Source organism: Halichoerus grypus, chromosome 2 (assembly GCF_964656455.1).
Source record: "Halichoerus grypus chromosome 2, mHalGry1.hap1.1, whole genome shotgun sequence".
In the NCBI taxonomy this organism is placed as follows: Eukaryota; Metazoa; Chordata; class Mammalia; order Carnivora; family Phocidae; genus Halichoerus; species Halichoerus grypus.
The window spans coordinates 895,333-1,037,062 of NC_135713.1; the positions used below are offsets into that span (position 1 = coordinate 895,333).

Sequence of the window (141,730 nt, forward strand, 5' to 3'; positions counted from 1 at the left end):
GTGGCGGGCTCCATGGAAGGAGCACCCTGGGACTGTCCAGAGAGGTGCTGCATCCCTGGGCTGTGCTTGGCTTTCCATGAGGATCTCTGCTAATTGCTGCAGACCCAGTGTGAGAGTGTGTGTGTGTGTGTGTGTGTGTGTGCGCGCGCACATGCACGTCCATGTGTGATGTGTACAGCACGCATGCAGTGTATGTGTCCACGTGCAGTGTCCACACGCCGTGTGTGTGTGTCCATGTGCACATGCACGTCCATGTGTGATGTGTACAGCACGCATGCAGTGTATGTGTCCACGTGCAGTGTCCACACGCCGTGTGTGTGTCCATGTGCACATGCACGTTCATGTGTGATGTGTACAGCACGCATGCAGTGTATGTGTCCACATGCACTGTGTCCACACGCTGTGTGTGTTCATGTGCACATGCACGTTCATGTGTGATGTGTACAGCACGCATGCAGTGTATGTGTCCACGTGCACTGTGTCCACACACCGTGTGTGTCCATGTGCACATGCACGTTCATGTGTGATGTGTACAGCATGCATGCAGTGTATGTGTCCACGTGCAGTGTCCACACGCCGTGTGTGTGTGTCCATGTGCACATGCACGTCCATGTGTGATGTGTACAGCACGCATGCAGTGTCCACATGCCGTGTGGGTGTGTGTCCATGTGCACATGCGTGCACGCAGGTGTGGGTATGAGCAGCACAGCCCACACATCTGCGTGATCATGTGTGTGGCATGTGCAGCATGCATGCTCTGTGTACATGCATGTGTGTCCCTGCGTGTCCGGCGATATGGAGGAAGGACAGCCTGACCCGCAGGAGTTCTGGGACGTCTTTCTCACTCCAAGACCTCTGGCCCCACAGCTCTCCCAGGTATGTGACTCCTGGAAGCCTCCCTGTGGGGGCTGTGGCCACAATCAGGCCTCTGTTTTGCCAGCTTCTTCCAGGGACCTGCAGGTGCCCACCCTGCACCTGGGGTGAGGGCACAGCTGGAAGAGAACAGGCCAGGGTCCTGCCTGCACCATGAGAGGCCACCAACAGTGAGTCCGAGTGGACCTTGCCTGCTCCTGAGGCACCTCGGTGACTGGGGAGCAGGGGGCATAATGACGCTGTGGACCACGTGGCTCCTCCCCTTGGGGCAGGTTTTTTGTACCCCCCCCAGGGTGTGTTGTGATGGCTCATCTTCACCTTCACATGCAGAGGCTGGCAGAGGTGGGGACACCGGTGTGGACAGGACCCTGGGGAAGCAGCACGGGAAGCTCTGGATGGTTGAGGCGTGGCTCACTGGCATGTGGCCGGGGATGGAGCTGACCAAGGACTGTGTGTGTCCCATGGCCCCTGATAAAATGACACCCGAAGGAAGCAAGGTGTATTTTGGGGGATCTGGAGGAAGAATGATCGCATGGATGGGGGTATGAGGGTCCTCTTGTGGGTGTGCCTTCAGGATCCTCTGGCTGGGGCAGCGCTGGGAGGCCTGGGGGGAGGGACCAGTGTCCTATGAGGTGGGTCATGGCCTGGTGGGAGGGACCCGCTGCCTGAATGCTCAGACCAAGGTAGGGGTGTTGGTGTTTATTCCAAGCTTAACGATAAGCCAGAGAGATCTCCTCTGGGCTGTGGCCAGAGCTGACTGGTATCTAGAAGGACCCTTTTGGCCACAGAGTGGATAAGAGATCCTCAGGGGACCAAGGGCAGGGATCCACTCGGGACTCTGGGGTCCTATCCCCAGCAGAGGGGCTTGGGCTGTGGGGTGGCGGTGGTCTGACTACAGGGCTGGAGTCTGGACACGTGGAGAGCCTGCAGGGAGCTGATGGCAGAGGAAGGCTCAGGAGCGGCAGGACGGGTGGTGCAGAGCCGGCAGGCATGAGGGGAGCTTGCAGGCCTGTGCCCTGGGGCGCTCCCTCTGGGTGGGAGAGGGGCTGCCGCCCCCGGGGCAGGGGTGAGCCACAGCTCGAGCAGAAGAAGGCGGCCACACAGCTACGGTCCATTTTCCCACGTAGATTTATTGTTGGTGACGACTCACACGAGGAGCCGACTACGGACACAGACAGACAGACGTTGACGACACCCTTATCTACACAGAGTACTCAAGGCGCCTCGAAGGGCGAGGGTAAACCCGATTCCTCCTGGCCACGACCGCCAACCACCTGCAGCCCACGAGCCAGCTTCCCGAGCGCTGGGCTCCTCAGCCCGTGGCACCGAGGTCCCCTGGCCAGGGGTGGCCGCACGGCGGCGCGCACAGTGTGGCCTCTCAGCGCCAGGGGCACAGAGCCGCGTGCTGCCTCCGGCCGTGGCCTTCGGGCGACGCCAGTGTGCGGGGCGCAGTGTGGCCGCGGTCCTCGCTGGGTGCTGCTGCTAACCTCAGGGACGGCGCCCAGAGCATCAGCAGACAGACCTTCAGAAGCCGAGCCTGCATTCTGAGGAGCTCTGATGCACAGCTACACAGGATTTAAACAGCCACTCCCTCACACCAGCCGTGAGGCTGCGGATGTGACGTGCGCCCGGGGGAACTGGAACCCCGGCGGGCGCTGCCTCCCCAGGTCCTAGGTCTCCAGGCTGCCTGCTGCGGGCGCTCTGCGCGGTCAGGGCCCAGCGGGGCGGGGGCACGCGCCCCTTCCTCCCGTGGCCGGGGGTCCGCAGTGAGGTGGCCACGACCGAGCGGGGCCCACAGTGGGCAGGAGGGGTGGCAGCCACGCGGATCCCCAGAGTCGTATTTCTGTCAGCGAGGAGGAAATACAGAGCATCTCCATCACGCACACCAGGACCCTGGGCGGGCTCCGAGCACACGGGGTGCGTGGTGTGGGGACACGTGGTGGCCCCCACTTTATTGCCTTTTGTGGTTTCCCCAGTGCACCTTCTGCACGATTAGGCAACATATGATATTTGGCTCTTTTAGTTTGAGCAAAATAAAATACCCAGGAAGTCACGAGCACTGGGCTCTCAGCATCCACAATTACCGCTTTTCTCCTCAATACACGGATGACAGCAAGACCCGCGCTCCGGGGCGGCCGGCGGGGGGTGGGGGCGGAAGGGAGCTGGCTTGGCACAACAGAACACGGACGGATGTTTTCTACCTGCAGGAACGGGCACGGATCTACGTTAAGTGATCACAGACACAGCACGGACGGCCAGTCCTCTCCCCGTGGCAAAGGAAGGGCGTGAGGGGCCCGGAGGCAGAGCCCCCGTGTGGTTCTGGGAAGGCAGGAGTTGGGACAGTGGGCGCCCCCGCCTTCCTCTCGAAGCTGGGGCTCCTCCTCGGCGGCGTCTCCACTGCGGGGCGGCCGTGCCGGGCCTCCTGCTGCCTCTACACCAGCAGCCAGTGGCGAAGCTAGGAAGGAAACAGGGTTTATTCGGAAGCAAAGCAGGGGGCTGCCTGGCTAGTGGTGGCTCCTGGCTGCCGACCCGACGAGCCCTGGGAGACCCCGTGCAGCCCAGGAAGCTCATCCGGGAGGCGGGAGGCGCAGGAGCAGCACCGCAGGCCCGACGCCCAGGTGAACCTTCCAGAAATACTCCTTGTACCGAATATAGGAATACACCCTTATATCGAATATGCAGGAATGAACTACGTTATGTGAACAATGATACATAATAACCCTTACGTAACTATATACGAATAAGTCTGTTGGCAAAGAAAAGACAGAGTGCACAGCTGCAGGGAGGGGCTAGTGCGGGGACCAGGCGAGTGTCACATCAGCGACTGGACAGACACTGGGCAGGCAGACCGGCGATGCCCCGAGGCCCCTGTGCCACCTCCCTGGGGCCTCTGAACCCGTCCCAGGGAAAGGCGGTACCCTGCGCCTGTGTCTTGCTTCGTGTGACCCCCAAGGAGCTCAGGGCAGGCCTGGCTCACCGCTTGGGGAGGCCAAGGTCGACAAGAGGGGGATTTAGTTCTCCAGCAAACGTCACTGCCTGTTATCAGGCAGCTGTTAGCTCAGCCTGTTTCTGAGCACCAGCCATTCGATCACGCTCAATGGCAAGAACCGTGTTTTTAAATGCTTCAGAAGGAGAGCATGCAGGGCTCGTTTCTGACACAGCCACACCGGGGATGGGAAGACGCCGAATCTACCCCTGGTTGGACGCCGCTCCCTGCCACCCTCCGGGAGGAGCTGCCGGCCGGGCTCACGCGGCCACAGGGCTCACGCTGCCTGCCGGGCTCCCCAGCGGCCGGAGCAGGACGGCAGCCCCAGCCCAGCAGACTGTGCAGGGCACACAGGCAGAAGGGAGCTGGGGCCCAGAGCCCGAGAGCTCCATGGGGACGTCCCACTTCAAACCGATCTACTTTTCGGGAACGCAGAAGTATCCACAGATGCAAGGAAACTATATGGTGCAGACGGCACACGAAAGATCCAAACTAGATTAGGAGCGTGTTTGCCCAGGGATGGATGGGAGGAAGCACAGGCAGGTGCACGTGGGTTACTATCAATGTGAGATTTCTGTGTGGAAGTTCGTGGGGTTTGATTTTTAGATAAATGACTAAATGGACTGAGAAAAGGGTGTTGTACAATTGTGGGCCAGAGTCACCACATATACAAAACTTCTGAGCGAGCACGAGAACCGGAGGGCGGGGCAGGTGTCACACAGCAGAGCCCCGAGGAGAGCAGAGGCAAGGTTGGAAGGGATGGCTGCAAAGTTCCCAGAGCTGACCCAAACCATCGGTCTGCAGGCCCCGGACACACACGTGGTCCAGAGCAACAGCAGAGGGAGCTGCCGAGAACTCAGGGCTTCACGTCGCTGGAAGACAGCGGCTGTCCATCGAGAACTGTGTGCACGGAGACACCCTCTTCCATGAATAAGGGCAAAATAAAGACATCTCCGGACATACAGGAGTGGGGATGTTTATCAAGAGATCTCCTTAAAGGAAAGTCTGAAGGATCTTTTTTTTTTTTTTTATAAAGCAAGAAAATGATGCTCAAAGGAAAGATGCAGATGCCAAAAAGTAAGATGCAAAAATAAACACTCAATGTGCACATCGACTCAAGAGAGCATTTCTATACAAAATAGCAATAATAATAATAATAGTGTCTAATTTGTGGATTAAAAAAGACAGAAATGGAGTACTGAGTACAAACAGCATAATAATCAGTAGAAGTTCTACATTCAGGATGGGAGTTGAGATGTTGTGCCCCTTTCTATATTTAAAGTGAAGTATGTATGTTACAATTTCAAGATAACTATAAAGGAATAAAGTATAGGTATATAAGTAAAGTATGTGAGTATATAAGTTCCAAACAGAGAGAAAACATTAGAAAAAGGGGGAAAAAAAGCAAATCCCCCAAAAAACAATCCATAAAAAGGAAATAAAAAAATAAACATTAAAAACGTGACAGAGTTAAAAAGCCTAGAATCAAGCCAAAAATATCAATAATTACAACAAATGTAAATGGATTAATCTCTTGTCAGAGTAAAAAATTCCAGGTGTATACCAGGTTTGCAAAAGACACCTACATTTTGAGAACATTGTGAAGTTGAAAGTTAAAAGATTGCACATTGTGAAAGTTAAAAGTTAAAAGATTCCTGGCAAACTCAGGGGAAACCTGCTGTAAGTATCATTTCAGGCCCAGACGACTTTCAGAGCAAAAGCACCACAAGGGGGAGAGGATGCGTGAAGTCCAAGGGGAGATGCGACCATCCTAAACGGGGAGTTACCCCGGAAAGCAGCCTCGGGATATATAAAGCAAAAAACTGGTGGAATTTTGGCGGGGGGGGGGGGGGTTGGGTGGGGGGAACTGGACAAATACACTACCAGGGTGGGATATTCTGCAAATGTCTCCCAGTTACCCACGGTCAAGCAGAGCTGAAGTCGGCGAAGTGGTACAAGGTCTGAGTGGCAGGGTCACCAGCGTGACGTGGCAGATGGAAGGAGAAGCGCATGCCACCAACTAGAGGACACATCGAATCCAAACACGCGTGTCACGTCTGCCACGGTGGGTCAGGGGCTCCGCCGCACAGACGTCTTCACACGCCTCCAAGGGTAGGTGGCCCAGATGCGATCAATTCAGACACTGATCACAAAAACATCGATGAAACATCCCCATAGATTTGGGGATTTGAAAGCAGACTTCCAAGCAACTCATGGGTTGACAAACTCACAACGAAAATTAAAATACCCTTAGTGCCAACTGATAAGGAAAAGGCTGAGCTAAGTGTGGCCGACGCGCCCTGTGCAGGGCCTTGAGTGCTTCTCTTAGGAAAGAAGGGGGCTTGAGAATTAGGGACCTAAGGTCTCCTTTAGAAAGTTAGCACAAGTAGAACAGAGCAAATCCAAGAAAGGCATGAGCCCAATCCTGCCACAGGCCTGCTGTGACCCCCGCCCTCTCCCCCTGGAGGCCCCTGGTCTCCCGGCTCTCTGCAGCCCCCACCCCAACAGTCTGCAGCAGCCTGAGTGACCCCTTGGGTCGGGGTCCGTCAGAGCACCTCCTGCCCGCCCCCAGCCCCATGAGGGCAAGGCTCTGAGCTGCTTCAGCCCTCCCTCTTCTCCGTCCCTCCCTCACGCAGGGGTCTGCTCAGAGGCCACCTTGAGGACCCCACCCGGCCCTCCACCCTTCTGCTTCCTCTTTCTGCCGAGCTTTCTCATTCTGCCCACTGCCCGCTCCCCGCCCCCGCCGTCAGTACAGGGGTCCTCCAAGGGCGAGCCCAGGCAGCACTTAGGATCGGCCGGCGCACAGGCATTCCCCAGCCTTTGGTAGGGAACGACCGCAACCTCGTGGCTTGCAGAGGGCCAAGAGGGCCGACGGCCTGAGGCCAAGTATAAGGCTCTGCATTCTCCCCGAGGAGACGGGCACTCACCCTGAACTGGCGCACCTCCCCGCTGTCCACCAGCTCGCGCTCCTGCTCTGGCGTGATGGCATAGGCCAGTTTCTAGAAGAGAAGAAGAGGCCTTAGGCAGCGGCGCCCTCAGCGAGGGGCAGGGGCCCCTGTAGACACCCCGTCAGATGCTGGGGCTGACAGCTGGGCCTCCCCAGACCCTGGAGCAGAGTCCAGCCCACACGAGGACAAGCCTCTGTCTCTACGCCGAGCTTGCCTGGGCCCTGAGTGAGGCTGCACCGCGTGCATGCCCCTCTGAGTCTTGAGGCCAGGCGACCGCCCCGCGGTGGTTTGTGATCAGAGTCCGGCCCTCGGGGCTGCAGGCCCCGCCTCCCTCTGCCCCCACGCAGGGGCCCCGGCTGGGCCCCACAGGCAGTGAGAGGTGTGTGGGAGGGGTCCCCACTGCAGGACGCCGGCCCGCTTCGCTCGGGGCTCCCCCCGCCACCCCCCACCCCGAGCTCCCGGCACCCTGCCTGCCCCAGGCCTGGTCCGACTGCTGAGGGCCGCTGCGTGCCCGGGGGAGCCGAGAGCTCCCCTCCCGAGAACTCCCAGGGCAGCTCTGAGCGGGCGCGTGGGGCGTTCCTTCCAAGGAGGCCTGGGTCCTTTGTTTCTCCCGGGAATCCGGGCGCCAGGAGGTAAGCGGTGCCCCTCGTGACCCGACCCCACCCCCTCCTTTACAGGTGGCAGGAGCCCGTGCCACACGCGCAATGACGGAGAGGCCCCAGGGCAAAGCCCGCCACACAGGGGTTCCTGCCGGTGCCGCTGCTCGACCACAGCTGGACCCGGCCCCGATTCCGCCCCAGCCCCTGACCGCTGCCTTCCCACCTGCACCACGCCCTGCAGGGCTCACCTGGCTCACCTGTGCCCACGGAGGACGGGCGTGGACACACACCCCGGCAGGAGCGCACGCGCACGCGGGTGACGGCCTGAGCGGACACGCGCGGACACGCACGGACGCAGATGCGCAGGCACATGGACGCGCACGCAGGCGGACACGCACACAGGTGGGCGTACACGCACGCGGACGCGCACGCACACGGATACCCACGCACGCGGGCGCGCGCACGCACAGCCGGCTTCCTCCCGCGCCTGCCCCGGGCCCGTCCTCCGCCGTGGCCGCCGCCCCGCCAGCCCGCCCTGGAGGGCAGAGATGGACAGGCGGCGGCAGAGCTGGGCGGTGGACGCCCGCCCGACCTCGCTGCTGGGGTCCCGGCAGGGGCAGGGCAGGGGGAGGGCCGTGTAAACACGCACCTCGCGCAGGGAGCCGGGCAGGCTGCAGAACTTGTAGGCTGCGTAGATGGGCACCATGGACATGGAGGACGTGGCGATGGCCCAGCCCAGCGCGTTGGCCCACTCGGGGAAGATGTAGGCTCCGTAGTGCGGGGGCCTGAAGGTCACGATGCTCACCACAACCACAAACTGAAACCGAGGGCAGAGTTCAGGCGGCGGCTCTCAGCGGGCGGCTGGGGTGAGGCGCGCCCGGGAGCGAGGGTTTCACCGGAGGGTCTCCCGGCCGGGGCGGCTCTGGGGCCCGGGCTGCCAGCCTGCTGCGCGTGCGTGCGGCTCAGCCAGGCCCGCGCTGCAGGGGGTGGGGGGGCGGGGCGGGATGCGCACCCCGCTGCGGGATGCACGGCAGCCTCACAGCTGCCCCTGGAAAGCCTAACGGGTTATCATGTCCGGGAGACCCTGCCTGGCTTGTCCAGCGAGCACACCTGACCCCTGCAGCCCTCTGAGCACAGCCGAGATGAACATGCTAGAAGCAGGCCTGGGGGGGGGCGATCGGCAGCTTCTGAGCGTCTGCGCTCAGCTCAGGGAGAAACTGCGGATTGTGTCAGCAGCCAGGCTCCCGCTCGCTCCCTCTCTGCCTGCCTGTCTCTCTGTCTCTCTATCTCTGTCTCTCCGTCTCTGTCTCTCTGTTTCTATTTCTGTCTCTGCCTCTCTGTCTCCGTCTCTGTCTCTCTGTCTCCATCTCTGTCTGTCTCTGTCTCTCTGTCTCTGTCTTTCCGTCTCTGTCTCTATCTCTATCTCTGTCTCTATCTCTGTCTCTGTCTCTGCCTCTCACTAGCCCTGGGTTGGCCCAGGAGGCACATTCGTTCCAGACGTGCCAGGGGTCGGGGAGATGTGCGTCTCTGTGAGGAGCTTGGGGGGCTCTCTGCTCAGACGCGGACAGCCCTTGAACGGCCTCCGGGGTCACCTGTCCAGACCGGGCAGGACAGGTCAGGCTCCATGAGCCATCAGGTCTTGGCCACATGATGACTCCCCCGGCTGCTGTAGTGGAGACGCAGCCGTGGGCCGTCGTAAGGGGATCCGCGTGGTCCTGTTCTAATGGAACCGGCGGCCGGTGGACTTGGCCCATGGGCTTGGGCTGGCGGCCCCTGGCCCGATGAGAAGAGCCAGGCGGCTACCGGACTTGCTCATGGTGGCCATGCTGGGACAGGATCTAAGTTACTCCTGTCCTCGGCATTTGAGCCTTGTGCCCCCTCCCCCCGGAAGTCTACATCCCGTGACTGTCCTCAGGGCAGGAGCCAGCCGGTGGCCGTGCTCAGCTCTGGCCTCCCGCCCACGGCAGCGCTGTGATGCACAGGGGAGTACCACCGTGGATCCAGCGTGAGGCTTCTCAGTGGGCCCAGAGAGTGGGGGGCACCTTCAGGAGACCACGGAGGATTTTAGGGGACAGCCCCCTCCCCAGCCTCACACGAACGAGCGAGAGCCCAGGCGCGTGCGGCCACCAGGGGCCCTGGGGCCAGGGTGGGTGGTGGCGTGCATGTGGGGCCCTTACCAGGAGGAAGCAGGGGCTGACGAACTTCCAGCACAGCCTCCAGTAGAGGCTGGGCCGCTGCCCGGTCATCTGCTTGATGTCCTCGCTGAATTGCCTCACGCCTGTGGTGGAAGGAGCCGAGCGGGCCGGTCAGGACGCCACGCTCCCCGCCCCGGGTCCCACCCCACCTCCTGCAGCCCCCCCAGGCCTCCCAGTGCTCCTGCTGGCCAGGGTCCCCATGCGTGTTCACTGTGGTGACACCGGGAGACGGGCACTCCTCAACCGTCTTGCGCACCGAGGGACATGTGTGGGGCGTCGGCAGCTCGCCTGCCCTCTCTCCGTCCTCTTCCTCCCTCAGCGCTTCCTCCCTCGCCCTAGGCTGTCCTGCCTCCCCTAGGCCAGAACTACTTCTTTTTCTCTTTAGAAAAATTGCGGTATTAAGGAGGGCACGTCCTGCATGGAGCACTGGGTGTTATACGCAAACAGTGGATCGTGGATCACCACATCAAAAACTGATGATGTATTGTATGGTGACTCACATAACAATGAAAAAATTGTGCTAAAATACACATAACAAATTTTACCATTTTAATCATTTTTAAGTGTGGCGTTTGGAGATGCTAATTCACATTGCTGTACAACCATCACCAGCATCGGATGGTTCTAGCTGGAACTTTCCATCTTCCCAAACTGAAGCTCCGTCCCATGAAGCACTAACTCCTCTCCCCCCTCCCCCACCCTGGCGCCCACTGTCACTTTCTGTCTCACATGAGTGCAATCCTACGGGATTTGTCCTATTATGACTGGCTTATATCACTCGGCAGGATGTCCTCAAGGTTCCTCCGTGTTGTGGCAGGTGTCAGAATGTCCTTCCTTTCAAGGCTGGACAATATTCCAGGATATATTTATAATCATTATTTCTTAAGGAAAGCTATTTCTAAAGCTTAGTGAACTGGCACTTTCTCTAAGAGATCTCAACAGTGATTTCTCCCACCCCGAGTCTGGCCTGGCCTCTGCTCGGACGACCACAGTTTGTCCACTGAGCCTGGGGTGAGTCTCGTGGGCCTCACGTTGGGGACACGTTGGGAAGACCCCTCCATTCAGAATTCCCTCTGCACAAACCAACCCCATCATCGGAACCCTGGACATGGAGATGGACCAGGGGCAGAGTGGAATGGAGAAAGGTGAACCCAAGGCCAGCCCCTCGGCCCCTCTGGACTCAGCCCCACGAGTGGTCAGGTCAGCCCACGGCCCCTCCTGGCGCTGGGCTGTTGGCTCGAAGACCGACAGGGACCGTTGGTGCACAGACCCGGCACTCTGATACAGCTCCCAAGAAACAGACTGTGTGTGCGGATTAGAGATGTAATGGCTGTTTGGAGAAACAACGTGGACTCCGTCTTCCGAGGCTCTGGGGAGCACGCAGTCGCCAGCGTCTCTCCCGCCTCACCAGCACTGAGCTCATGACCGAGGGACGCGTTTGGGGCACTTGCTCTCTTTCACTGTGGGGTTTCATTTGGGGGTGGGGGAGAGAGCCCAATTTTAAATGATCAAGTATTGATTCCAGGTGCTAATGAAAGCAGAGTTCGGTATTTCCCTTTTCTGTACAAAAGAAAATATAATTGAAAAAGCTCTGGGAATGTGAACTATTTGTCAGGTGCAGCCTCTCAAAGCCGACCTGCTTCTTTGGGCCACGCTGTCCATGGCCCCGAGGCCATGCCCACTGCGTGACCCTAGGGCTCCCACAGGAGGGGAGCTGGTGCAGCCTGCAGACCGTTAGCTCTGGGCTGGAGCTCACAGCCAGGGAGAGTGCACCTGACGCCCAGAGCTGTCACTGCTAAGTGCCCCAGAGAAGCCTGGCCAGGAGCTCTCTCCTTCCGGGAGAGCAGGCAAGGTGGGCAGCTGGCCCAGGTCAGCATCCTGGGAAAGGATGCCTCCTCCAGCTCGGGCACCCGTGGCTGTCACAACGCCCGCGATGCGGCCCGCGGGCCAGCAGGGACAGGCCAGCCGTGGCTGCAGGGGGCCCAGTCTCGTCTGGGCGCTGCCTGCCCACCAGTGGCCCCCAACCTCGGGGGGCGCGGAGCTCTAACTCAGGAGCCAGCGGCTGACTGGTCAGCAGCGAGGGCGTGAGGAGCTGACGGTGAGCGTGGCGCGGTGGAACACCGATCGGCCCCCACCTCACGAACTGCGTGCTGGTCACGTTCCCCAGGGAGGAACAGGCCTGTTTCTTAGCCGATTGAGGAGACCTCACCTCCGCCGGGCCCGTAGGCCATTCTCTCTTAATGACCAACGAGGACATCGGCACAGTACGATCAGGTGGCCACACCAAACAGTTCTGACCACAGTAAGCGTTTTGGGGTGCCCCCTCCGGCTGACTCTGCTCATCGATCTGGCTGGTCCCAGTGACGGCACCGCAGCTGGGTCTGCCACCTGCTGACGCACACCGGCCCCGGAGGAGGGCCCGTCCTTACCGTAGAACCAGGCCACCCCGATGGCCTCGACAAGCACTCCGAAGAGGATGGACGTGCCGGCCGCAAAGTGGTCCAGCAGCGTGAAGACGTAAATGCCGCCCTGGAAGAGGGGGTGCCCGCTGAAATTGGGGTGCCCGGCACGGCACGCCTCACCCGAGGAAGCCCACAAAAACACTCTCCCCAAACAGACACCGGGCCTGCAGATTCAGTTTACAGACATAGCCTATCTGTGAAGTCCGATTGGAGTCACTGAAATTCAGTCCACGCACAGCTATTCAGGGACATGCCTTTTGTGCGGGAACGGCAAGGCCCTCTCTTCTCCTCTCCTCTCCCCTCCCCTCCACTCCTCTCCTCCCTCCCCTCCCCCCCCAGGGGCGCTCCAGGTGCAATCAGAGGTGAAAGCAGCCGAATGCCAAACTTGGGAGGGGAGCTGACCCAGGCCCCGCTCCCCGTGGTCAGGCCTCCCCTGGCCCCCAGCCCCGCAGATGCAACAGGCAGGCGCTTAGCCCAGGCCGCTTCCAAGGGGGCCGTCCAGGAGCTGCAGGAACTCGAGACCGCGTCCCATGGACCACCGCTACCGCTGTGACCACGGCTGCCCCGTGTGTGACCACAGCTGCTCCTGGTGACCACGGCTACCCTGTGCGACCACGTAATCCCCTGTGTGACCACAGCGACCCGCGTGTCATTAGCATATCGGTGCAAGTCACAGTTTGGGGCTCTCAGACAGTACCAGCCACGCTGCCAACACCAAATGCTAGTGAGGCCGCGCCAGGCAAAGCGAGCACGGCTACGTACGTTGGTGACACAGAAGAGTGAGAGGAGGAAGGTGGCCAGGACGATGAAGAGGGTGAAGAGCTCCCGGTGCCGGTGCAGCAGCTGGAACTCGTCAACGAGCCCGGTGATCACCGACTCCATCCCGCCCATCTGCAGCCAACAGAGCGGGGGCGCTGCGGGGTGGGGCGCGATTTACGTCACGTCCAACGGACCTACACCTGGGGCGTGGACACGAGTGGGGGCCGCACAGCATCCGGGCTGCAGAGTGCCCTGCACGCAAGACAGCCCGCAGCCCCTGGAAAGAGGACCCGGGGGTGCACCTGTCCCGCGAGGGGACGTGCTCAGCCAGTCTCCAGCCCCATGTGGCTAACGTGGCACCATCCGCTGAAATCGCCACAAAGCCTCAGCCCTGCCCGACTGCCCCAAACACACGTCTCCCCACAGCACAGCCCTACTTTGTCCTTGGGGAGGACCCGGCGTGGCCACGGGCACAACCTTCCTGACTGAGTGTCGTCCTGATGGGGTGTCCTCCAAGTATCCTGGCCTACTTGGTGACCCTCTTTGCCCTGCTGTTCATGGGATTCATCCCCACCAGATGTGCGGTCCAGGGCTGTGGTCATCCAGCAGGCGTTGACCAGGCTGGCTGGGAGACGACAGCCGGAGGCTAGGGCGTGTGACCCACATTCACAGGGGGCAGGATTTGTGGTTCTCTGCACTTTCCAGGAAGCTCTGGGGGACAGGGCACCCGTGGCCACTCATGGGGACTCTGAGGTCTCAGCTGTTGGTCCTGAGCAGGCAATGGGGACACAGGAGCCTGAGGAAGTGCAGCAGGCCCACATTCGTCCTCCCTAGTGCACACGCATGCACGCACTCACACCCATGCACACGCGAGCACGTGCACACATACACAGGGCTGCACACGAGATATTCAGCGGGCCAGGCCTGGGCTGCAGCTGGAGACTTTGCTGCCCTGCTCTGCAGGTGCATCCAACCCTCCTGGGGGGCTCTGGGGTCAAGGAAGGCAATGAGTCAGGAGGGCCCGGCCCTGGCCCTCGGGGGTCCTCACCCCGTTCCCTGCACTGCGTCCTGCTGCCGGCTTGTATGTGTGTGTTCGGGTCTTAGTGACTTGGGCAGAGGGCACAGCTGGAGGCCCCGAGTGAAAGAGGGGGTGAGTTGGTCCAACACCCCACCCAGGAAGGGTCTCAGCACTTGTGGGACCCTCCTCCCGCCACGCGGGGCTCTGTAGCACAGCAGCTCTGGGAGACCCTTCAGGGGCGTCGGGGTTTGCCTGCCCTGCGAAGGCTGTGAGGAAGCCCGGCTGTCACAGGCAGGCCCCCCTGGTGTGCGAGGTGCTGAGGTCACTCACGGCGCTGTCGATCCCCAGGGTGAGCAGCATGATGAAGAAAATCACGGCCCAGGCCGAGGACAGCGGGAGCGTGGCCAGCGCCTCGGGGTAGATGATGAAGATCAGCCCGGGCCCTGAAAACAGACCCTCCTGTTGCCGCTGACTTGCGGCTCCCCTCTTCCCCCACCCAGGGAGGCCGACATAGCAGTAAGGTGACAAAATCCCTCCCAGCGCCTTCTTCCCCGTCTCCCTCAAGAGTCCTCTCTCCTGGGAACTCAGTGGACACCTGGCCCAGGACTCCAGAAAATGGAAACCTGACGTCAGCCGGAGGCCCGCACCTTGTTCCTCTGGGTCCTTCTGGTCTGCGTGGGGCTGTGGGGGCTGGAGAGGAAGTGGGAGTGGTACCAACGCAGGTGAGGGCGGGAGGGGCTGCAGCAGCCTGGCCGCCGTCCCTGACAACCTCCGCCAGGCCTCCTGGCCTGCGTTCCTGTGCACATCACAGACACACGCACGCACCCCCCACATGCATGCTCTCTCACGCACACACACACGCTCACACGTGCACATGCACACATGCTCACACACACGCATGCTCTCTCATGCACACATGCACGCTCACACACACGCACACGCTCACACGTGCACATGCACACATGCTCACACACACGCATGCTCTCTCATGCACACATGCACGCTCACACACACGCACACGCATGCTCACACACGCACACATGCATGCTCACACATGCACATACATCCATGCTCATACATGCACACATGCTCTCACACAGCACACATGCATGTTCACACACACGCACACACGCATGCTCACACACGCACACGTGCATGCTCACACATGCACACACATCCATGCTCATACATGCACACATGCTCTCACACAGCACACATGCATGTTCACACACATGTATGCTCACACATGCATGCACACATGCATGCTCTCACACACGTACCCATGCTCATGCACACACAATGCTCTCTGACACATGCATGCTCACACACACGTGTATGCTCACGCACACGCATGCTGACACACATGCACACATGCTCTCACACGCACACATGCTCACACGCACACACATGCATGTTCACATGCATGCTGTCACACACGCACGTGCATGCTCACACACACATGCTCTCTCACACATGCTCACACTCACTGAGGTACATTTAGCAATATATGAATATTTTTCCATGTCAATGAATAACTGTGTCTGATCTTTAAAAACCATGTAATGAATATGGAAATACTACAGCTCAGCAAATGCTTGAAAGGGGCAAGTTTCTGCTCACATAGCAGCTCCCCTGGGATCATTCCCTTTCAGGACATCCCAGGAGCGGGGCTGCTGTGTGGAGCATATGCACGCTGGGAGGCATGCCTGTTCCCTCACCCCGCCGTGGAATCTGGGTGCGCGTGGGGGCCGTGGGCTCAGACAGAGGCAGGGAGGCGGGGATGGAAACGGTGCAGGGCTCAACCAGACTCGCAGCAGTTTGGCCTTGATGATCCCCAAAGTAAAAACATTCCCACAGGAAACTAATCATTTCCATGGTCACTTTTAAAAGATGGGCCTACTCAACTCACTCACATGGCCTTCCGAGCCTTTATGCACAAAGACGTGGCTTCCCTAATCTCTCAGCCCTCAGCAGGGCCGTGGCGGGCACCAGCCGACGGGGGCTGGGCGCTGACGGATCTTTGTAGAGGATGGAACAGAGCTCCACAGCCACGCTGTCCTCATGGGGCCTGTGCTCAGGCCGGGGCTCTCTGCAATTCCTGCCCCCATGCAGGGGGCCCAGTCCCCAGTGCAGGGCTGAGGGGCGGCTCATTTGAGACGCTCTAGAGCCTAAATGCCATGAGCCACAGACCCAGGGGAGGTCGGTCAGCTTGGTGGAACGTGATGTCAATATCATAGCCTTTCAGTTCTGTACCTGGGTTAACATTTCACCCTGTTTTCTTGAGAATTAGAGCTATAAATGACATTTACTTTGCTTGTCACGGAAATGCATAGAAGATATTCACTCTACTTCCAGGGGTTAATAGAGGTTTTTGTAAGCTATTGCTATTTATCATAAAAAAGGGCAAAAGCACGGAAAATGCATAAATGCAGCAGTGAGTAAATTTCACTGCTCTGTATTTATTTGCTTTATGTTCCCATTCTCCTGCCTTTATTGGATTTTTTCCTGGAGGCAAGGATGTGGACTTAGGAAGCACATACGCCCGGACGCCCAGCCCCTGCTTTCCCTGCCAGTCCCGGAGGGCCGGACCTCTGCTTCCTACTTTCAAACTGGGGTCCGAAGGCTCAACACTGCAAGAATCGGATGGGATGGAGGATAAGGGCTGCGGGCACAGGTGGGGGGCCCTCTGCTCCCCTGTCCCTACTCCCACTCAAGAATAAAAAGATTCAGGAAGAGATGAGGCAGGGACACCCTCACGGGCTTTCCTGAGCCTGAGGAGCAGCCCCAGGAGAAGATGGGCCTTTTCATAGAAAGTGGACGGGTGAGGACAGACTCCAGGGGAAGAGTCCTCCTCGCTCACCCCCAGAATAATCTGACGGCAGGCGAGGGGTTGCAGTAATCTCAGGAGACCCTGCTGTCCCGGCCCGACCCAGTGCCATGGCTTTCTACCCACACACTAGGACTGAGCAGCCCCTTCCGTACCCCACCCCTGCACCTGGCCTCCTGCTGGGGCCCAGCCTGCTCCCTGGGTCACCTGTGCCCACTCCCACCTGCCCACTTCCTGGCACGCAGACACCTGGTGTTCGCGGCTGGCTGGTGAGCAGGTTGGGAACAAGGGTCTCTGTTGTCCCTGTGTGCCCAAGACTTCGTGATTCCTCTGGTTATTACCCAAATCCCACCTACATATGTCATGATCACCGGGTGTTTGGAGGGAAAAGCTTTGGCGCCAATGAACGGCTCATGTCCCAAATCCACCAGGCTTCTCTCTGGCCTTGCTCTCCGGCCCTGAGGGCTGTGTGGCCCCCACCCCTGAGCTGCGTGGGCCTCCTTCCAAAGTGTAAACAAAGACAAGGCCTACCCTGAGACGGGGAACCAGACCCTGTCCTGCAGCCCCAGGGCCTCTGCCGGGGGCTGGCGACCAGCGGGGCAGCAGTGGGGTGTGGTGGGTGTGTCGCCGCCCCGGGGACCCGTCCACGGGTTCTCTGCTCTGGAACACGTGCGGCTCGTTGAGCCGGACGCAGGGCCCAAGCGTCTCCCTCCCACTGCACGGGGTAAACACTCAGAGGCCTGGGTGGCCAGGGCTGTGGGGCGGGCGGAGCTGTGGGGACGCCGGGCCTGCCCTAGGGAGACTCACCGTCCTTGGCCACGTCCCCGATGGGCACGCTGTGCTTCTGGGCCATGTACCCCAGGAAGGAGAAGACCACAAAGCCGGAGGAGAAGCTCGTCAGGGAATTGACGGAGGTGGTGATGACCGCATCTCTGGGGAACAAGACACACATCCCAGCCATGCCTTGAGGCAGGGGCAGCTTCCTGCCTTTGTCCTTAATGCGCTGCGTCTGAGGGCAGGCGGGCTTTGGAGGGGTGCTTTCGCAGAAGGGCACCCCCAGCCCCTCCCGTGGGCTGCACCGCAGAGAGGCTGGTGCCTGGGCTGACAGGACCCCCAGCGGAGCGGCTCTAAGGCTCTGGCTGTGTCCCGGCTTTGGCCCGGGCAGGCCCCGTGGTGAACAGCCGTGCGTGTCCGCCCAGGAACCGAGGGGCTTCTGGTGCTCACGACTCAGTGTGAAGGTGAGACAGCCCCCACCTGCAATGTGGGGGCTCTGGGCGGGCAAACGGAAACCAGCAGGGTCCCCACCCATGCTCTGCAGGGGGCTGTCTGGCAGGATGTCTAGAAGCCTGGGTGGGGGGGCTGGTTGAAATGCAGTTCTGAGGGGGTGGGTCTGGGGTCCCCCGAGCATGGGGGACCCCATTCAGAAGGCTGAGAACTCAGAGGGCCAGAGGGAAGGAGAGGTGGGGGAGCAGGGGTGCGGTCAGCCCCTCCGGGCACCGGAGTGGAAGGACATTTGCTGAGTGCCCTGACCCCGGCGAGGCCCGGGTGGGCTCGGGCAGGGGCTGTCCACCCGCATGTGTGGCCACTTTGCTATGCACGCTGTCTTTGTATTTTTACTGCATTTTCTGTCCTCATGATGTGAAGAAAATAAACACAAGCCCATAAGGGTCAAAGAAAGCAGGTCCCAGATGAACTTGCTTTTGTTTTTAGATGGATTTTGGGTCCAGCCTATGGCTGCAGGTCACTCAGCTCTGGCACTTCGCTGCCTGCCCTGGAGCCGGGTGCCCTGAGCACCTTGGGGAGGCCTGGCCCTGGGGGCCGGGAGGCAGGGGCAGCTGGGGCCTGGCAGGCGATGGACGAGGGGGCAGAGGCTGGGGCCCTCAGTGGGGACTCCGGGAGGTGGCGAACACCTTCATCTGTTCCGGTACTTTCTTTAGAGCAAGAACCAAATTGCCTGTAGCTTCCGCCTTTTAATTTCCACTAAAGAGCCATTCTGGCTCAGAGGCCCTGTGAGCACAGCGTGTCCCCCCTCCCTGTATCTGGGGACACGTTATTTCCAGAAGTCAGTGATTTGGCAGAACCCGTGATGGGGACAGGGGCTCGGGACTTACCTGTAGCAGTTGTTGGTGAATTTATTGTAGCTGGAGAAGGCAATTAGCACCCCAAACCCAACGCCCAGCGAGAAGCATACCTGGGTGGCAGCATCTATCCACACCTGCATAGAGCCAGACAAGAGAGGTAATTGCAGGGAGTGCGTGGAACCCGGGAGACCGGCTATCCCAGGGCCAGCGAGGGCTCCACGGAACGGGGTCGGATTGAAAGACAACACTGTCATCAACGAGCCAGTGGCATTGACAACATGATCAGTGGGTCACACCCGCCGTGTCCCTGGCCCCAGAGCGCAGCTCACGGAAGGGCTGTATCTTGGTGCTTTATTTGCAATTTCCCTCGGAACGTCAGCACCACTGTGCGCACGGCCAGACTTGTAGTTAATTTATTAAGATGCGACGGACGTTGATGCCTCGGTCAGACGTGCCCACTCATGTCCGCTGTCTTTCCCACGGGTTTAAAGCCACGGGCTCACGGTATGCACACAGCAGCAGCCGTGGAAAGGCTGTGAAGCCCAGGCACTGGGGTGTGCTCGCTCGGTGCACACGGGCCAAGTGAAAGCCCGTGGCTGATAACTGCACCAACGTGGTATTTTTAAAAGTCAAACACAACTGTTCGCATCAGGGTGACGCGGAGACCCCCTGGGGATGTGGGCGCTGCCTCGCCCCTACACAGCCTTGGTGGGGGTGGAAAGCAGCTGAACCCCACCCTGGGGGCACCTCCCGGGAGGACCACATCAGCCATCTGAGGGGTCTGGGGGCTTGTTGGCCCTGGGGGCTGTCCCTGAGTGACCAGGCAGCCCATGGTGCAGGCCTGAGGGCAAGAACCCTGCGGCAGTCACACCAGAGATCGGCTGGGCACACGGGGCGACCTCCAAGGGCCCCAGGGTGGCTGGCCTGAGTGTGACCTCACAGGGGGGCTGGGCAGGATGCAGCAGAGGAGGCCAGAGCCTACGGCTGCTGGGAGCTGGCCACCCGCCCACGCTCCAGGACCAGCAGGACGTCTGTCCTTTGGGCAGCATGCCCAGAGTCTCTGGATCACCCTGGTGTCAGGGACAGTGTGTTCCAGGCAGCGGGCTAGGCCTCAGCATGCGGCCTTGAGTAGCTGAGTGGTGAGTGGGCCAAGGGGCCTCTGCCCTGCTGTCCCCCTTGTGCTTGTCATCAGTTAGCTAGCTTGGCCGGGCCGCTGCGGGCAGGAGCCGTGGTCACAGGGAGAGCCCCTGCCTCCTGCTTAGTGCCAGCCCTCACCAGGTCAGTGCCCACCCCTGAGCCTTCGCACGTGTGACCCCCCCTCCAGGATGTGCCTCCTGGACGACTGTCCAGGCCTTTGCTCACTGCCGCCCCGAGGACCCAGCTCTGGACCCAGTGCAGGACCCATCCTGGAACCCCCCCCGGCAGCCTCTCTGGGCCGACGTGGAACTGCCTTCCTTCCTTTAGCACCTGACCTCTCCTCTCCTGCGGGAATGGGAGCTCTTCCAGGATGGGGTTCTGTCTGCCCCAGCCTCGACCTGTCCCAACCTGTCAACCACCCCAAGAGCTGCAGATGAATGAATAAGGGTCTGGATGCCCTCCGAGGATGCTGACGCCTACAGAGAAGTCCCTTGTCCAGATGGGGGATCCAGAAATGGATCCCCAGGATGCGGGGCAGTCTCTGTGTCAGAGCAGTGCAGCGTCCATAGTGCCAGGGACATGGCAAGGGATGGAGCAGATGGTCCCTTCTGTCCTGTCTGCTTGCGGGGCAGGCCCCATGTAGAACCTCTGCTCCTGACCTACTCTAGACCAGTGAGGATGCTGGCCAGGCCTCCTGCCTGCTGCGGACTCCATCAGATCCCTCTGGACTGAACCCCGGGGATGGGTCAGGGTCAAGCCTGGGATAGTGCTGGGGAGCCCGTGACTTCATCAGGGCCAGCTCCTGCAACTATATCCCTGGGGGCATCTGTGGGAACTGCCCCAACTGCTAAGCCCCAGAGAAGGATGCCCAGGGCCACTTGATCTCTGAGTGTGGCCATCAAGAGCCTGGGGGGTAGGAGTATGGGTAGCACCTGGGCCAGGAGGAGCCCTGGGAGGACATCCCAGGATGACCACCAAGCCAGTGAGCCCCTGTCCCTGCCCTATCCAGAGGAGGCCTAGAGGAGCTGATGCAAAGATCAGCCAGGACCCCACAGCAGGACCAGGAATGGCTCCACCCTCTGGACGGGGACAACATGGACCTGTCCATGGGACCTCAGGCTCGCCTGAGCCCAGGAGTTGTAGTCCTGCTTTGTCCTGGTCTATGTCCCTTCCGAGCCCTGAGCTGACAGGGTGCTTGGAGAGGATGGAATATGCTGGTTTGTCCAAGATATTAATCATCTATCTGTCACCCATCAACTATGTGTCCATCAATCACCTACCTATCCATCCATCTATCCATCTATCTATCATCTATCTATCCATCTGTATATCATCTATCTATCCATCCATCTGTCCATCCATCATCTATCTATCCATCCATCCATCCATCATCTATCCATCCATCCATCATCTATCCATCCATCTATTCTATCTGTCCATCCATCTGTCCAACCATCATCTATCCATCCATCATCTATCTATCCATCCATCCATCATCTATCTATCCATATATTCATCCATCCATCATCTATCCATCCATCATCTATCCATCCATCCATCATCTATCTATCCATCCGTCTGTCCATCTATCCATCATCTATCTATCCATCCATCATCTATCCATCCATCTATCCATCATCTATCTATCCATCCATCTATCATCTATCCATTTGTCTATCATCTATCCATCCATCATCTGCCTGCTGCGGACTCCATCAGATCCCTCTGGACCGAACCCCAGGGATGGGTCAGGGTCAAGCCTGGGATAGTGCTGGGGAGCCCGTGACTTCATCAGGGCCAGCTCCTGCAACTATATCCCTGGGGGCATCTGTGGGAACTGCCCCAAGTTCTGTCTATCCATCCATCATCTATCTATCTATCCATCTATTATCTATCTCAATGTACCTATCATCTTCCACCTTCTACCTATCATCTCTATCTCATTTCTGACAACCTCTCATCTGTCATTTACTCTTCTCTGCATCACACATGAGCATCATTCTGCACGCACTGGCACATGTCTGGCTTTCTCCTATGCACTGCCTGGTTTTCCTGCCCAAAGCACTAGCTCCCTTATGTTGTCCTCGTTATTTTCTTCGATTTCTTCATCATGGCCCCCTGGCCTGTGACACCCACGGCCACCTCCTCCTGCAAGTATACCTGTGGCTGCCCATTGGCTTTCTGCAGTGTGGACACTCTCTCTCCCCTTGCTCACGCAGAGCCTGCATCTGCTGCTCTCATGGTCTTACTGCCTGTCCTTGTGTGGACTTCCCAGCGACCCTGCCCAGTGCCACTTTCCCTGCCCTCACCTGTGGGTGCCTCCCACTGCTGCTGCAGCTTCACAGCCTCCCTCTGCTGCTCCCTCACTCCTGGGGGCTCCCCGGGGGCTAGGAGCCACACCTGCCTTCCCTCCTACCTGTTCCTTCCCATTTCCACCTCAGGGCTGTGCCTTCTTGCGTCCCTGGTGGGTGCCACACCTGACTCACCAACACCTAGTGGCACTGGGCAACAATCCTCCAAACAGCCCCTTGTCCCCAGCATCGTGCCCCCCACACCCCAGCTACCCCTCCCCATTATGTCTCATGGCCCTGCTACAGTGAGTCCCCTGGGTGGCCATTGGGGTCCCCACCATCTGCCAAAATCTAGTGCATCTGAATTTTCAGTGCTCTCCTGAGAATGCTACCTTTCCCATCATCCCCGCCACCTCTGGCCAACGGCCACTCCCATTTCTGGGCCTTGTTTCCCTAAAATGCCGCTGGCCCTTCTCTCTCCCTCTCTTGGGAGACCTCTGTCTGTCCCATGGCCTGGCCAAGCCCCCTCTTTTCGGGAGGCTGTCTCCAAGTATTTTAACACAGAACGATTGCTCTCTTTGTTGAAGAAATATGTAGCCCAGCTGCAGACTTCGTTTTTGATGTGATGTGATTTAGATTTCTCCCTGTGCCACGGGCACTGAGAGTGTGCACCAACCAATGGGCACCAACGAAGTTTGGCTTCCGAGGAGGGAGACTTTATCCATGCAACCACGATGACCACAGAGCCAGAGATCAGGGCTGCACTCCAGGTGAGTGGCCACACTTTCTTGCACAGACTGGGTAGCCCATCGGTGCTTATTGGAGGAACCTGAGAGCGTTCCCTTAGGAAGTAGGGATGGGCCAAGGGGAAGACGCCAGTTGGAAGCAGCCTTCCATTCTGTTCCTGCAGAGACTGAGCAGGTGGTCTGCTCCCCTTTCTTATTTGGTCCACTGAGCTCCCTGCTGTGCCCACATGTCTCCCATTTCAACCCGATGGTGAACTCTGCTGGGTGGGGTCCCGTGTGCAGCTGGTCTTGCAGAGCCCGGCGCAGAGCAGGGCAACCTACACCTGCCACATTTACAGGGTGAATAAGAAATTCTGGCCCAGCTGCTGCTACCTTTGGGATCTCCTGCCCCAAACACAGGAGTCCTGTGGCATGGAGCCTGCCAGTGCATGTGGACTGGGGGCCGCAAGTGGAGGGCATACTCACAGAAGACTCGCAGAGCCGATGGAAGTCTACACTCAGGTATGCTCTGATGCCATCGATGGCCCCAGGGAGTGTGATTCCTCGCAGAAGCAGGGCAAAGAGGACCACATATGGCATGGTGGCTGTGATCCACACAACCTGGGAGAGTACAGCGTCACCGGGCAGCACCAGCCACCCACTGGCAAGGTGGCCACAGGGTCACCCTCGTTGGTGGCTTCTGGTTGGGAAGCCCATCATCCCAAACACTCACAGGATGCCAGCTCAGCAAAGGCTCCCTGCAGTGGACTATTAATGCCCTCTATCCTGTAACTTCCCAGGGATTAAAATGGAACAGACAGTTTGGCAAAGAAGGGACATTCCTCTTCTGCATTTGATCTGTAGTATGGCTGGAGTGGTTGAGTTTCTGATGAGTGAGATGCAGTGAATTTGCACTGGTTGTGCAAATACACATCTATGTGGTGTGTAAAAGGTGAACTCTGGGCTTGGAGGTGGGGGGAGGAAAGGAACCTGTCCTTACTGAGAGACTCTGGGGTGTTGGCCCTCTACTACAGGTTTACAGCAAGTGATGGGCACGTTTTGGTCAAAATTGCTTTGGGTCCCCAAATAATAACCAAAATATTTTCGTCAGCAAAAAACAATTTATGTTGTGCTTGTTCATGCTGGAAACACCCTGTTGTGAGTGCCTTCCCTTTGACATCATTCTTTAACCATGGCCACCTGTCCACTCCCCAACCTACCACAACCCACCTGTCCACTCCCCAGCCTACCAGAGCCCATCTGTCCACTCCCCAACCTACCACAACCCACCTGTCCACTCCCCAGCCTACCCCCACAGCCCACCTGTCCACTCCCCAGCCTACCAGAGCCCACCTGTCCACTCCCCAACCTACCAGAGCCCACCTGTCCACTCCCCAACCTGCCACAGCCCACCTGTCCACTCCCCAGCCTACCACAGCCCACCTGTCCACTCCCCAGCCTACCAGAGCCTACCTGTCCACTCCCCAACCTACCAGAGCCCACCTGTCCACTCCCCAACCTGCCACAGCCCACCTGTCCACTCCCCAACCTACCAGAGTCCACCTGTCCACTCCCCAACCTGCCACAGCCCACCTGTCCACTCCCCAGCCTACCACAGCCCACCTGTCCACTCCCCAGCCTACCAGAGCCCACCTGTCCACTCCCCAACCTACCAGAGCCCACCTGTCCACTCCCCAGCCTACCAGAGCCCACTGTCTACTCCCCAGCTTACCAGAGCCCACCTGTCCACTCCCCAACCTACCAGAGCCCACCTGTCCACTCCCCAACCTACCACAGCCCACCTGTCCACTCCTCAGCCTACCACAGCCCACCTGTCCACTCCCCAGCCTACCAGAGCCCACCTGTCCACTCCCCAACCTACCAGAGCCCACCTGTCCACTCCCCAGCCTACCAGAGCCCACCTGTCCACTCCCCAACCTACCACAGCCCACCTGTCCACTCCCCAACCCAACCATGGCCCCCGTGTTCACTCCCCAGCTGGCAAGGCCGGCAGCCTCACCTTCCCAGAAGTCTTCACTCCCTTCCACAAGCTAAAGTAGAGCAGGATGATGACCAGCACCAGGCAGGATGTGAGCTGCCACCGGGGGGGACCCAAGTCATCGATGCCATGGCTCTCGTGGAGGTGTAGCACGCCACGCCTGGAGAGGGTGGGAGAGGGGGGTCTTTCAGGAGTGCTGCCTCCCCACCCAGAACTGGAACCAGAAAGCTGAGCGTGCCCAGAGACCTTCCCTCCCCCACCTCGGCCTGGCCGAAAGCACCCAGCCTGATGGCACCAGAGACCCCCACTCAGAAGGGTCAGGCCCACCAGCCCTAGCTGAGATGCAGGGTCTGTGCCCTCGAGGGCGGCAGCATGCTGGGAGCCCACAGAAGCCCAGTCCTGACCTCTCACCCTTAGCACCCCTGATTTTTGGAGCTGGGAGAGGAATGGGTGCTTTGGATCTGAAGGAAAGGAGCTTCAGAAACCAGATGGAAGGTATTCAGCGATGTGGGGCACCATGGGATGGGCCAGGGTCCCCTTTGCAGGGGTGAGGCTGAGCAGAGCCAGAGCGATAAAGCAGGACAGGTAGATGCCTGCGGTTCTCTGAGGGGAACAGCTGACACCATTTGCTCACATGGCTCCAGCTACCTCCAGGAGGATCCGTGGGTAACAGACTCAGGATGATTCCGCTCCAGGCTTGCTCAAGAACCCGACTTGTGGAGGGAATCCATCATAAAGGCAGAACATGAGACCATGAAGAGAGAACAGGACTCATGGCCTGTGGAGCACTCCCTGTGCACCAATATCCCCTTAGAGCCCCGTGACCGCCTGCAGGGTCCTGGGCGCCTCCCTGCACGGTGTCCCCTTTGATCCGCATGACCACCTGCAGGAAAGGGTGCGGCACCATCATGTTCCTGTGCACCTGCTGCCTCACCTTCACAGTTGGGATTTTGAACTGAAGCTGATGCCAGGTGGTGTTGCTGCTCTAGGAGGAGGAGGCCCCTGCTGGACGATGCTCAGGTGGCTGTGCCCTGCCTGCCCTCCCAGGGTCTGTCCTCCCTGAGCCTGCTCCCCATCACCTGTCCACCCCTGGGTCTGTCCTCCCCATGGTCTGTCCTCCCCAGGGTCTGTCCTCCCCATGGCCTGTCCTCCTCAGGGTCTGTCCTCCCCATGGCCTGTCCTCCCCATGGCCTGTCCACCCCTGAGTCTGCCCTCTCTGGGTCTGTTCTCCCGGGGTCTGTCCGGGGTCTGCCCTCCCTGGGGTCTGTCCTCCCCATGGCCTGTCCATCCCTGGGTCTGCCCTCCCTGGCCCCTCCTCTGGCAGTAGAGTTCCCAACGCCTCCCAGCTCTGGCTCTGTGTTGGCTGCCCTCCACCCCCCGTGTCCTAGCTCCCCAGCCAGACCTTATCACCCAGAACCTCTATCCACTAACAGGAGAAGTCTCTTCGGGATGACAGCGCTGAGTGAGACCACACAGCCAAAGGCCCGTCACGCCTTGGCCTCACCCATGCACAGGTCACACGCTTCGGCCTGGCGGTGGATGGCCATTTATTTACTCATTTGTCCGGGAGAGGAGCCTGGCGGCCCACGGGTGTCTAGCCTCCTAGATGGAGGGGTGCACACCACACATGCTGGTTTCACTTGTAAACGTTTCAAATCGCTTCTGGAATTAGCACGACTGTACTGGTTCAATTCCCTCCCCAAGATTAAAAACTCATCTTGCTCTGACGTTATTTGAAATTCCTCAGACAGCTTAGGGGACAGGACACTGCAGAGTGCCATCACCCTGGGGACGGAGCCGGCATACACCAACCCTGCGTGGGGACCGCCCCCCACTGACCGCAGACAGCTACCGGGCACAGCGCAGGAATGCACTTCCCAGGGACGGGGGGCATGGCCCGGTGGGTCGATGAAAGGTGTCTGGGTAAGGCGGTTTGGGGCTGACATGCAGAAACGTCTGGAACCGTAAGTGGTCGGGAGGACCAGACCGTGATGGCCTGGGAGGTCACCAGCCGTGGGAAAGGGACAACACTTCTACTTTCTGTTGGAGTCCTTTTTTAGGTGAGTTTGTTGTCGTGGTTCCTGGATCTGGACACCAAGAGAGCATCTGAGGCGTGCCAGGCATGCATCAGGCTCCATGAACCCTGCCTGGCTGAATGCCCACAGCAGCCCCCGACCCCATTTCCAGGCACCCAGAGCATAAGGACCACCCCAACCTGGAGGCAGAGAGCCGCAGAGTGGGGGGTGGGACCCAGACAGCCTAACTCAACCCATGCTCTGTCCAGAGAGTGGTGGCGTCCGGAGAAAGGAGCTGAGGGGCTCCACTCTGGCCCCGAAGGAATGACATCACAGACAACTAGAAGCTGGACAAAGGACACCAAACGGGGGTTTTTAGACAGGGGACTGGAAGTGATGCAGGCCTGAAGCCCGAGGGAAAAGGAAGGGATGAGGTGAGCCCAGCAATGCCCCAGCTTCCTGCCTGGCTGTGCTCCCCCCAGGGCAGGGCAGGGGTGTCCCGAGGGCAGCAAGTGAAGGTGCTGGAGCTCAGGCTGTCTGAGGTGCTGGGAAGGACCTGTCCCAGTGCCCACAGACCTGGGGAGCAGCACCTGGGGGCTGGCGGCTGACTGACTGGTTCCCGGAGCTGACACAGGCCTGGGGTTGCTGAGCTCCCGCTGGCCAGAGCAGGGGACTCGCAGGTCCCACCGGGAACCCCGGGGGGGCTCTGGAAGGGCCACACTGTGGCAGAGGGATGAGCTATTCCTGAAGCAAAGTCCAGCCAGATCCACCTCAACACAGCTTAAAAACAAGCTTTAAGAGGATGAAACTGCCCCGCGAGCAAATGAGCCTCCTACCAGAACAAACGTAACATGTCTTGAAGGAAGACAACAAAACCTAACACACACGAATGTAAAACTCATCAAGCCTGGTGTGCAATAAGGAAATCACTAGACACAACAAGAAGGAAGAAAATGTGGCCTACAGCTCCCTCACACGAAATACAAAAATTAACTCAGAATGGGTAAAGAACTTAAACATAAGAGCCAAAAATACAGGTTCTTGGAAGAAACAGCAGGGTAAATCTTTGTGACCTTGGGTTTGGCAATGGATTTTCTTTTCTTTTTTTTAAAAAGGATTTTATTTATTTGACAGAGAGAGAGCGAGCATAAGCAGGGGGAGCGGCAGAGGGAGAGGGAGAAGCAGGCGCCCCACTGAGCAAAGAGCCCAGGGCCTTGAGATTGTGACCTGAGCTGAAGGCAGATGCTCAACCGACTGAGCCACCCAGGCGCCCCTGGCAATGGATTTTCTGATATGACAATCAACAACAACAATAAAATAGGTATTTTGACTTCATCAAAATAAAAAACCTTTTGTGCATCAAAGGACACTATCAACAGAGTAAAAAGGTAACTCACAGAATGAGAGAAAATATTTGCAAGTCATCTATCAGATAAGAGATTAATATCCAGAATATATAAAGATTTAAAACTCCACAACAGAAAAACCCCAAACATTTTAAAGACGGGCAGAGTGGGGTTACATCAAACTAGGAAGTTTCTGCACAGTGAAGGAAACCACCAACAAAATGAGAAGTCAACCTGCTGACGGAAGGAAATATTTGCAAATCATATACTTCGTAGGAGGTTAGTACCCCAAATATATGAAAAACACATACAACTCAATAGCAGAAAACAAACAATCCGATTAAAAAAAAAGGGGGTAGATCTGAACAGACATTTCTCCAAAGAAGACATCCACATGGCCAACAGACACATGAAAAGAGGTTCAACATCACTCATCATCAGGGAAATACAAATCTAAACCACCATGAATTATCACCTCACATCTGTCAGAATGGTTGTTATAAAAAAGTCAAGAAATAACTAGTGCTGGCAACAATGTTGGAGACAAGAGCCCTCTGTGCACGGTTGCTGGGAATGCACACTGGTGCAGCCACCCTGGAAAACAGTATGGAGGTTCCTTAAAAAATTAAAAACAAAAATACCATACAATCCAGCAATCCCATTTCTAGGTATTTATCTGAAGAAAATGAAAACATTAACTCGAAAACACATCTGCACCCCTACGTTCACTGCAGCATTATTTACAATAGCCAAGACATAGAAACAACCCAAGTGTCCATTGACAGATGAACAAAATATGGTCCATCCACACAGTGGAATATTGTTCAGCCTTAAAAGGAAGGAAACGGACACTTGCTACAGCGTGGATGGACCTGGAGGACATCATGCTGGGTGACATAAGCCAGACACAGAGGACAAATGCTGGATGACGCCTCTTATATGAAGTCCCCAGAGTTGTCAAATTCATAGAGACGGAAAGTAGGACAGTGGGCACCAGGGGCTGGGGCTGGGGGGGCCGGAGAGGGACAGAGTTTCCATCTGGGAGGATGAGAAAGTCCAGGAGATGGGGGGTGGTGTTGACGGCACAGCACTGTGAATGTGCTTCAGGCCACTGAGCACACACTTAAAAATGGTCAAAATGATATATTTTATGTTATGTATAGTTTATCACCATTTAAAGAAATTCCCCCAAATGAAGGCAAAATATGTTTCAGGAAAACTAAAGCAGAGAAAATTCATTGCCAGCAAGCCTACACTGTAAGGCATGTTAAAGGAAATTCTTCAGATGGAAGGAAATGAAGCCAAAATGGAAATCTGGATCCACATAAGGATCCGAGAGCCCCAGAAATAGCAACTATGCAGGTAAACACAAAAGTCATTTTTCCATTTCACATTTATCTAAAATGTAACTGACTATTTAAAGCAAGAATAGTATCAACGTATCGTGGAGTTTATGACATTCTGTAGAAAGAAAACCCATGACAACAAAGGACGGGCCGGGAAAATGGGAGTATGCTGTAAGGCTCCTAAATTACATGTGACATGGTAGGATGTCATCTGACAGTAGAGGATGAGAAATTAAAGATGTACATTGTAAACCCTATAAATATCCACAAAAGTTAAAACAAAGCTTATTAACTAATAGCATAGCTAAAATGGAAGCCTAAAAATTAATTAATTCAAAAGAAGAGATAAGGGAACAAGAAACAAAAAGATGGGACAAATAGAAAAAAAAATCAAGATGAAAGACTTAAATCCAACCATAGGGATAATTATTGAATGGGAACTCCCATGACAAGACAGAGGTTGTTATGCTGAGTGAAAAAGCAAGAACCAGCTCTACACTGTCTACAAGAAATGCACTCGCGGTAGGACCCACATGGGTTAAAAATACAAGGATGGAAAATGTACCGATGCAAACACTTCACATCAGAAGGCAAGGGTGATCATTCTGCTGCCAGACGAAGCTGCTTTAGGATGAGGAATGTGACCAGGAGGGACATTTGGTACTGCAAAGGGGTCCATTCAAAGACTTGATATTCATAAATGAACACACACTTCATAACACAGCCCCCAAAATGCATGAATGAAGTCAACACTGATAGAATCGTGAAGACAAAGAGGCAGATGCATAATCACGGTTGAGAGTCCAACATCCCTTCTCAGCAGCTGGGAAGACGTGGACCGTAAGGAGCTCCCATGACCCGTGGACACGGCACAACTCCCTCCCAGTGACAGCAGAACACCTGTTCTTTGTAAGCGCCCCTGCGATACCCACCAGGATAAACCATATACTGGGCATCAAAGGTCTCAGGATATTTTGGGATAATGAAGCTTTATAAGTAGAATATGTCGCTAAATCAGAATTAAGTCAGAAATCAAAAATAGAAGCATATCTAGAAAACCTCCCAAGATTTCAAAATTAAATGGCAAGTTCCCCAAATCTCCCATGAGTCAAAGAGGAAATCACAAGGCAGACCAGGGAGTACTTGGAACTAAAGCAAAGTGGAAACACAGCACGTGGAGCTTTGTGGGAGGCAGCTAAAGCCTTCTCTTAGAGGCAAATGTGTAGCTTTCTAGTTTACAGTAGAAAGAAGGTGAAGGTGGTGGTAAGTGTCTACGGAACTGCGGGACATTTGAACTTGTTGGAGTTACACGACCTGTTTTGGGGTTTCCAAGCCCACAGGTGCTGTCCTGGCTCAGACTTCACGCCTGTCCAGCGAGTTCCCTGCACCATTTCTCAGCCCTGGAGCTATAACCACAGGCCTCTGGTTTCGGCTCTGAGCCTGCCATGTTTCCTCACGCACGCCCGCCAGGGATTGAGGCTGGGGATGTGGGCAAGTGCCGGGGCTGATGAGGACAGCGCTTCTGGGGCAAACACCAACAAGGCTCTGCTTTCTCGGGTAAGACGTAACGAAAGTAACAGCAACATCATGCTTCCCTCTGCAGCCTTGGTGGGACCCTTTCCACCGTGAATCCTTCTGCACCTCCAAACAAAAGACAGGTGGTCCCCAATGGTGTCACTTGGTGCCTTTCAACCTCTCTGCAAGTTTCCATTTCAAAATTGTAAGAGACATCCTAGCTTGAAACCTGAGTCCTCATTTTGTTGGTGTAATTATGGACTAAACCCAAGCCAGCACTGAGCACCTCCGAGTGCCCCCCAGTGCAGGCCCCCAGGTGCTCATCCACCACCGCGTCTGCCCCTGCAGAGCCCTTCCCTCTGATCACGGCCAAGCTGAGCGCTGGGCCACAGGGGTGAGGGCACACGCAGCCCGGGCACGACCCGTCAGTGAGACACTATTAAATTTGGGAAATGCAGCGGTGAACAGCTCAGCGGCAAGCCGTGTGGCGTTTTTCACCCCTAAGAGCAGCAAACTCGACTTCTCTTTATCTGGACGATTCTCGCTTGCTCATCACGTTAAGAGTCCCATCCACACACTGTAAACCTCCCTGCCTCTCTGTTTCTCACAGCTGCGGGCTCCCCCCGCCGGGCCGGCCTCTGAAACCAGCCCGCCCCTCCTGAGAGCTCCCAGCGAGGCTCCCAGCCCCTCTGCAAGCGGGCCCTCTCTTCCCCTTCCCTGTCCTCCTCACACAGGTCCACTCTCCTCCAGGTGCAAACCAACGACATCTTCCTAAAAACACAAGCACGTCCTGGGGCACACGACCTCACCCGGCCTGACCACACTCTTCCTGACCACGGCTCAAGGAAACCACCCGTCCTCCCAGCTGCACCTCCAGACCCTCCAAACCTGCGTCCCACGTTCCTGCCCCTCCATGCCGCTTCCCACCACGGAGAGACAGTGCCCACGTGGGGCACAGAACCACGGAACAAAGCGTTCAGATTCTCAGGGTCTGAAACACAGTCATTCCAGATGCTGTGTGGAGGCCGGTCCTGTGAACACCCACCACCCAACGCCCACCCCCGCCGGCAGCATCTCTCCGCAGCCGGGGCTCCCATCCTGCGGCCGCGTGCCTGTCCACGCGCCCGAGTCCTGGCTCCTCCCGGGAGGACACGGTTTTCTAACTCCAAACAAGGTTGGCAAACGTGCCTATTTGCTGTTAGACCAGAACTGTTCTAGTTTTGTTGGTGCAAGTTCCTTTTGCTAAGTTGTTAAGTGGACTCATTTGCATATAAACATGAACGGAATGTGGCCAAGTGAGAGGCGCCCTCACGAGAAACCTCCCCGTGGACGGGAAATTTTAGTGTCAGTGTGACGCCCGCGGTCGCCTGCACTCATCCCGCGGGAAGCTGAGTCAGGAGAGCGAGCGCCCGAGCCGCCTGAGCCGCCGGGGACCTGTGGGGGTCTTCCGGAGCCCCCGGGCCCCATGCACGTTTATGAACACGTCCGCGTGAGGACTGCATGTTACTCGACGGCCAGGGTCAGGGTCGTTTCGGGAGGGCTCCTCAGCAAGCGTCCGGATTCTGAGGAGAAACGATGCACCCACAGGGGCACTGATGGCCCTTCCAGCCTCAGTCGCCCGAGTGGGGACGAGGACGAGGGAGTAGGAGCCGGCCCGAGAGGACCAGAGAAGAACAGACTCGGGGAGAGCCGCACCTGCAGGCCGTGGGCGCATGTGGTGTGGGATGCGGGGGAGGGCAGGGCCCCGGGAAGGCCACTGGATGTGGGGCCCGAGGAGGGACTCGCGCAAGAATGGATGCTGGGTTTGTAAAAGGAAAGGAACTTCTCAGGAAAAGCAACAGTGGGGGTTGGTAGGCCCGGTCTGTTTAGGAGGCTGGAGGGTGTTTTCTGCCCGCAGAGGTGGGGCGGGAGAACGGAGCGGGCAGAGCCCGGCCCACGCTGGAGGCGGCCCGCCTTCCTTCCAGGCAGCTCTGGCCAGCCTCCCGCCGCCCACAGAGCCGAGCACAGTGGGCGAAGCTGCCCGGGGCCTTTCTGCCATCCACTGTCCACCGTCCACCGTCCACCGCTGCCGGGGACCCCCCTCCAAGATCGGGATTCAGGACCGCGTCTCCAAGAACCCAGAGGCATGAAGCGCGGCCAAGGGACAGGGGTCCTCAGCACACGCTCGCAGGGCGTGTCCCGCCCTTCCCGCGGCCACGAGCCCAGCGCGTGCCGTGGCACCGGACCCCCACTTACTCGAAGTACTCGGTGGCGGGCGTGGTGCGGAAGGTGTGGTCAGGGCCGGAGCTGGAGTTGCTGGTGCGCGCCTCTGAGCAGTTGGGGCTGTTCCACGTGTTGTTGCAGTGGACCCACGGCAGCTCCACGGTGAAGGACGAGAAGAAGTAGTGCAGCGCCCAGGCAATGATGACGTTGTAGAAGAAACCCACGTAGAGCGAGATGAGGATGACCGTGAAGCCCACGCCTGGGGCGGGAGAGCAGAGCGCTGTCAGCAAGGCGCCCGCCCGCCTTCCCGGACCTGTGTTGGCTGCGCTCGGACACTGGAAACCAGACCACGTCTCTGCACACCCAGAGACAACCAGTGAGAGCTCAGGTGCCAGACTTCATGCCACGATCCCAGACGAGGGGCTGCACCCAACCCCCCAAACCACCCATGGCCATCTATGCGCACTCAGAGACATGCAGGGTCACCTAGGGCCACCCTGGTAGAACCAGGTCACCCACGAACATACAGCGTGACTGAGGGCCATCTGTCGCCATCCACTACCACTCACAGCCACTCAGCATCAACCAGGGTCATCCAGGGCCCCCAAGCCATGCAAAACCATCAGAATCATCTACTGCCTCCCAGGACCATCAGGGACACCCAGAATACACAGCACCATGAAGAGTCAAAAAGACCACCCCAAACCACTCAGAGTCACTCAGGAACATCCACAGCCACCCAGGAAGACCCAATATCTCCCAGAGCCACCCAGGGTCACCAATGGTCCTTGGAAACTCCGGTCCTCAATGGCCACCCACAGCTACCCAGAGCCATTCAGACACTGATGGCCACTCACAGCTGCTCATACCCCCTCAAGACTATCCAGGGCAACCAGAGTCATCTGGGTTCATTCACAGCTACCTAGAGCCACCCAAAGTCACACAGGGCCATCCCTGACCGTCCAGGGTCAGCTGGGGCCATCCCTGACCATCCAGAGTCTCCTAAAGCAAACCAGGACCTCTCAGGGTGACCTTTCCAGGATCACAAAACCTGGAATTTGGGATCAGTCATCGAGGGGCTCCTGCCTCCCAGTGACCTCGGGCAGAGTGGCGAGCAGTCTTTGGGGCTGTGCCATCCTGACTGGGGGCAGGTGGGTCTGGCCTCCTCCCACTGGCTGAGGAGCCCTCCTGCTCAACGCTAGATAAGCTCCTTCATCAGGCTCCACACACAGCTCTTTTCATTTCAGCTTCCTTCTTGGTGTTGTGGATAGGATTTTTTCGGACTGGAGCTTTGGTTTGCTTTATTAAAGCCTGGTTAGGTGCTCTGCCCGTCTTGCCCACTTGTGGCTGGGGCCGTGGTGGCGGGTGGAGCATGCCTTCAAGGTGATGTTTATAGGAAGTGGCTTGGGGTGTCTTTTATGGACATAACCCTGAGGAGAAGCAATCTTCATGCTCAGGGATCATTAGAGTTCTCTTCCTACCGTGAAAGCAAAAAGAGAAGCACTAAAATTTCTTTGTGCATATGTATTAAACAGGTCCCCTATCAGGAGTGCCCTAGAAATAAAACAGGCCTGGTACATAAACCAGGAAAGCGTGTGCCGCAGCCGTGATGATGAAAACACAACAGTTTCCTTTGGAAGGCCCTCTCCAGTGTGTGAGTGTCAGCATTCAAGAGAGTGACTCGCAGTCCTGCTCACTGAGTTCCTCAGGACGGAGGCTCGGTTGTGATTCACAGTAAACACGCCCAGGCAGCCGTGTTCCCGGGGGGCCGTGTCGTCGGGGGGCCGTGTCATCGGGGGCCGTGTCATCAGGGGACTGTGTTCCCAGGGAGCCGTGTCGTCAGCGGGCCGTGTCGTCGGCGGGCCGTGTCGTCGGGGGGCCGTGTCATCGGGGGGCTGTGTCATCGGGGAGCTGTGTTCCCAGGGAGCCGTGTCGTCAGCGGGCCGTGTCGTCGGCGGGCCGTGTCGTCGGGGGGCCGTGTCGTCGGCGGGCCGTGTCATCAGGGGCCGTGTCATCAGGGGACTGTGTTCCCAGGGAGCCGTGTCGTCAGCGGGCTGTGTTGTCGGCGGGCCGTGTCGTCGGGGGACCGTGTCGTCGGCGGGCCGTGTCATCGGGGGCCGTGTCATCAGGGGACTGTGTTCCCAGGGAGCCGTTTCGTCAGCGGGCCGTGTCGTCGGCGGGCCGTGTCGTCGGGGGCCGTGTCGTCAGGAAGAGCATCCCAGAAGGTTTTCCCTGGCAATGGCTGACTGTGGATGCCTGACTTGAGACCATTTTAAGGTTAGAACTTGTGTGAGACCTCAGCTTGAACACGGGAAACTCAAGGGAGCCTCTGAACCAACAGCAGAGCAGATCCGAGTCCACCGTGTGACAGAAGAGCTAACTGTGCGTCAGGCCCTTCCTGAACCCCCGCTGGGACCACGGCCCTCCCTCCGGGCCGGCCAGTTTCTCGACCTTCACGCCGCGGTGACAAGGTCACCACCGAGGGCACGCAGGCTCACCCTGCTGGCAGCCGGGCACCGGGCACCAGAGGCCCCCTGCACCCTGGCCGCCGCCTCCCCGGCGCTGCCCCCAGGGGCCCACGTGCTGGGGGGGGAAGGGCGCGGCTCCCAGGAAGGGGGGCGTGAGTGGGTCGCTCTGGGTTCTCTCCCAGGGCCACAGAGCCTCACGAGCTCCCCCAACGTGTCTTCCACCACGGGCCGGCACGGGACAGTGTCCCCCTGCCGGGGTGGCGGGCTCGGCCCTCTCCTGCGTTCCCACGAAAACAGGGGCCACGGGGCCTGCTCCTGTCAGACGCCCGGGGAGCCCGGGGCCACGCGCGAGCTCCAGTCACGTCGCAACGTCGGTTTCCGTAAGTTTCTGTTTTCGTTAGTATTTCCTTACATTAACTTTACGACCTGTAACCTTTACGTCAGTCTGTGTACGCTCTGTCTTATTTAAGCCACTTTAAATTCTTTTTAGGAAGAGGAGGAGTTTGGTATTTCACAGTAAAATACTGTTGACTATGAAATATCATAATTATTTTACATTCACAAGGCAGGGCGGCAGGGTTTCCACGGCACGCGTGGAACAGCGTCTGCCGTGGCCGTGAACGGGGGCGTCCTGGGGAAGCAGGCGCTCGGGCCCCCGCGGGCACGGCCCCCGTCCCCCCCAGGCCGCCGGGGCCGGTTCCCGCCAGCGGCACCAGCACTGGCTTCGGGGGAGCGTCAGGGACACCAGCCGCGGAAGACCTTCCGACAAGGGCCACTGCGGGTCGTCGCGAGGAACACTCAGATTCCTCCCGTCAGTCTGGGCGTCCTTAGCCTCTGCTGGGTCTGCACACGTGCGCTCGAACGGGGAGGAGACAGAGAGAGACGGGGAGGGATAGGGAGAGACAGACAGGGAGAGATAGGGAGAGATAGGGAGAGACAGGGAGAGACAGAGGGAGAGACAGACAGGGAGAGAGATAGGGAGAGACAGACAGGGAGAGACAGACAGGGAGAGACAGACAGGGAGAGATAGGGAGAGACAGAGAGAGACAGAGGGAGAGACAGACAGGGAGAGAGATAGGGAGAGACAGACAGAGATAGGGAGAGACAGGGAGAGACAGAGAGAGACAGAGAGAGAGATAGGGAGAGACAGACAGGGAGAGAGATAGGGAGAGACAGACAGGGAGAGAGATAGGGAGAGACAGACAGAGAGAGATAGGGAGAGACAGATAGGGAGAGACAGAGAGTGATAGAGACAGAGACAGAGAGAGAGATAGGGAGAGACAGAGAGACAGGGAGAAAGACAGGGAGAGACAGAGAGATAGGGAAAGACAGAGGGAGAGATAGGCAGAGACAAAGGGAGAAACACAGAGACAGGGAGAGACACAGAGATAGGGAGAGACAGAGAGAGAGACAGGGAGAGAGACAGACAGGGACAGACAGATGGACAGGGAGAGAGAGAGAGACAGGGAGACAGAGAGAGGCCACCCACAGGCGCCACGCAGCCCGGGACACGGCCCCTCAGGGTCACCCGAGGATGGCGCACTTCATCTCGATCCGGACGGTAATACCTCTGGGGGGAAGGCAGTGACCCCCGCGGGCTCCGGGCAGGGGAGCGGCAGGCGTGAGGCCCGGGGGCCAGCAGGGCGCGCTCCACGCTGGGGCCTGCGCTGTCCCGGGCCCCGCCTCTGCCCTGCCCAAGCACCTTCTCTCAGGTGCCCGCGGCCTGCTATTCCCTGCCGCACCCCTCCATCAGGGGTTCACGGAGGAAGAGGCGAGCGTCAGGTACCTCATTTAACCTTCGGCTTCCGCGAGTGACCCCGCAAAAGGGACGCCCAGCCCCTGGCACCCGGACACTCATCCGGCCTTGCTCTGAACCTCTCTATGGTTCCATTTTGGGGGGCCCATGAATCATTTACCGAGGGAAAAGCTGCTGACATCTTAGGATTCTGCAAGCAGGCCATTAAGAAGGAAAAGCACAGGGCGCCGGGAGGGGCCTCACGCCTGGCCAGTCTCAGCGTTTCCGCTGCTGGGGGGGCCGCCCCCCTGCGGAGCCCCGGCCGCAGCAGCTGGGAGCTGATCAGCTGCCATCTCTGACCACGAACCGCTGACCCATCCTCGCGTGTCCTTGGAGACTACAAGGGCTTCTGATCTCTTCCAAACACACCGACTTTTCAAGGACTTGTGAGGAAATCCCAGTGCTGATCTGGTAGGAACCATTTTCCTAGTGAAGCCAGGTGTGTGGACCAGGCCGCGCCCCTAGCCCCCCATGAACCCTCCCTGAGCCATGGGCTCCTGAGACACGGCGTGGGCTGGTGGGCAGGTGCGCCCTGGAGGCCGAACGTGGGGCGTGAGATGGGTCTGGAGCCAGTGCTCCCTGCCCCCGACAAAGGGGCGCTAATTCCCGGTGCCCGGATCTCCAGAATGGGGACAAGGCGGTGTGTGTCCTTCCCGGGGCTCTCACGAGGGCGGAGGGAGGTGACCACGGAAGGGCTGGCCATGGGGCAGGCCTCTCGGCTCAACACGGGGTGTTGCCGTGGCAGCGGCAGACGGGAGGGCTCCGTGAGGAACTAGACAGCGGGCCAGCTGGTGGGTAGCCAGCGAGAGAACAGAGGAGTAGTCTGTGTGAGGGACAGACGGCTGCGGGTAGACACAGACAGACAGGTGGTGGATGGATGGACGGACGACAGGCAGATGATAGATGGTTGATGCACGATACAGAGACGTGCTGTGACTGATGACAGGTGGTAACAGGCGGTAGATGACCGCTGGTTGACAGGTAGCTGGATGGATCCGGAGATGATAGATAGATGACAGAAAGCATTATGGGTGGCTTTATGTCCCTCCAAAACTCATTTGCTGAGTCCTAAGCCCAGTACTTCTGAGTGCGACCTCATTTGGAGACAGGTCTTCACAGAGGTGGGCAAGTTAAGGTGTGGCTGTCAGGACGTGCCCTAGTCCAGGGTGACAGAGTCCTTAGAGGACAAGGACATCTGGTTACAGAGACATGCAGAGGAAAGTTCTGGAACAGCTCCTCCATCACAGCCCTCAGAAAGAATCAATTTTACCAACACACCTTGATTTTGCATCTCTAGGCTCTAGAAATGTAAGACAACAAATGTCCACGGATTAGACCACCCAGCTGTGGCAGGTCCTGTGGCAGCCATACAGATCGTGATAGACGCACAGGGGGGAGCAGAGGGCAGACCGACAGACAGACGGAGGCTTATCCGATCTACCGTTCTAACACCAACACCGCTCGTGACTCGCAGGCCGGCCTCACCTGTCAGCAGGGCCACGCGCTCCTGAGTCCTCCGTCAGCTTGGCCTTTTACAGTTGGACCCACATTAAAGTGGGTCTATGCACGTGCGCTTGTATGGGGAGGACAGGGACAGACGGGGAGACAGAGAGACTGGGAGAGACAGAGAGACAGGGGAAGGGACACAGAGACAGAGACAGACACAGAGACAGGGAGAGACAGAGAGAGATGGAGAGAGAGACAGAGACAGAGAAAGACAGAGACAGAGATAGAGAGAGAGACAGAGAGAGACAGAGACAGAGAGAGAGACAGACAGAGACAGAGACAGAGAGAGACAGAGAGACAGAGAGAGAGAGACAGAGAGAGACAGAGACAGAGAGATAGACAGAGAGACAGAGAGAGACAGGACATGGACATCGGGGGGCATAGAGACCTATCAGAGTGGGACCGAACGCACACAGCTTGGGTGGGCTTGCTCTGAAAGCCCCGAGCCACCACCACGGTCTGTGCCGCACGCGGCGTGAGGAGGGTCCGGGCCATTACCTTTCAGGATGGGGCAGATCTTCCAGACGCCGGCAGCCCCTTCCCTGTTGAACTGCCCCAGGGCCAGCTCCATGTAGAAAAGTGGCATTCCAGCAATGAGCATGAAGAGCAGGTAGGGGACCAGGAAGGCGCCTGTGGGGCAGGACAGCTGGCTCAGCCTGGCCACCTGCTGTCGCTGGAGCGGCCATCCCACCGCTATGTCTCGGGCGCGGCCGCCGATGTCTCCTGACGCTCCCTGCACGGCCGCCCTCCAAAGGGAAGTCCCAGGCTGGGCGGGGGAGCCTCTGACCTCCAGGCCTGGCCCCCTGTCATCAGCGCCCCGACACGTCCCTGCTGAACCCCAACCACCCCTTGTGCCAAGTCACGAAATCAACCGCAGAGCAGAGGGGGCAGGCCCCTGGCCACACAGCAGCTTTGCTCCTGGAGCTGCCCTCCCCGCCTGCCCTCCCCGCCATGGCCTCTGCCCCTTCACTTGTCTGTGCAGTGTCTGCCCCTCTCGACCTGTAAATCCTCTGGGATCTGATCCATGTCTGACCCTACGGGGGTTCTGCCACCCACTCCCCGCTCCCCGTCTCCAGAGCCCGCGTCGGTCAGGGGCTGCGGTGGACAGGCGCCGGCGTCCCTCCAGCGTCCTGCCCGGTCCTCCTGGGGCCGCACCTTGCCCCAGGCACCAAATGCAGGGCCCCATGGCTCTGCCTCCGATGAGGGGGCCTTTGCCACGGCTCCTTTCCTGGGATGGGGAGGGGGAGGCAGGGAGACCCCGCAGTCCTGTCTTTGTACAACTCACTGCCCCTACTCAGGCCTCGCGTTCTCCCCTCAGAACGGGTGTGCTGGAAGGTCCTCCCCAAGAGGCTCTTCCAAACCCTTCACGTGTGCAGCCTTGAGGGACTAACGGGTCACGGAGGCCGCAGGCAGCGAGCATCAGGAGGACTCAGGGAAATGAGCACCAACTTAGCTGGCTCCTCATCTTCAATTTGTGGGTGACCTGTCTCTTACTTTCGTTTTCTGCCTCGAGTCCACAGCTGTGCGTGGTTCTAGGGCCGGCCGCGTTCAGGGAGCAGGGCGAGCGCAAGGCCACACTACTCCAAATTCGAGGGCCTCCGTGCACTCTTGTAATACCGTCTGAAGTCCGCCCAAGACACCATTCTGTGGGCGTTTGAGGATTTGCTTTCCAAAGCGAAAGTCATCTTCGGAAACAGAAGGCAGAGCCCTGGTGCCTCCGACCACCAGGGACCACCCAGCTGCAGAGGGCAGATTCACCAGGAGGCCGCCCGACCCTCTGCTTCTTTGGTCTGTGGACACCCCTGCCCCCCGGAATGCGCGCCCTGCTAAGGCGGAGTCAGGAGCTGCAGGGCCCGTGAGGAGCAGTGCGGCGGCCCCACCAGCCCCCCCACCCGCGCAGGGGGATCGTGCAGGCCGGGCAGGACTCACCCCCGCCATTTTTGTAGCACAGGTAAGGAAATCGCCAGACGTTGGCCAGGTCCACCGCAAAGCCGATCACGGACAGGAGGAAGTCGATTTTCTTGCCCCAGGTCTCTCGCTCTTGTGTCTCCATGGGGGTTTGCGTGGGGTTGATGAGGGTAGAGTTTGTGAGCTGCACCCCATTTTGCTCCTTGACCAGGACGAGTTCCACTGCCTTTGGGCCCATGGCGTTGGGCTCCTTAGCTGGGGCCACCACAGAAGACATCAGTACCACTGGGCATTTGCTTTTACTCATGGGCAGACTGGAGCCTCGGAATCCTGTGCTTCTTTGCCCTGGGTCTTCAGCCAGCATGAAAAATAAACACACACAGGAATGCAACGATTTAGTAGCCTGAACCATGGAGGCAAGAACAGAGATCAGGGGCATCTACCGTCATGTCTTTGGGGCAGAATACATTCCAAGCCCCTAGGCTGACACAGCAAAGGTTGAGGACAGCAGGAGACAGGCTAGATCTTGTGGGGCCGGGGGTGGATGGGCCCTGAAAACCTCAGGATAAATACCTGCCTTGCTCCCTCTTTCCCTGGCACCCCTCTCCGTGCCAATCAAAGTGCAATGCTGTATAATCTCCAATTTTGCTTTGAATAATAATGCAAAATGTCACCTCCACCCTCACCACATTGCCAGGGACTAATTTCACAATCTTCAAATAGTATCCAAAATAAGTCTTTTGGGGCGCCTGGGTGACTCAGTTGGCGAAGCGTCTGCCTTCCGCTCAGATCATGATCTCAGGGTTCTGGGATCGAGTCCCAAGTTGAGTCCGAGTCTGGTTCCCTGCTCAGCAGGGAGTCTGCTTCTGCCTCTCCCTCTGCCCCTACCCCTCACCCACCCCCCGCTGTGTTCTCTCCCTTTTTTTCTCTCTCTCAAATAAATAAATAAAATTTTAAAAATAAGTAAGTCTTTACAACAGTGCACATGTATTCTTTACACACAGCAGTAAAAGCAGAGAGCAAATTTTTATAACCAAAATCAGCCACAATAATGCAAGTTTAAAGATAAGGATTCCGACAGCTTCTTCCAGGGACCCCCATGCCCGCCTGAAAGAGTCGGGCAGACCAGAGCACCGGCAGGATTTACCTGGGAGCAGACGAGTTTCCGTACTTAGTAACTTTACCAAGGAATTGTTTCCAAGATACTTCCATAAAACCCCGTGTAACCCAATCAAGGAGAACAGAGTTACACATGGACACGGTCAAAAACAGCTTCAAATAGGACTTCTGATATTCAGATCCATCGGCATCGTTTCAACTGTACACACACGCATGTGCGCGCACACACACACACACACACCCTGGTTGAAGCAAAAGCATAACCGGATCATTTTCCTCTGTGTCCACATTTGCACAACTCACCACATAAGTGATTTTACCCACCGCTTCTCTGTGGCCCCTTCCCCTGCAGTGACAAACCCAGCATTCCTGAGAGGTAGGAGAACGGCGGCTTTGCAGGGCCTGCGGGTGCAATGGTCCTGCAGTGGGGTCCAGCAGAGAGGGCTGGAGCTGTTCGGACGGGAGCCTTTCGCTCTGACAAGGGCCCTTGCAGGTACATCCCGATGCCCTGACAGGGAAGTGCACACTCAGCATTTAGGCTGAGCCCACGCAAGTCCTGAAGCCACGGCCTCAGGGCCCAGGTTTGAGCACAGAAAGCAAAACGTGGCCTCTCAGAAAGCTTCGCTCTCTGCCCAGAACGAGAAACAGAGGTGGCTGATAAACTTGTTCGCCCTGGTCCTTCCCTGCAAACAGCCTGGGCACACAGACCCAGCATCTCCAGGACCCCACCCCCTCTTCGCAATCAGACAAACCCCTGAGAGATGAAGCCTGGGCTGGGAAGACCCCCCACGTCTCCCCCTCACCCTGTGCTACGTCTGGCTCAGCAGGGAGGAATCAGCCACAAGGACCCGCTCCAACCGCGGAACTGGCGCGCTGGGGACTCCCGCGACGACCGCACCTTCCCGCGCAGCCCAGAGAGCGGGGCGGCCGGGGGACCAGGTGCTTCGCCCGCAGGGCCTGGCCAGGGGTCACTGGGGCGCGATCAGTCCCGCACCCCTGCTCGTGCACACACCTCTCGGCCACCGACCTCCTCGAGACCGTGAATGGCATTGTCGGGGCGCGCTGCCCCTGCCAGCGACTTTTGGAGACGCGGTGCCCCCGACGGTGCCCGCCCCAGCTCAGCGCCTCTGGGCCGCAGACTTCGGGGTCCCCGGAGGGAGTGACGCGCCCCGAGGATGCGCGGGAGAGGCTCCCCGTGCTCTGGCTTACCTGCCCGCCCCGGCCTCGTCTCTGCGCTGGGGTCCCGCCGCCTGGTGCCGGCGAAATCTCAGGTTGCCTCCCCTCCCGCTGCGCTGGGCGGTCGCGGCCTCCGGGCTCTTATGGTGTTGCCGGCCCGCCCCGCCCCTCCCGCCGTCGGGGGCGCCCGCCCGCCCCGGCCCCGCCCCCGCCCCGCCCCGGGTGGGCGGAGGACCAGCCCCGGCCGCGCCCGCGCCCCGCCCGGGGACCCGACAGCCTGTCGGAGGCGGTGGCCAGCGGCCGGCGGCCGGCGCAACTCTTCATCCGCCTGGGGTCTCGAGCATCCCAGGGCCTCGCACGCGAGGGAGCGGGGACGTCTCCGGGGCCCAGGAGTTGTGGCCGGCCCGAGACGGTGGTTTCCCAGCGGAACCAGCCGAGGCGGCCCTGCTATCTTCGCCCGCACCCCCAGGGCGGCCCGCTCCTCTGCGGCGTCTGCCTTGGGGCGCCCGGGAGCCCTGGGCGCTGGGCCACAGAGAAGCCCCGCAGGGGCAGCTGGCTGGGGAGGGAGCGGGGTGGCGGGCGCGCGGGGTACGGCGCTGGGGCGCGCGGGCTGAGCGGGGCCCGCCGATCCCCGCCCTCCCCAGTCCCTCTGCTGCGCGGACCCCTCTCCCCAGCCGTCCAGCTGCACCGGCCCCTCCCCCTAGGGCCGCCCTTCCCTTGTCGGCCGCCCTGGGGGCTTCTCCCAGCCGAGTCTAACGCAGAGCAGGGGCGGCCGGTGACGAACCTCAACTCAGACCCGTCCCCGCTGGGGCGACCCCTGTCCCTGCTCTACCTGGCGGGCTCCGGACCCTTCCCGGGGCTCCTCGGGCCCTGTGCCGGGGCCCCTGAGCCCCCAGGCACCTGATGGTCGCCCAGGTCCTTCCGTGGCCCCGTGCGCCGCCCCCTCGCTGGGCGCGGTGTCCCGGCGGCATCGCCGGGCTTTGCCTGCAGCGCGCGAGCTATGATTGGAACCACAGAGCTGGCATGATGGGCAGAGGAAAAGGGTATCTCAGACCAGCCTGGAAAGCCGCCGCGGTTGGTACCCACTCCGGGCCGAACAGACTCAGAATCCTTGCCGAAATGCCGCCCCCAAGATTTTACATTCCCGGAGTCCACAGGCCACCAACCAAGGCCCAGGATCCAGAGGTGTGCAGAATGGTGTCAAGGTGAGTGACCGCGCACTGGCTTTGCCCTCCGGGTGCCCTGGTCTCCGGGTGCCCCGGTCTCTGGCTGTTAACCTTCCTCCTGTGTATGTTTTGATTTCCGCCCTGTGCATTTGCGGTGGTGGGGCGTGCACAGCAGCCCCCCGCTCTCCAGCCTGTCTGGACCACTCACTCTAGCTCCGCAGTATCCCCAAAGCTGTGTCCCTTTGTCAGGGGACCTCAGAGTGCCCTTGCTCCTCAGTGCCATTTCCCCACTCTCTCCAGCCTCACTACCTTTCACACAGCCTCCTGGCAACCAGGCTGTTGCCCAAGACAGGACCCCTGCCCAGGGAGAGCCCAGGAACTGCTCTTCCAGGCTGAATTAGAATCAAGCAGAAAGAACCCTTGACTCAGTGTCTCAGTCCGCTTTCACTGCAGTAATAAAAATAAGAAAGAATGGGAGGCTTATGAACAAAATAAATTTGTCACTGTTCTGGAGGCTGGAAATTCAGGATCAAGGTGCTCAGTGGATTGACAGTCTGGTGAGGCCTCCTTCCAGGTTCACAGAGATCTTGTCTGTGTCCTCACCTGGTGCAAGTGGGAGGGAGTTGTCTGGGGTCTCCGATCCCATTCCTGAGGGCTCCACCCTCCTGACCTAACCACCTCTCAAAGGCCCCACCTCCAGTACCATTGCATTGAGGGGTAGGATTTCAACGTATGAATTTTGGGGGAGACACAACTCAGTCCCTAGAGCTCAGGGAAGTGACAGGGATTTCAGAAGATGGTGACATACACCTTGAATCTGTAACTCAGGGGCTGTGTCTCCCCACACTAGCTCCATAACTCAGGTTTTAAGAAAAAGGGGCAATCCAGTGATAAAGCTTTGATCAACAAAGCCAAGGAAATAAATGGCCACCAAAGGAAGATTTTCTTTTAAATAAGGGAACCCAAGGTACAACTGATGAGTTCAGATCTATATATTAAACACACACACATTTATTTCTCTCAGTTCTGGAGGCTGGAAGTCTGAGATCTGGGTGCTGTCGTGGTTTGGGTCTGGTGAGCCTCTCCTGGCTTGTCTTTGCGTGGTGGGGGAGGGGGGCTGGGTGGAGGGGGGATAATTGGGGGTGGGGACGTAGAGAAAGCATGCTTGCCGGTCTCTGTTCTTAAGGGCACTAATCCTATCATGGGGGCCCCACCCACATGACTTCTTCTAAACCGAATCACCTTCCCAAACCTCACCTTCTAATACATGCCACTTCGGGTTAAGGCTTCCACCAGGAATTTTGGAGGAATGCATTCAATGTATGTAATAGCTCCAGACTGAAGTGTTTGTGTTATTCAAACTGAGCTGTAGTGTTCTAGGATTTCATTTCCTTTCTTGGAATTTTTTTGTTGTCCCTTGAGTTAATTGTTGTCTATTTTTTCATTGGTTAATTTTCCTTGTTCTTATCATTAATTCAACTCCAAACTGTCCAACAAATGTATAAATCTCCTTTAGATTTGTTAAAACATGGGAGGCAGTGGTGATTTAGAGTCTCCTGCCTCTACTCCCATAAGGGCAGCTGGCTCTCCAGTCTCGCTGCCCAGCCTCTGTGCTGGCATTTCCTATGACCATGACTCTGGGAACTCTTGCAAACGCTCTCCTGCAGTGCACCCTGGTTTCTAGGATCCCATGTGTGCTGCATTATACTTTATCCTCTCGGCCTCACCACCCCCTGCTTCTCAGATCTCCTCTGCACCACAAAGGAGAAACTAGGAAGTCTATCTCCTAGAATCCCTGCCCCATACAGTACTAGGTTAGAATCTGCCAATAAGAGACAATCATACCTGATTAGGTAGTTGGGAGAGAAGAGGAAGCCATTATTTCACTATTCCCAGAGGCATGTTGTCAGCTCTGATGGGAGACGTGAAATTCTTGGCAGCCTCCCAGAGAGCTTTTCAGAACCACCTGCTTTGCCTGAGGCAGTTGCTGGTCAAGGCTCAGCTCCAACTTCAGCTGCTGATCTCTTAACTGGAGTAACTCAACTCAAATCCTGGTCTATGCAGCTATTGGTGCAGTGAATGCCTCCCCACCCCAATGATTATTGGGAAAGACCATAAGACCAGTTTCCCTTCACATGGCAGGGACAGCAGCACGCCTCCCCCATCTTATCTCAGCACTATGTCAACTCTCCAGCTCACTGTCATGTCTAGTCCAGAGACATTTATTGTCTGCCAGTCCACAGCATACGACATTGGTCTCCTACACCACTGATGTCATGCTGAATCAACCTGGTGAGCAAGAAATAAACAATACCAAGATGCCTTGGTAAGACACATGCTTGCTAGAGATTGGGAAAAATATAAATATACATATAAATGTAAGTATATATACATATATATGTATATATATATATTCCAAAGCTTGCCATCTTGGTGAAGTTTCTATGGGTCCATAGAGATTTGAGACTGGGTCAAGATACACATCCAAAGTGAAAGATAGCTTGCTGCATCTGGCTATCCTACTCTTGAGGAAGAATAACCATACCTGGTGAGTGTCTTTGGGTTTTGGAGCTTCTAATTGGGAATGCTTCTAAGACCCATTTACTGAGTTATCCATAATGTGTTCAGTTTTTGCCCAGAGCAAGACAGGTTCTACAACAGTCTGGATTATTCTCAAACTTTAGCATGCATCTAAATCACCTAAGTAAACTCTATTGTGCATTAAACACAGATCTCACAGATCTGAATCTCAGAGATTCAGATACAGTAGGTCTAAGGTGGAACCTGAGAACTGTCATTTCTAAGGAGTTCCCAGGTGGTGCTAATGCTGCTGGTTCAGGGACCCCATCCTGAGAAATACGGATCTAGCAGAATCAATGGGGTGTGAAAGATCTCTGGAAGATAGGGATGCTGTGTGTAGCCTCTGGCATGCCTCTGCAGGTGACCCATAGTGCAGAGACTTAAGAGTTTTAGAGAATAGCAAAATATTCTTCTGAAAATACTTATTCTCCTTTTGAATAAGTATGCTCCTGAGCCATAGTAGAAACTCATGGAACTCCAAGTTAACCACATAACCTGAGCAGCCCATCATAAACTAACCCACAAACCCATAAAGTTTGGTATTGACAGCAACTTGCCATCATGAAATGGAAGCAGTCTATACAAAATCAGGCCCGAGGAGGTGCTGAAGACACACTAGGCTGCATGAACAAGTGTCCACTCTTGTTGCACAATTACCACCTCTTAACCCCTACCTCTAGCTTCATGGCTGCCTGAGGAAGCATATGGATCCCATATGTTGTGCACTATATACTGACCCCACCAGGAGGTAGCAGGCTGCAGCATTACAGGGGCACTCAGAAGGCATGAGTAGGAGAAATGTTCTCAGTGGGTAGATAATCAAGCAGTGCATCAGGCTGTTATTCTGCCAAGAGGGAGAGAGAGAGGTCTCAACTGACAGGCATTGGCTAATGGTTTGGCTATATAGTAAGAGACTTCAAAGAAAATTAAGAAATTGGTGACAAAATCTTAATTGGCAGACTGCATAATTATGCAGAAAATCTTAAGGAATCCTCAAAACAACTACTAGAATTAATAAGTGACTTTAGCAAGGTCATAGGATATAACAAAGTCAATTATATTTCTGTATACCAGCAGCAATCAATTGTAAAATACATTTAAAATAATTTCATTTACACTACCACCTAAAACAAAATGCTTATGCATAAAATATGTGCAAGACAGTTGTGTTGAAAACTAGAATACATTGCTGAGAAACTACAAAGGCCTAAATTAGTGGAGAGGTATACCATGTTCATGGTTGAAAGGCTCACTATTAAGATGTTATTTCTTCTCAAATTGATAGCAGATTCAACTCAATCCTCACCAGAATTCTAACTTGCTTTTTTCAAATTTATTTTTTATTTTTTGAGAGAGAGCATGCAGGAGCGTGCATGCACCAGTGGGAGGGGCAGAAGGAGAGGGAGAGAGAATCTTAAGCAGGCTCCATCTCCAGCATGGAACCTGATGTGGGGCTCCATCTCACAACCTTGACCTGAGCTGAAATCAAGAGTTGGATGCTTAACTGATTGAGCCACCCAGGTGCCCCAATGTGTCCTCTTTTTAAAAACAAATTTGTTGAGCTATAAATGACATACAACAAACGTATTTCAAGTGTAGAGTTTGATAAGTTATTTGTGTGGCTGTGGAAACATGAACACAATCAGGATGATGAATGTGTTCATCCTTCTCAAACTGCCCCCTGCCCCCCACCCCATCCCCAGGCAACTACTGATGTGCTAGCTATAGATTAGTTTATTTTTCCTAGAATCTTATATACATGTAACTATATAGTAAGTACTATTTTTTTTAATCTGTTCTCTTCCACTCTGCATATTTGAGATGACTCTGTGTCATGGTGTGAATCAATAGTTAATTCCTTTTATGGCTGAGCAGTATGCCACTGTATACTTAGAACATTGTCCATTTATCCTTCACCTGTTGATGGACATTTGGCTATTCCAAATACAACTACTACGAACACGTTTGTGCAAGTCTTTGTATTGACATATGCTTTCATTTCTCTTGGGTAAGTACTTAGTTGTGGAATGGCTGAGTCATCTGGTAGATTGTGTTTAACTGTTTTTAAAAACTGTCAGACTGTTTTGCAAAGTGGTTATACCATTTTACATTTCCGTGCATAAGAGTTTCAGTTGCTGCACATCCTTGCAACACTTAGTATGGTCAGTCTTCTTAATTTTAGCCATTCTGACAGGTGTGTAATAGTATTTCATGCCATTTCTCTAGTGACGGAGATGTTTCAGCAATCTCCCTGGGTGTGGTTGCCATCAAGGTTCTTGTCCGTGTCTGTTCAAATATTTTGCACATTAGATTGTTACATTATTCTTGAGTTTTGAGAGTTCTTGACATGCTTCAGATATGAATCCTTTATCAGATAGGTACTTTGCACATACTTTCCCCATCTTGGATTGTGTTTTCATTCTCTTTGTAGTCTTCCAAAGAACAAGTCATTAGATTTGATGAACCCTAAGTCATCATTTTTTTCTTTTCAGATCTTGCTCTTTAGTGCTGTATTTGAGAAATCTTTACCTAACCCAAGATCACAGTTTTCTACCAAGTTTTCCTTTAAAATGTTTAAAATTTCAGATTGTACATTTATGTATATGACCCATTTTAAATTAACATGGTCTGAGATATGGACCAAAGGTCATCATTTTACAGGTGAACATCCAGCTGTAAGACATCTTTTCTCCATTAACTTGCTTTTGCACCTTTGTTGAAAAATCATTTGGCCTATGTATGTGTGGGTTTATTTCTGGGCTGTTTCTTTGATCTATTCCTCTGTTTTGATAGAGGTTCCACTCTTGCTATGGATGAATTTTATCCCCCCACAAAATGCCCTAACCCTAGGGCATTGGAGATGGGGTCTTTGGGAGGCAAAGCTAAAAGAGGTCATCAGGGTGGGGCTCTAATCCAACGGGACTGTGGCGTCATAAGAAGGGAATGATCTCTCTCCCTGACTGCCATGTGAAGACATGGCCAGATAGCAGCCCTCTGCAAGCCAGGAGGAAAGCTCTCACCAGGGAATGAATTGCACAGCACCTTGGTCTTGGACGTTCCAGCCTCCAGAGCTGTGAGAAAATAAATTGCTGTGGTTTGACCCATGCAGTCTATGGTATTTTTGTTATGCTGGCTGAGCTGACTAGGACAGCACTATCTTGATTACTATTGTTTTGTAATGCATTCTTAAGTCAGGTAATGTAAGTCATATAACTTTGTTGTTTTTCCAAAGTTGTTTTGAGTATTCTAGGTTCTTTGCATTTTTATATGAATTTTAGAACCAACTTTCCAATTTCTATAAAAAGCCTGCTGGGATTGTTTTAGGTGGAGGCTGTCATTGATTTGTGACCTTTATTCTTTTCAAATTTAGGCATTCAGTGCTATAAATTCCCTTCTAAGTTCCACTTTAGTTGAATTTCCTGAAGTTTGATAAGTTTTTATTTACATTCAGTTCAAAATATTTCCTAATTTCCCTTTTGATTTCCTTTTTGAACCATTATTTATACATAATATCAATTAGTTTCCAAATATTTGAGGATTTTCTGTATGTATTTTATTCTTTTCTGGGTATATTTCTCATATTGGTACCTAATTTACTTGCTTTCTTCATTGGAGAACACACTGGAATCCTTTTAAGTTTATTGGGGCTCATTTTATACTCCAGAATATGGTTGATCTTGGTGGCTGTTTCACATGCATTTGAAAAGAACGTGTATTTTGCTATCACTGGGTGATACGTCAACATCAAATAGGTCAAGTTAGTTGTACTGTTTTCAGGCCGTCTGTATCCTTACACACTTTGGTGCTCTTGTCCAATCATGATTGGGAGACAGGTGCTGAGCTCCCCAGGTGTGATTTTGTGGACCGGCCCATTTCTCCTGTGGCTCCACGTGTCTTTGCCACATTGATTGTGAAGCTCTGTGTTAGGTGCACTCACCCGTAGGACCATCCCATTCTCTCGGGGAACTGAATCCTAATAACCTCTGCTCTGAAATTGACTTTGATGTTAGAACCACCACTCCACTTCACCTTTTGAGTAGAGTCGGCATCCATCCTTTCCCCTTTAACCTATTATTTCAAGGATGTTTCTTGTAGGCATAATATGTTAGGTCTCACTTTTATACCCAGTCTGGCGGTTTCTGCTGTTACTGGGGTGGAGGGGGTGTTTAGATCATTTACATTTAATGTGAATGTTGATATGGTTGGGTTTAAATCTACCACTTGCTATTTGTTTTCTATTTTCCCAATGTGTTCTCTGTTCCCTATTTCCTCTTTTTCTGCCACCTTTTGGATTGAGTAGTTTTGTAAAATTCAATTTTCCCTCTTTGGTTGGATCATTAGTTACATCTTTGTTGTGTTACTTTAGTGGTTGCTTTGGTGCTTGTCGTATGCATCTTGCGCCTGACCCCGTCTGCCCTCAAGTGACTTGATGCCACTGGCCACATCCTGTGAGGACTTGTTTAGCCCTCCTCCCATGGCGATGTTGTTGTCCATGTTTTGCCTCTCCATGCTGTGAACCCAAGAATATGGAATCAATTTTGCTTTAGACAATCAATCATCTTTTAAAAAGATTTAAATAATAGAAACATAAGTGTAATTCCCATTTCTGGTCCTCATTCTCTGTGTAGATCAGGTTTCAAAATGGTACCATTTTCCTTCTGCTTTAAGTATTTATTTTAATATTTCTCGTAGTTAGGGTCTGCCAGTGATGAATTCTTTCAGCTTTTGCAAATCTAAAAACATCTTTATTTCTGTTTTGAAGGATATTTTTGCTGAGTAAAGAATTCTGGGTTGGCAGTCTTCTGTTTCTTTCCTATTTTAAACATGTCGCTCCACTGTCTTTTAACAAAGTGTGTTGTTTCTAACGAGATATCTGCTCTTCTGCATGTCTTTGCTCCTTTGTATGAAATGTGTCTCTTTTTTTCCTTTGGCTGCTGACTTTCTCTTATCATTCATTTTTAGCATTTGATTATGATGTGTCTGGTATAGTTTCCATCATGGTTCCTGTGCTTAGAGCTCATTGAGCACATTGGATCCGTGGGTTTATGGCTTGTATCAAATTTAGGAAGTTATTTCTTTGAATATTTTTTCTTTGCCCTTTTCCTTTGGGGACCCCATCAGGCAATTTGAGGTCCCACTGCTAACTGATGCAAAGTTCAATTTTTTCTTTTTTCTCTATTTCATTTTGAATAGTTTGCACGGTTTTATCTTCAAGATCACTTGCCATGTCTTCTGCCATATCAAATCCACCCTTAATCCTAACCCATGCATTTGCATCTCAAACACTACAGTTTTCATCTCTAGAATTCAGATTCGTGTCTTTAAAAGATATTTTTCATTTCTCTACTGAACACGTTGCACGTTGGCTCCACAGTTTCTAAGCAGGTGATACAGTTGAGTCGTGAAACAAGCTGTCAACCCTGGTCTACGGATGACCTCACTCTAGTCACTGCCCAGGCTGGCTCTGCTGAACAGAGATCTTTCTGCTTTCTTGCATCTTGGTGATTTCTGATTGGATGCCAGGCATTGTGAATTTTACCCTGTTGAGTGCTGGATAACTTTGCATTCCTGAGAATATTCTGGAACTTTGTTTGGGGCTACAGGTAAGTAACTTGTAAACCATCTGGTCATTCTTCCAGGTCTTGCTTTCAAGCTTTGTTTGGTTGGGTCAGAGCAGTGTTTTGTCCAGGGCTAATATTCCTCATTGCTGAGGCAAAACCCATCGGTGTTTTCTACCTGATGGCTTGTTCTAGGAGGGAGGGTCAACCCAGTCTTGGTTTCTCCCTCCTGACTAGAAGCAAAATTGTGGACTCATTAACTTCCATTAAGTTTAAAAGAATTAATCTGAACCTAACCAGCTCTTGTTGTTAGGGAGGTCCTGCTTGTCAGGGAGGAGCTCCCGCTCTGCTCCTTGGTGGACGCTTGGTCCCTGGTGCAGTCCGGTGGGCTACAGAGCTCAGTTCTGCTCCTACAATGCGGGTAGAATTCATGTTGTGCGGCTTCATTTTGAGGAGGGCACATACTGCGTATGATTTAAATATTTGGAAGTTTATGGAGATGTACTCTCTAGCCGAGGGGGTAGTCTGTTTTGTCAGCTGCTTTGTGGGCCCTTGAAAGAGCAATTAAGTCAATTTGGTAAATGGGGTTGTTCAAATTTTCTACATAATTATGTTTCTTCTCCTGCTGGTTCTATTGATTACTGAGAAAACTGTGTTAACATCTCCACCTATATTTGTTGATTTATTTCTCCTTTTACTTCTGTCAGTGCTTGCTAAATATATTTTAAGCAGTGTCAGTAGGTACATATACATATACCTTTAGGACTCTCGTGTCTTCCCGCTGAACGGAGCCCTTGGTGGTCGTGCAGGGGAATCTCCTCGTCTCCACATTCACTTGGTGGTTGATGGACATCAGTCTCACCACGTTGACCTCTTTATGGTTATTTTTGCATGGTATGGATATATCCCATTTAAAAAATTTTTCAGTATGCCTTTAAATAGCATATAGTTTTCTGAAAAGAATTGGTCTACCAACTGATTTAGGCGTTTCTTAGTCTCTATTTGATGTAATTACTAGTATGGTTGGATTGAAATTTACCATGTGTTATTTGTTTTCTATCTGTATTGTCTGTCCTTTGTTCCTTTTTCTCAGTTTCCTGCCTAGTTTGGATAAATTATTATTTAAAAATATCCTATTTCCTTTCTCCCATTGGCTTCTTAGTTGTATGTTTTTGTTTTCTTTGGGGGGCTTACAATATACACTTACCATCGTCTATTTTCACATGCTCACAACCCTCACGCACAGCCAATTTCCACGTGCGCGCCATTCTCGTCTTTGTTCCGGGATAATGTTTCCTTTTTCTCTGGCTGCTTGTAAGATTGTCTCTTTATAAGTGGCTCTCAGAGTTTTGTTTTTTTTAATAATGTGCCTTGCTGTATTTTTCTTATCATTGTTTTGCTTGTGGCTTATTGAGTTTCTTGGATGTCTGGGTATAGATTTGGAAACATTCTGGCCATTATTTTGTCAAGTCATTTCTTTTTTTGCCCTGACTTACGTTTTCTGGGACTCAGTCACATGTGATAGAACACTGAGTATCTCTTTCGGTCAGTTCTCCTGGCTTGTGCCCCGCTGAGAACACACACCTCTGTTTCCTCATGCGTGTCTGGTCTCTGGACCCTGGTCCAGGGCATGACACATGGGCTGGATGTCAGCCGCCTCTTCTCCCAGCCAGCTCAGCGGGGGCTTAACGTCACTGCACAGAGTGGGGCTGAAAGGGAGGTTGAGATGAAGCACGGGTCAGCATCGCAAGAGCACCGCAGGCTGAGGTGCTCACACTGGATTCCCCCTTGACAGAGCAGGTCCAGGATGTAGCCCCCGGGGTGGTGCCTTTCCCTGGGTGTCAGCATGGTGAGGCTGGATCCTCTCTCACTGAAGGGGGATGTGTCCTCGTTTTAATAAGCTTATTCCGGAAATGGGTTTGTCTTCTCTGCCCTCAGCAATTCTGCCAGCACTATCTGCAGACTTAATGAGGGGCTTCCTTCCCCACTGTCCATCGTGTCTGGCACTGCGAAGGGGTGTGCTTTACCAAGGACGCCTGCACTTGAGTCCGCTGCTCTGACCAAGCTCCCCCCGCCCAGAAGCACCTGGCCTTGCGGGACGGAGGAAGGACCCGGTGATGCTGCGGCCCGGGGACGGCACCTGTAATGTGGGGCGTGTTCCTAAGGGGTGGTGCCCATAACGGGCAGGCTGTGCTTTGGGCTGTGGACCAATACGTGGGAGGTTTCATGCACAGCACACGTCTGTGACATGGGCAGGGATGGCTCTTCTGACACCCAGTAGTTACTGGGGGCGGCTGGTGCTTTGTCTTAAAAACGTTCCTCGGCTTTCTGTTCCTCCCTCCTCCGCAGGACAGATCTCTGTTGAGTTCAGCTGCCGTGTGGTTCAGTCTCCCAGTGAACCGGGAGGGAGCAGGGCTGATGGTTTTATTTCCGTGGAGATCCAGCACCTCGCACGCGGTGGTCACTGCCCCCTCCCTGTGCCGCTCGCCCGGCAGAGTCCCAGGAGAAGACTGTGCTCTCGGAGCGGCGAGTGGCCCGCCCTCGAAGAGGTGAGGAGCAGGTCTGCCTGCTGCCCCCGCACCTGAGCAGCTCGCCCCCCTCACCAGAGCCGGTCTTGGCAGCTTGGGGCTCTTTCACTTTAAGATCATGGTTCCTACGTGGGGACGCGACTGACCCCTTGCTCTGAAGCTCAGATGGTCAGCAGCTCCGGGGGCCGCTCCTGCTGCTGACCGGCCAGGACGTGGAGAGCGTTAGGAAGCTGACGAATGCAGGCAACGGTGGTCTCTCTTTGGAGCGCGGTGGTCCTCTGGGCACCTTCACCACTAAGGTCGTGGCTAATAAAGGCTCCACATTTGTTGGAATGAGAATCCTCCACTAGGTACAGAACCTTCACTTTCCAAGGGACTGGCTGCAGCCAAGGACACATGCAGCGGGGGTGGGGAAGGAAGTTTAAGTGTGGGTCCCAACCCCATAAACAGGTACAGGGCCAGGCCGGTGACAGCCACGGGGACGGCTTCCTGGCCTGCCGTGCGTGCATGCGCTGTGCACACACGAGAGAGCACACACGTCAGGCTGTCGACTGTTCACCCACCTTCCCCACCTCTTGCCTCCCCTGTATTTTGTGTAGGAATTTTAGCGGTGTGAATGGTAACCCTGTAACTCACTTCCCATGTTGGGAAACATTCAGAGGGGTGTGACTAGCAGCATTAACGCTGCCCAGGGATGGACGTGAAGATCGCGGGGTGGTACATTTTTGGGGAGAAGGTAAAAGCACCTGTTTGGAGCAGGGAGCGTTCCATCACGTTAGGAGGAAGCACCCGCTGGATGTGAGTCCCGTGTGGTCAGGGGGGCGGGAACCCCCGAGAGGATGGCCGGTGCCGAGGGCTGGGGTCTGACTTGCTCCTACTGGTGGCTCCCGGGGCCCCGGTTGGACTAGCACAGGCGGGGAGGGCAGCAGGGCCCTGGTGGGGACGGCGGGGATGCCTGTTCTGCTTCGGTCTCTGATGGAATCTCCAGGAGCTTCCTCGTCCTGCGTGCACACGTCCCCTTCAAGCCTGTTCCCACCTGGGACGTGGGCGAGCCCAGCACGCACAGAAGTCGCCGGGGTCAGGCCACTCGCCCTCAGGACAGCCTGCTTCTCCACATGCTACTGAGCAGGACCAGAAATAGTATTCGGTCCTTGGAGCGAGCGGCCACCTAACCGTTATTTCCTTTAGTTTTGGGGATTGTAATACTTTGACCCAATTTTGCCTAATTCTAGGCCTTTTACTGCCTTGATGAGAGAAATGAATGCAAGATCCTGTCTTGTTTTGGCTTTACGAAGTGTGTTTAAGGTGTATGTGTTCGATAGAGAAATTCTAGAATCAACCCAGCATGCAGGCAAACAGCCATACAATGAGTGCCTTAAAACGTCGGCCACCGCCCCACGGTGCCGAACTGCTCCAGACCTTCCCTCTGAGATCAAGAAAGGTTTTTCTACAGAATTTCAATTACTGTGTTTTCCACACATGCTGGGCGAGTTGCTGAGAAACCCCATCTTGATTGGTTCTCTGTCACGGCCTAAGAGATGTCTGCTGTTGTCTCTTTTCTTTCTGATTTTATTTATTTTCTCTCTTTAAGCAGGCTCCACCCCCAGCATGGAGCCCAGCGTGGGGCTTGAGCTCACGACCCTGAGACTGAGACCTGAGCTGAGATCAAGTCAAGGCGCTTACCGGACTGAGCCCCCCAGCGCCCCTGCTGTTATCTTTCTAATAAAAAGCCACACATAACAAAATACATCCTCAGGTGAGTAAGACTATGTTTTATTCATTCCACTGAAAATCCAAAGCTGTTTCACGGCGCCCACCCCGGACCCCGAGTCCTCGTGGGGCCCCTTCCGTCCCCACCTCACACAAAAGGGATTTCCCTCCCAAACTATATACATTCACAGTTGGGAACACCACCGACCCTAGGTCGCTGTGCAGAAGAGGATCAGGAGGAGTAAACATCCATTCCAAGTCTGTTTATCAGGGGTTTTCCTGAAAATGCCCAGCGGCACTTCATTCAAAAGCCCTTCATCCACAGACGCCGAGGCCGGGAGCCGCGAGCCGGACCCTCCCCACAGAATATCTTAGTTTATTTACCTCCTTCATTGGTCACTTGTATGTTTTCTCTCCTAATGAATTTCTATGCATTCTGCAGCTAGAAGCTGATCACCGTGCGCTCCCAAAGCCGCGTCCGGGCTCCGTGCGTGCGGGCCGTGCTCGCGGGGGGCGGACACAGCTGTAGGAACGGAGGCCGGGGCCTTGCCCTCGCTCCGGGAGGCTGCTGGAAGCGCACACCGGGCACGCCTCGGGAAGTCTGTAAACATTTTTTCTGGCGGCCCTGGCGGTCGCTTTTATGGAGATGCCCAAATACAAAATCCAATTCATTTAGAAATTCAGAAGAATTTTCTTCCCCAAGCAAACGAGAGGCTTTGCTTCAGACCCAACTAGAGGCTGTGCTCCTTGTGCTTGAAGAGCGGACCTCTAATTGTGTCGGAAGGATGCGGTGCCTCGGGCCGAGCTCCGGGCCTGGGGGGGCAACACCAGGGCGTCCCCTCCTGTGTGTGGGGGCTCTGCCCCTCACCTGACTCGGGCGGCGGCCCCAACGCCTTCCCTGAGGCCCGGCGGGTGCCGGCCTCGAGCTCGGCGGCGCGGGGAGGCGGCGGGCAGGCCCCGGTGGGCAGCGGCAGAGCGCGGGGCGCCAGCCTCCCGCCAGGACCTGCCCGTCACCGGGCGCCGGCCTCCGGGAGGCTCAGCACACCAGCCAGGGCCGCCCGCCGCGACCCCTGCCAACTCACCCACCTCCCCGCCGCGCAACGCTTCGGCTGGATTTGCGTGGCTCTGAAGTCCATTACCTTACGTTAAACAGAAATACCAAGCTGGTAACGTTTATAAAAAAGACGGGGATTTGAAAAGGATTAAAGAAGCAGAAAAGGCGTCTGGGCCGGTGCGTGTGGTGGACCCAGACGGAGGAATGTACCTGGTAGAGAGAGGCCAGAAAGAGATTGAAGTCAAAGCCCCATACAGCCTCGGAGTCTATCAAAAAACGGCCTATAAATAGATTTCCTCTGACCCTCAAAGGAAAAATGAAGTAGAAAACAATTTTTCTTTTTTTTTTTAAAAAATGTTGAATGCTTCCTGAAGTATCTAAATGAAGTTTATAAAATACTCATGAGTTCCCACAAATATAGAAATGTTTAAAAGACAGGGCTCTGCCACGCGGTGACCCCCACACAGGCTGGCAGGGAATTTGTGCTGGAATCGAAACGCACGTGACACGTCTTGGTCTCCCGCGTGTCGCGTGTGCATGTGGAGGCCCGTCCACGTGCGCAAGCCACCGAGCACGGACTCCAACGGGGACGCAAGGAAAGACTGCGGGAAGTGAGCCGGGACAGTCCCCCCCGGGGGCCCACACAGCCCCGCCCTCACGCGGGCTCTCCACAAAGGAACAGGGTCAGAAGGACCCGGGTGTCGCAGAACCCGGCCCGAGGCCGGTACATGCACAGAACACGCGGGAGAGCGAGGCCGAGCCGCGTCACCGCGAACAGGCTCACGGCCAGGTGGAGGCGGGTGGTGACAGGGCCGCAGAGAGGCCTCATCTCTCCAGAACCTTCTGTCCTAGTCCAGTTTCTTACGGAAAGGTTTCCTTCCAATGTCCGAGTTTTCAGGGCTGAAGTCCGCACAGAAGCCGTTGGGGGTTGGGGCGAGGGGTGTCTGTGCACTGCTGTCCGAATGGGTCTGTTTGGGGTACACGTACTCCTCTGCGAAGTTGGGGAACATTTCTGCGAACCTGCAGAAGTCAGCTGGAAAGACAGAGGCACCTGGGTTGGCAGGGGGCAGCCGTCTGGAATCCGGGGGCTCCCATCCCTGGGCCTGCAGGGGCCACCTTGACCTCATAGCCTTCAGGTAGGGCTGGAATCCATGCCCTCAGAGGAGAGGGGGAGCGGGAGGGAGGGGGAGGGGAGTGGGGAGGGAGAGAGGGGAGGGGGGAGGAAGGGGCAGAGGGTTGGAGGAGACGGGGAGGAGGGCAGGGGGAAGGGGAGGCAGAAGGGAGGGGAATGGGGAGGAGGAGAGGAAGGAGAGCAGGGGGGCAGAGGGGAAGGGAAGAGGGGCGGGGGAAGGGGGAGGGGGACAGGAGGGACCCTCTCCTTTTCTCTGCTGCACATGACACAGCAGGCTGTTCTGTCCTTTCAGCTATTCCTGTTTGGGGGAAATCTACAGAAAACATGATTTTGAATTCAGCGGTGTATTCTGGGTACTCTGCGAGGGAGATGCTGTTCATCAGGGGATCTGGTTTGGGGACAGGACGAAGCGTCCACGTGAGGACCTTATCTCTGCAAGGCAGGTCTTGTCGAGGGACACGCCACGCTCTGGGGAGACCAGGCATGCGTGCACGGGAGGCCGGCCACCGTCCGAGCTGGTCGCGGGGCCCGAGCGGCTCAGCCTGTGCCTCTCCCGACAGCCCTGGGCCCAGTCCTGGGGTGCAGAGTACCCTCCAGGAGCTTGGTGACACTCACAGGCCTGGGTGTGGGAGACGACAGACCTCAGGGAAACCGCCCGTGCTCCCCTGGGGGACACAGAACGACTCACTGGAGCACGTCTGCAGCTGGTCAGTGCTCACTGTGAGCGAGCCCAGCACCACCACTACCCAAACGCACCAGGGCGCACGGTCTTTGTGCAGGTGGACACACACACACACACACACACACACACACTAAATCAACACACACACTCGTGTCTGACATTTGGATGCAATTTTAAAAACACGTCCAAACAAGACATGAACAATGACCTTTTCTGAGCAAATGTCTACTCTTTTTTAGCGAGAATACATTCATTACCAAATGTGCACACTGGCGGGCCCGCCGAGAGGGGCTGCCTTCCAGGGATCCTACTGCCCCAGACCCCTTCACCTCAGCCTGCAAGTGGGTTTTTCAGGTCTGAGTCCCTGAGGATCGTAGCTGTCCCAATTTGTGTGGCTAAAACTGATGAGCCACCCCCCCAGCCCACGAGGACATGCCCACCGCGGTCAGTCCCGATGGGGCAGGCTCCCTGCTTCCACAGGGGACCCGGATCATGGACCCCCGTGGGCTGCCTCAGCACACAGAGTCTGCAGCCCCCGGGGACGGCGTGCATCTGGGGCTCCAAGCTTGGGCGTCGGATCTGGCTCTATTCGTCCCCTGCACAGATCAGACTCAAAATGCCCTAACCCGTTCCTGCCGGGCTTGGGGAAGAATCTTCCTTCTGGGAATTTTGTGTTGCACAAGACAACACGGTGCCCTGGTGAGCACGCATGGGCTTCACTTGCACTGTGTCCCTGAGCCCCGCCTCCTGAGCACACCCCCCGTACAACGGGGCCCTCCTCCCCCTGCTCCCAGGCCACTCACCAAATGTGATCCGCCCTGTCCCCTCCTGGTCGATGGCCCGGAAAAGGTTGGTCACGCTGAGCTCTGCCACCCCTAAGGCAGTCTTGAGGATGCTGGACAGGGCGTCCTCATCGATGTCTCCGTCCTGTGACCCGTACATCTGCAGGCAGAGGCCGGCGTCACCCCATGACCCCCCAGCTGTGCAGGCCGTTTCTCCTGCTCACGGGGTTCCCAGCTCTCGAGCAGGCCCTGACCCCACTGCTTCGGAACAGCCGGAACTCCGCTCACAAACGGACCCCCACGCGGTGCTGAGCTCTGAGCGCACGGCCCGCCCGCCCACTAGAGGGGCCTCCAGGCAGCAGCGTGTGTCCCCGGGTCAGGGATGGAGCCGGCACCCTGGGCTTGCTGGCATAGGTGGGGGCTCACGGGCCTCTGCTCAGTAACACGCACGAGCCACCGCCGGGCCTGACCTTCAGGAGGTGGCTGACCCACGGACCCTCCTCCCAACAGCTTCTGCTCTGGTTCTGGCGAGTGACCGACAGAAAGGCACCGAAGGGCTGGGGCGTGCCGTGAGCCACGGTGTGCGTCCCCTGCAGGGCGAGGATGTCCGCCCCGCCAGGCAGGCCCAGCAAGGCGGCCTCGGGGGGTGCGCCTGCCCCGGATCCACCTCCTTCCGCAGCCGGCAAGCCTGCCCCGCAGGCAGGAGCCTCGGCAGGGCTGCCTGGAAAACGGTCTGCTCCGTGTTCCGAGACACAAGCCAAGCACGGCCACTGTTCCCAGAGCAGACTACAAGCGGACAGCAGAGAAGGTGCCGGGTTGGGGTCCATCACAATGGGGTGTGCTGAAGGCAGGAGCGCAGAGGGGCCACGAGCCAGGTGCAGGCCTCGGGCCCTCAGAGCTAGCCTGCTCAGGCTGGAGGAGGCAGGTCAGGCCTTCCTAGACAGGGCCCACCAAATATCAGTCAGCCGGTTAATTCTCCTGGTGTGATCCACGTAAGGCACCGTGCACCGAGGGGGTTTCCCAGTGATGCTCTGGGGAGGGGCTGCTGGGGTCATAAACAAGGAAGGGGCATTCTCTAAGCAGTGAGAGACAAGCATCCAGCTGGCTCATACCTCAGGTTCTCATGAATCTGGTTAACGTGAGTTGCACCTGCAAGAAGTACCCATTCTGAGACCCTGACAAAATGTGTTTCTAGGTGAGTAAAGCCAGCCCAGCTCTGTCCTAGCTGACGGTGTCCTGGTGAAGCCAGCCAGGTGAATCTGCAGGTGAGCGGGGACCCCATTATGGGTGTCTCCCAGACTCTGAGAATCCCTGCAGCAGGGGTGAATGGCTCGGCTCTGGACAGGGAGCTCCTTCGCACCCTAAGTCAATGGGCTGATGAAGAGGTCGAGCTGGGAGAGCTGAGAGGTGTGGGGTTGCACAGGATGGATGTGTCACACCACTTGGCGTGGGGCACTCACCAGCCCTGTCCAGGCACGCTGGAACTCACGAAGACCCTCCTCCACGCCCTTCATGTGAGTGTGGATTACGAACTGCAGGCGGAAATTGATTCGAGGAGGTTTGGGGGCATTTGTACAACAATGGCTGATAGAAGCTCCCGTGAAAATAGCAGTCAGCCACAGAGTGCGTCTGCCCGTGTGATAAGGAGCTGTGAAAATGGAGGCGCGGCTTGCCGTGACCCCGTGTCTCACTGTCCCTACAAATTAAACTCCCATAAACACCACACTTGCCTTGAACGCGAGCTGGATGGTGTCCAGAGTCTGGGACGGCCGGCAGACGACAGACAGGGCGACCACGTACTCCCGAGGGTCCATCCTGCCCTCTCCGCTCTGGGAACGAGACACGCCCTCAGGGGACAGCTCAGACCCTCCCGCGGGTGGGGGGAGCTGGGTTTGAACACTCATTCCTGGACCTTCTCTGCCGCCACCAAAGGAGGATTTTGGAAGAGCATTCATAACCACCTGGCTTTTGCAAGGTGGCCACACCACACACCCTTTTTAGGCCATTATGGTCGATTTTCAGAGTCAGGAGACTGGCGCACGAAGCGTAAGGAAGTTCATGCCACCCGCTAAGGCTTTCCTTCGAGGAAAACCCCAGCGTGCGGCAAGGGGCGCACTCGTGTTCTGAGAACCCAGTCGCATTTGGCAGAGAGGTGAGCGTGTAGAATGAAGGCGGGTCCCGGGCGACGATGTGGTCAATGCCCAGGCCTGGCCCGCTGGACACTCACCGAGCTCCATGCAGCAGGTCCTCAGTGACCCTGGGGGTCACCACGGGACAGGCGCTGCTTCCAACAAACGGGCCACCGCAGTGAGTGGGACGAGCCAAGGGGTGGACCCAGGGCAGAGGTGGCTGCCGGAGCACTGTCTCCCACCCCCACGCCTGGGAGGGCCACCCATGTCCAGGGCTGCGCTGGCAGACGTGGACTCCTCGTCCAGACACGATGGGTTTCTTGATTACGGGCGTGGCCGGCGGACGTGCGTGCGGCGCCGCACGGGGACAGTCCTCACGCACTTGGCGGGAGGCCGATGGTGACCCCGTACACCCATCATCGGGAAAGAGGCCCACTACCTAGAAATTCTGGATTTCTGGAGAAGGGAACACTCTGATATTTTTAGGCTTTTTAGCCTAAAAAATTTAAAACCCCAAACTACAGGTTTATCGCAAATGTCAACTTAAATGTCAAACTTCTATGTGCATTTAAAAGCATGGGAGAAAATACCCAAGGGACGGGGGGCTGGTCGGGGCAAGAGGGGCCCGTTTTCCCTCTCTACTTCCCAAATCCCCAAACAATGCTTATTAGGAAACAATACACATCTGAATGCTGGAGGTTTGGCCACGAAACCCCTCCCAGGGTGACGGCCCCACCTCATCAAACAGGGAGAACATGTCCTCCAGTGTGTCCGAGACAGGGACGCCCAGGTACTCCGCAAACTCAGGGAGACCCAACTTTCCTCCCCTCTGCATCTTGGCGCTTTTGGAGTATTTATCCAGATCTTTCTCAAGTGTTTCTGGTTTTAACCTACACACAAAAAGAGGAAAAGATATTTTTCATTAAAATTACAGAATGCCAAAAACAGGAGATTTACTGTAACGAGACTCAACAAAATATTGAAATTGCTTCTACAGTGAGCAGCAAGTTCATTTTCAACAAAATGTGTTCTAATAACTTGAAGGCACACCATGTATTCTGCCTCAGCGTCTACACGGGGGTGACGCCCTGTCCGCTCTGCGGACCCCCTTGGGCAGGTGGGTGTGACCGTCGGCTGGGACCGCTGTGCTGAGCACGGAGAGTTATGAGACTTCTACGCGGACTGACGTGGACACGTGGAAAGCTCCCACAAACCCTGAGCACAAGCACCTCTCTCGGCTTGAAGGCCCAGCTGGCCCTCAGCGCCCACCGCGATCTCCGGCTTGGTCACCAACAACGGCAGGGGTGGGGGCCCCTGGGAGGGCCTGACACAAGTTTCTGGAAGCTTCCCGTCTTAGAAGAAGCATCTCGGCAGTGCTGTTCAGAACTCTCCCATTCCTGAGCGAACCCCACTAGCGTGGCCAGATAAGCCACGGCGCGTGAGGGAGGGGTTTGAAAAGAAAAAGCACCACACTCACCCCAGGCCCCTCACCAGCCTGGCAAATTCTAGAAGGCAGGTGTCCGCGGGGAGACGGAGCTGTCCTTCCGCCAGGGCCAGCTGGCAGTCCTCAAACGTGTAGTCGGTTACGGAGATGCCCAGGGCCCTGCAAAGAGGAGGGCATCTCGCTCAAGCGCCCCCAGAGCAGCAGAGCGAGGAGGACGGCTCAAGGTGACCACGGGAGAGGAGCTGCATCAAAGTAACGCAGGCCCCACTTCCCAGGCCCCTGCCCAGTGGCTCCTGACCCCGTCCACGCCGCAGTGGCACCCGTCCCACGTCCCACTGAGACCCCGTGCGTCTGAGGCAGGCCGTGGCTTGTGCGTGAGGACACGCACTTGGGGTCGGCGATCCCTCCCTCTGGGGCTCATGAAGCTTATCTGCAAGTCATGCTTTTGCAGGGGTATCCGCGTGCTAATTTTGTGGCTCCCATAAACCTTGTTTTAGTTAAACAGGAAGAAATTGCTACAAATACAGGTGGTGTCCAGGGCGGCCGTGCAGGCCATGGAAAGAACAACTTCCCGAGAACGTGGGAGGCCCACGCAGAGCCGCAGCTGGAGGTCGGCGGCTTCGCTCCGGAAAGCCCCGGGGAGCTGGCGGCACTGGGGTGAGGAAAGAACTCCAGGAAGCAGGAGGAAGTGTCCAGAACGAAGCCAACGTTTAAGACTGGACTAAAGCACAGGCATCTGTGAAGATGTCTGCCAGGCCGGTGAACCGTTCTCGAGCCTGTAGGGGCTCGTTAGGCGGTCGTGAGTAGTGCTCTGTCCCTTCGGCTGCTGGGGACGCAGCAAGGCCGTCTCCCGCCATTCCAGCAGAGAAAGCCCCAGCAGATGGCAGAAGCCCTCGCCGCAGCCTGTGCTCCGTGAGATAAAGCCGGGAAGGCCTCGTGGGAGGGACACCCTGAAAACTTCCCCTGGGTCTGGACACGTGGAGGAGGACAGGCTTCGTCCCCCCAAGCTGTCCACAGACAGGAAAAACCATCTCTCCAATCCGCTCCCACGTGTCCCTCCCCAAGAAGGGGCGTGTGGGCAGCGCCCGTGCAGGACAGAACCCGGGGGAAAGAGGGGGAGGCGATGGGGGTCCAAGCAGGGGCGCTATGGCCCCGGGCGCTCGCCCCAGGGCGCTGCGGGACCAGAGTTCTCACGCTCGCCCACAGAAGCACCCTGCCACACAGATGTCTGTACTGGGAGCCACTGGGTGGCGAGCACTCTGAACGCTGACACGCACAGAAAGACAATGCTTCAAGTCCACATCTGGCACTAAACATGAATGCTTAGCAGTGGACCCCAAAGTCCAATCACACAGAACCTGGGGCGCCCCCAAGCTTTGCGGTTAGCTGAGTATCACTGTGGTTTCCCCCTGCTAGGAAGCAACGTGCAGCCGGTGTCGAGGACACCACCCCACTGGGTATCTAACTTGGAAGCTCAACTCATCTTGGAGGTGACCGGGGGTCGCCTTCATCGGGGCGGGCGGTGCCCCGAAGTCAGAGCTCAGCCATTCTAAAGAACTGCATCAGATCTCATGAAAAATGCCCTTCTTCTATTAAAGGAAACAATGGTAGAAAATGTGCCAAGTATTTAAAACTAAGCCCCCTCCCCCAATAACCGAATGGGCTTTTAATCATCTCCACAGTAGTTCCTCCCTGCCATGACGGTACCGTGCAATCGTGGCTAGGACACAGGGGCTTCGGAGTCTTTCTTCCACAGCTAGTACGACCCCGCTCGGCAGCCGGGGTACCGTCGTGTGGGGACAGAAGCTGGGATTACCAGGAGCATCTCGGGTTACCCCACAAGGAGGTAGGAGGAGGCGCACTCGGGCTGCCCGCGATGCTCACGGGGCCTGGGCTGTTCTCGGTGGGTGCAAGGACCCACTTCCACGTTTCTGGGTTCTCCCACGGCTGCTGGGGCCGGGGGATGCCCAGTGGCTAATCTGCCCTTTTCCATTCGATGTTAAGATGCTTCTCTTCCGTTAACAGAGAGAATTTACGATATATATATATTTCTAATATAATTAGCTAATTTATTTGAATGTGATCTAAAAAAATTTACACCTAACCTGTCAAACCTTTGATTCCATGGAGATTATTTCTTTATCAAGAGGTTGAACACCCTGACTTCCCCCAAATTGAGTCAAGTGCATCCTGACAGCCGACTGCTCTCCATGCGTCCTGGTGTGGGATTCCGAAAGTGAGCAGATGAATTCTGGCGAGTGGATGCCCGAGGAGGCTGGGGGCGCCCCACTGGACTCTGTCCCTAGCACCTACCTTCCTGAGGGGCGTGCGGACAATGTCTGAATACCCCGCAAAGTTTTAATTTACATATGTTGAGGTTATGATTTTGCTTAGTACAGTCTCACAAAATACATGAATGTGGGCGGTCTGATGGGCACACAGTGAGGGGATGGGGCTGACTTCACACCTCGGTCACACCAGCTCGGCCACAGTGCAGGGAAAACCCCTCCAGAGCCACACAAACCTCCCACGGCGGGGGGGCATGCCTGTGGAGCTGCTGAGACCCCCCCCCCCACCCCACACCACGGTGGCCAAACGCAGAGGCGGCCCCTGCTGCCCGGGAGCAGAAGAGAGGAGGAGAGAGAAGACGGAACAGGGCAGGTGAGGGTAGGAAGGGAGGAAGAAACGCAGGGCGCAGGCTGATGTCACCCCATCCAAGACAGCCGGGAACGGTGTGGAATCAGGAAGCAAGAAACTTCGAACGGCACGCTCACTTGTCGTGGAATTAGCGCACATTATCTTAGGAGATCAGCGTATAGTTCCCACACTGAATCTGGTAAGATGGAATAAGAGCACCAGCAAAGACCACACGAGCAGATGAAGAACGTGAAGAGATTGTCCCGCGGGCTGCCAGGCAGGGCTGGCACCCCCATCGCGTGCACAGACCCGGCGCCCTGGTGACCGGTTCCTACCACACAGGTGAAATTTATGAAGTTAAGTGACGATGACGCAGCTCCAGAAGCAGGACCCGGCAGAGACCGGGGGTGCAGAGCGGCCGAGCACAGCGCCTGCCCACACGCAGTCAGCACTTACTCATTCGCTCCTCAAAGGCCTGTTTTCCGAATGCCACTATGTTTTGTGCCATGCTAAGGAGGAACCAGCCATGAACGGGCACCCTAATACCCCGAGGGTTCCCAGGGGACGAGGGTGTTCGGAGGACGCCGCGGACTCTGGCTCTGACACGGCAGGACGCGGGGCACTCACTCGGCCATGACGCGCCGCACGTTGCTGGCGTACAATGCGGGGTCCTTCTTCTCTTCCTCCGAAGGGCTGTACACGGGGAGGAACTGAGCACAAAGAGAGCTGCGTTATTCCATGCGCATCACAAGCCCACCACAGTGCAGTCATGAGTCTAACACAATGAAGATCTGTCAGAGCAGCTTCCATCAGAACCACCTTCAATGTGGCCACGGTGTGCGCGCACATGCACACGCACACAAACACACATGTACATGCGTGTGAACACAACCCACGATTCCTCAGGACCGCTCGCTCCCCTGAGACAGAAGCTCGTGCTTGCCAGGGCACTCCGTATTTCTGATTTCACACGGAAGCCTTCTCTTGGGGTGCACAAGAATTACATGTGTGCTCCTCTTTCTAAAAGTCTCCGCTTGTGTTGGGGAGAACACAACACATTGTTAAATAAGCCCCACACTTGGCTGCCAACTCCACTGTGCAGAAAGGCAAACATCACTGAGCCCTTTTTCTTTAATACAGACACACAACAATACGGGGACACCCCGAAGCCTTGTCAGTTCCCCCCACGTGGTTTCAGGCATTCCCCCCACTGTATACCACACACCACGGAAATCGTGGCAGGTGCTCCCGTCAGCACTGCTACCTGTCAGCACAGAACGAGTGAAGACACTTAGAGGGGTTTCAGAAAGTCAGAGTTTCCTTTAAACTCTGAAAACTGTGGGGATGCCTGGTGGCTCAGTCGGTCAAGCATCTGCGTTCGGCTCAGGTCATGATCCCGGGGTCCTGGGATCAAGCCCCGCATCGGGCTCCCTGCTCCGCGGGGAGCCTGCTTCTCCCTCTGCCGCTCCCCCTGTTTGTGCTCGCTTGCTCTCTCTCTGACAAATAATTAAATCTTAAAAAATAAAAACCAACTCTGAAAACTGGAACTGAGCCCTGAAATAGAGAAGTGCACACTGGAGGCGTCCTCCCCTGAGCCCCGCTGCATGGCTGCTTCCCCGCCAGCCGCAGATGAGCCACATGTAACATTCTACGTGGATGGCTGCCACCCTTGGACTCGGGCCAGGGACCTTTTGGCTCAGTGTGTTGTAATTAAGTGGCTTATGTTGTACTGAAGTGAAAAATCTGGAACCTGGCTGAAATCCATGTAAATTCAGTGCAACTCTGCAACTTTTATCAGAAAGTAGCAAATTGCCTCATTAAACCCTTTCCGTTGTGTTCGGGCTCCCTTTTCAGGGGCAGAGTAGCCGACTGATTCCCTTTTAAGAAAAGAGACTCTATTCCTCATCCACTTGGATAAAACGTACAGGCTACAGAAACGTGGCTATTGAATTGAGCCGAGAGAATGGGTATCATGACTTTGGGACATACAACGGGCTGAAAGCCGGAGGCAGGTTATGTGATCTGTCCACGGACTAGACAGAGAATGACAGGACGACAGATCTGCCATATGAACCCGGCAGCATCGGTATCATGTAAAAATGCCAAGACGTAATTCACTGCACATGTGCCAATTTTAAATGCCTTTAAGCTACGCTAACCATAATAAAAGGAGGGTTTAACTTCCGTGTTGATTTTTAAAGACCTATTTGATTCTTGCAAAATCATGCAAGAGACACACTGTGACCGATGAAAAACCATACCGAAGTACCTGTGAGGAGCAGAGAGAAGTGGAAAGGTTTCAAAGCAAGACAGATGACACACAATGTTGTATTTGTACGGACAGCAACGTGACATGTAGCACGTCGTGTCTGTGGAGATACCAACACTATCTCTAGAGATGCCCGCATCACATTGTATCTGCAGACACCAGTAAGACCTCACGGCCACACAGATAACATCATGTTGTCTTCGTACAGACGCCGACAGAACACGGCATCCGCAAGGTAACACCGTGTAACACCGTGTGCACACAGATGCACGGGGACAACGTAACGGGATCGCTCCGCAGGGTGCCGGCGCCCACAGACGTCCCGTAACAGCGGATCTGCACGGACTCCGCCAAAGGCTGCCTCACGCTGTACGTGCACCGACGGTAAGAGCGGGTATGTTATAGCTGTGCGGACCCCGCCATCACACCGTGCCACAGCCGTGCGGACCCCGCCGTCACACCGTGCCACAGCCGCGCGGACCCCGCCGTCACACCTTGCCACAGCCGCGCGGACCCCGCCGTCACACCGTCCCACAGCCGCGCGGACCCCGCCGTCACACCGTCCCACAGCCGTGCGGACCCCGCCGTCACACCGTCCCACAGCCGCGCGGACCCCGCCGTCACACCGTCCCACAGCCGCGCGGACCCCGCCGTCACACCGTGCCACAGCCGCGCGGACCCCGCCGTCACACCGTGCCACAGCCGCGCGGACCCCGCCGTCACACCGTCCCACAGCCGCGCGGACCCCGCCGTCACACCGTCCCACAGCCGCGCGGACCCCGCCGTCACACCGTCCCACAGCCGCGCGGACCCCGCCGTCACACCGTGCCACAGCCGCGCGGACCCCGCCGTCACACCGTCCCACAGCCGCGCGGACCCCGCCGTCACACCGTCCCACAGCCGCGCGGACCCCGCCGTCACACCGTCCCACAGCCGCGCGGACCCCGCCGTCACACCGTCCCACAGCCGCGCGGACCCCGCCGTCACACCGTCCCACAGCCGCGCGGACCCCGCCGTCACACCGTCCCACAGCCGCGCGGACCCCGCCGTCACACCGTGCCACAGCCGCGCGGACCCCGCCGTCACACCGTGCCACACGGCATCGGGCAGCTCACACAGCACTCTGGCTCTGCGTCCTTACAGACCCGCGCGTAACGCTGTTTAACGCTGCATCCTTACAAACCTCGATTTCCACTCGATTGTGGAACTGACACAGCGTGAGCCACAGGATTTTCAACCTTAAAAATGAACAAACAGATTTACAGCATTGGTTAAAAGATTCTCAATGTCTTTTAATTAAAGTACTTCCAATTCTGGAGCACACTCCCAGACGCCTGTCCCCTGCAGAGGGCACTGCTGGGCAGTTAATTTCCCAGGGGATGCTGTGCCTCCCTCAGCCCAGAGCCGAGCCTTACAACACTGTGATGAGGACGGGGCTCCTCTTACTAGTCAGGGTTCCTCACTGTCCCAACAAATGCACCCACTCCTGCAGCTCTCCTCTGCCCTGCAGGCCCCCGTTGCCCAAGTGTGTCTTCTGGCTCAGGAAACCTCCTCTACGTGACACTGTCCCAGACCTGGCTGTCCCCAGGCAATGCAGACTCAACAGGCCCTGAGTCATGCCACCCCCAAGGCCGGCCCCAGAGCTCCTGACCTCAGAACCGGCATCACCACCCTTTATTTGCAGAAGCTGGAAATGGGGAGCCATCTGGAGTCTCTTGTCCTTGGGCCAGGGCTCCTCTCCGCAGTGGACAACTGTCCTCTTAACTCTCTCTTGTACATACCCAACTCCTGCCCTATCACTGCCAGGCCCACGCCTGGCTACCAAGGCCCAAAGGAGCCCTTCCCACCTTTCTCCCAGCGTCCCCCTGGCTTCTCACCCTCCACCCTCCACCCTCCGGCCTCAGCAGGGCTAGCAGCAGCACCCACATATGCTGCCCCTCGGGGCACCTCCCCTCCCCAGCATCCGTTCCAAATGCCGTGCCCAGGGGAGGGCTCTGCCCGGCCCCACCACCCACCCTTCTGCTGCACCAGGTCAAAGGCTTGCACCACGGAGGCCTGCGGTCCTAGAACCCGAGCCTCCCCCGTGCAGCTGTTTAAGAGGAGGACCGTCCCTGCAGCTCCCCTTTCTTTTCCAGGAGCTGCGGGGTGCGGTGCGGATGGGATGGTGGCCACTGAGCCGACAGGCACACGTGGGGACGAAAGAGCACTCACAGTCACCTTCCCTCTGGAGTTGAAGACCATTAACTTGGGTCCTGGAACCCAGGAGTGTGCGAACAGGCCAGGCCTCCACACTTAGTTTTCACAGCGGGCAGACCCTGACTGCTGTCAGACAGCCGGGGGTTATGTGTTCTGAGGATCCACATTTGCAGAAGTGCCCAGAATGCAGGGCAGTCACTTGAGTGGCCCCTGTGCTTTCCCAGCAGGACAGGACACACAAGACACTACAGGGTCTGACTTACGCTCCGGGGCCTTGCCAGGTCCACGTGATGGTGTCCTGGGGGCAAGAAAGGAGCAAAATGAATCACAGCTGGAAATCAGGCACCCGGAGTTCCCTCATGAGCCCTTCCTTCCACGGTGTGCCCACCCTCTGTCCTGGCCCTCAACCCGGCCCACCTCTGACCCCAGAGGTGCTGGTGCCCTTCTTCCTCCCAAGCCCACTCTGGGACAAGGGAGCAGACGGGTGCTCATCACCTCCAGGCCACCCAGACACACTCCTCTCCTCCCACGGCTCCGAGGTCCGCAATTCTGACATCCGCCTGAGATGCTGCCCCAGTTCCATTTTCTGCCCTCCCGTGTTCAAGGCGTCCCTGCCAATGTCAGTCCACAGCGCAGGAACCTGCTTTTTGCGAGCAGTCCCCGTGACACCTGCCCTGCCATCACCATCACCTGCCACATGAGGCTCACTCCAACCCACACCCACCCGTACCCCCAAGGCCCTGGCCTCCACTCTGGGCCAGAGACGCCTAGCAGATGAGCCGAGGCTTGGGAGGGAGAAGAAACCACTGCAGAGCCCCAAGCGTGCCCAGGACCCTGAGTGTCGTGGGCGCCCCCCATCTGCAGTTTTGGCTGCTGCACCAGCCACCTAGGTGGGGACGTGGGAGGACACACACCCTGTTTCTACCCTGACACTGGGCTTCTTTCTTCCGAAATCCTGATACCACCTGCTGGCTTCCCACGGACTCCTGAAAAGCCACCCACCACAAGGGCTTCCCCGGCCCCCGACCTGCCCTCAGCACTCGTCCTCCACACGGGCCTGAGCGCAAAGCTGTTAGTGGTGGTCCTCCCTGAAGCTAGGCCGCTGACGAACGCGACACAGACCGATGGGATGAGTGAGCGAAGCAGCCGTTCTGCTGCTCTGACAACTGACAACCCAGCAGAGGCGATCTGCTTCAAGTAAGTTGACGAAACAAGCTTAAAGAAATACAAAATCTAGAATTCCACACACTGACGGTTCTTAGTCTCAGACGCTGGCTAATGAATGCGCCTCTTCAGAGCTTCCGGTGGGCGCGTCACAGTCATTTTATCTGTCAGTCTGTGCGGCTACGGGTTCTGACCGACACCTACCGACGGACCCCTTGGAGAACCTCTTCTGTGCCGTGTGCACCTGTAGGCACAGGGTCTGGTGTGCAAACCTGGGACCCGCCGGGTCTGGCCCAGAGGTGGGGGGCCGGCCCCTCATGCCCACAGATGTCACACGTAATTCTGCCTCCATCTAGACTAGCAACTCCAGACCGCACCATGTTGTGACTGCTGAGTTTCTTTTTTGTCGTCATGAAGACGCACCATGACAGGGAGAAAGCTCAGTGCAGTGAACAAACCCAACTCACGTGTCCCCCATCAAGAAACAGTCCAGTGCACCCGCGTCCACGCAGGGCCCGGGGACACGAGTCTCGGCGGTGAGAGCCCGATGCCGATGCAGGGGCAAGGACATCCACCAGGACGGGGTCACGGCAGAAGTGAGATGCAGCCGGCGCCGAACAGCACCCACCGGAGCTTGGTGCCTGCCCTGGGGAGTGCGGCCCACTGAACCGGATGCGTGTGGCACGTCCACAGGGCCCCCAGGGGAAGGGACAGCTGCGGATGCTCAGACAGATATGCGGTGGGGCTCTGACCACAACCCGCGGAGGCTTCTTCCAGCCTTCCTGCCTCCCCCGAGCTGGGGGTCCGTCAAGATCACCCAGGCACTCGGAGCCCCAAACGCCCCCTCTTTTACTTTGCTCTGACATAACAAGCGAAGACCTCCGCACACAGAGGCAGATTCAATACAGAGTCGCTTACGCCTTTCCCGCCCGCTGCCCCCAGCCTTTCAGAACTTAGATTCTCTCAATGCTCCTGTTTCCCAGGTGAACAGGGAGCTAAGGCTGCTGAGGACGAGGGCGGATGGCTCACATCAACTCGGCAGGACCGATCAGCGGGGAGGAAGGGCCACCGCTCCATGACCCGTGACCACAGCCCTTCCTGCACGAACAGCGGAGCGGTCCTGGAATCGCGGATTGGCTAGAAATGACCCGCTGAGCCGCCGGGGATTCTCATTCCCAGGCAGGTCACTGTGACCCCAGGAAACACACTGACCAGTTTATTCGGGTATCGGAGAGCCACAGGTTGCACGGGAACTCCAGGGATGAAGGCACCTGCGGGGAAAGGGGCGTCATCTCACTTCGAGGGCAGAGCTCCTCCGCCGGGGGCCCGTCTCACGCTGGTCCCGGAGGAAAGCAGCGTTTCTGCCCCCCTCCTGGTGAATGGTCACAGGGTGCCTGGAAGGCTCCCTTGACATGGGTGTTGGCCGTGTCATGTCAGGAAGACCGCAGGCTCGCAGCCCTGCCCTGCAGGGAACGGGCCCAGGAGTGTCTCCCCCACTTTGCTCAAGGAGGAAAACAGAATTTAAGGAAATTACATACCAGGCTTGAAGGTAATTAGGCAGGTCCTGTTGGTACATGTTCCTTCTGGAAAAATCATTATCTTGGAATGAAAAGAAAAAAAGGTCAGCCTTAAAGGAACAGAATCCAGAATACGGTCTATTTTCTCCACTGCTGAGATGCTTTAATCACACTCAATCAAAACGGCTTAGATGCATGATGGAAGCATGCGTGGATTTCCTAAGCGTAAGCTCTATTAAGATCTGGAAGCAATGCAAACATGCAGACAGCACACGCCCCCTCAGAGCTGCGTGGGGGTGATCACGGCCACTGTGAGGCCGAGCTACCGCTGCCGGGACGCCCTGGCAGCACGCAGTCCCCCCCTCCCGGGGCAACACGGGACGAAGGCACACAGAGGAGGGCTCAGCGAAGGGCGCTCGGCTGACGGAATCGGGACCAGGGCTAGAACCGAGGCACAGCCGGGCCAGCAACCAGAAACACTGCAAAACCAGCGGTTAAACACCTCCCCCACTGGAACCCCAAATTACTCTGACTCGTACTGACCTCCAGCCACACAATATAAACTCTCCCCCCTGCACCGGAAACTACAGCCCACGTGGCTGCTTCCGGAGGTGGGGAGCCAGGCACCCTGGATGTCGCGGCCCCGAGGGGCTGCCCGTGGGCGAGGGTGCCCGGCCGTCAGGCCTTCCAATGTTCTCTGAGCACCCAGAACCTGGACAGTCCCGGGGAGCTCAGCTTCTCAGGCTCGGCTCAAGGAAATACAGCTGACACTGGCCGAGGCCGCCACCCCGCCGCCCGCGACAGGCCTTCCTGACGCCCCCTCGGGCGCCGGGCACACGTGGGCAAGCTCCGCCTCACGGACCGGCGACTCGTCAGACGTGAGACCGTGCCAAGCGCGAGGGCAGGAGTTTACAAGCAGAGTCATTTCAGTAAAGATGCTTTGGGAACTTGAGATACGCATGAGAACGGTCTTCTCGTTTGTTTCCATTTTCAAATTTTAGGACCAAAAGTACCTGACACTTAGCACAAACTTGAATTCACATGCTCATCAAACAAAATGAAAGAAAACGAACCTGGCCCCCAGGGAAGGCCCCCATCTCTAGGCTCACATCTTCCGGAATAAATCTGCTCAAAACGCAAGCAGGACTGCATTACCTGTGGCCACTTTCCATTCGACTGTGCCCGCCTCCGGATCTCCTCCACGGTCTTCCTCCGGGAATCCTGGTCCGACCGGGACACGAACACTGGCCGGATGTACTTTATCAGAGCTGGAAGGGGAGGGGGGGCCTTCGTTGGGAACCATGGCATCTGCCGCAGCAGGACTGGAGGGACAAGGGCTGCCATGGCAAGGGGGCGCAGGCGAGCCCCCAGAGATGCCCCGAGGGCAGCACTGTCCCCGAGGGTGGGTGGGTTGTTGGGTCAATGTCTGACCATGAGGGGATCAGGAAAATCACAGAAGCTCCCTCCCACGATGGCACGAAACCCCACAACCTGCGAAGTCCAAAGTAACGAGAGCGGCGTCCACAGGCTGTAAAGCAGGAGAAAGCAACGAGAAGAGGCTGACAGAGGAGGGCGTTGGGGGGGCAAGGGCTCCAGAGTCAGACGGGCCCGAGGCGCATGGCTTAAACCCCACCACCCTGTTACGTGTAGACCTGTCTCCCTCAAAGACACAGGCTGACGTGCTGACCCCAGGTACCTAGGACCGTGACTGTATTTGGAAATTGGGTGCTTGCAGATGCAACTGAGCTAAGATAACGTGGTGCTGGAGTAGGGTGCGCCCTGACCCACGCCCAGCGTCCTCTCAAGGAAGGAGAGACATGGGTGTGCACGCAGGGAGAAGGCCACGGGACGGCAGAGGCCAAGACCGGAGTGATGTGACCAGAGCCACGGGACGCCGGGGACGGTGGGGAACCGCCAGAGGCTGCGGAGGCCTGGCTCGGGCCCTCCCCAGAAGCTGCCCTGCTCACACCTTGACTCTGGACTCCCGGGCCCAGGACAGTGTGAGAATCAACATCCGCTGTCTTCAGCGGCCCAGTGTGCGGCCCTCTGTCGGGGGCGTCCCAGGACACTCCCACAGCTGCGGTCCTAACTAGCTCGGCACAGGGGGCCCGCGGCCCTGCTGGGGTGGCAGGTCAGTGCCCTCGTGACCAGAGCCGACAGCAGCAACCAGCACACGGTTCTCGCGCAAGAGGATCTGAAGGTGGGGAGACACTTCTTAGAAGAGAAACCCCCAACTGACAGGACAGTCATCCTGAGGGAGGATGTCCTCTCCCAGGAAGGACGAGCGGGTGGCCGTGGCAGCCGGGCATCCCCATGGGTGAGACACGTCCCTGCTGGGCCCAACATCAGCTCGGACTTCCGAGTGTTCTAACTACTCGTAAGAATAACATGTGACTCTTCTTTCTGGGAGGTCTTCCAAAAGACAAAGAGAAAATTCATTTAAAAAAAAAAAAAAAGAACAAAATTCTATCTCGTCAGGTCCACGGGACTCAAAATCTAAGCTGCATGTGGGTCTCCGTGATGTTTTCGTCCGGCATCTGGAAACTTCTTTCCCCGATGCATCGTTCTTGCCAACTCCTCCTGACTCTGGAGTGACACGCGGGGAAAGGGCCGAGGGGATCCCCCGCAGGACGGGACAATGGGAAGGCGCCCAGCTTCCCATTGTCCACACCAGCTCTGCACAGTCTTCCCAGGGCGGGAGAGAAGGGCTGCAGGGTGGCTGGTCTCCCTGAACAGCGTTCCCCTTTCCTGGCGACACGGATGAGGACGGCTCTCCGCCACTCATGGACGAGCCTGGAGCTCCAGGCAGAGGTGGGGAGCGGCTTTCTGGGCTCCGAGGATGACGGGGCTTCATCCTGACTGAAATCTCAGACTGCACCTCTTTCTGGGAATCCCCAGGTGAATACCCACACTGGAGACCTCACAACTGAAGAGCTTGCTTCTGAGGACAGAGAGGAAATGTGGCTGCCCGCCGGGTAAGCCCCAGCGGTGCTGGCAACGAGGGGCCGGGCAACAAGACCGTGAGCCGGCTCTGTCATCTCTGACACTGAGCACCAAACCTCCTCAGGTCTGTAAACGCCCAGGTGCCCATATCAAGGACACTGAAAGTAAACCAACAATGTAACAATGAGAAAGATCACTGGGCTGATTACTCTAACTGGTATTTACAAATCTGAAGGTGAAAATATTTTGAATATTTTTAACATTCATCTCTTCACCAAAGTTGTGAGCTGTCAAAGGGTCCAAAAGCTTCGTGCTTTAAACAACAAGGATGAGAGGAACCAGAAGGAACGGCCAGCGAGACCCCCCGGCGACGCAGGAATCCAGACTTGCGTCACGGGGTATGTTCTGGTCACACGTGGTGGGAGAAGCCCTCAGCTGCATTCCTGGGAGAGAGTCCCTTTCAGGTGTATTTACCTTCAAAACCCAGAGAAAGGGAATACAATTTGGGATGTGCCATATATGAGTTCTAATTAAAATCTATAATAAATGGGTCCATCACCACTCCTTTACTCTTATTGCTATGCTATCCCTGAAATGAGTGGGAATGTAAGTCTACATGAAGGACCCCCGCACACAGAGGACATGTTGGTGGCCCTCCCTTCTGACACCCCAAGGTTAAGGTCAGTGGTGTGGGGCATGGAGCTCAGCTCTGACCTTGCAGCCCCCAGCACATTCAGCCAACGGAGTTGGCTTTCGAACCCTGTCCTTGGGAAGTGGATGAGCAGGTCCAACTATGAGCCTCCATGATTCTAACTTGTGACTGGAGCCATAATTGAAAGCAAGGTTTCAAGAAGGCTTTGCGTAATTTGTACACGAATGAGGGGGAGATGACATGCCCCCCCAAATCCCAGCACTTCCCCAGAATGCTGACGTTCCACAGCCTGAAGCTTAAAACTTAAAATAAGAAATCGGAACAAAATTGCAAAATTGAAATAGCTTCCCGCGTCCTTTGCCAGGGACCACACTGCTTTATACTTAGGAGCCTGTGATGACCTTCTAGCATTATTAAAGTGAAACGCATATTTGCTAATTACCAGAGTCTCTGCCTGGCTTTCAGAAAATTCTCGGTTTAACCCGACTTTCCAGGCATATGACATATAAACCTTTATTTGGATAACCAGGCTCAAAATTACTGGCCCTATACGTCCATGGCCAGTGTCCCCTTGTATCCGCACACCTTCCCGCAGGAAGTTCCGCAAGGGGAGGGCTAGCCTGCCGGCTCTGTAGGACGGCTGCCTTCATTTTACTTTGGTTCTGTAACCGCCAGCACTGAAACCACCTTGGCTGAGACCGTTAGGTCTAAATGGAGGACCTGTGTCACCATTCCCAGGGACAAGACCACGGAGGGTCCTAACTGCTCACCACCCCTCTCTGCTTTCCACCGTGTGAGCACACAGCGAGAAGGTGGCTGTCTGCAGCCCAGAAGAGGCTCTCGCCAGAACCCCACCCTGCTGGCCCCCCTGATCCCGGACTCCCAGCTTCCAGGAGCGTGGACGTGAACGGCTGCTGTTTAAAAGCCACCCAGCGTGTGGTGCTTTGTGACAGCTATCTGAGCAGACACCCTCTGATCCAGTCAAGTAAATGCTGGTTAGCATCTCTTTGGCCAAAAGCACACAACGTATTGGGCCCTCTCAGAATGTCCCACTTACTAGAAAGACAACATAAAATGTACACAATGTTCTCTCTTAACTGTCACCTGAACAGTAACATGAGTTAGGGAACTCAGAGAAGGTGGACAGAGTGAGGACCTTCTGCCCCTGCAGCTCTGGCCCCAGGACCACGCACCTCCCGCCCGGACCAGCCCTGCTCCAGACTCCACTGCGGACATGCTCAGCATGACATGCCCACGGTCTAAACGGTGAGGGGTGGGCAGAGGAGAGTGACGGTGGGGTGGGGCCCCCCCAGGAGCAGCCTGGAGGAACCAGGGCGGGGCGGCAACCCCTGGCGCAGAAACCAGGGGGATGAGAACCAGGAACAGGTGGGCCGGCCCTGCAGGGCACCTGGACAGCTCTGGCGTGGGCCCGGCCGGGAGGAGGAAGGTGCTTTCATTTGTGGGCTGACTGCCCCGCATTCCCTGTAGTTCCCAAGGTAATGGTGCAGTACGCCCCAAAATGATGTGTTCACATCCTAACCCCTAAGACCTGTGACTGAAACCTTATTTGGGAAAGCAATCTTTGCAAATGCAATTAGTTATGCACCTGGAGATGAGATTACCCTAGACCATCCAAGGACAAGTGTCCTTGTAAGAGACACACAGGGAGACACACGTGGGGGAGGCCTGTGAGGAGGGAGGCTGGGGCGGTAAAGATGCGGCCATGAGCCCAGGACTACCCAGGGCGCCAGGAGCTGCACCAGGAGATGGAAGAGGCAGGAAGGACCTTCCCCGAAAGCCTCCAGAAGAAGCGAGGCTTTGGACACTTTGGCCTTAGATTTTTGGCTCCAGAATTGTGAGAGTATATAAGTTTCTGCTTTCTTAAGCCACCAGCTGGGTAATTTGTCACGTGGCCGAGGGACACCTGCACACTAACCAGGGCACTGGGACACAGACACTTCTAGGACCGTGTGACACAGGCCCTGCATGCCAGGGACAAAACGTGAGCAGGCACTTCGACACATGACGTTTGAGGGCACTTGTGTGTGAACCAAAAATAAAACCCACAACAACTAATGTTACAGAGGAAACCACAACAAAGGAAACAAAAGAGACTCAAGGACAAATGCCTATTTCATGTGGGTGTGACCTGCATGGACCAGCAGGATGGAGGGCGCTCGCCCACTCCAGGGGGGGACTTGCTCACTCCCAGCAGGATGGAGGGGTCTCACTCACTCCCAGCAGGATGGGGGGGGTCTCGCTCACTCCCAGCAGGATGGGGAGGGTCTCCCTTCCTCTCATTGTGGGGGCGGGTGGGGAGGGAGCTCACTCACTTCCCCATATTGGGATGTCTCTGCTCTCTGCCTTCATCACGATGGAGGACATCGTCAGGGTGACAGCGATGGCATCGAAGTAGGAGGAGTGCGGAGCCAGGGTGAGGATGGTGGCCTCAGATGGAGAGGCCTGCTGCCCCTTCGTGACCACCCAGTGGAAGCCGCCGGAAAACCACATGGTGCGCATGATGGCCTTGAGCAGGAAGTCCACAACCCTGCAAAATAAGGTGCTGCGGTTACCCCAGGCCAGAGCAGGGGTGTCACGGGTGCCGTGCTCAGCTCGCTAGCGCAAGGCTGACCCGTGGACACGGACGCTAGAAACTCGGCACTGACCTCGGGGCGGGTCATCCAGGGCGCGCTCTAGACCCATCCAAACCCCACGACAGCGGTTACTGCATCGTCCAGATGCTGTGCTTCCCTCCCCTCTACTAAACGTGGGGTGGGATGCATTTTTATTAATTTAGCCAAGAAAACAGAAGTGCTGTCTCTGCCCCAAGACACAGTGTCACGAAGACCGACACCGACTCCTGAAGAGAGTAAGCAGAGCAAGGACACAGATGATGTTAAAGCCACTGGGACCTTAAGTGCTGGAAGGTGATTTATTAGCATAAATGAAAAAAAAACCCACTAAGATATCTAAAACGCCATTAAAATCAGGAGTGACGTTGGGGCTGAGACCGGGGCAGAGGTCTGTGGTGAGCCACTCCCGTCCCCTGCCCTCAGGCTTCTGAGGTCCCAGAATCAGACGCCATGTTACTAAAGCAAGACTCTTCTCGATGAAACTAGATGGATGAATGTGGAAAATAAAATAACAATGAGCCTGGATTAACTTGCTTCCTATTTGTTTTTTAAACATATGAGAATTTTATTTATTTATTTTTTTTTAAAAAGATTTTATGTATTTGACAGAGAGAGACACAGCGAGAGAGGGAACACAAGCAGGGGGAGTGGGAGAGGGAGAAGCAGGCTTCCCGCCGAGCAGGGAGCCCCATGTGGGACTCGATCCCAGGACCCTGGGATCATGACCTGAGCTGAAGGCAGACGCCCAATGACTGAGCCACCCAGGCGCCCCAAACATACGAGAATTTGGGCATTTAAATCTGCACATCCCTCTCAGTGTCACCTGTGACCAACTGCAACTAGATGAAGACCCACGTCACTGAAACTGCACGGAGGCAAAAGGCCCGGCACGTGAGTGACCACGGGCCCAGGAGAAGGGGTCACCTCTGTGAGGAGCCGCGTCGCACTGGGCTGCTGGGTTACGCAGATGATCAGACTGCACAACAGAAACCTAAGAGCCTGAAACCTCACTGGACTGGTCCCCAAGGGGCTTAAAAACCCTCTCAAGAGCATCCTGGAAGGTGAGGCCCCACAGCGCCGAGCAGTAGCCAATCCCCAGATGAGCACCAAGCCCCCGGTGGAGCCACGTCGAGAAGGCCCCCGTTGGGATGGAGGGCAGTCAGTGTGTGGTTGTATGCCGAGATGCTGGGGCCCGGCTTTGATGCCCCATCTCCAGCACTGGGTGCGAGCAAAGATACGCACTTCTCACTATTTGTCCAACCGCACAGTTTTGAACATGCTTGTGTGCACGCACGCTACTTCTCATAAGAACACGTTCAGAAATAAAAGCCACTAGATACCCGCTGGTACACGAGGAAGAAATGAGGCTTTGTGCAGGGGGACCCAGAGCCAGGCCCAGGAAGTCGTACTCTGAGGAAGGCGGAGAGGGAGCTGCTCGGAAGTGGGGACCTCCGGATGTGTCTGTGAGAGACACACCCACCAGCCCTCAGGTCCGAAGGCCAAAGGACACTAAACAGAAATGCGGGGGGAGGATGGATGCACCACACCTAACGATTCTCTCAAGATCTCGGAGGAATTCCAGCCCCATGAGACCGTGCACCGGGCAGAGCCAGCCTGTGGGTGCGGATGCAGGCCCAGAGCAAGCCCCGCGCGACGCCCCCCGCCCGCCACAGAGGCAGCCAGCGACAAGCCCGAGGTGCCCACAGAGCGATTCCCGGGAGCAGTGAGTCAGGAGACAGAACTACAGGCACAAGGGCAGCGACCTCCAGCCTTTGCCGCATCCTCCGTTCATCGCCCCCGGGGGCGGGGGAGGGCGCCCTAGAATCTGAGACGCGAGCAGAACCAGCCACGGGGCAGAGAAGAGACTGACGCGAGGAGACGTGGTGGCCGGCGTCAGGAGAGAGGCTGGGAGTCCACACTCTCCTCGGGTCGTGATGGAATCCAGGACAGAGAATAAGAACGCACGCTTGGAAATCCAGTATGTCACTGCTCGAAGAGCCAGTTCCCTGGGGAAGCTGGAGGATGAGAAGGAAGTCTCCGGAACATGCCGGAGAAAAGGGACAGCACCCCGGACAGGAAGGGAACAGTTTCTTAGGGCTGAAGACAGACACAGATCTTCAGCACCACGTCAAGGAGCAGAATGAATTTAAGACAAAACGACAGACTCCTACAATTTCCTTGAGAACTTCTCAAATTCCTGAGGACAGAGAGAAGAGTCCAAAACTCACAGAGAGGAACATGTAGGCTCCCCGAGCGTCACCGCCGAAGGGGCCGGCAGCTTCGCGGCTCTGGGGCCGTAAGATCTGGAACCCATAGTTCTCTGCCCGGACCAGCTACACATCAACATTGAGGGGACAATGAAGACACATTCAGACGCGAAACGCACCTGAGTTTCTCCTGCTTGTCCTCTTTCTGAGACAAAACCTACGCTCCAGGAAATCTTGAGAAAGAAAAATGACAAAAAAGAAAGAAAAACCCCAAACCAGGCCCAGGAGACAGATCATGGCCAAAAGATTTGCAGGAAGGCCTTGCATCCGGCAGAAGAGTGACCTGTGGGGGATCAGGGGCTCTGGGACTCTGGGAAGAGCGCGTGATTCCAGCAAGGCGGCGAGACCACGAGGGGGCAGAACTGTAAGGCTACGCTCGGTGCTCATTATTCTGTAGCAACAGGCAAAACGTGAGTCTGACTGAAACGGGAAATAAGGTTAACTGCGGTCGTAAGGGTGGGGCTCTGATGCCTGGGGGCTGGTATCCTGGTAGGAGGGAGAGCAGAGCTTTCCGCCAGCGGAGGACAGCGAGGGGGCACCATCTGCGGGCCAGGAACCGGGTCTGCCAGCACGTGGGTTCCCGACTCCCAGCTTCTGGAACCTTCTGTCATCTAGGCCCCCAGCCCGTGGCACGTGGTTACAGTGGCTGGAGTTATGACATCCTCTAACCATGTGAGTTGGCCACAGGGCAGCACCCAGAGGATACTTGGTCTGCCAGTCAGGTTTTGCAAGAAGATGCTCCGGTTTTCACACTACTTTGTGGTTTGAAAGTAACCTTGAGTAAATGTCTTTGGGAAATTGTGTCATTCCTCCTTTCATTGAAAACCCAAGGCTTTTATTTTAAGAAGTTTGAATGACACAAACTTATATTCAGCAAAAATCCTCCCTGATGGAACATCAATCTATTCAAATCCACACAACTCTGCAGAGCATGGAACGATGCGCCTCCCCCGACTCCATGAGGATTCTTCGGTACAAGCCTGCGGACTCTGAAACCTGTTGCTCCGAAACCCACTTCCCCCAACTCCAGAGTCCCCAGATCAGGCACCCTGTCACCACGTTCTCCTTTAAGGAGTTCAGTGTTGAGCGTCCTGTTTCCCCTGGAGCACCAGACCCAGGGCCGGGCTGTGCACGGAGTTCCTGAAATCCTGCTCCGTGGAGACCCCGAGGGCTGTGGGCACCCACATTCATGCACACACCCCCACGTGCATGCATCATATATACGTGCAGATGCAGACACACACATGCCCCCCACGGGCACATGTATGCATACACGTGATTGTACACGCACAATGCCATATGTATGCATGCACATGCTCACGCACACACGCATGCACGCATGCACACACATGCATCCACTCACGCACACACCCACATGCACATACACACGTACGTGCACACATGCTCACACAAGGCATCACACACACACAAGCTCACACACACATGTACACACATGCACACACACACACACGGTCACACACATGCAGATACACTCGCGTGCGCATATACACATCCATACACACACGGTGCTTGGACACGCATATGCACACGTGAACACATGCTTGTACACCTGCACAGGCGTGTGCACGTGCTTGCACAGTATGCACACGTGAACACTGCTGAGCAGTCTCCACGCACGCAGAGACCCAGAGCTCTCATGAAACCTCACATGTGTATCTTGCCGCGAGGGCCACCGCTCAGGCACACGCTAGGGCACACACTCGGGCACACGCTAGGGCACACGAGGCGCCCCGAAGCAGTGCTGCTGGCGCTCGTCAGCTGAGGCTCGTATCACCCAACGAGCCCAGCGGGGCCGCGCGGAGCTGGTACGGGAAACGGAGAACAGCCCAGAGTCCCGCACTCGGAAGAGAATCCGCAGGGGGGTGAGCGAAGGGGGGGGGGAGCGAAGGGGGGGGGAGCCCAGCCCCTACACTCCCTCCGTCCCCTCCCCCTTACACTCACCCCTCCATTCCCTCCCTCCCCCTCCCCTCCCCCCTCCACTTCCTCCCCGCCCCCCCACTCGGGACCCACTTCCTAGCACCCCAGGGCCGGGCGCTGCACTGGGGCTGGAGTGGGAACGGATCCTGGCCTGCCTTCTGGTCTTTCAGGGAGGAAGACCATGGTTCACTCGACTCTGACATGGTCTAAGAACGTGAACACCGTGAGGAGCGCACAGCCACGTGAGGAGTCCCCCGGTCAGCTGGACCGTCCCCAAGCATGGCCAAGCCACACGCCTCGCTGGCCCAGGAAACCCGCGAATCGAAATTCGCTGTCTTTGCTACGCACGTCACTGTCATGCGTGCCCATGGCAGGTGCACGTCGGGAAAGCCGACCTTGAGGACACGCGGCAGGTCCCACCTGCCTCTCGCAGGCATTGTGTTCCTGTCGGTCAGACGCTTCCTAGGGAAGGAGGACTGAGCCGATCCGCTAAGCCCCAAAGGGCGAGGAGCAAATATTTGAGGCTCTGTGGGCCGCACAGCCTCTGCCTCCGTGAAGGCGGTCCTGGCGTGGCTCAGTTCCAGAAAAACTGTACATATAAAAACAGGCAGTGGCTGGATACGGCCCGGGTTTAGGGGACCCCTGCGCTAAGCTGATGATATTTCTGTTTCTGCATCAACTGTTTGAGGACCCCGAGGGGTTGACGAGAGGCGTTAAGGTGTGGACAATTGGCAGCATTCTGGGTTTTCAACAGAAACGACAACTTCTAAGATGCTGGAAATATTTATCAAAGTCCTTATATCTCGGCATCTTCATTACTAATGGTGTATACTTTAAGAACAGCTTTAGGGATAAACAAAAAAATATTCTGGTTTAATTTAATTTTTTGAGGTCCACGTTGAGTCTCTAGTTAAGATGTATTCAAAACATGGGGCGCCTGGGTGACTCAGTCAGTTGAGCGTCTGACTCAGGATTTTGGCTCAGGTCATGGTCTCAGGGTCCTGGGACTGAGTCCCCCAGCTCTGCATTCAGAGGGGAGTCTGCTTGGGATTCTTTCTCTCCCTCTGCCCCTCTCCCTGTTTGTGCACACATGTGTAGACGCTCACTCTCTCTCCCTCTAAAATAAATAAATAAACCTTTAAAAAAAAAATGTATTCACAACACGTCCATCTATAGATGGCTGTGCTTTATTAACATTCAACGAGCAAGCACAAGGGAACTTCTGGGTCTATGAAGCAAGGGGGGGGCACCCGACCCTGCAGAGACCAGACCAGCACACCGGGCGGACGTTGGCCGACACGCAGCCTTCCAGGGCTGGGGATGTGGAAACGCGGCGGGGAGCCTCTGTGCTGAGGACACGCCAAGAACAGCTGCGTGGCTGGCAGGACCCTGGAAAACACCTCGGAGCAGGACTGGGGCAGGGGTGTGCCAGGGAATGGAACCGGCCACCCCCAGAGAGGAAGGGGGCATGTGGCTGGCAGTGTCCTGGACGGGAGAAGCTGCGGAAAGGAGGAAGGGGCGCTGGGACTCCACATGTCAGAGCACCTGCGCACAAGTGACTTACTTCCTCCACGTGGCCGGGGGCTGTTCGGGTTCCCTGTCTGAGGACCCCAGCGTAGCGAAGAACGTGAAGGGCCAGGCGAGCAGCATCATGGTAACGATGAGTAGCAGCCGGATGGGGAAGAGTGTCAGCGTCATGAAGATGATCTGGAAAGACAGAGGTGAGGTCATTCCAGAACCATTCGCCGGAGAACTGGTCCTCTGGACTCCGCATGTGAAGCTGGGCCCGGATCCGTATGGAAACGCGGCGCCTGCCCCGGGCCCAGGGCGCTGCCCTCACATGATGGTGGGGCAGGTGGCCAGGATGTCTGCCAAGCGTCTCCGACCATGCTGCTGCGCCCCATCCCACTCCAGCCTCGAGTCCCCCGTGTGGCAACGGCAAATGGACCGTAGAGCTCGCCCAGATCCTGGAGCCCTGCAGTCCCACACCCGAGCCCCTCTCTAGCCGGGCCCAGCACACGCGCCCTGCTCTTCTTAGCCTCCCGAGTCCCAACCCAACACAGGATGCCTTTGCAGTGCTGAGCTGCCATGCAGGGGGCCAGCAGGTACGGAGCTGGCCAGATGGACTGTGGCCACAAGGAAGACCAGGGACTCCACGTGACTCTCCAGCCCCAGGAAGTCACGGGCAGGAGCCCAGCAGAGAATAGGGCGCAGCCAGCCCGCCTTCAAACAAGCAGCACTGGGGGGCTTCACACGCCCCCACGGGTCTGGTTGGGAAGACGCCATGGGAGGGGCTCTGTGGGGATGGGCAGGCCCTACAGTGAGGGGGACAGCTGCAAACAGAGGGTGGGGGCAAGGACGGACATGTTCGCCAGATTCATGCAGGGGGACTCGGCCAAGTCAGGGAGAGTCACGGTGGACGGCTGGCTGGGTCTAGAAGCAAGCACTCCTAGGCACAAAGCCACGTTCTGGCTCTCACCTGGGGTACACGCTCAGGAACGGTGCGTTTTGGGACAAACTTAATCTCAGGAGGTCAATTAGAAAACAGGGCGGGGGGAGGGATGACAAAACTTAAAACTTGCAAGGGATTTATGATCAATAGATGCAATTTATAATTATTTGCAATAATACACACTTCAGAAATGCAGGGTTTTGGTGCAGAGAGGATAGAAAAGACAGGCCAAGAGAAGGTGCACAGTGATGTCTCCAGCCGCTTGGCTGACCCAGGCTGAAGGGCCCCGCTCACCTGGCTGGGTCCCTGTTACCTGCACCTGAGCCATGCGGACTTGCCCCACAGACCCTCTGTAGATTCTCCTGGGTCCTCTATCAAGACCGCACTGCCCAATAGGCGTACAATGCAAGCCACGTATGTAATTTTAAACTGTCTAGTGACCACATATAGAACATAAAAGGGGATGAAATTAATGTAATAAATTCACATATCTGACATACTATCATTTCACCACGGACTCAATACAAAAATTATGAATGAGATATCTCACACTTTTTCATAACGTCTTGAAAATCCAGCGTTCATCTGATGCTCCGGCTCGTCTTGAGTCCCAACCGTCCCACGTGGCCTGCAGCTGCCCGCGGCACCGTGCGGTCCTGCATCACCACATGACCGGCAGGTGACGGCAAGCTGGAGTGGCCTGGGCCTGTGCGGGCCTCCTCCCCGTCCGGGGCACCGCCTCCCGGCTGAGCAGGAGAGTCAGCAGATCTGCATCTTGTGGGTGACGTTGGTGACAATGCTTCCTTTCAAGTGGGTGCTTACTCTGAGTTGTAGCAAATGTTCTTCCCTGATGAGAACATACCTTCCCACCCCTGGTTTTTTGAGAGTTGCGTTTGCTTCAGGTCGTGAATGTGCTGAATTTCACCCGCTGTCCTTCCTGCATCTAGCGGGGAGATTACGGTGCTCGAGCTCACTCAGCCCACGTACTCGACAGCCGCACCCACAGCGTTTCCAACGCGAAAACCTCGGTCACAGTGCTGGCTGGCTACCCGCTGGGCCTTCTCTTCTCTCCAGAGCTGCTGAGTTTGCTTGCTAGCATGCATCCGGGGGCAAGTCGGGGGCAAGCTGACACACAACTTCCCCCTGGGCGGGCCTTGCAGTCACGTCCACACACCAGCGAGCCGGCTCTTCAGGGGAATTTCTACCAAGTTATATATATCTCACTGCTGCTGGGTTTTTTCCTTTTTTTTTTTTTTTTTTCTGTTTATCTAGATTTTCTACTTTTGCTTGAATTTATTTCAGGGGTTTTGTCAGGTAAATCCTCTCTGAAAGTCCCCAGACTTTTTTTCTCCCCCGATTACTTCCCCATCGTGTGTTTTCAAGATAATCGAATGAAGCTGCCCACTGCATTCTCCCGTGTGTTTACGACAACCCGGCCCCGACCCATTGTGTACTTACTGTTATTTGGGCCTCTAAAACTTCTCAGCCTACGTTGACAGAAATTCTTCTAGTTTATTAATCTGTTTCTTGAGCCAGTTTTGGATGTATTTACTGTCTCTACTGTGACCAGTCGGTCATATTAATTTTAGCTCCTACAGACTCTCTGACTCGATCGACTCTAATGTCCCTTTTAATTTCTTGAGGCAAATGTCCCAGTGTTGTTTTCAGAAGTACCCTCTTTCTCAACAGTCACGCTGAGAACACACAGCGATGAGTGGGCAGATGAGTGGGCAGGTGGACACGTGATGTGGTCTGAGAGTCACAGACCCACAGTGAACCGCCGTGGCTCGGCCTGAAGGACGGGGCAGAAAGTGGTCCTACTAGCAGATTATGCAGTGCTGTGTGAACTGCCTGGGGAAGGCAGGCCCCCTCAGGAGCCCACAGGGTGCAGGGGGACTCGGCCTTCACCTGGCCCAACCAGAGGGCCTGCGTGTTTCCACCAGGCTCAGCCCTGCCCCGGAGGAGGGGAAACTGTCCCCAGGAGGGGCAGGACTTGGAAGGCGTCATGCAGCCCCTTCCAGAACCTTCTGTGGGCTCTGACCACTTGTCCTGAGCTCTAGGCTGCCCCCTGGTTGGACCCTCCCGCTCTCCTGCACCTGCTGGCCCCCTTGTCTTCACAGGCTCTGTGGCCCGTGTCCACCCGGGCGTGGCCACTGGCCTCCCAGCATCCTCGCTGTCCACCACGCCCTGTGCAAACCGGCCCAGGGCCTCAGCTGCCCGAGCACACTCAGTGTTTCCAGCCACAGGACGACAGCCAGGACAGCCGTGTCAGCCACGTGGACGTTCTCAAGTGTGCTGGGGCCGCGGGAAGACCACAATCACCGAAAAGACATTGGTAGAAAGTCCTGCTGGACCAGGAAACAAAGGACACGGGGCAGATGAAGGGGAGCGGTCGTGCTGTCCCCTGACAGCTCTGCTGAGCGCTCACGAGGCGCTGTAATGAGCGGCAAGGCTGGACGCGGCGCTGCCCTCCCCAGGGCACCACAGGCACCTCTGTTCCTCGGCCGGCCTGGAGGCGAGCCCGCGCAGTTACAGAGCCCTAGGATCACAGTCGCCGGGGGCAACGTGCAGGGAGGCAGGAGGCGCCCTGGGGAGAGGGCAGGGCTCCGTTTCCCACAACCCAAATAAGAGCCAGTTCTGTGCCGGACACGGACTCAGACCCCCGGCCGGGGACAGCCCCCAGGATCCACCCCCACAGGAGCCCCTCTCAGAGCCGGGAGGTGGGTCGGCACATGCCACCTGTGCAGGCAGGGATGGACGGACAGCGGCGCGGGAGGGGGCAGGCGTGGGCGGGAGGGCAGGGGCCTCGGGGACAGAGTGCTGGCCTCGCTCCCGGGTGACGGCCCCGGGTGGGGGCGGAGGAGGACGAAGCAGCAGCATCGGGGGAGAATGCCGCAGACCGAGCAGGCAACGCGGGACCTGCGTCCGCGGCCCCTCCACGAGGCTCCCACTGCCCCTCAGCAGCCCAGTCACCCTCAGAAGCGCCAGGCCAAGTAAACCGTGTGCTCGCCCCTCCTGCGAGCTGAGGGTCTGCAGCCCAGTTCTAGGAGAACCTACATTCACACTCCCCAGCTGAGCGAGGTTATGCGCCTTGGAGGCTGGCTACGATACACTGTCCCTCGGGAAGCGGATTACCGTGAACAGACGCGGACACGCAAGCTCACGGTTCCTCTGGGTCATGGAGCAGCCATTCTAACCTGGCACGCTCCATCAGGAGTCCCCGGTGAGCAGACCCCAGTGGGGACCCACCGAGGTGCAGGGGGAACGTCACGGCTGCCTGCGGGCTCTGAACGCCATTCCCTGCCTGAAGGAGCCAGGACTCCTGGGCAAAGCCAGTTCCAGGCCGGGGCAGAAAACGTGGAAGACGAACCGGAACAGTGGGGTACAGCTGAAATCAGGAAGGCGGCCAAAGCCCCTGGACTCCAGATAAGGGGCAGAACGATAAGATCAACGCACTGACGGGAACTTCGCGCGTGCTGGCACCCTGCGTCCATCACCCCGGGCGCACATGCACGTCTGCACACACCCCACCTTGCTGGTCGCCTTTGGAGGGACGCAGGAGTGTGACGCTGGCCCACACGGTCTGTCCCATGGGATCGTCCCTCAGGGCAGCCACAGGGGGGATCCGGGAGCGTTCCCCACAGGCTCCCCAGAACCTCACGGCTCACGCACAGGGGCTGAGGGACGGGCCTGCGCACACGGGGACGGGCACGTGCACACGGGCCGTATGTGGAGGGCCCACAGCACAACCCAACAGAAATGGCATCTCTTCAGTTCTGGATCAAGGACCACTTTCCAGAAAACATGGAAGATGAGGGGAGGCAATCGGCAGACCAGGAAGCTCTCCAGGACAAATGCCCCAAATACACTGGAAGGGGCCGTGCAGGTGAGCGCGGTGTGAGGCCGTGGGGCTGGCGGGGCTGATGCACGCGCTCGGCTCAGCGCCCGTGCGGGGACGCGGGCTGTGCTGCTCGCACTGGCACGTGTGGGGTCGGCAGTCCTCCTCCTTGGGTGCAGATCCACCCCGGAGCATTCGTGGCTGAAATGGTGAAGTCTGGGCTTCGCTTCCCAGTCACCGTGGGCGGGAGGAGAGTGGGTGTCCATGCGACCAGAGCGGCCGTAAGCTGGAGACTGCCGAGGCGGGGACGGTGGGCACGGGGCTCATGACATCTTCTCTGCTTTGGTGTCAGGGGCTGAACTGTGTGCCCCCCTTCCCAGGACCTCAGAATGCGGCTGTATCTGAAGACAGGGCCTTTAACAGGTGATTCACTTAAAACTAGGTCACTAGAGTGGACCCTAATTCCATATGACAGGTGTCCTTCTAAGAAAAGATTAGGCTACAGACACACGCAAAGGGAGGCCTGTGTGAGGGCTCCTGGAGACACGGTGTCTACACGCCAAGGACGGAGGCCTGAGGAGGAACCTGGAGACCAGACTTCCAGCCTCCAGGAGCGGGAGGCAGAAACGCCTGTTGCTAAAGCTGCCCGCCTCTGGCATCATCGTGCCCGAGCGGATGCGTGTCTCCAATCTCCCGTGATAAGACGCAGGGAAGACCATTCCGGATCTAGGGTAAAACATTCACCAATTCACAGTGAATTCACTTAACGTACCGTCTGGAACTCTCTACCGAGGGCACCTCTGGTCACAATGCCCAGCCCAGACGCACCTGGCGGTCACTCCCTCCTCTCTGCCAAGGCCACTGACGTCGTCCTCACGCGAGCTGTCCAAGTGCCTGGTGCTTCACAACCAACACGCAACCGCCGACCAGCTATTTAAAAGACAAAGACCCCGGGAGCACACACGGGTCCCCAGTGTCTCCACCCACGCTGTTCCCGTGCCCGGTGGGTCACCGCGGTGACACGTGTCCTTGCCGGAAGTGGACGGGCCGGCCATGCACCCAGATGCCGCGCATCCCGGAGCGCACACGGGCGTGGCGCCATCCGAGGGCCCCCAGCCAGCTGTGGGAGATGCTGACACAGCATCCACAGGCCGGAGATGCACAAGGGGAGCGCGACGGCGTCGGTGTGACCGCTCTGATGGGAAAGGTCAGCAGCCTGAAGGCACAGGGGCTGAGTCACAGCACACGGCGAGCACTGGGCCGCGCGGTGGGAGCTGGCCTCACGGCACTCGGCTCGGTGGTGGGGGCGGTTCCAAAGCCGGTGTGCTTTCATCGCGGAAAAGAATAATTACTGCCGTTCCGAAGGAGAGGGAAACACTGACAACCACGCTGAAGAGAAATGCATTCCCCACGGGGTCAGAGAAAACGGGAGCGTGGGCACAGAGTGGCGCCGGCTGGCCGTGGCCGGCCGGACGGGCTGCGCAGCCCAAGCCCAGGCCAGCGTCCAAAAACTCCGCTCACACGCGGGCAGCGCTCCGGCCGCCCTCAGTCCCCGCGAACCACTCCCGGGGACTGCTGGCGGACACGGAGGATCGGGAGCCAAGGCGGAGCGCCGGAGGCGCTGGCCCCTACGTGCTCCGCAGTCAGAGCTCCGCAGCGTCGCCACGGGGAGGCCGGGTGCTCCTGAGGCTCTGGGCCGGCCTCGGGGCCAGTCCTCCCCCACAAAGCCGTGTGTCAGGGGCGCTGGGCCGTCCGCACTGCAGGGGACGCCTCGGGTGCGGCCTGCGTGTGTGGCTCTGGCCAGCGGCAGGCCCGTCCAGCTCCCCGTGGAGCGGCTGGCGTGGGTGCTGCTGGTTGCCGCAGGGCTGCGTGTCACCCAGGGGCGCCACCAGGGGACAGTGAGCCCAAGGTCGCCTGTGACAGATGTTAGCAGCCAGGGGGAGGAGCCTCAAGGTCCTTGGGGCACGAGGATAGATCCCGAGGTGACCACCACTCAGAGACGGAAGAGACAAAACAGGACTCCTATCTTCACATCACGTCGATTACAGCATTTGAAAGGCAGGATTTTCCAGGCCGGCCAGTGGTCCCTGAGTGAGTGCCCGGAAGGTGGACAATCACTAGCGGGTGTGGGTCCTGGGGGGGCGGGGGAATGGAGCGATCAGTGGGGTGCTACACACAGTGTGAACACGGGGGCCGTGGCGGGACCACAGGCACCCTGAGCTGGCCCTGAGGGTGCTCACACTCAAAGTGGGCAGGACAAACGGAATCCCGACCTGTGGGTCCGCCCACACCAACGAGGACGGGCTCCCAGGGCCGAGGAGGGGAAGCTGCAGACTCCTGGGCACTCGGCAGCGCTCCCAGCTGTGCACAGCTGAAGGGACGCCTGAGAATCAAAGCCCCCGCAGGGCTGTGGTTCCAGGGGTACTACGACAGAGAATCCATCACCCCCGATCAATTCAGCCACCCAGTGGGTGCGCCCCGTGGCAGAGCAAGACGCAGGTGGGCAGCCCGGCAGCTCAGCTGGGGCCCAGGTCTGTGGGGCGGGATGGGCTCATCTTCCGAAACAAGCCGCACTGGGGCTCAAACGGCCCCCAGGAAGGTCAGTCTGGGTCCCCCAGGCTCTCCCCGTGAGGAGATGTGGGACGAGCCTCATGTGTTCTGCGGAAAGACGGCCACATGAGATACACAGAGGGAAACCGTACCTGCGGAATCCATCTTTCTCTCTGGCTGTTACATATTTAAAAAATCTAAAGCAAGTTGTTTTTCAAAATCCTGACTTAGAACAGACAGAATATTCTGAAACTGGGAAGCCACAGCCCGATGCCCCTCACTCAGCCTGGCTCGGGCGGGGAGCAGCTCCGCAGAGCCTCGGGGCGCGGGTTCCTGCCTCCTGGGGCCACGCTCTGCGACACAACGACAGAACAGACACACTACTTGTCTTCTCTCTAAAGAGCCTGGAAACAGCTCGGCAGCGGTCAGAGGAGTGCCATCGGTGGGCTGGCACAATCCAGCACTTTCCCGCACAAACTCCCGGCCGCAGAGCCTGGGAAGGAGCTCCAAGAGCATCAGCTCTGGACCCAACACTTCCCGGTGCAAACCCAGCAAACCAGCCTTTAAAACCTATCCCACTGCTCCCCCCACCCCAATCCGCAAAACACCTTTCCTAAACACAGGACACGCTGGGACGCGAACCGCACAGGTTTGTCTGGGATACGGAATAGCTTCCTATTTCGAAAGTAAAGAGAAAGAGCCGCTTTCTCAACGGTGGCTATAAGCTCTGCCGTCTCGTCACACACGGCTGCCCACGAAGAGATGAAACAGAGCGAGGCTAGGAATCCGAGGTGTGGACAGCGCGGGGGGGGTGGGGGCGGCTGCCGCGAGCGAGGCCCCGTGTGCGGGACAGATCCGTCTTCACTGGGCATCCCGTTTCCGGAGCAGCCGCCCTTCTGCGTGATTGGTCATCCTACTTAATCCTGTGTCCACTTCACATCCGACTCCTCGTCTTTTTCTCGCTAACGTGTGAACGTTGGTCTTCCTGCCCCTGGTCTTCAGCTGCCCCACACTCTGACGTCGTGCGTCCACCTGTGTGACTGAGGACCCTCTCCTGCCAGGACCACAGTCACTGCTATGCACAAGCTATTTCTTCTCAGCTCTCCCACTCAAATCTAAAATTAAATAGAGCGTTGCTAAAACAGCTATTTTTTCTGTGAACCTGCAAGCAGCCCCGACTTCCCCAGCACGCGGTCTCTGTGTTCAGGAGCTTTCAAATCCCATCTGGGCACATGCGGCCAGCCTGGAGTCTGGTGCAGAAGGAGAGTGTCTCTCAGAAACTCACTGTGAACGTACAGATCTGCCGCGCGGCCCGAGCACAGCCGTGTCCCTCGACCAGCACCCCCACCACCCTGTGACACAGCTGAGGGCGTGGTCCACACAGGAAGCAACAGCTCTGCAGCTCCTTATGGGATCAGAACTGCCCCGGCATCAGGAGACCCTACACACGCACCCTTACCACCAAGAGAGACGCACCAGGAACCCCACCGACACCACACAGTCCTTCCTCGCCTACCCCTTGGCCAGAGTCCGAGGGCCCAGGGGTGGAGGTCGGCGCCTTCCACAGGCTCGGGCCCAAGGCCAGCTCTGTGCCCCAGCACCGAGGGTTTCCCGGGGCCTGCCTGCAGGCCCCCAGCACAGGAGCACCAGGGCCCACAGTCACAGGGTCACAACCACACGGTCAGTGGTCAGTGCGGAGGGCAGCTCAGGGCCCCCAGGCAAAAGGAGCAGAGACCTCGGGGCGGGGGGCCGGAGGGGGCTGGGCAGGGCACTCGGTCCACGCTTAAGGGCATCAGCAGACAAGCTAAGGAGCCTCCGCATAAGGGCCAGGGAGGTGCACCCTTGGGGACGTCAGGAGATACCTGCCACGTAGACAGCCTCAGGGTCTCCAGGGAGGACCACCAGCAAGACACTGACCGGCGAGGCTGGGCCCCAAGGCAGGGGAGGGACAGGGGTGCGAGGCAGCCGGTGGGTGCGGTGGGCCAGGTGCAGGACAGGTTCAGGAAAGCCCCCGGCCTGCTGAGCGCTGCGCCCCCGCGGCACAGGCGAGTAGGTGAGGGGCGGACAGGCTTGGGGGCTGAGAGGAGAACTCCCAAGTCCCCGCTGCACCCATCACTGTCACCATGGCCTCTGCCGCGGCTGCCCTGGCCCCCCCGGTAGAAGCTCAGCCCTCGGAGTCCCGGCTGGCGTGGGGGGAGCGCGATGAGCCCTCCGCTGAAGACCCCGCTCCACCAGAGCACCCAGAGCCCCGGTGCTCCTAATACTACAAACGCAGATTCCTGCCCCGCCCCCGCCAGTCTGGGCGTCCCCAAGGTCCTGTCCCCTTGCCACACGAGGGTTCGGGCTACCTGCACTGTGGTCAGCAGCTCGGGGCTCACACCCAGGGCCGTGTGCAAGCGGCGGCAGCGAACAAGCTCACTAGGTCAGCGAGCGCATGCCAAGTGCTGACCACAGGCCAGAGCCAGCGCTGCTCCCAATGACCAACTGGGGCCTGCAGCCGGCCTGGCCCAGAGCCCCGTGGGCAGGGCAACAGACGCAGCCGCCGGCCGGCCTGGGGGCAGAGCACCTTTCCCTCAGGGAATTGAGAAAGCTCTCTAACAGCTGCTGGGATTGAAGCGAAGATGAGGAAGTGCCCGGAGCAGGGCCCTGCGGGGCAGTGGGGGGGCTGCAGACGCCCTTCGCTGCCACCAGCCGGCCTCTGGGCTCCCCTCGTCCCCTCCTCCTACCCACTCGTTCCCGATACAATCACATTTCCTCAGGGTTTTCAGGACTCTTCAGCTGGAGACCCTGTGGTCTCTGTGATTCCAAGCGGCCGCTCCCGCAAGCTCCAGATGTGAAATCCCACAATAAACCAAACTGCAGGCCAGAGGCCCTTCCCTGGCTGCCCACTCACCCCCGAGAGCTTAGCACCCAGCAGGGCCCGCCTCTCTTGGCAGGTGCTGAGGAGAATAGATGGGACAGAAGCAGAAACACGGCCAAGAGCAAGAGTTCTGGGCCGCCTGCCCCACCCCAGGGACGAGGCTCAGATCCAACGCAGGAACGAGCTCCAAATCCCCACTTAGAGACTGCAGGCACCTGACCCGTTCCCACAGGCATCTCACCTGGGGGCCCCGGACACCCAGGAAGCACAGCTGCTCAGAAAGGGAGCTTTCCAGGCACAGACCTCCCACCTGCAGGGACCAGGCACCGCAGAGTCCCACAGATGGGCAGAGAAGCTCAGGCTCCGAGCAGGGCTGGACGGGCAGCTCTGGGGGGCAGGTGCAGGGCCCCACCACAGGCAAGCTGGTGAGGGGCTGGGACAGGAAGGCCATCCCAGGGGGCACTGGCTTTTTCTTGAGAACACCCCCACCCGAGGGGATGGGAAACACGGAGGGAGAGGGAGCAGGGAGGGAGAGGTGCACAGACCACGTACAGAGAAGGACCTGTCCTGGTCCACTGAGCAGATGATGCCCAGAAGCCACACACAGGCTCAGAACGGCCCCGGTGGAGGGACCACCCGAATTCCGGTGCTCAGGTGAGCTCCAGGGGGCTGTGAGCTCATCTGTTTACTAACAGTCAGTGCATCTCCGGGCTGCTAGGAGCCCCTGGCTGTGGTCCAGGATAGAGCAGGTCCCTGCTGGGGCTCACGGTCTGAGAAAGTGAGGCGCTCCCTCCTCCTAACTGCACATTGTCCGTTTCAACCCTCTCAGCTTGGGGTGGTCCCCGCACACAGTAGGGTGCAGGGTTAGCGGGCAGCTGTTTACCTTCGCTGGTGCTTCAGTCAGCAGGGGCAGGGAATGTGGGGGGGTCAGAGGGGCCTGGTGGAGTCCCCAGGGTTGGCCCTTGGGGCAGGGACCGAGGAGACGGAGAGAACCCCACAAGAACTGCCCCCATCCCCGGACAGACCCCGCCCCCCAGAGACCCACTCACGCTGACAGACACACCGGGCTGTGTGGCCCTAGGAAATCCCTTATCTCCAGGGCCTTTGGCATAGTCTGAATAAAAGAATCTTGAAATTCAAGCGCTGTGGCATTCCCAGCTGCTTCCATTTGTTCAGCAAATCCCGGCCGAGTGCCTGTGGGGCCCAGGATAACAGCATCTTGAGTCCCTCCCCAAGGGGGCCCCTCCGGGAGCAGTCCTGCGGTGTCCTGACCAGCTGCAGGCGCTCCCCCCTGGGCACCTCCTGCCCACTCTGCTCTCCGACAGAGCACCCCCAGGACATCCTGGCTCAACCTCACCCCCAACTGCTGGCTTCACCCAAATGCTGGCTCCAGGCCCCCATCTGCAGGAAGCTCCTAGGGAACATCCAGGCCCTGCCCCCCAACGGTAGGGAGCCCCCTAACCACATCCTGTCTCTAGCCCCCAGCTGTAAGTATCCCTCCAGCCGCGGGGAGCTCCCCAGGACACCCTGGCTCTGACCCCCAGCCGCGGGGAGCTCCCCAGGGCATCCTGGCTCTGACCCCCAGCCGGGGAGCTCCCCAGGGCATCCTGGCTCTGACCCCCAGCCGCGGGGAGCTCCCCAGGGCACCCTGGCTCTGACCCCAGCCGCGGAAAACTCCCCAGGGCACCCTGGCTCTGACCCCAGCCGCGGAAAACTCCCCAGGGCACCCTGGCTCTGACCCCAGCCGCGGGGAGCTCCCCAGAGCATCCTGGCTCTGACCCCCAGCCGCGGGGAGCTCCCCAGGGCATCCTGGTTCTGACCCCAGCAGCGGGGAGCTCCCCAGGGCATCCTGGTTCTGACCCCCAGCCGCGGGGAGCTCCCCAGGGCATCCTGGCTCTGACCCCGCAGGGAAGCTCTTGGCCCACCAGTAACATCTGTGGGGTGAGAACGGGCCTGACACCAAGCCTGTGGTAGGAGCCTGAGTAGTCAGCCCCTGGCCAGGGTGGTCACTCCTCCAAGTACGCCGGGGATGTGCGGAGCAGACTGGTCCAAGTGCTCCCCAGCACAACACATGAGTGCAACTGGGGTGGAATGGGAGGGTGTGGGGTGGCGGCTGCTGCCCGGTGCACCTAGGTGGGGGCAGGAGACGAAAGTGGTCCTGAGTGCTCGGGGTGAGGGAGGAGGAAGGCTCCGGGCTTGGGATGTGCTGAGCTGCAGTGGCCCGGGAGCCCCCTCTAGGATATGGAGCTAATGAGTCCCATGGCACAGAAGTGACTGACGATTCCTTCCTACCAGTGAAAAGACCCATGGCTACAGGGAGGGGGTTCTGCTCGGCTGTTGGCCCTGCACGCAGGACCATTCAGGGCCTGGTCCAAACCAGCCCCTCGGCCTTGGACCCCTGGCTGCGGGGGCCCCAGGCTCACTTCTGGGGGTGCCGGGCATGGAGCAGAGACCCCGCTGGGTGGGCACATGCTGGGCAGGCACACCGGTCCCCACCCCCCAGACCTCAGGGACCCTGTGCAAGCCAGCTCTGTGTTCCCATCCTAGGGGCTTGGAATATCAAAATCGTGAAAGATGTTTTAAGAAAAGATTTCACGTGGCAAGGAGCATTTTAGAGAAATCAGTCCTCTGGCCCTCAGATGGAAATGCAACTTCTGGGGGTAAAGAGGCCACAGTGTCCGGCATCCGCGGCAGGTCCCGCCCACGAGCGGGGACGGAGCCGGGGCTCTGTGCAGGGCAGTCCGCGGCAGCTGCGTGGCACATCGGAGGGACACGCTGGGAGCTGCGGCCGGGTGCGTTTGGGGACGGCGTTTAACACGCTTCGCAACACCTCAGCTCGCGAGGCTGGAACGTGGAGCAAAACTGGGAATTTGCCAGTTAGTTATGATACCGCAAGACGTGGCTCGCAGGGCTGCTTGGGGCCGGCTTGAGAAGGTCGACATGCGATCACATACAGACACACACTTTCCTCTGGGCTCATTTTCACAAGAACAGCCTCACTCAAGGCTTACGGAACACTAGAAATGTGAGAAACACCAGCTCGGGAAAGGTTAAGGTCACCCTGACACATCAGAGCGAACGCGTGAGGACTGGGCAAGGGGCGAGCTCAGCCCCGCCGCTCCGGGGACCGCGGCACTGCGTCCTGGCTGTGCCGGCTGAAGGCCCCAGGGGCAGGAAGGGGCAGGAAGGGGCAGGAAGGGGCAGGAAGGGGCAGGAAGGGGCAGGAAGGGGCAGGAGCAAAGCGGTCGGCAGGCACTCGTCTCTGTTCGGGCGGCGCAGGGGCGAGGCTTTGTGAAACATGATTCGTGGGAGCCGCGCTCAGATTCACAGGAGCAGAAGGAGCCCGGGGCACCTCCTTGGACCTCCTCCAGCATCTGGGGCTCGGACGCCCGCGGGGACGGGAGCAGGGCAAGCTCCCTCCTCCTGCAACCGGCGCTTGAGTGGCCGCTCTCAGGGACAAAATCCTGATTTTCTAAAATGAGAGATAAGACTGATAGTGCTTTACTCAGTACTAATAAATTAAAAAAATGTAAAACACAAATGTGTGTGTCTCTACTTGTGTGCGTGCGTGCAAGACCTGTGTGCAGACATTAAAAACCTGTATTCCAGGACATAAGAGCATGGAGTAGGGAAAGTCAAGTCTTTCCAATCCTGAACCTCCACCCCCCCCAGTCCTCCACATTAGCCACAGTTAAGGTTTACATGTACACCCTTCTAGAACATTAGAACAGATGACAGGAAGCTCTTGGTGTGTTAGAAGAAAAAGCCAGTCCCCTAAGAGCTCACCTGCCCCGAGCCTGCCTGGGGGCATCTGGGCTCACCTGCCCCGAGCCTGCCTGGGGGCATCTGGGCTCACCTGCCCCGAGCCTGCCTGGGGGCTCTGGGCTCACCTGCCCCGAGCCTGCCTGGGGGCATCTGGGCTCACCTGCCCCGAGCCTGCCTGGGGGCTCTGGGCTCACCTGCCCCGAGCCTGCCTGGGGGCATCTGGGTTCACCTGCCCCGAGCCTGCCTAGGGGCTCTGGGCTCACCTGCCCTGAGCCTGCCTGGGGGCTCTGGGCTCACCTGCCCTGAGCCTGCCTGGGGGCATCTGGGCTCACCTGCCCTGAGCCTGCCTGGGGGCTCTGGGCTCACCTGCCCTGAGCCTGCCTGGGGGCATCTGGGTTCACCTGCCCTGAGCCTGCCTAGGGGCATCTGGGCTCACCTGCCCCGAGCCTGCCTGGGGGCATCTGGGCTCACCTGCCCTGAGCCTGCCTGTGGGTCTGGGGGCTGCAGTCCCTGGACCTAAGTCTCCCTACGTGGGACTCAGGGACATGACACACAGCCCTGCACCCACCTGCCTCCAGGGCTGCCACTGAGCGACCAGCGTGGCAAGGACACGGGAGAAATGCCCCTGCACCTCACTGGGCTACACACGCACCAAGAGAGGTGGTACTATCAGGCTCCCAGGTTGTCAAAAGGTGGCAGGGCACCTGAGGCCTGGGATCTGCCTTGCTGCAGCCAGCCCTCTCTGTCTTCCCATGGGACACATGCTCTCCTGGAAATCCTCCGCCCCCATGTTCCCCCCGGTTTGTCCTGCCACCAGCCCCTTCAGAACACCAGCTTGGAGTCAAGTCATCTCCCCGTATGGCCCTCCCTCCACACCCTTGGCAGAGTGCTGGGGTCGATAGAGAGCTGTCATCATGCATGGACACAGGAGCAGCAGGAGGGCTGGGGTGGGTGCCCGGGAGCCTGGCAGGTCAGAGAAGCAGGTGGAAACCAGTGGGCCTGGAAGTCTGCGGGGCATGGGACTCCCTGCCCGAGAGGGGCCACACCTGACTCAGGATGCAGGCTGAAACCAGGGCACCTGCTGCTGCTTTCTTTCTTTTAATCAAAACTCACACATTTGGACAGGAACTCAGAGAAAAAGATCATCCACTTCTGGGTAATTAAAGTGCACTCAGGCCACCTTGCAGGGCTGCTGGGCTGGAGTCTGTCCCTGCATTCAACCTTCATGATAATCCTTTCTGTGGATTTAACTTGGAAAGGGGGGCACACAGAGGCGTCCTCCCACAGAGGACTCACTTCCAATGTGTACGGGAAGCTAGACCACTTTCCAGGAAGTAAATTCTCCCTGGCACTCGTCACTGGGAGTTCAGGGATGGGGCTACATCAGAGCCGGAGGTGGGATGCACTCACACCCGGGGGTTCCAACAAAAGTACCCAAAAAACCCCGGGGGTAGAAACCACTTTATGACCCCCAAAACAGCGAATCACCACATGACTACCCAATATGATACTATTCAGTTTTTCCTATCTTAATGAGTTATTTTCTGTCCAAAGAGATGCTTAAGCTCCTGGCTAAATCCACAGTTAAATGACAGATGGACTGGTCATTAATCTGCGGACAGCGGCAGCCCCTCGCTAGCAGCAGGTGAGCACAGGCACCCTCACTGGTTCATCCCAACTCAGAATTCAGGGGAGCTTCCGAGCAGCCCTTAGGTGTCTCAGTCACTGCAGGATTCATTTATTTATCGATTTGGGGAGGCAGACTTTCTTCGCTTGGGCAGGCTAGTTTCCTCTGTGGAAACCTTAGCATAGTGTATTACGTAAAGGTAAAAAGCTTGCAGAGCCCTGCTTGCGAAAAGCAAAATGTTTCTGTGGAGCGAAACTGGAACTTAGCAGTTACAAGCTCTATACCCTGGACCACACACTGCGGATAACTGAGCAGTAACCACAGCTCTGTTATGAACACATAAAATACGCCGCGATTATTCTGATGAGTGTCTGACGTGGCCTCTGAAACACTGCAATAAGGTGTATGCAAAGTATCCCTCCCTTTCCAGGAGGCTAAAACATTCCACCCACCTGTTCTTTTTTCTGAATGTCGTCCAGAAGCTGCCCGCCAACATCTAAAACCAGAATCTCTGCCTCACGCTGAAGAACAGCCCACAGGAGCTGCTCTAAACCCCCAACATACAATCCTGTGCCCCTTGCCTGAGGCGTGCCGGGGATTTCTTGGCTCTGCTTGGACATCGTCCCTCTTGCATGTTTATTCGCTCAACAATTAGCCGAGTCTCTACAGCGGACCCCACTCGGACAACGAGCAGTTTGTGGCAGGACGGACCTGGCCCCTGTCCATCCCCAGTAATGGGGGAGGGGCTGCAAGCGTGACACGGATGCAGAGGCGGCTCTCCAGGGAGGAGGGGGCTTCCTCCTGCAGGTGGTATCACCCAAGACCTGCGGGAGGAGCAGAGAGGCCGAGAGAGAGAAGGCAAAGGCAGGAAGACACGGGGGGGGGCGGGGCCTTGGAAGCCACCTGGAAGAGTCAGGGTCCCAGGGTCACCCTCAGAGGGTTCAGAGCAGTGCGGGAAGAAGGCCTGTGGACCACAGGAGTGACAGGGATGGGGGCTGGTGGGGGCACCATTCAGGAGCCCAGAGGAAGTGGCTGTGCTCCTAACCCCCCACAGCTGGGTACAGCAGCGGGCAGGTGATGAGTTCAAGTCTGCAAGCAAAGGAACGCGGCGGGGGCGGGGGGGGGCGGGGGCGGTGCCGGCAACCCCAGGGCCGGGCAGATAACGGTGTCTGTCTCCAGACACACACAGACACAGGGGACAAGGCCCAAGAGCTGACTGCTACAACCTTGCTTGTTCATGTCACTAGACGGGTTGCCACCCTCCCCTCCCTCCCCTGTCCTCAATCTTGTGCCTACCCTGTCCCTCTCCCAGGAGGGTAACCAAGCCCACCTAGAGGATGCTTCAAGAAAAGCACGCAACCCAGGACAACAACAATGCCAAACTTCAAGAACTTTTCACTTTAATATTATTTCAGAAAAATAACTTTATGCATTAAAGAAAAATCTCAATGTCACCCCAAAATATTTGGCTACTCTCCATCAACTGCACAACTGTTAAAATCCTAAAGTTGTGCCTGCTTCTATTACAGTTTTGGAGTTAAAAGAAAGGCAGTGTTGTGAGCAATCTTACAGAAATGCAAACATAATGCACAACCAGAGAGCCGGAATGTCAACGCTGAAGCCCAACACTGCTGGGGAATTAGTCCACCAGGTGTGGGAATGTTTCCCACCAGGTCGGGGAATAACCCAACCATGTAGGTCAGGGAATGGACCCTACCAGTCAGGAATGACCCCACCAGGTCAGGGAATTACTCCACCAGGTGTGGGAATGTTTCCCACCAGGTCAGGGAATAACCCAACCATGTAGGTCAGGGAATGGACCCTACCAAGTCAGGAATGACCCCACCAGGTCAGGGAATTACTCCACCAGGTGTGGGAATGTTTCCCACCAGGTCAGGGAATAACCCAACCATGTAGGTCAGGGAATGGACCCTACCAAGTCAGGAATGACCCCACCAGGTCAGGGAATGTTCCCACCAGGTGTGGGAATGTTTCCCACCAGGTCGGGGAATAACCCAACCATGTAGGTCAGGGAATGGACCCTACCAGTCAGGAATGACCCCACCAGGTCAGGGAATGTTCCCACCAGGTCGGGAAATGACCCCACCAGGTGCGGTCATGTTTCCCACCACGTGGGGGAATGGACTCCTCGCCCCCCCAGAAGCCGTGTAAGAAAAAGGACAAGTGTGGGGCCCCGCTGCTCCCCGCAGGCGTCCACCCCTCAGCAGAACCAGAGGACTCCACACATAACACGTGATGGGAACTGCACACCGTTGCCTCCCTCGCTGGAACCGGGGTGCACAGAATCGATTCCGTTACGGACGAACCCCCAAGGGAGCCGCCTGCACCCGCCCCAGAACACAACTTGCAAACGCAGAGGCAGAAATCCTGCCGCTACCTTCGCACGGCTCTCACCCCCGTCTCCGGCCTGGACTCAAACGACCAACGAGGTCCACACATGGAGCTCATCAAGTGACCAAGTCACATCCAGGGGGAGCCGCGCCGGTCCCTCGAGGGGCCTGGAGGCGGCGGGAACGGACGCGGGACCCGGGAGCGCTCGGCGCGGAACGCCAAGGGAGGAGGGTGTGGCGATCCGGGGATCCGGGAAAGGGGTGGGGGGCCGGAACCACGGCGAGGGCCCCGGGGAAGGGGTGAGCGCGGCCGGCCGCGGGGCTGGGGTCGCAGGCCGCCGGGGCCGGACCCGCGAGACCCCTCCCCAGCCGCGCGTCCCCGTTCCCGGCGGCCCGGCCTGGGGCGGGCACCCACCTGGGCCTTCCGCAGGGCGCCGAGGCGCAGCTCGTGCACGAAGGGGTTCCGCCCCGGGGGCGCCAGCCGCGGAGCGTCGCCGGCCCCCACGCTGGAGGCGGCGCTGGAGGCGGGAGCGGCCCGGGGACCGCGCGCCCGCAGCCTCATGGCCGCCGCCCGCCGCAGGGAGCGGGGCGCGGGGCGCAGAGCGGGTGCGGAGCTGGGCGCGGAGCTGGCGCGGGCGCGGGCGCGGGCCGAGGATGCGCGGCGGCCGGAGCGGGAGGGCGGGCGGGCGCGCAGGCGCAGGCGGGCGGCGGCGTGACGCGAGGGGCGGGGGGCGCCGGCGGGGCGAGGCCTGGGCGGGCGGGGCGGGGTGTCCTGAGAGCCCCGCCCCGGCAGGCGGCCCCGCCCGCGCCTGGCGCCGGCCCTCGGATCCTGGGGGCCCGCAGGGGGTGGCGGGGGTCCTGGACCCCAAGTCCGGAGGGGCGCCCGGGCTGTGGCGGCGCGCCTCCCGCAGTGGCCGGACGGCGGGTACCCTCAGGCCGGGCCTGTCCCCGGCGCCGCGAGGCCCGCCGAGCCCCGCTCTCCAGCAGCTCAGGAGGTCTCTGCAGAAGACCCCCCGCCTGCCCGAATCCCGGGGACACGAGGAGCCAGGCCGCACGCGTGAGAGGCCAGCGCGGACTCTGTGGGGGCTCCACTAGGAACGGACCCAGACAGCTCCTTTTCCGTCCGTGCCTGTCCGCGCTGGACCTCACGTGCAAGGCGGAGGGAAGGAGGTTCTCCCTGTGCTGCCCCTGGTCCCGTCCAGGCCAGCCCCGGCTGCGAGCTGTACCAGGGGCCCCCGAGAGCAGCCTCTCCCCACACGCAGTGTCCGCTCTATCTCGGGCCCCCCGGATAGTGGGACCAGGCATGAGGGGCGCACAGAGGCATTTGCTGACTGGGACCCGGCGTTTTGACGGGGTGTGAATCAAAGGATTCTTTCTCGTGGCCTCATTACTCTAGTTCATGAAATTACTCCCTTGCACGAAGGGGAGACATTTGGGGATCCCTAATTTGTGGCACAGTATTATTAACTAGGGCAAAAGTGAAATAGTTCCTTCATCAAAATTTATAAGTTTCAGACATTTACCACAAACTGTATGTAGTGAGAGCAGCTAAATTTCTGTCCTTGCCTCTCCTTGTGACCCTGACCGGCAGGAGGTGGGGCCAACGCAGCCATGGGTGAGGAAGGACAACTTGGACACCATCCAGCAGCCCCTTGGTTCACACACGGATGCCTGAAATCACGAGGAAGTAGTCCAAGCTCTTCGTGCATTGCTGTGGGGCCCCTGCTGCGGGACTGCCTGGTCCTGGGGTCCTGAGGACACCTGTGCCCTGTGAGGCTCCCCAGCTGTGCCCCTGCTTGGGCAGCAGGTCAGGAAGTGATCAGCCCTCTGATAACCTGGCTGACCCCCTTGCCAGCTGATACAGCCAAGTGTCACCTTGCTGAGGGCCCCTCTGTGTTTTGACGGAGAGAGAAAAGCTGGGGAACCAGAGAGAGGCTCGGGGTTCAGCAGTGGTCCAGGTCCTCTTACACAGCCTCGTCCATACAGAACGGGAAAGAGCAGGGCTAGGTCCCACAGCCCTTTCTAAGCCTCACGCTGGACTGGGGCAGGTGACCTCTCCTCCGAGCCTCGGTTGCCAATTCTGTAAGAGGCAAGTAGGGAAGTGCCTACCTTCTCCGCGGGGCATGACGACGGCACAGCCCTGGGGACTACGGTCGTGGAGAGTGGTGCCTGTGTGTCCATCAGCACACTGCTGATCTCTGAGCATTCAGCTGCCAAGTGCTCTGGTCACAGACACAAGAGCCCAGCTGGGAGCTGGTGGGACAGTGTGAAGAGCTATTCAGAGCGAGAGCGAAGAAGGATGGGCAGCAAGGAGAGGAGTTCTCCACTCCTTCTCCACAAGCAGAGCTGTGGAGAAACCCAAAAGGCTGACAAAGGCAGAAAGCAGCCAGGAGAGCAGGGGTGAGAATGGAAGGCTCAGAAGGATGGGTCTGTGGAGAGCAGGGGTGAGGAGTGCAGGGCCTGGAAGAGTGAGTCCAGGGAAGTTGGTTGGCTTGCACTGCTTCATACTTTCTTTGCTTCAATTTTAATCCTGTGATGGAATATTCTAGAAGTCATAGAGTGTTCTGGAAGCTTAACTAGGAGAAGTTGGTCTTGGGCAAGGGGTTATCAGGAGTTGTTTCTCTTGTTTTGGAGAAACTACCAGCAGGATCCTTGAACCTCTAAGGCAAATCCCGCATGGTTCTCCAGGAATATTCCGGAATACAGACCCTGGCTCACAGAGCAGCTGGCCGGGCTCTGGGAAACCTTAGCAGGGTCCCTGCGGCTCCTTGTTCTTGCCCTGCTTCTGCCTTAGGAAGGCGGAGCGTCCCGTTCTCCAGACGGACTGACAACACGAGGTGCCTGCTTGCTGGCATGGGGCTGTGGGTTCTGATCTGTCTGTTGAATTTTCGAGTTACCTACAGATTCTCAGAGAAGACGAGTTCTGCATTTTCTTCGGATACTTATTTTTCATTCTGCCTTTCATGGTGTTTTTAATCCGTCAACGCATTTTTCTCCTCAGCACCGTGACCCCGTTATTATCAACACCATCTATCGACTCCCCTCCCCAGGGTGGCCCCCCTTCAGGCATGAACACAAGGATTTATAAAGCTATTTCTGGATGCTCTATTTTATTGCATTGGTTTATTTGTTCCTGGTGGACCCGCCCTGTTCTAACTGTTGCACCTTTGGAATCATGTGCCTTAGTAACCAGTAGGGCAAATTCCTGTTGCTGCGTCTTTTTAAGAATTGTCTTAGAGATTCATAGAAGTTTATTTGTCCATCCAAATTATAGAATGATTTGTCCTATTGCTAAAAATTCCACTGGAAGTTTTGTTTTGGGGCGCGTTAAATGTATACTTTCATAAGAATGTGTCGGAAGGGTACCTGGGATTTGTTTTAGCGTGTTGTGGTGAGACACACAGACAAGGACACAAAGGGTGAAATTTTGCTCACAGTTGCCTAGGAGGCATGCAAGCCGTGGGGGTTGGGAAGCACCAGGGTCCGTCTGGAGGTTGTGGGAGCAGGTGGAAAATGTGGCAAGACCCTTCACTGTGGTTTCCATAGGAGGCATGGAGGAAGCAGGGTAACCAGGCTTAGAATTGGCTACTGTGAGTAATTTCAGTGGCTGATGGGGTGTGGGGCTGTCCCTGGTTGTCTGGCACCTGCCCTGGGGTGATTAGGGCTGTGGGGTTGTCCCTGGTTATCTGGCACCTGCACTTGGGTGATTAGGGCTGGTGGGTAGTGGCCACAGAGAGGAGGGGTGGGAGTGGGTTCTGGATGGGCTGCTTTTCCCATGAAAGGTGAGTTAGCTAGCTCTGGGAAGGGCCATCCCTCCAGGGTCAGCAGGCCCCAGGTGTCAAAGCTCAGAATAAAAAGTCTTGCTTAGGTCAGACCTTCAGAGCACTGCAGCCAGGGTTACCCTCCCACAGGTCAGCAGGCTCCTGGCTCACTGGCAACACCCACCCACCAGCGAGAAAGCTGGAGCCCCTCATTCTAGCCCCTCTAGCTTGTCTTCCCCAGGCAGCCGCCCAACTCTGCGGGCAGGTGGCCTGAGGTCTCTATCATCTGCTGTTCCTTCTGCCTGGACATCTGCATTTCTGCCTCCTCATTTCTTCAGGTTTGACCCCAAATTCAGGCTGGTAAGACCTGGGGGTCCTGTTACCCTCACCCCCTGGTGTGTGTATGGTTCTCAGGGCACCGGTGTGTTCCGCGTGCATCTGACATGAAGTTTAATTTGTTTGGAACAGAATAGTTTCCAAGACACCTTCTGTGAGTGAAATAGGGGCCATTTTATAGATAGGGAAATTGAGGCACAAGAAACTGACTGACCGGCCAAGATCACCGCCAGGGCCACTGAAGGCTTTGGCCTCATTTCCAGGGGTCTTTCTCTCTGCTCATGGGTCAGGACTCCCGGATGGACATTGCCCCGTGGTCATCCATTTCTGCAGGCTGCCCTCTCCAGAGAGGTCCTATTTTTGCAGCACTTGGGTTCCAGATGAAACCACTTCCCTCAAATATGCAGATGTTTGACATCAAATAAGGATCTAAATACTTGGCAGTATTTTATATCTTATGTGTAGATTTCGACTACCATGGAAGTATGGGTTTGAAGGGCCCTGGGGATGGAAAACCTCGTCAACACAAGGCCTCTCTTAGCTATGTTGTCTGTCCCACTTCCCTTGACGTGAAAACGTGATCCTTAGTATAAAGCATGATCTGAACTGATGACCTCTTCCATGGGTCTTCATCAACATTTAGGGGAGTTTTGAAATTCGGAGGCATGGAAGCAGTTTTTAGTACTTGAGCACATCTTTCTTCACACTTTCGGTTTGCAGAACAAATGTTTACATGTAATTTTGCTTCCTAAAATGTCAAAAATCCCACAAATATGAAAACAATTATTCTCAAAGGAATGGTCTTTTATGAAAAACAATTGCTTACAGTAATTCTTTCTAACTGGTTTTGAAAAATGCTGTGTCGAATTATTTCTGCCAATGTGCAAAGGCAAGATCTTGTTTAGTTGGGAGGAGGGCAAGTCCCCAAAGGGGGAGAGTCACTGTGAGGCGGCCACACTGGCCGGGCCTGTGAGCCTGCTGGCTCTCCCTGCCTGCGTGGTCACCTCCTTATCGGTAGAGAAGCACACGGCCCCCCAGAGTAAAGACAGCCTTCCCCAGCCTGCCTGGCAGCTAGCTGGGGCCACGGGACTGCGTCTGGGGGGCTTCAGGGAGAGAAGCAGCTCCTGCTGGAGGATCAGGAAGGTCCCGGGGCAGGAGGACGTGAGGTCTGGAAAGAGGCCCTGGAGAAAAGTAATTCACGAGTGATGAAAACGTCCTCCACTGCCGTGGGGGCATGTCTCACCGAGCCCAGAGCCAGACCCAGTTGGGTCTGCAGGACGTGGTGCCTCATTTGGAGGTGGGCCCCATGTGTGAGGTTGCTCCCTGCCCCCTCCCCTCTTGCCCTTTCCCTCCGCTCCTTCCCTCCCCTCCTTCCCTGTCTGGCTGGCTGCAGGCTCCTTGGCAGAGCCTCTCACGCAGCTGGGTGGTATCCCATGCCTTGCGCACCCTCCGAGGTGAGTGGACAGAGCAGCTGTGGATGGGGTGGGCAGTGGCGCAACGGCTGCCCAGCTTTCACCTGCATACTCATCTGTGTGTGAATGCAGACCTGCGCCTACCCACATACCCGCTCCCCCATTGCACCCGAACCCACACATGCAGACTTGTGGCTATGCATACACCTGCACCTGCCACACACACCTGCTCCTTCCATGCACACCTGCACCTGCATGCACACCCGCACCTGCTGTGCACACCCGCACCTGCATGCTCACCCTCACCTGCTGTGCACACCCGCACCTGCATGCTCACCCGCACCTGCATGCTCACCCACACCTGTATGCACACCCTCACCTGCATGCTCACCCGCACCTGCATGCTCACCCACACCTGTATGCACACCCTCACCTGCATGCTCACCCGCACCTGCATGCTCACCCACACCTGTATGCACACCCGCACCTGCATGCTCACCCTCACGTACCGTGCACACCCGCACCTGCATGCACACCATCACCTGCCATGCACACCCGCACCTGCATGCACACCCGCACCTGCATGCTCACCCTCACCTGCTGTGCACACCCGCACCTGCATGCTCACCCGCACCTGCATGCTCACCCACACCTGTATGCACACCCGCACCTGCATGCTCACCCTCACGTGCCGTGCACACCCGCACCTGCATGCACACCATCACCTGCCATGCTCACCCTCACCTGCATGCACACCCGCACCTGCATGCACACCCGCACCTGCATGCTCACCCTCACCTGCTGTGCACACCCGCACCTGCATGCTCACCCACACCTGCATGCACACCCGCACCTGCTGTGCACACCCGCACCTGCATGCACACCCGCACCTGCCATGCACACCATCACCTGCCATGCACACCTGTACCTGCATGCACACCCGCACCTGCCATGCACAGCCGCACCTGCATGCACACCATCACCTGCCATGCACAGCCGCACCTGCATGCACACCATCACCTGCCATGCACACCCGCACCTGCATGCACACTCGCACCTGCATGCTCACCATTACCTGCCATGCACACCCGCACCTGCATGCACACCATCACCTGCCATGTACACCCGCACCTGCATGCACACTCGCACCTGCATGCACACCATTACCTGCCATGCACACCCGCACCTGCATGCATACCATCACCTGCCATGCACACCCGCACCTGCATGCACACCCGCACCTGCCATGCACACCTGCACCTGCATGCACACCCGCACCTGCATGCTCACCCTGACGTGCCGTGCACACCCGCACCTGCATGCTCACCCGCACCTGCTGTGCACACCCGCACCTGCATGCTCACCCTCACCTGCTGTGCACACCCGCACCTGCATGCTCACCCGCACCTGCATGCTCACCCACACCTGTATGCACACCCGCACCTGCATGCACACCCGCACCTGCTGTGCACACCCGCACCTGCATGCACACCCGCACCTGCCATGCACACCATCACCTGCCATGCACACCTGTACCTGCATGCACACCCGCACCTGCCATGCACAGCCGCACCTGCATGCACACCATCACCTGCCATGCACAGCCGCACCTGCATGCACACCATCACCTGCCATGCACACCCGCACCTGCATGCACACCCGCACCTGCATGCACACCCACACCTGCATGCACACCATTACCTGCCATGCACACCCGCACCTGCATGCACACTCGCACCTGCATGCTCACCATTACCTGCCATGCACACCCGCACCTGCATGCACACCATCACCTGCCATGTACACCCGCACCTGCATGCACACTCGCACCTGCATGCACACCATTACCTGCCATGCACACCCGCACCTGCATGCATACCATCACCTGCCATGCACACCCGCACCTGCATGCACACCCGCACCTGCCATGCACACCTGCACCTGCATGCACACCCACACCTGCATGCACACCCGCACCTGCATGTTCACCCGCACCTGCATGCACACCCGCACCTGCATGCACACCCGCACCTGCCATGCACACCCGCACCTGCATGCTCACCCGCACCTGCATACACACCATCACCTGCCATGCACACCCGCACCTGCATGCACACCCGCACCTGCCATGCACACTTGCACCTGCATGCACACCCGCACCTGCATGTTCACCTGCACCTGCGTGCACACCCGCACCTGCGTGCACACCATCACCTGCCATGCACACCCGCACCTGCATGCACACCCACACCTGCATGCACACCTGCACCTGCATGCACACCCGCACCTGCATGTTCACCCGCACCTGCATGCACACCCGCACCTGCATGCACACCCTCACCTGCATGCACACCCGCACCTGCGTGCACACCATCACCTGCCATGCACACCTGCACCTGCATGCACACCTACACCTGCATGCACACCCGCACCTGCATGCACACCTGCACCTGCATGTTCACCCGCACCTGCATGCACACCCGCACCTGCATGCACACCCTCACCTGCATGCACACCCTCACCTGCATGCACACCCTCACCTGCATGCACACCCGCACCTGCCATGTACACCATCACCTGCATGCACACCATCACCTGCCATGCTCACCCTCACCTGCATGCTCACCCTCACCTGCATGCACACCCGCACCTGCATGTTCACCCGCACCTGCATGCACACCCGCACCTGCCATGTACACCATCACCTGCATGCACACCATCACCTGCCATGCTCACCCTCACCTGCATGCTCACCCTCACCTGCATGCACACCCGCACCTGCATGCACACCCGCACCTGCCATGCACACCCTCACCTGCATGCACACCCGCACCTGCCATGTACACCATCACCTGCCATGCACACCCGCACCTGCATGCACACCATACACCTGCCATGCTCACCCGCACCTACATGCACACCCGCACCTGCATGTTCACCCGCACCTGCATGCACACCCGCACCTGCATGCACACCCGCACCTGCATGCACACCCTCACCTGCATGCACACCCGCACCTGCATGCACACCCTCACCTGCATGCACACCCGCACCTGCCATGTACACCATCACCTGCATGCACACCATCACCTGCCATGCTCACCCTCACCTGCATGCTCACCCTCACCTGCATGCACACCCGCACCTGCATGTTCACCCGCACCTGCATGCACACCCGCACCTGCATGCACACCCGCACCTGCATGCACACCCTCACCTGCATGCACACCCGCACCTGCATGCACACCCTCACCTGCATGCACACCCGCACCTGCCATGTACACCATCACCTGCATGCACACCATCACCTGCCATGCTCACCCTCACCTGCATGCTCACCCTCACCTGCATGCACACCCGCACCTGCATGCACACCCGCACCTGCCATGCACACCCTCACCTGCATGCACACCCGCACCTGCCATGTACACCATCACCTGCCATGCACACCCGCACCTACATGCACACCCGCACCTGCATGCACACCCGCACCTGCCATGTACACCATCACCTGCCATGCTCACCCGCACCTACATGCACACCCGCACCTGCATGTTCACCCGCACCTGCATGCACACCCGCACCTGCATGCACACCCTCACCTGCATGCACACCCGCACCTGCCATGTACACCATCACCTGCATGCACACCATCACCTGCCATGCTCACCCTCACCTGCATGCACACCCGCACCTGCATGCACACCCGCACCTGCCATGCACACCCTCACCTGCATGCACACCCGCACCTGCCATGTACACCATCACCTGCCATGCACACCCGCACCTGCATGCACACCATCACCTGCCATGCTCACCCGCACCTACATGCACACCCGCACCTGCATGTTCACCCGCACCTGCATGCACACCCGCACCTGCATGCACACCCTCACCTGCATGCACACCCGCACCTGCATGCACACCCGCACCTGCATGCACACCCGCACCTGCATGTTCACCCGCACCTGCATGCACACCCGCACCTGCATGCACACCCGCACCTGCATGCACACCCGCACCTGCCATGTACACCATCACCTGCATGCACACCATCACCTGCCATGCTCACCCTCACCTGCATGCTCACCCTCACCTGCATGCACACCCGCACCTGCATGCACACCCGCACCTGCATGCACACCATCACCTGCCATGCACACCCGCACCTGCATGCACACCCGCACCTGCATGCTCACCCGCACCTGCATGCACACCCGCACCTGCATGCTCACCTGTCCCTCTTCCCATCACGTCACACATGCACTGACGCCCCAGCCATGGTGGCCCAAGACCCAAGGGGGTTTTGCTTTGCACAAGTGGTTCTTGCTTTAGCAAACACGGAAGCCGTTTGGAGTGAGAGCTCTTGGTCTCCCGTAACAGACGCTGGAAATCACCTGATCTGGCTTCTTCACTTCAGGATATTGGTCATAAGAGGATCCTTGTACATATTTTCAACCCTTGAATTGATGAGGCCAAAACTCTTACGGGATCAGAGGTCTTTTATAAGCTACTTGACTTTAAAGCCTCCGTGGAGAGGTTGTATCCCTTAGAACAAGGAGTGGGAGGCTAGCATTTGTGTTCGGGGAAGGACATACTGGGTGTGTGGTCCTTGACCCCTGGCATGTTTGTGTGGTTTAAGCTGAAATGGTGTATATTTTGTTCATCATGTGTTTTTAGAATGGTCCCCATTGAGAACATGTGTTGATCCCCCAGGATGAGCCTAATTCCTTGTGCGGTGGCTTTCTTGGAGCGGAAAGTGAAGTATTTGCTGCTCAGCTGGGCCAGTCCCCTCCGACACGGCCAACATGTCCAACTTCGGTGGGCCTCAGATGTCCTTATAGACAAAACCTCACGCAGGTAACGTCTTCTGACAGCGTTTTCAGCCATTTCCCTGCCCTCTGTGCTCAGAGTCCCCAGGACTGCCCTGGAGAGCTACTTGTAACCAGCACTGTCCTTGAGGCTGGGGCGAGATGGTGCAGGGCACAGGTGGCCCCACCACGTGAGTTACATCCCATGACATGAGAAGCAGTGGACTGAAGCCACGGGCACTGGTTCTGCCGTGACCCTGGGAGGGGCTCTGCCCCTCTCTGCCCCCCGTTCCCTCCTTGGCTGTAAAGTGGGGTAAGGTTGAACCTGTCAGGAGGGTTTTCGTAGGGTTGGGAGAGTGAACGCGGGTCTGGCACCCGGCGAGAGCTCCCTGAGCGCTAGCTACCTTAGCAAGTGCATGGCATTCGCTTCTGGGGCCAGCGGGCTTCCCGCCAACAGGGGGCCTGGGGTGGGCAAGTGCACCTCCCCAAAGTCTCAGCAGTCTGCCTCTGACAAGGCTGGGTAAATATAAAGTGTAGATTCTTCTATGAAGGTTAGGGAATTGGTCTCACCGCTTTGAGAACTGGATCCTGGGTTGCAGATGGCGTTTTGTGGAAGGCTGATTCCAGCTACCGGCCAGGTTACGGGTAAAGGGCGCTGCCGACTCCGTGTACTCCCCTAGAGGTCCAGGTGTGGATATTTCTGATCCCCGGGGAAGAGAGCGAGTACTCTGCATTGGGCAGTTCGTCCCCTCTCTTTGAACCACGTTCACAGATGGTTATGTGGGTCCCGCTAGGATGGCGTGTCCTCTGTGCTCATTGTGAGTCTGTGAGTTTGGTACTACTTAAAACACACATGCGTTTCTCTGGACACACACCATGTGTGCGCCGTGTAAGTGTGCCGAGAGGGGAGGGGCCCCCAGGGGCTGCCTGTGTGTTGGGGTGGGGGTCAGGCACCCTCATGCACTGACAGGAACTTGGGACGAGTTCTTTCCCCTTCTCAGTCTGGGTTCTGTCATCTATAGAAAGGGGTTAATGAGACGAGCCCTCTCGAGGTCACCGTGAACGGCATCTTGATGACGGGTCTTCGCTGAGCTGGGCTGCGGGAGGCTCTGGATACACGGCTGTCGGTGTCCACACGGAACACGTGAGCCCCTTCCCCTCCCCTGAACACAGCATTCTGGCATTTCTCATTCACTGTGCCAACAGAGCGGCCTCCTCCTTCTTCCCTTCGGTGTAGGCCATGGCCTCTGTTTGGTTCGGGAGACTTCTCAGGGTCTCTGGCCGAGGCTTGCTGTGTGGTGCTCGCCCGCCCGGCTGAGACCCGAGCGGGCTCTTCATGTCGCCGTTGTTGTAGGGCAGAGAGTGTCTTCGTGGTCGGTTTCACGTCTCCAGGGGCGAGGCTTACTCTCATCAGGACCTGCGAACTCCCACGTCCCACTGCCGCAGGAGGGTTAGCCAAGCAGACCCTGAAGGCAGCTCAGTTCTGAGCTCAAATTCCGTCCCTCGATCACGGGAGTCTGTGGGGAGTGGTTACCTCCAGACCTGGTTTCCTCTTTCATCGTCCTCGTCAGAAGAGATTTACGAAGAACGTGACTCAGTGAGGGGTCCCACTGAGGAAGGAAGTAAGCTGGGGTGGGCGGGGGTGCGTGAGTCTCTCACGCAGACCCCAGGGGCCCAGCTCTCCCCGGTAAACCATCGGACATCACATCAAACTTCAATAGGCAGTAAGATCTAAGGAAACTTTGTCTTTTCATCTTTAAAAAAGGAATCTGGGGGGAGTGCTGGACATAGCCAAGCGGTGGCATTTGAGGAGAACTCAAGTGTTCCCAGTGTTGCTTCTTGGTCTGTAATGTTCCTGTGATGCATCGAGGGCCCTACATGAGATTGTGTAAGGCGGCTTGCTCATTGCAGGCGTCCGGTGGAGTCGGCCCCTGGGGACCCTTCGCAGACACACCTCCCGCTTCAGTAAGTGCTCACGAAGAATTCGTGTCTAGTTCCTAACAGGCGGGATGGTGACGAGGGGTCCAGGTGCCCTGTGCGCACACAGCTGTGCACCGGGGGACACCTGTGCGGCCCTGTGATTTCTGCAGACTCTTTGTACTTAACAGGCGTGGCATGTGAAGGTGGGTTCCTTGGTAGAAACCCACGCTGGGAAACCGGGATGAGGGTGTGGAGTAAATTCAAATGTCACTGATGTAGGCCTGGTGTGTGCTTGTCGTGGACCCTGTTTTCAGGGTCAGGGCTCAGAGGGGCCGGCCGCCTGGGGGCCCGGGAGGGCTTTCTCCTGTTGGCTGGGTCCAGAGGTGGAACATCCTGTTACGGGGACCCTGAGGAGCACGGTTTGCTAAGCCGAGTATCATCCGCTTCAGCCAAAGTCGAAGGTAGAGGTGAACCTGACAGTGTAAGGCCAACCTTTCTCAAAAGGCGTGTCCAGAAATCACTCCTCTTGGAATCGTCTTCCACCTTAAGATGTAAAACTCTCAGGAAGCTCTGTGGGCAAATAGACTTGCACAGTCATATCTGTAACGTTTTATAACTGCTCCCCTTCGTCAGTCCCTTGAGCCGTATACAATAGGTTCCTTATGCTTCAACTTAAACCTTTTTCTCTGAATCCTTTTATTTACTTTATTTTTAGTTCAGCAGTAAAGACGGTTTCTAATAGTAGGAGATGCATAAAAAATAAAATCTGTGGACATGTTATTGTTTGGTTGATGTTGTAAATTCTTACTTGATTGTCCCCCAAACGCTTTTTCCCCACAGGACAGGCTGCACAAGGCCCTCCGGGGACCCACCTGCCTCAGCCACAGGCTGTGGGGACATCGCCCTGATGGCTTTTCCACCAAGGTCCGAGGTGGCTTGTCCCTGGGGAGAGGGCACAGCAGAGGCGGTGAGGATGGGTGGCAGCCTTGGGAAACCTGGGTCAGGACCGTCTGGGCATGGTCGAGGGCCGGCGTGTGAGGAGCACGGTGGGGGCGCCTCTTCTCTGTTTCCACGAGTTAGCCTGAGACCTCCCACCGAGGACTGTGCAGTGTGGTCCCCAACCCTGGCTCATCCCACCTCCTCTCCAGCGTGCGATCTGAGCCGGGCTCCCCCATCGAAAACTGCGGGGGAGCCAGCCTGTACTTGGCCTCCCTGGGAAGAGTCTGCCAGGAGACCTGCCCACAGGGGCCCCAATGGGACCAAGGCCAGGGCTGTCCTCAGAGCCACCCTCCCGCTGCCTGCCCCCTCCACACCTCCGGGAGCACCTCCCTGATGAGCTGTCTGCCTTCCACGTGCACAGACACCGCCCTCATCTACAACTGGGGAGTTTGCTTTTGCCACCAGGCCTTTGCTTGAGGAAAAGGCTTAGAGCCACCCACGTCCACTTTGAATCGGGGCCGACGTGTGGCTGGTGTTCAGGCCTTGTGCTGTCACCTCAGGCTGGTGGTGGGCTCTGGCCGGAAGGGACAAATCCTGGGGCTCCTTGCTCTGGTCTCTGGATATGCACCTGGTCCGTGTGATGCTGTCTGGCTGTCAGCCTCCTCTGCAGAAGGGTCAGCCCCCCAGAGACGGGGGGATTCATTTATTCTGTTTACTGGCATCTTCCAGTACATTATAGCAGCACCTAGCAGATGCTTGGTAAGGATCTGGGGAATAAAAGAATTAAAACATGAATGAGCCTGTCTGGGGAGAGGAGGGAGCTTCGGTGCTGGTCACACATTCTTATGTATATTTTACCCCAGTAAGAGAACCCCACAGATGAATGAATGATTAAATGTAGAAAGTGTAATCTTAAAGTTAAACAAATAGAGATTCTCTTAATGACTTTGGGATAGAGAAGGATTTCCCATGAAGCCCACTAAAAGCACAAGTCCTACAGAAAAATATTGATATATGTCAATAAGACAACACTGTAAAAGTCTTACCATAAACCACTGGTAATACAAGCTACAAATTGGGCAAAAAATAGTTACAAAGAATATCTTGATGCATACAAGGTAAAGAACTTGTGCATAGCTTATAGGAAAGCAAACAACAAAGTAATGGGCACCGGACATGAACAGGCAGCAGCCAGAAGACGAAGCCCACATGGCGAACACACAGGTGAGATGCTCCGGCTGGCTGGAGCTCGGGAAGGGCGGAGGCCCCCCTGTGTTCCTCGGCCCTGGGGGGGGGGGGTCTGATGAGGCCAAATGTTGGGGGCTACTTGGGGACACGGTACATGGAGGAGAGCAGTCCCCGGGGTGAGAGGGCAAGTTCAGGGCAGCCTGCAAATATCCAGTAAGTGAGGACGCATGTGCCCTGTGATCTAGGAATATCCCGGAGAAATCTCACAGACGAGGTAACTTTTATTTTGGAATTGAGAGAAATTGGAAGCTGCCCATCAAGGAGGGAATTGATAACCTGTTTGCATGGTTACCTACAGAGTACCGAATGTAGACAGATTCATAACCAGGAACTAAAGGCGCCCACTGCTAGTAGCCCCAAGGCACAGCCCGAGAGCTGCTGTTGAATGCGGGTTTGTTTTAGAAGCACTGAGATACTTACAGTGGAAGTCCTGGGGGGAGGCAGAGTAGACCGGCTTTGACCAGCAGAGATGGTGGCTCATTGTTCAGAAAGTTTCAGCGGCTTTTGCAAACAAGGCCAGGGTGGCTGGGAGTGGGACGAGGGGGCTGGGCAGGGACGCAGGCGTGCTGGGCTCACGGGCAGCCGGGGTCTGCTTGGAAAAGCCGGCTGGGGGTGGGGGCGAGGCGAGGAGCCGGGGGTGCTGAGAACGTTCACGAGGCCTTGTTTATGAACTGAAAGTTTAGGTGTTTAGTTTTATTTTATTTGATAATGAAACTATGGCTTTTATATGTTTAATTTCAGCTTTCCGATTTTATTTTACGTTTGAGGTTGCAACTGTTATTCTAATAAGAAGTTGTTTTACTGATCTCGGGATTTACATGAATCTGGTTTCAAATGCAGCTCCGCGGGCAAGCCCTTGGGTTTTCGGAGTAAAGTTAAAGAGAATTGGCATCCCGTCTGCCCCACTGGCTTCTGGCGACGTCAGCGCCTCTGTGGGAGACGGTCTTGTGCGGGCTTACAGTGTCAGCAAAGGGATTATTCCAGGCTGACCCTTGGCACAGACCGTTCTCAGCCACATGCGTTTTTGAAAGGTAGGATTTGATCTCAATTATTCCACTCAGCTTCATTAAGGGAGGGTAAGAGAAAAAAGAATTTATCCTAGCTTCTGATTCGATAATAATTTCATTTTAAAACTAAATGCCATGACCCTGGCAGGCAGGTGGCTTTCGGCATGGACCGACATTTTGGCTGCTTTGGAAAAAGAAACCTCATTCACACGAGTCAGAGTTTTATGAGCAGCCGTCCCACTTTCCCGCCGTGGCTGTGCTATGATGTTGACCCAACAAGACACACAGATCCCTCTGTCGCCTGCTGGATGCTGGCCAGGCGTCTTCCGTCTACGGAGCAAGATTACTCAGTGCTGGAAAGCTCAGGGCAACAAAAAGCCTCTGTTCCATTAAGGATAGGCTCTGAACAGAAAGGGACCCCGCCCGCCAGGCTGTGGGTGACGAATCACAGATGGACACCCAGAGAGAGAAAGCTCTTTAATAAGGCCATCCTGGCTGGCGGGGCGGAGCCGAGGGCCGATTCTGGTTCAGTGGGTGAACCCGGAGGGAACCCCGTCCCACGACTGTCTCCGGCACTTGGAGTCCAGCGGTCCCTCGTGGCTGCCTCTTCTTCGCTTCCTAAACCCCACACATCCTGGTTTTGGGGTTCTGGGGAGTGGGCATCAGTCGGCACTATTCTGCTGTCCATGGGAGGACACCCCACACACTCAGAACCAGGAGCTTGGTTCCGGGAAGGAGACATCCTCCGATGCCCATCTATGGCATTGTTGTGTTTAGTTCTCAGTCTTGGTTTTTTTGGCTTTGAACCCTGAGCTATTTGGATGGCTCCCCGGAAGGAAGGGGGGGGAGTCCCTGATGTCCAGTGCTCTAGGGGAAAGCGTGTCCAGGGAGACCCTCTGCTGGGCCGGGACACTGGAGCTGCTCTGATCACCTGCTCTTCACCCTGCTGGGGAGGGTGGGGATCCCCCCTAAGAAGTGTGAGACGGCCGGACCCCTGACCCCCGACCCTGGACAGGTGAGATGGACAGCAGGTACCAATCACAGGTGCAGCCTGGGGAGGAGGACCCTACCTGACATGCAGGGCCACACAGGCTGCCCTGGGGGACCACATGACCTGGCTGGGGCCATGGGACGAGGCTTGGTAGTGACAGGCATGTAGGGTGGCCCCTGGTAGGCAGGGGAGTGGTGGGGGGGCTAGTATGAATATTCCAGGTCCCGGCAGCAACCTGGAAGCCATGAGCCTCCACCTCGGGGAGCCAGCCCCGGGCAGCCTTTCCCTCTGAGGGCAGGGGACTCGTGGTCAGGCCCTGGGGATTGATATTTTAGTGCGTCTTCAGACATTTATTCTTGTCGGCCATGTTGAGATCTTTTGAAGGTGGCTTGTTGTTCACATAAATGCACTGAAGTCTCCATTTCAGCAGAACAGAAGGAGAGAAGGGGGCACCTTTCCTTCTTCTCTTCTCGGCACAGTCCTCAAAGTGACGCTTGGCCCAGACCCCCAGGGGCAGCAACGGGGCTGAAATCACGCTGGTGATGGTCCCAGGGCTCCACCTGTCTGGGCCTCCTTTCTCCAGCCGCTCCCCTCGGTGGTCTCCCACCCCAGCCCACCCCCCTTCCTCTCTCCAGCCAACATCTCCAGACCTGTCTTCAGACTTCCATGCCTCTGGCCTGGGACGTGCGGGTGTCCGGAGGGCTCGTGCAATGAGTCCCCCCACCCTTGTATGTGCGGCTCCCCACTCCCATCTCTGTGTCCTGATGAGCCCCCCAACACATGGATAAAATGGGGTGCAGCGTGGGCAGGTCTGGGCAGTGGCTGCGTGGCGGGGCGCAGGGGGTACCGTCTGGAGGGTGGCCGGCTTGGGCCTTTGTGAGGACACCTGCTCTCCCACGGGGCGGAGGGCCACACCGAGCCAAAGCTCCTCCAGGGAGGCCTAGTGGTGCTCTGCCTGGTGCGTGTCTGGAAGCAGGGGGGTAGCAGGTTGAACTCAGCAGCACGAGGTAGGGAAGGGGCGAGAGAGTTTGGAGGCGGGTGATGGAGGCAGGGTCTGGGTGCCAAACAGAAATTCTGCAGACCCAGCCATGTGGGATGCAGCCTGGGGCTGGTGGGGTATGGGGTCCAGGTCACTTTGTGTCCTTGACAGAGATGGGGGTTCACGGCGCCTCAGCCTCCCCCTCTGTGGGATGACGAGTTTGGCTCCTGGCCCAACGCAGGTAGGAATTTTAACTGTGTTTGAAAGGCTACGCAAGACCCCCGTTTGTTGAAGGCTCCCCGGGCCCCAGAAGGCAGGTGCTTGTTGGTAACGCCTGTCCCCCACCCCTCCTTCCCTGTCCTGGGGGCGCTTTACTCCATGGCATCTCGGCATGTAAAGATTTTGACCATAATATAGATTAATTTGGAAATGACTCTTCTGTGGAAATTGGCATTATTTGACCCTGCAGTGATTCATTAGTTTTAAAGTTTCATTTTCTAAACCGAGCGCTCTCCCTACAACCACGTGTGGAGCGCGAGGCCCTGCTCCCTGTTGGCTTTGCCTTCCGCGCCTGTCTGCCGGTCCAGCTACACAGGGCGGGAGGAGGCAGGGCTGGCGGCCCGCTCCGCGGCCCCCGGGGGCGGGGGGGGGGCCCAGAGCTGCCCCACCCCCTCCCCCCTCCCCCCTCCCAGAGCTGTCTCCAGGGGCTCCGGGGAGGTGAGGCGGCGCGCGCAGCTGCGCGAGGCCCTTGCGCCGAGATGCTGCTGGGGCGTCACGGGGCAGGTGCCCCCACCCCAGGCAGGACCCGGTGCCCCCCCCCCGCAGCTAGCTGCTCGGGGTGCCCCGCTGTGCTAATACTGGGCGGTCGAATCTTAGATTCCTCCCCGAAAACTTCTCTCGAGTGTTCCCCTGCGCGACAGCGGGTCCAGGTTCCCAGGATTCCCAGCACACCTGTGGTTTTCCACACATTCTTCCCGCCCTCAGTAGGATTCGCCTGTCCCTCGTCACTCTCCCCTCAGTGGGGCCCAAGGGCGTGGCCTGTTAGAGGCAGGGGGAGGCCGAGGAGCCAGGCCGAGCCTAAACAGGTGGTCTAGGTGGCAATCATAGGTGGAAAGGAGGAGTGTCAGTTAACCACCCAGCAGCTCAGGATGAACTTCGCAAGTCAGCACCCTTGCCTGGGTTTTTTGTAAGGGAATGAAGCAAGTTACTTGAGGGTCAGGTTACTCCAAGGACATGGTCAAGGTCTGGGTGATTTAGGACCCTGGGGATTCACACATGGGGAAGAGGTCTGGGTTGTAGCCGGACCAGCCAGACACCAAGCTGGTGGAAGAGGGTCATTTTACCTCCCAATTGTAATGGGGCGTGGCCTCCGGCTGGTCGGGGGACACAGAATAACTAACGGAGGCCGCGCAGACAAGGACCCCATCCCGTCCCCCAGCAGCCCCAGCTCAGCCTCCGCAGTGACCCATAGAAGGCACGAGCTTGCAGTCTGCTTCCCAATGCGTTTCTCTGACAGAACCACCCTCTGGGGGCAGAGGCTTGCGTCCTGGCACGTTTCACAGAAAAGCCGGAGGCTCAGAGAGGTGAATGTCTGGGGGTGGGGGGGTGCTAGACTCTGAGGGGTCACCTCGCAGACCACAGCCCTACGTCCAGTCCCACTTCACTCCCAGGATCCACCTGCTAGATCAAGGACAGTGCTGACCGAGAAACTGGCGACAAGCTCCCGACCAAAACCCGATGGTAAGGAGGCTGTTGTTCCATGTGCTGCACATTGGCTTGGGGCAGCGGGACAGCCTGGCTCCAGGGTCCATGGGGGCATCATCCTGCCCCCTGATCTGCGCTACTCGGATCCTAAGCACCTGTGTGCCCCGCTGTCCACGAGCTGCTGGAGAACGTCATCCTCAAGTGCACGGTGAGCTGAACCCATGCCGGACGTGGGTCCGTGGCTGTCCATGGCATTAGAGGAGGATGCTGTTACTCCCCACCTAGATCCCCCCTACCAGGCCCATATGCACTGCTGGTGGAGGGGGCCACATGTCTCTGGAGGTGCCTGGGAGGTCATGTTCCCCCAACCCAGGACTGAGTGTGCTGGGGTAGAAAGGCCCAGCCACCTGGCCTCAGCCAGGACCACCTCTGGGGTACCGTTCACACGCAGAGCTCCCCATGGGATCAGGCAGACATTGGACTTCTCCCAGCCCAGCCCCTTCCCTATCCGGCTCCCCCCACTGACCTCAGGCTGCTCCTGACTTCTCTCCCTCAGTAACTATAAGAATCTCCAGCTCTGAAGGGAGGGTCTGATACAGGGGTGACTTGGTCAGGGTTGCTGCTGTGAGGTTGGAACGATGAGGAGGTATTCACATGACTCAGGGATGGACACCGAGGGAAGAGCATGTGCAAAGGCCCCGTGCTGAGCAAGAAGCTGGCGGTAAGAGGGATGGAGAAGTGAACAGAAAACCGAGATCATGAAATGCTGTGTAACCCTTCAAAATTATGCTTCTGTGGAACTCCTATGAGATAGACAATTTTTTTTAAGATTTTATTTATTTATTTGACAGAGAGAGAGAGAGAGCACGAGCAGGGGGAGCCGCAGAGGGAGAGGGAGAAGCAGACTCCCCACTGAGCAGGGAGCCTGATGGAGGACTCGATCCCAGGACCTGGGATCATGACCTGAGCTGAAATCAAGAGTCAGACGCTTCACTGACGGAACCAGCCAGGCATCCCGATATAGACAAATCTAAAGAAAATATTATATGGAAATGACAAGACACAGCATGTATGACTTCAAGCCTGAATATTTGTGTCTTTGCAGAGAGAAAGCTGCGGGGAGGGTGGCGGCCGGGGCTCCGACTTCCTCCTTCGCTGCGTCTTCCAGCATATGTGGCTCTCACAAATTGGAAAAAATCAATGTTTGTGGTAGAACACAGGTTCAGAGTTTTAAAACTTTTTATTCTGGGTATTTGCTGGACTGTGAACTTGTTTTGGAAGATATTTTCCTAAGGCTTCTCGGTGAACCCGTGGAAGTGGGCCCAGGTTACTCGCCATTTGCAAACAGAAGGCCGTGCGGCGCGGGGCTCTGTTCTCAAGCTCGTGATGACCGGAGAGTCCTCTGATGTGTGCGTGAGCACCGTGCACGCGGGACAGTGGAGCTTTATGGGAAAAGCACTGCTTGAGCCTCAGGGGGCCGTCAGCCCACGCGGGCGGCCGGCGTCCAAGGCTGGGGAACTCACGCTGCTGTGGGGGGAACTTGCTGTCGGGATCCTGACCTTGGCCCCAGGCGCCGGCCCCGGGCGAGAGGTGACCCACAGACGGGGCCGCTCAGAAGTACAGACATTTGTTCTGTCAGAGGTCAGAGGTCAGCAGGCCGCAAGTCAGAGGTCAGGGTGTCAGCAGGTTGGTTCCTTCTGAATTCTCTGAGGGGGGATGCGGTCCAGGCCTGTCTCCCGCTGCTGGGGCTGTTGGTTCCTCCGTATGCGTGGCTTGTGGGCACTCCCGCCACCACGGCCTCCACGTTTATGTGTCTGGGAGGACCCAGGTCCCTGGGTCGGGGCCCCACGCTAATGACCTCACTGTAACCTGATCACCTCTGTAGAGACCCGTCTCCAAATAAAACCACACTCTGTGGCGCTGGGGGCTAGGACTCTAACATATCTTTTGGGGGGAAGCAATTCAGAGGCTAACGCCCAGGAGGGGACGCCCCCAGCCCTCCTGTCCCCCCGTTCTTCGGGAGGCCGAGCCGTGGCCGAGCCGTGGACCCAGTGCCCTGCATGAGCTCCTGCGAGGTTGCTCCCCGGGCCGGGTTTGCTTAGGGAGTGTCTCACCTGAAGCTCACACAGGCTCAAGCCTGAAGGCAGGACACACCTGGAGCCTTGGCTTGGCCCTTTGAGCCGCGCTGAGACCGAGCCTGGGGTCACTGTTCACACCCGGCCGAGCGCTGAGTAGGGCCGCGCGCCCCACGCTGGCTGTGCACGGAGAGCCCTCCCCTCAGATGGAAGCCCCCCCACCCCTGCTGGGCCTAGCCAAGGCCCGCAGGGGTGGCGGCTTTCAGAGACAGCCTCTCCCTGCCTCTCCCTGCACCAAGCCACAGACACAGGCCGAGCCCCACATGTGGGGTGCCTGCCGTCCACAGAGGCCAACAACCAGCTGAGACCACCCCCAGGCTGCTGGGACGCTGTCCCTGGCTGTGTCGGGACACCCCAGCTGCCATCAAGACCCGGCACGAAGCCCAGAAGCCTGCGCGTGGCCCCTCACGTGCACCTGCATCCGCTGAGGTCTCCAGGGCCTGCTCACAGGTTGTGTCACTCAGGGTGAGCAGGTGCGGGGACAGGCCACCGTCAGGGGTCAGGGGTCAGGGCTGCCCTGGGACGCAGCCGTGACAGCTGCTGTCCGGCCACAGCGGGGTGCCAGGCTTGGCAGAGAGGGTGTGGCCCGCGAAGCCCACGGCTGTGGGCGGTGGAAGGGCAGCGTCCCCGCCCTGCGCGCCCCGCGAGCATCTGTGGGCAGCTAGCGCTGCTGGTGGCCGCAAACAGGAACTTCTCCTTGACAGAGTGGGCTGCCTCTTCAAAATCAGCAGGGCAGGAGCATGGTGCCAAGGACCAGCTCCCAGAACAGGATGCGGTGTGTCCACACGGGGCGTGCTGGGGCCCGGAGGCAGGAGGCTCTCCCATCCTGCCTGTGGGGTGGGGACATTGCCTCTTTGTCCTGCTTGGAGCACAGGCTTGGGGACCCCTGCCCCCGAAGGGTCTGCGAGGGCGCCCGAACGTGCCCGGCTGTCCCTGTCCTTGGAGTCTCATAGCTGAGACTCTGGGCTTCCGGATGGGGCTTCATCTGAGGGGGTGTTTGGAGGAACTGGAAGACCCCTGAGCAGAGGGCAGGACGGGGCTGAGTCTGGGGGCCCTGCTGGGGGGCCGAGGAGACGGTGGTGTGAGCCGCCTGTGGAGGAAGCCCACGGAGATTTGCCTGAAAGTTTCGGCTCCTCGACCCAGTACCATTATTACCTTGCTGTGATAGTGAGCCTAAGAGAAAGTCCGGAACGTGGATCTGTCTGTTCCAGCGTCTTCAACATGACCACTGGCACGGCAGTCATGATGGAAAGCCTGTTTCCTCGTCGCTTGGGCTTATGCAGCCCCGGCACTTGGCCAGACGCCTTCCTTGTCTGGGGTCCCCCTTCCTCTTTGGGTGCCAGGCTTGGCGTGAAGGTCAGGGCTCAGTGTCCTCGAGGAGGACTGTGGCACACACACTGACTGCTGTCCCCCCCGGGCCTGGGCAGAACGGCACCCGTGTCAGCCCCCCGGAGACCCCCACCCCTGCCGAGCAGCAGACCGCCCATCCCAGGGCCCCTTCTGACTTCTCCCATCCCGTGGAGCCTCCGGGGACAAGGGGAGCTCAGAGACAGAGCTCACGCAGGACCTGGAGCCACCAGCTCCCTCCTTCTTGTGCAGGAAGTCAGCTGGGAGTAAGTGGGAGCATTTCGGTTCCGTCTCCAGAGCCCTGGGCTGTGTCACGGTGCTGCTTGTCTGCCTGGGGGTGACTCCCTCTGCCCACCAGGCTTCTGGGGGTGGGACTTCCCTGTGGCCACTTCTACTCAAATGAACGAGGAGGACAGGGGGTCAGCCTGGAGCAGACTCAGTCCCTCCATCCCACGTGTCTGCCCAGCTGCCTCATCTCGGTGCCACCGGCCAAGCGGGGCGGGTGGCCGCAGCCCCGTCCTTGCGCAAGTCCCCAAAACCCACGCCCGTAGCTGGGTGCGTACTCCCAGTTGAGCACGAACGTGGAACTCAGAGAAGTGATTTCTGAGACAAGGCTGATTTTTGAAAGATTATAATTTAGGAAACTCTGGTCCATCTGTTATGCTACCCATTTCAGAGCTCGGCATTTTATTTCTGCATATAAAATACCCCCAGGCACTCCACTTTCATTGTTTTGCTTTAAACTGGGAGCTTTATCATAACAAGGTAATAATAACGACCACAGCAATAAACAGTGTTGGAGTTTGCAAACCATTTTACAGAATTATCTCGTTGGCGACCCCGACAGGGCAGGGTGAGGGGTTATCACGTGCCTTCCGAGCGAGGGAGCAAGGGAAGACGGAGACGCTCCAGAAAACGATCCTGCCTGGAGCACCCCTCGGAAGGCCTGCTGGTTGCCATCCTCCAAAAGGCAGGGGAAGGGGGTCTCCTCGGCAGGCGGGACCCCCACTGGGGTCTCTGTTTTCCCTTCTGGTTTCTTTGGCAGTGAGGGCGTGGCTCTGAATGGGGGCTGTCGGCACGGCTTTCCCCAGCCCCTGCGGGCCGGCCGGGGCTCAGCACCTCATGGCCCCGTGGTCACCTGTGTGTGGGTGGCCCTGCCACTGGGTGGTGATGCACGGGCTGCCCAGGCGTGGCCGACACACACCCCCGGACGTCTGTTTGGCGGGATCCCCGGGCCCTGTTCCGTCTGCTCGGCTGCAGACTCTGCGGTCGCGGCGAGGAGCAGGCTTGCCGGGGGTGGCCGAGTGAGAAGGCTCTTGGAAGCTGAGCATCTGGGACGGCCGTGCATCCCCGAATCACCCACTTCTGAAAAGCAAACGTTTTCCTTGAGAACTGTTTTGCATTTACAGAAAGTTACCACGGAGAGTTTCCGGGGACCCCCCACACCCACCTCTCCTGACAACACCTGCGTTGCTGTGGGATATTGGTCACAACTGATGACCCAAGAGCGATCGATTATTGATTACTTTGTTCAGATTTCCCCAGTTTTTGCCCAGCGTCTGTCTTCTGCGCCAGCATCCTGCCCAGGGGCCCACGTGACATTCAGGCTCCTCTGGGCTACGGACGTTTCTCAGACTTTCCTTGTTTTAAGGAGGACGGAGCAGGTACTTTGGAGAACGTCCCTCAAGTGGGACGTGTCTGGTGGGCCGTGGGTTTGGGAGGAAGACCGTGGAGGACAAGTCACGGCTGATGCCGACTTCAGCCTCTGGCCGAGGTGTGTTTGGGGCTTCTCTGCTCTCAGTCCCGATGTGCAGCCCACACTCGGGGGGGAGCTGTGCTGCCCCGAGCACGGAGCGGCCTCTCTGGTCACCGGGGTCCTCTGTCCTGGAAGCTGCTTTTGCCTCCCGTGCGTTGACTGACCCGATTGCTCTCGTCTGTGTGGACTCGAGGAGGGCGCCTGCAGGCTTTGGGCTAGGACCTGGCGCCCCATGGGCATTGCTGCTCACGCCGCTCCCGTGGCAGGCACGTGGACCGAGGTGTGACTGCTGGGCCGCCGCAGAGACGCTCAGACCCCGTGCGTGTTGTGGCCGCAGTCTGGCTCCGTCTCTGGGCTCTGTCCTGTCTTCCCTTTCTCCTGACCTGTGTTCTCTCGTGTTGTGAGCATGTCAGCCCACACGTTGTCTCCGGGAGCAGGCTCACGGCCTCCCTTCCCTCGCATCCCTCCTGCGCAGTGCCTGATCGCAGCCGTGTCTGTGGGGCCGGGAGCCGATGCTGGGAATCTTCCCGCCACGAACACGCCTGCGGAATCCTGCCGGGAGACGGACGGCCCCCACCCGCTCCACGTCCCTGGTCTCTCGCCTGCGGCGCCACGGAGGCCGGAGTGAAGGTGCATCCTCAAAGGCCCCGTGAGGTCAGGGAGTGGCTCTTTATGAATGCCCGGCCGGCCCCGGCGCTGGGCTGGGGTCTGACTGCCATCTGGTTTGCTGGCTCTGGAGAGACGTGCTCCTGGCTGTCTCTGCGGTCCCAGGGAGAGGGGTGTCTGCTCGGGCACCGCTGACCCCTTGTCCCTCCGCACTTTGTGCTAAGTGACGCGCACACCCCAGCTGGACACGGTTCCCAGGAGGAGCTGTCCCGTCACAGGGGGAGGCTGCCGGGTCAGGTTAGGGCCCAGATGGGGAGGAATGGGGACAATTACAGTTGGTGCTCCTCTGTACCCTGTCCATGTCTGCAAACCCACCCGCTCGCCAAAACCTCCTCATGATCCGCAAACCAACACTTTGTGGCGCCTTCATAGACATTTTTGGATGTGCCAGAGTGGTGGAAATGTGGGGTCTTGCCTTCCTGTCTCAGCTCCTTCTATAGACATGTGGCCAAGAGCTCAGCCAACAAAGAGCTCTGGTTTTTGCATTTTTGTGTTTTTGGTTGGTCACTTTGCTGCTTAAAATGCATTAATTCAGTGTTTGGGGGGCGTCAGGGTGCATGCTGCAGATCACGAGAACAGGCTGCCTGCTCACCAGAGGCAAGCCCCAGAGATTTTTAAATGGATCAAAGTTTCCTTCAACTACAAAACCACTCGAATGATCAAGGTGAGCACCAGTTTCTAAAGAAGACAAAACATGGGTGTTAGCTGGCTGCTCCTGGGTCTGACCTTCCCCAGGAGGTACCCAGACCTCCCCCAATCTACAAGCAGACCCCCCGCCCACCAGGGACCTGCATTTCACAGCCTTGGACACTCTGAAAACCCTACTCCTTCAGAGACACATTTGTGGCTGCCCTTTTATCCTGAGAGCCCTGAGGAACAGGTGACCGGGGTGCTTCCCCAGGAGAAGCCTGGCCCCCCGGCCACCAGAAGCCTGTGGCATTAGAGGCCCCCATGCCACCCTGCTCAGGAAGCCCCGTATCAGATTCTGGAAGCAGGTACCTTGAGGGGAAGTGCTAAGCCGGGAAGCTAGCTGCCCACAAAACTGTCTGAAGCCTTAGACGGAGAGCAGCTTCGCTCCTGCCTGGTTCGCGGCCGTAGCCTGAAGCGGCCCAGCTCCTACTCCTGCCCCCCCCATAAGCCCCCGTGGGGCATTCTCAGGACGGAAGCAGGATTACCTGTGAAAACACACATCAGTGTGATGGTTAATTCAAGGGTCAAGTTGACTGGATCATGGGGTGGCCAGAGATTTGGTCAAACGTTATCCTGGGTGTGTCTGTGAGGCTGTTTCTGGATGGGGTTTGATCCTGGGACTCAGGGAGGCAGACGGTCCTCCCCATCTGGATGGCGTCTTGCGATCAGGGGAGGCTCTGCACCGGCGTGCCCTGCGGGTGCATGCTCACTTTTTCCCCCCTTCGCTCCCGGATGGCAGGGCTCTGGTTCTCTAGCTGGAACAGTGCCCAGCCTGGGGTAAGAAGAGCCGAATCCGCCGACTGAGTTCTACCGGAGATAAGGAACGGTTCAGACGTGCCCTCTATGTATGGCTGATGATTGCTGTGAGTTACACTGAAACCTCGCTGTTGGGGGAGTACCGGAGACCTGGTTTTAGCTAATGAGGAGTCTGAATTAGAGATTCTGTTGAAAAAAACACAGGCAGTTTCATCACATTAAGGAACAGATGGCAACAAAAATATCAATAACTAAGTGCTTCCAAGAAGAATTCCTGCCAGGGGCGCCTGGGTGGCTCAGTCATTGGGCATCTGCCTTTGGCTCAGGTCATGATCCCCGGGTCCTGGGATTGAGCCCCGCATCAGGCTCCCTGCTTGGCGGGAAGCCTGCTTCTCCCTCTCCCACTCCCCCTGCTTGTGTTCCTTCTCTTGCTGTGTCTCTCTCTGTCAAATAAATAAATCAAATATTAAAAAAAAAAAGAATTCTTGCCAGGTCAGTTCTAATGAATAGATACGCTGGTCCTTTATTTTATCGTAAAAATTATTCACTCACAAACAGAAGCTTTAAAAATCAAAACGGTTTGCTCACTCCGCACTGTGATGGATTCCGACCCTTATTTAACAGGGTGTTTTAAATCTATTGCTCTCGAGGGTAGGCTGGGAGCAGCACCGTTTGAGAAATGGAGAGTCCCGACCCCACCGACTGTCTGTGTTCTATCACCCCCAGGCCATTTTAGGACCCTGACACCTGGGCGTCACTGCTTGAGCCCACCTCCTGGTGGGCACCCAGGTTTTGCAGAGGCTGTGTGGTGGGTGACAGGGATGAAAGCTCGAGGCTGGGAGGGGCTGCCAGGCGGAGAGCACAGCTGAGCGCACCCAGGGATCCCACTCGAGGGAGACGTCAGCTGTCAGAACCCAACAGGCTGCATCCCCCCTGACTTGCGAGCCCGCTCACACCTACGTGATCCGCCGTGAATGGCAACTCACCCACCTCCCTGCCGCGCAGACCTCCAGGCCTTGCGTCACTGCGGGGGTCCTCCGCTGCCTGATCAGAGCCCCTGTGTCATAGACACAGCACACCCGCATGCCCACATACCTGCTGATGTCCCTGGAGCTGCGCTTCCCCAGGACCCTGGCGTCTGGGACTCGTCCCCGCCTTCTCCCGCCTCCGAGGCCCACCTAACCCACCCCTCACCCCGTGGGGGCGGCTTTCCTTCTTCTTCTTCTTCATGTTCCCTCTTCTTCATGTTCATTTGGTGTCCTTTGGGGTGAAGATGTTGTTAACGAAACAACAGCGAGATAATAAGGGGCTCTCGTGATTTGGAAGTGTTGATGAGACAGGCGAATGGAAAGGCACAATGAACTAAAATCGACATGACTTTGAAGAGCCACTATGGAAACGGTTGTGACAGCAGCCTCCGTGTGAGGCAGTTCAGATAACCACAGGATAACGGAAGTGAAACAGGATGACAAAAGTATTTGCTTAATCCCAAAGAAGGAAAGTAAAGAGAAAATAAAGCAACAAAGAGCAGGTGGTATAACAACGGAAATAAGAGCGGAAGAGTGGATTGAAATTCAATTATATAAGTAATTCTATTTTATGTCAATGTAAATTGAATTCACACTAGGAACGCCAGGCTTGAAGAGGTTATAAAAGAATAGAAATAAGCTGTACCATGCAAACTTTAACCAAAGAAAGCAGGTTAGCTGAGATAATGTCAAGTTCAGTAGGCATTGACGTGAAGGATAGTGCTAGAGACGAAGAGGGACGATTCACAACGACAAGGACTCCATCCAGGGATGACGTAACAGTTTTAAAAATTTGATGCATCTAATAACTTTACCTCAAATGTATGTAAATCAAAAATCAACAAAATGAAACTAAATAGTCACATCCACAATCATAGTTGGATATTTGAATATACCTTTTCCAGTAACTGAGAACAATCCGAATAACTCAATTACCAAAATATGTCCAGTTGACATCTATGGGGTATTGCTCGCCAGCTTGTGGGATACGTACTCTTGTTAAGTGCATTTACATTGATCATAGGCTGGCCCATAAAACAAGTTTCAATTGAAATAATAAAACATTTTCTGACTACAAGACAATTAAGCTAAAAATCAATAGCAAAAACTCACCTCAAAAAACAATCCTCCAGATATTTGGAAATCAAGCAATACTCTTCTAAATAACCTATGCATCAGAGAAGAAATCAAAATTTAAAATGATTGAAATTTAAAACTATTTGGAACTGAATGATACAGAAAATAACAAAATTGTGGGATTCACCTAACGCCACACTTAGAGGAAAATTTATAGCCTTAAATGCATTGGAAAACAAGAGTGTTTGGAAATCAATAATCTGAGTATACTTTTGGGAAAGTTAGAAAACAGAAAACAAATTCAAAGTAAGCAGAAGGAAGTAAACAGTAAAATAAGACAGAAATCAATGAAATAAAAGCACAGGCATCATTCAACAATGAGAAACCCAATTAACCAAACTGATGTAAAAAGAAAAAGAAAACAGGGATGATGTGTATCTATTAAAGAAGCCGGGTCTATATTTAGAAAGGAAATGGCACACCCATGTGAATTCACCAGTGTAACCCACCAAATACTTAAGAAAAGAAATAGCGCAAATATTAAACAAATTCTCTTGGAGAACAGGAAAGGAGAAAAAACTTCCCAGATTTTTTTGCCATTCACACAACCTTGCTAACAAAACCTTATGAAAATATGAGAGGAAAATTACAGACCAATTTTTCTCTTGAACAAAGATGCAAAAATACTTAGTCTTAGGAAACGTGGAAGAACCTTAAATGTGCGTTATTAACTGAAAGAAGCCAGTCTGAAAAGGCTGAGTACTGTGTGATTCCAACTCTAGGACATTCTGGAAAAGGCAAAACTATGGACATGGTAAAAAGATCAGCGGTGGCCAGGGGTCAGGGGGGTGGAGGCATAAAAAGGCAGAAAATGTAGGATTTTTAGGGCAGTGAAAATGCTCTGTGTGATAGCACAGTGGTGGATGTGCATTATTACACATTTGTCCAAACCCATACAGTGTACAACATAAAGAACCCTAATATGCACCACAGACTTTCAGTTAACTGTCATGTGTCAATATTGGCTCATGGACTAACAATGTACCCCATTAATGCAAGATGTTAGGAATAAGGGGAACAGGATGGTGGGGGTAGGGGAGAGGACAGTGTATATGGGAATTCTGTGTACTTTCTGCTCAATTTTTCTGTAGACCTAAATATGTTTGAAAAAATAAAATCTATAAATTATTTTAAAATCTGTTGTATTTCTGTGTATTAGCAATGATTAAAAAAACAGTTTTTAAATACTTACACCTGCACCAAAACATGATAAAATAACCGAGGACAAAATCAAATCAAAGATGTACGAAGTCTTTTACAAAAATTTACACAACATTATTCAGAGAACATCTAGAAGTCCTAAAGGGTAGAGATATACCATGGTCATGGATGGGGTGTTTAATGCTTAAAGATGTTTAAAGATGTCAGTTCTCTCCAAGGTGTAATCCAGATGGGACTCTCAGCAGGTTGCGTGTGTGTGTGGACATTGAAAAACCATTTCTAAAATGTATATGGAAATACAAAGAGTCAGTAATAGACAATATAACCTTGAAGAAGAACAAAGTTGGCGCAGTACCGATACTGGAAATGGGACTTATTTTTTTTTTTTTTTTGAAATGGGACTTATTTTAAAGCTGCAACAAGGACCAGTGTGGGCTCTTGAAGGAAAACGGGAAGAAATAGGGGCTCCAGAAACAAATTTGCACATAGAGACATTTGACTTACACCCACACGGTGCTCAGCTCCCAGGTGTGCACTGAGCATGGTGTGTACATGTGTTCACCAAAACGCAGCAGTGGGAACGCTCATGGCCTCCACCTGGAGACTCCCCAAGTGCTGTTAGTAACCGTGTGGATAAATAAAGGTGGTGCGTTTGCACAGCAGAATCCAATAAATGTTAATGATAAACAACCTGCAAAATGCACGGCAAGGGGAAGACTCTCCAAAGCGAGGTGCAGCATCGGGAGGAGGAGCCTAGGGTGCGCCCCGTGCTCTGCTGGGTGCTGTCAGTGTTCTGGTTTTGACCTGGTTCTGGTTATGTTGGTAAGGACACAAATGGCCACTATTTGTCACATGTCATAAAAGTTTTCTTAAAAATACAATATTTTAAAAACAGTTGCACTTCCATTCACTCATACCACCTCAATAAGCATTTCAAAACCTACCATTACTTTTAAATGGCTGTGACTTCAAACTACTCGGGGTGAAAGTGAACCTGTTTCAATCGATAGCATTATTTGCTAAGCTCTGAATCAATGTTGTCTCTTTGCTTGGACAAGCTCCCCACGTGTCGAGGGCAGATGGGTTGATGAGGTTGCACGTGGCAAACACGTGCTCTCACGTGACACCAGGGACCATGTTTGCCCAAACATCAGCCTTCTATAGGACCCACGGGGAGCCGGGAGGCCGTGAGGGTGAGACCTGCCCGTGGCACCCAACCTTTGTCAGTTTTTGGCAACTTCGCCTTCATTTTCTACAGAATACAACTCAGGGTTTCTGAAAATACAGCCCAATTGTTTTATCTTTTAAACACTTCTTCATCCAGCTGAGTGCTGTCACATAGGCTCAGCTATGACGTGGATTTGCAATCATTTCAGACAAGGGCTCAGTGGTGTCCCTGGGTCGCTGTGGTGAGACAGGTGGGCAAAATATGCAAGTTGTATTTTTTCCCCGGATTTTAGTTTTTCAGTAATAACAAGACATGCACATCGGAGAACATAGGACAAAACTGTGTATGCACATGGGTCCTGTCCCGATGATGGGGCAGATCCCTCGCCAGCTGCTCATCCCGGGACAGGTGCAGGTGGAAGTGGGATCTTAACCCTATTCACAACCTGGCCAGAGAGAAAGAAGGAGCCGAGCTTTCAATGCTCGCACACGTGGGTTCATTGCTTCAGCATAAAACAGAGGGCCCGCTTGTTTCTGTTACTCAGCAAGGGGAAATACGTCTCCAGAAACCCTCAGAAGGTTGTCTCCGGAGTGGACCAGCGCGGACAACCTCGACCGGCACAGGTGCGGGCTCCAGGGGCTGTCCGACTCCGGTCTGGTTGTCACCATTGTCCATTCCCACCTGCTGTTGCCTGGCTTCTGGGGACAACACTGCACGGACTTGCCTCATTTGGCGTGTGGTTCTCATGACCCGTTCCATGCCCTGTCCTCAACCTCGTCACACGCAGGTCCATGAGGGAGCCACCCCTCCTGATAGCCGGTCCCTCGGAGCCCATTGGTGTCTCAGGCGGGCAGACCTGCCCCCGCGTCAGCTCCCTTGGGACACCCTGTCTCTCAAACACCAGGGACTGTTCCCTCTCTCGAGCCGTCAGCACCGTCTGCCCTCCCTCTCCTCTGGCCTTCGACCCCGTGTCGCCTCATCTGTGGACGTGTCAGCCTTGGCCACGAGGCCACTTGGAGCTCCATGAAGACAGAGTTCTGGCCAGGGTGGGGGCCCGGGAGGTGACAGATGGAAGAAACAGAGGAAGAAAGGGATGGAGGGAGACTCTGTCCCAGGAGGGGTCCTGTGGGAATTTTTGGTGGCCTTGAATGTTTCATTTAGATCTGGCTGATCTTTGCACAAAAGGGGCTGGAATCTGGGTTAGCTCCAGTGAGCACATGCTTTAGCTGCCCACCGAGGGTGTCCGGGCACCTGTGGCCCCGCAAACTGCCTTCACCCGCCCGGCCCACGTTTCCGGCCAGGCCTCGGGCTGGCTCTGCTTTTCCACTGGACGTGGTCCTAGGTCCAGGCTTTGGCCACTGTGTCTGGCCTGCTCCTGCCAAAACCCTGAGGGTGCGGGCCTCCCTGGCAATGGTGTTAGGAGCAGGCCCAGTGCTGGCCCAGGTCCCGAGTTCTGTCTCAATAGGTGGTTTGCTCTGTTTAGAAGAAATTATTTGACTTAGTGAACGCTCTCAATTGTCAGTTCAGTGGAAAGTTATCAAGTTGTCCTGCCTTGAAGAACACATGGAAGCCCAGAATGGACCAGCCTTCCTGCTGCTCTAACGAGAAGATTGCTGGACACCCACGTCCACGGTCTGCGCGGGAGACCCACGTGTCTGCACGGCTCCTCGTGGAAGGAGGCTACGGGGACGCCAGGAGGCGCCCAGATCCGAGGCTCATCCGCCCCAGCGGGGGAGGTGCCCCACCCGGCGTGGCTCCTTCACGTGGTGCCGAAGAGACCCCACTGGAGGGGAGGAGCCCCGTTGCTGTCCCTCTGTCCTCCACGTTGCCACTACTAGCCCATCCACTGGCCGTGTATGGGGTGCTGCTTTGGAGGTGCCACCTGATGCCCCGGTGGCCACTTACTGTGAAAGCCATCCTGACGCCCATCGTTGCCCCACCCACAGCAAACCCAGATCTCGACTCGAAGGACGTCTCCCGTCCAACAACAGCGTTAGCTACCTGGTTGACCACGGCCATTGGGGCCACGGCCACGTCTGCTGTTTTCAGTGATGTTTCCACGAGGACATTTCTAGCATAACAGAGGGTAGGAACGTGGGGATGCCGAGGACCAGGAAGCTGCTATATACATTTTAAATTTAATTCCAAGTGCCCCAAAAGTGTTCACCCCCAGCAACATCTACAACATCTACAACAACAGCTACAGGAGGGCCTGTAGCCGGAGCCGTGAGGACGGGCTTGAGCTGCGGTGCAGAAAACCAGGAAGAGCGAGAACTTAGAGACACAAAATCTGGTGGGTGGTCCTGACTTGGCTGCTGGGGTGGCTCATGGTCAGGCAGGGACCTGCCCCTTCATTTGTGGCTCTGTCATCCTCACCTGGTGGGTTGGCTCCATGTTCAAGATGCAGCCCTCATGTCCTTCCAGAAACCAGCCACTAAAAAGGAAGAAGGTGCATCCCCCTTCCCTAAGGACACTTGCCTGGAGACACATATCCTTCCTTTCTATCTTGAGGCCCTGCCCGGGACCCAGCTCCGTGGCCAAGCAGATGCAGGGAGGCTAGGACGTGAACGTGTCCAGCTAAACACTGGGGATTTCTCTTGTAGGAACAAGGAGGGATGCACATCGCTGGACAATTTGGGGTTTGCCACAGACCCATTCTCCCCGGCCTCTGAGAAAAGGCCCAATGAAAAATTGTGACTTTAACTTGCCTTTTGTTGCTTAGTAGAGCGTTTGAGTACTTCCTCACTTGCCATTGATCATCGGAGTGCCCTCCTCTGAGAATGGTTTGCTTGTGACTTGTTTTCCTGTTGTATGTCTGTTCTGCTTGTTGGATTTTCAGAATTCTTTACATATGCTGGATAACAGTTCTGACTGCTGTGTATGTTGCAAATTTTCCTAGTCTGTTTACTTACTGTCTTTTAGAAGTTTCTGATTTCCATGTGGTCAACTTTATCAGTTGTTTTGTTTGTTAGGCCTTTTCTCTAGTATCTCATTCAAGAAGGACCTTATTCCAAAGGATCATAAACCCACTGTCTTCTATTTGCTTCTAATACATTTGTAGTGTCTCAGTGTTTAGGCCTTAAAGTTTATCTTTGGGATATACTTTTCTCCTCCCAAATGTACAGTCATTTGTCAAATATAATTTATTGAGCAATTTATCTTTCCTCCATGGATTTGGAAGTCATGAAAATCAAGAAATAAATTCTTACACGTACACAGATCTGCTTCACAGATTTTCTTGACTATACTTGTTCTAAAATTTTACAAACTCTGAGTTCTAGGTGGGGTTACACCTCACCCCTTCCTGTTTGCTCTTGTCAAGTATTTCTTGGTTACCTTGTAGTTTATTCCCATGTGAATTTTGGAGATGTGATTCTGTTGAAGTTTTGATGAGGATTACAATGAAATTATAGAATTGACACTTCACACAGTTGAGCATTTCCATTCATGAACATTGTATACCTGTCCAGTTATCTAAGTGCTCATGTCTTGGAACTTACTTTTTCTGTCATGTTTCACTAATACACAGAAAAAAATACGTGAATTGAAACCAAAGGGACCAAAGGGTGACCCCTGTTCTACAGGTGAGGGAAGAGGTGGCAAGAAGGCAGGTGTCGTGTGGCGGCTGTTTCATTCCAAGATGACAGTCATCCACGCTAGCAATGCTGCTGATTGTTACCTGTCCTCTGTGACTTGGGGCTGGCCAGGGTCTCGTCTTCCTGGCTCATGCTTGTCACACACAGGTGTGTTTCTACTTCCGAGGCCTCGAGGTGGCCATTCTGGCAATGCCCAGAGACACACATCAACAGGGACATGAGCTTTATGAATTTCATAATAAAAGACAAGCAAACACTAGGAATATGTGAGGCAGGAACCATAGATGAGAGCACATCATTTGAAGATCAGCTCTTCCCATCCATGGATTACCTCCCACCTCTGTGGGGAGCCTGCAGGTGGGACCTCGACATTTGTAGCAGATGTCTGTCATTTTGTCTTTCTTGCATCCAACTCCATTTCTGCGTTTGGGTAGCCCAGCCCTGAGGGCTCATGGCACAGGCATCCCTGAGTGGAAACCAGGACAGCAGAGGCTTGCTTTGCACATCCGGGTGGCCTGGGGGTTCCTGGACCCCAGCACTCAGGTTCCTGTGGGTCAGTGGCCAGCAGAGGTGAGACATGCAGACAAGAGCTCCAGTAAAGGTAACACCTGGCCAGCCAGGGAAAGGACCCCGTGGTGGCCGGGCGGGTAGGCTCCCTGGAGACACTTTCCCCTCACTAGCTGCCATTCTGCTGCATGGCTGGGGTCCCACAGGTGAGGGGTCCTAGAGTCTTCATATTCTTGTGGCTTTTATTCCTTACATTCACGACGTACCTCTACCTGTGCCCAGCCAAGTCACCTGGCATCTAGACCCCACATACACCTGGTCCAGGAAGCTCCCACCCAGGGGCTCCTGCCACAGAGGGTCCTGCATGGCCCCGGGCCTTCCAGGCATTAGGAGTGGGCCCCCCTCACCAAGATCTGGGTGCAGAGCAGAATCCATTTCAGGGAGGGTGGCCAGGTCACTGGGGGCCCTCAGGGTCCAGTGACTGAGCAGGACCCCTGTCCAAGCTGCTCCTGAAACCAGTCCTTTGCTGGCTTCCAGCTTCCAGCATCCTCGTGCACGTCTAAACCTCACTTTCCAGCCTTCCCGAAAACTGGAGACTACCTGATGTCCTTCCAACGGCTCCAGGGCTTCTGAGTCTGGGCAGAGTTGTTTCAGCTATCCTGAAACCTTGCACACTCTTGCTGCGGTGGGCTGTTAGTGGCTGCCATGTCCACGTCCTGATCCCCGGAAACTGTGAAGGTGACCTTTCTTTAAATAGCAGAAATGTGATTCAGCAGATGTGGCTGAGTTAGGGACCTTGAGATGGGAGATTATCCTGGATTACCCCGTTGGCCCTAAATGCATCTCGAGTGCCCTTACGAGAGGGAGGCAGGGGAGATCAGGTGCACACACGGGGGAGGCCACGTGATGATGGAGACAGGGACTGGAAGGACGCGGCCACAGCCCAGGGATGCCTGGGGCACCAGGAGCTGGAAGAAGCAGGAAGGACCCTCCCTGGAGCCTCCAGAGGGAGCAGGATCTCGACGTCAGAACTCTGGCCTCCAGGCTGGGAGAAGATGAATCTCTGTGGCTTGGGTGGTTCTGGCTCAGGGTGTCTGTGGTGGAGGCCAGATGTCAGCTGGGCTGCAAGAGGGGTGTGGGGGCGGGAGCAGCCGAGGGCTCCCCAAATGCCCTGCAGGCCTCCTCACTCCTCCCGGGGCTGGCTTCCTCCATGCCCCTGGTCTCTGGTCCACAGACTTGTCACAGTATCTACCGCGCTGTGTGCTTTCATTTTTAGGTTATATGGGAGTGTACTGCCATCCACATAGTCAAGTGCACAGACCACTTGTTCAGCTCCTTTCCCATGTGTATGGGGGCCTGTGCGGTCAGCCCCCAGGTCACCCCACCTCACCCCAAGTAAACACCACCCTCCAGAGCAGCGGCTCTTGAACACTGGATTGCACTGGATTAGTCTGCCCACTGGTTGACTCCCGCAGATGGACTCACATGGCACACTCCTGTGCTCAGCCTCCCAGGGACCACCAAGTCCCTGCCTCCTGTGTTCACGCCCTGCAGGTCCCTCCCACGCGGAGCAGTGTGGACCTTTGTGGCCAGTGTGGGAATGGCTTGGCAGCCCCGGGAGGGGTCCCCACGGTGGGGAACTGAAGCCCCTGCCCCCAGCCCTGCAGGTGCACTGTCCCGTAGCAGGTCTGCCGTCCTCATCTGGCCTTCCGATGACCACAGCCCTGACCAGCACCTGCCCCCGTAGCCTTGAGAGGGATACCCAGCCAGAACCCCCAAGGCAGGCCACCCAGATTCCTGACCCACGGAAGCCATGTGAGATAATTAATGTTCATTGCCTTTTTTAGCCACTTTGGGCAGTTAACTAACAGTCAGGAACACGGTATCAACACGCCATCTGGGTGATGCATGTCCATACTTCTCCTCGATACGATGTGTTCATCTGCCCTCCTGGGGTGTGTCCAGTGTCTGGCTGTCACTGGTGAAGCTGCTACAAACATTGTCTATATCCTTCCTTCTTCTTGGCTGAGTACCTGGGAGTGGAATTGATGGGTCCCAGGTCAGGAGCACCTTTGGTTTTATAAGAAACAACCAGATCACCTCCCAAAACAGATGCACCACATGATGTTCCCACCACTGGCGAGAGAGTTCTGGCTGGTGGAGCTCATCCACATGTGATGTTGTCCATCTTGAGTTGTGGCCATTCTATGGGGTGTGTGTGGCAGGACAGTGCTTGGGAGGAGGCTGAAGGCGGCAGGTTCCGGAGGCTGCGAGAGCCACCCTCAGGTGCCGGCGATGCCCCCCAGTGCCGCCATAGGGCTCCTGCTACGTTTGACCCTGAAATTCCCCACTGGGCCTACCAGGTCGGTGCCTCGGGAATATGTGGGACAGGAAAACAGTGTACGGTCCGTGGGCTGGGGGCCGTGATGGGTTGGCTCAGCAGGTGCTCAGTGGGCAGGTGGGGTGTGACATCGGACCCCGTCGGGTGCTGAGCAGGGTGGGACTTGGTCCTGAGAGTCCCTTAGGGTGCAGGGAGAACTCCGTACACGGCGCTCCTCTGTGAGTCTGAGGGCACAGCATGGAGGTGGGGGCACGTGGGGAGCACAGCCCGGGGCCTGGGGCTTCCTTAACTCCGAGCAGCCCTGGGAACGCTTCGTGACGGGATAATGGGCACAATGGGCCGGTTAAAGACGGAGTTGTCTCAAAGGAAGGGAGGAGAAGAAACACTGTGTTTTAGTGAGAATATAATAGCAACAAAATTATGTTCTAAATGGTCTGGCCATTTCCTTGACTACTGGGACTCATTCAATAATTATCACGTATACAAAACAAAAGGAAGACTTCTGCTGAGGTGTCCGTGAAGCATTTATGATTCCTGCGGCGTTTCGCTAAGTGCTGAGTACAGTTACGCGGTATTTCATCGCATGCGTTTTGCTACAATGTCACCTCGGGGCT

General features: G+C 56.7%; 2 protein-coding genes and 1 long non-coding RNA gene across 6 annotated transcripts; 1 reads left to right on the forward strand and 2 right to left on the reverse strand.

Moving 5' to 3' along the window:
* Positions 1-1,983: 1,983 nt before the first annotated feature.
* Positions 1,984-43,391, reverse strand: SLC6A3 (solute carrier family 6 member 3). Its single transcript, XM_036113650.2, has 15 exons — positions 43,330-43,391; positions 41,023-41,352; positions 39,592-39,723; positions 33,358-33,583; positions 24,922-25,060; positions 23,388-23,522; positions 18,779-18,882; positions 17,475-17,599; positions 14,171-14,283; positions 12,826-12,954; positions 12,031-12,130; positions 9,584-9,684; positions 8,056-8,223; positions 6,787-6,858; positions 1,984-3,328 (listed from the first exon to the last, which is right to left on the reverse strand). The coding sequence occupies exons 2-15, from the start codon at positions 41,306-41,308 to the stop codon at positions 3,305-3,307; spliced, it is 1,854 nt and encodes a 617-aa protein (XP_035969543.1). The 5' UTR covers positions 41,309-41,352; positions 43,330-43,391; the 3' UTR covers positions 1,984-3,304.
* A 265-nt stretch (positions 43,392-43,656) lies between these two features.
* LOC144381053 (uncharacterized) lies at positions 43,657-56,873 on the forward strand. Of its 2 annotated transcripts, none has more exons than XR_013445463.1 (4): positions 43,657-44,501; positions 54,539-54,742; positions 54,950-55,149; positions 56,720-56,873. It is a non-coding gene; the product is annotated as an uncharacterized LOC144381053 (long non-coding RNA). The 2 variants fall into 2 exon arrangements; XR_013445462.1 differs by having other exon boundaries at positions 56,723-56,873.
* A 7-nt stretch (positions 56,874-56,880) lies between these two features.
* LPCAT1 (lysophosphatidylcholine acyltransferase 1) lies at positions 56,881-104,356 on the reverse strand. Of its 3 annotated transcripts, none has more exons than XM_036113648.2 (14): positions 104,136-104,356; positions 85,842-85,984; positions 79,773-79,987; positions 75,000-75,112; positions 73,866-73,926; positions 73,540-73,598; positions 71,427-71,461; positions 70,151-70,205; positions 67,326-67,408; positions 64,095-64,220; positions 63,354-63,507; positions 62,219-62,317; positions 60,510-60,648; positions 56,881-58,925 (listed from the first exon to the last, which is right to left on the reverse strand). In XM_036113648.2, exons 1-14 carry the CDS (start codon positions 104,280-104,282, stop codon positions 58,741-58,743), a joined length of 1,614 nt encoding a protein of 537 aa, XP_035969541.1. In that variant the 5' UTR covers positions 104,283-104,356; the 3' UTR covers positions 56,881-58,740. The 3 variants fall into 3 exon arrangements, with proteins under 3 accessions (XP_035969541.1, XP_035969542.1, XP_077922662.1); XM_036113649.2 differs by lacking the exon at positions 104,136-104,356 and adding an exon at positions 88,188-88,411; XM_078066536.1 differs by lacking the exon at positions 104,136-104,356 and adding an exon at positions 87,280-87,906.
* Between the last annotated feature and the right edge of the window lie 37,374 nt (positions 104,357-141,730).

Coding starts and splice junctions, on each gene's coding strand:
- SLC6A3 (XM_036113650.2), bottom strand. CDS start 41,308: ATGAGTAAAAGCAAATGCCCAGTGGTACTGATGTCTTCTGTGGTGGCC. Junction 8,224..9,583: donor TCAGCCCCTGCTTCCTCCTG/GTAAGGGCCCCA, acceptor CCTCGGTTTCAG/TTTGTGGTTGTGGTGAGCAT. Junction 3,329..6,786: donor GGGAGGTGCGCCAGTTCAGG/GTGAGTGCCCGT, acceptor TTTCCTTCCTAG/CTTCGCCACTGGCTGCTGGT.
- LPCAT1 (XM_036113648.2), bottom strand. CDS start 104,282: ATGAGGCTGCGGGCGCGCGGTCCCCGGGCCGCTCCCGCCTCCAGCGCC. Junction 73,599..73,865: donor CCTAATTACCTTCAAGCCTG/GTATGTAATTTC, acceptor CTTTCCCCGCAG/GTGCCTTCATCCCTGGAGTT. Junction 58,926..60,509: donor GACAGGGCGGATCACATTTG/GTGAGTGGCCTG, acceptor CTGTCTTTCCAG/CTGACTTCTGCAGGTTCGCA.